Source organism: Barbatula barbatula (genome assembly GCF_947034865.1).
Source record: "Barbatula barbatula genome assembly, chromosome: 1".
NCBI lineage: Eukaryota > Metazoa > Chordata > Actinopteri > Cypriniformes > Nemacheilidae > Barbatula > Barbatula barbatula.
The window spans coordinates 21513163-21657341 of record NC_136766.1 but is presented as its reverse complement, the minus strand read 5'-3'; the positions used below and the strand labels follow the sequence as shown (position 1 = coordinate 21657341).

Here is a 144179-nt window from a genome sequence, read left to right as displayed (position 1 = left end):
TGCACAGTTAGCCTGCCCTGTTACCAATGTGATCGCAGGAACGCACCCGCTTGAAAGCACCTCGAAAAAGAGGAAAGAGTGAGACGATGCCTGCACTCAAAGTGCTTTTAACTGAACCTCTTTGAACACATCACTTAAATGTAATTTGGTGGTTTCCATGAGATTTATTCAGAATTAAGCATAATAAACAAAGCTTGCTCTCCCTATGCATTCCTATAAGCCGAGCGCTTGTCAGAACGCTGCTTTGACGGATCCGACTTCAAAAGCTCAACGTTGTCAACAAATAATGAAATAAATAAAAGGAAAGCATGATTATCCAAGTACTTGGTTTCATCCTTTTTTAAGTGTATGTGTTGCATCCGATTGGCTAATTAACTCTTTCTCTACTGCACAACAAAGTGGCGTCTCCTTACGAGCCGTTCTGACACGCTGCGATGACACAAATGTGCTATGAGCATTTACAATGTAAATTGAATTTGAAGGTGCGATGCATTTTGTTAATAGGATCCATTTAGAGAGAGCGCGCCAGGGTATTTTACCTTTTAATATGGAAATAAAGAGGTAATTGTGAGTGCTCGGGAGACGGTGGCATATTAGCATGTCATAATTTGCATTGCGTGTTGTATTGCAAGACAGATAATGTAGTTCTGTGATAACTAGACAACAATTGCAGAATCTAGCGGTTCTTTTAAAAGGTATGTGAAAGTCTGCTTTTTCGAACACTTCAGAGGGCCCACAGTTTGATCTACAGTAATGTTGAGCATTTACTCTCATGACCCCACACTGACTCTGAGTAATAAGTCATCTCAGCATCTCAAGAGACTCTGCAGTTACAGTAATAAGAACACACACGCGGAAAGACGCAAACACACACACACACACATTCATTTTGCGCTCATGCGCGGGTGGGAAGTGTTTCGCTTTGTCTTCAGGCTGCAGTCCAGGCTAAGCCAGCAGCAGGTAAAGCTTTCTGTAAATTGTAGCCCAAGGGCAGGTCTTCTTTACCCAGTGCTCAGTACTGTTTGAAGCTGTCTGACTGGAATACATGAGCCCCCAATATATTGAAAATTGGGTTTGTTTTCACCATTAACCCATTGATGCCACCTGTCAACGTTTCATGCAAAGCAATTTGCACGGAACATCGATTCCTTCTGACGCCCTCCATATGTTTGAGGTTTTTTTTAATATGATTTTATTTATTTTGACCAAAAGGTTCATTTTTTTAAAGGTATAGTGCAGAGCGTTTATACCAAAAACACATCATTTACTCAGCCTCTTCTCATTTCAAACCTTTATGACTTTTTTCTGCAGAAACAAAAGAAGATATTTTTTAATGTCCCCATTGACTTGACCCATTGGTTTTGTGTCCATATAATATAAGTGAATGTGTACTGCTGTTGTTCAGCTACCAACATTCTTCACACATCTTCTTTTGTATTCTTTTAAAGAAAGAAACTCATACAGGTTTGAAATGACAATAGGGTGAATAAATGGTTCCCTTTCTGTCGGTCTCTCGACGTTGTGTCGAAGCCGACAGATGGGGTTCGCCCTTGAGAACCAATCGTCTCTGACTATTTTGAAAAGGCCAATGAAATTGGCGAATGAAATTTGCATGCCGGGCTCCGCCCCCGGATATCCGGGTATAAAAGGGGAGCCGGCGTGCTCATTCATTCACCTTTTGTTCTTCGGAGCCTTCGCATCTGATGACATTCTTCGAATTGCCGATTTCTACGACGCGGTGCAGCGGAGATTCCCCTGGGCGTCCTGGCAGTTCCTGAGGTATTTTTCTAAAAGAGCAATTTCCTCAGCGTGGCATTGCCCGCTGATCTCTTGGGTGCAGTACACTCATCGAGGACGGGGACGGACACGGTGGTTGCCGCAAGTGTTCGGGGGTCCGATCACTGTGGCAGCCTCGTGGATTCGTCCTGCCCGCACGGCGCGCGGATGGCTATTCAGACGTTGCGTCACTGCGCGCGGATGGCTAGTCAGACGTTGCGTCACTGCGGGCGGACGGCTATTCAGACGTTGCGTCACGTTGGCTACGTTCTGTCAAGAGCAAGCCACCACCTCGTTTGCTTCCCGTTCTGTGACCGCAGCGGCTACGGCCCTGCCGTCAGCGGCGGCGAGCAGCGAGGGTGATGTGGGGATTATCGTGAGCGTTAATCCGTCAGCCGGTCGGCTCGCGGACCGCTCGCGCCCCGTCTCGCTTGTTTAGCAGGTCCCCAAGGATGGTCCTAACCCATCTTATTCCTCAGCCACGCGCTCGGACACGAGCCGTGGAGATGAGGTGTCTCTTGCAACATCGGAGCGCGACCTGCTGGCATCAGACTCTGGCGATTCCCTGAAGCTCCCTCCCTCGGGAGGTCGAGCACAGGTGAGAGCAGACGTCAAGATGTCAGCCATGCTCGCTCGGACCGCCGTGAGCGTCGGGTTGCGGTGCAGCCCTGGTGCTCGCGGCTGGGTACTCGCACATTGGGCCCGGCTCAAGTGCCAAGTTTTACCGAGCTGCATAAGGAGTTCAGTAAGACCTGGAGCGTCCCTTTCGGCGCGCTTCCGTCTAGCTGACTCTATCGCCCTCTCTTCCCTCGGGGCGGGGAGGCAGCTAGGGACTATGTCAATGCACCCTGGGTGGAGCATGCAGTCGCGGGTATCCGCAGACGGCGGCCACCTGGGGGGCTTGACCTAGACTCACCGTCCAGGGCATGTAAGGTCTCAACATCTCTGGTGTTGAGGCTGGCAGTGCCGTGGACCAAGCTGCCTCCACTCTTACGCATGGCCTTCCTGCAGGCCAGGGCGCTAAAGAGAGCCCCACGGGGTAAGACCGACCCAAGTAGTGCCGCCGCCGACTGGCCCTCCGGGGACCGCGGTGGCAGCGCAGGCTGGGTCGGACGATGTCCACATCAGTGGCCCGGAAAGATGCCTCGGACCCAATCTTGCGCAGGGGGGCGATGTCGAGAAAGGCCACTTTCCCGACTCCCCTCTCGCAAGGTCGGCTGATTGGTGGCGCTGTCAAGGACTGCTCCAGCAGCCTTTTGACAGTGTAGAAACAGACCGGCCTGCTGTGACCCGGCCGCCTTTCGGCCGTCGAGGTCTCGCACGTGGTCTGCCCCCAGCAGCCCTGGCCTTCTCCAGCGTCGACTCCGGTTCTGGTGCCCCCGCAGGTGGCCCCCCGGAGGAGGACGTCAAGAGAAGGACCACCTAGAGAGATTGAACCATCGGGCCCGACCCAGCCTGGGTTGCTGGATGGTCGGACTGGGGCGGTCCCTGCCGCGTCCCAAACACCTTCTGGGCCCCTTCGGGGGCCTAGTGCCCGCCTTCTCACAAGGAGAGGTCTCTCTCTGGGTCCCACTTGCAGCCGCTCTCACCCTCTGAAAGATGGTGTTCGGCAACTCGACGTTGCGTCGTGGCGGCACGCAATGACGAGTATAAAGCAGCCCTCAGCACTCTCGCTTCGACGGTGCGTCGAGCTGCGCCATCGCCTGGCAGGTGATTTAGCGGAGCCGTTCCCCCCGGGGAGAACAGCACTGCTAGTCATTGAACCAACCCCCGCGGGTTGATGAAGTAGATCGCAGCCCCCCCTGTGAGGTCTCTGGGTGCTTGGTTAGCATTTCAAACCATCACGGTGGCTGGGAGTGTGGTCCGTCTCGGCATTCGATCCAGCTCGCCAGACCTCCGCCGGACTTCAGGCATCCTCTTACCTCAGCAGAGGCAGGGATGTTCCTGTGCTCCAGGCCGGGGCTGCCACCCCTCTGGCGAAGGCGATCGAACCGTCCCCTCGGCCGAGATGTCCAGTGGCTTCGACAGCCGCACTTCATCATCCCCAAAACCAGGGGTCGCTGCATACCTTGAGCAGCACCTTGCAAGGGTGCCGTTCGGGAGGCGCAGAAGCGCGTCCTGGTGTCTGTCAGACGCCAGGAGTGGTTCATGACAACTGACCGCATACTCTCATGTACAGTTCCCTCGGCACTGTCGAGGGGCTGGCATGTCAGTAAACGGGTCAGCCGGGAAAAAGAGAGCAGCTCTCCCTGGCGCGGAGCTCCCCCTTTTTCCTGGTAGAGAACTCAACACTGTCTCCATGACGGCGTGCTCGCTCACGAGCACGCACAGTCAGTGCTGAGCTGCTTGAACTTTCAGGCAGCAGCCAGCGGTCCCCTGAAATCAGTTTCAGAGGCTCCTGGGCATGGTGTCCTCGGGGGTGGCCTGTCCCCCTCGGGTTGACGCACATGGGACCGCGACAGCACTGACTACAGAGATGAGTTCCCTGGAGAGCGTGGCGCACCGGCAGTAGGCGTATCGTCATTACACCTGCTACCGTCGCATCCTAACCCCGAGCAGGTCTTGAGGCCGGTCGTGGAACGACAGACGCCTCCCTACGGGGTGCGGGTGCGGTGTGCAATGGGCGCGCAGTGTCGGGTCGCTGGACGGGCCCCCGCCTGCGTTGGCAGATCACTGCCTTCAAGTTGCTAGCTGTCCTGCTTGCACTGATGAGGCTCCGGCCTCTCGTGCAGAGCCAGCATACTGGCCCGGACAGCACGACCGGCGTAGCGTACTAAACCTCAGGGTGGCACTCGCTCGCTGCAGTCATCGCAACTCGCCCAAAACGCCTCCTCCCGTGGAGACAGCAGGTGGCAAAGCCCCTGCAGGTCACATGCCCACCGGGCGTCCTGAACCAGACAGCCAAGCGCTCTCTCGTCAGTTGACACCCCGTGGGAAGTGATGACTCCACCCCTGCGGGCTGGCCTGGGTGTGGTTTGGGCGGGCACAGGGGGACCTGTCGCCTCCCTGAACACCACCCAGTACCGCTGGGCATTCCTTGGACGAGGACCCCCTCGACACGGAGGCCCTAGCGCGCAGCCTCCAGTGGAGACAGCAGGTGGCAAAGCCCCTGCAGGTCACATGACCACCGGATGTCCTGAACCAGACAGCCAAGCGCTCTCTCGTCAGTTGACGCCTCGTGGGAAGTGACGACTCCACCACTGCGGCCGGCTTGGGTGTGGTTTGGGCGGGCACAGGTGGACCTGTTGCCTCCCTGAACACCCCCCAGTGCCGCTGGGCACTCCCTGGTCGAGGCTCCCCCCTCGACACGGAGGCCCTAGCGCGCAGCTGGCCGCGGGACAAGCGGAACTACGCTTCCCCCCAGTGAGCTTCATTGCGCAGGTCCTGTGCAAGGTCTGGGAAGGGAGTATCAAGTGCTGCTAGTTGCGCCTTACGGGCCCAACTACACTTGGTCCTCGGAGCTAATACTCCTGACGACAACTCCCCCTGGCCAAATCCCCTGGCGAAGGGCCTACTCGCAGGGGATGGACACGTTGTGGCGTTCGAGCCGGACCTCTGGGTCTGGCTCCTGGATGGGACGAGGAGTTCCTGGATGACCTACCCCCCCTCAGTGGTGGAGACTGTCACTCAGGCAAGGGCCATGCCCACAAGGCTGGATGCCTTTAAGTGGCGCCCCTTCTCGTCCTGGTGCTCTTCTCGAGGAGAAGACCCGCGGAATTGCTCGCTCAGGAACGTGCTGTCCTATTGCAGGGGAGGCTGGGGAGTAATCTCCCCTTCCACATTGGAACGTGGGTACCCGCTGTCGCGGTTATCACGTACCAGTTGCTGGTGAGCCTCTGGGGCGGCATGACCTGATTATTAGGTTCCTCTAGGGCGCGAGGGGCTAAGGCCTCGTCCGCGCCCCGTACCCTCTTGGGACCTTAAGGTGGACCTTTGGGTCCCCTTTTTTCGGGCCCTGCCGAGAGCCCCTTCCTCGTTCTGCGAGGGGGATTGGCTCTCCTGCTGGGGCTCGAGTCCATCCAGAGGGTGAGGCACCTGCAAGCATTCCGTGTCCACCGATTGCCAAATTTCAGGCCCGGTGACTCTCACGTGATCCTGAGACCCCGGCCGACTTACGTGCCCAAAGTTCCGCCGCCCCCCTTTGGGACTAGGTGGTGAACTTGCAGGCGCTCCCACACCGGGAGAAAGACCCAACCTGTACGTGGGGTGTCCAGTAAGCGCATTGCGCCTCTACTCGAACCACACTGAGGGCTTCAAGGCCCTGAGCAGCTCTTGTCTGTTATGGAGGTCAGCAACGGGAGTGCTGTATCCGAGGAGAGTTGTAGCGCTGGGTCGCACACGCCGTCACTACGGCGTGCCGATCCTAGCCCGTGCCCATTTGAGTGACGGTACACTCCGCTCGGGGTGTGACCTCCTCGTGGGCATCGGCTTAGTGCGCCTCTCTGGCAGACATCTGTAGAGCTGCGGGTTGGGCTACGCTATACCTCGCAGAGGCTTACAACCTCCGTGGGGAGTCGGCAGCTCGAGTCTTGCCAGCAGGTGAGACCAGCAGTCGTGGGGCGTACGCCTGCGCATAGCGCCATTCCCCTTCTGAGGTGGACCAGTGCGCTATGGGCTGCCTCCCTTCTTTCCCCAAGGGTGAAGAATAGGCAGTCCGTCCATCCATCAATAGCACTCAGGGCGGCGGGCTCGGCGGAGCAGCCCTGCCGCCTATGGCCGGGTATCAAGCTGAGTTATTACATATAGCTCTAACCGGACCTAGTGCCCCACACGTAGTAACCCCCCACTAGGGTGGTTCCGTCTGAGATGTCGTCATGAGATGGTTCCCCGCGTGGCAACCCATGACCTCCCCAGGTGGACATCCACCTTGCGGCATTCCGCACATACCTCCCATGAGTTCTCCCCTATTTGGTGAGACCATGTTGGTGTCTCCACTGTATTCCCCCCTAGGGTGGGAAGTGGTCTCCGTAGCGCACGTCCTCATTGAAGGAACAGCGCTTACCCAGTAGCCCTACGACTGGATGGCCCTCGCCAATGGGGCCGTCTGAGTTGGCAGAGGGCAGGGGCTACTCATCTTTGCCAAAAGCTCTGGGAGCCCCTGCCTGCCCACTGGAAGGTTACAAATTTCGCGATAGCGCTCACGTGTGGCTCGCCCAGGCCGGTCAACGTCGCTTCGCTAGAGATCGTGACGCGGCTAGTGCCGTGGCGTTTTCCATAGGAACCCCATCTGTCGGCTTCGACACAACGTCGAGAGACCGACAGAAAGGGAACGTCCCGGTTACGTATGTAACCTCTGTTCCCTGATGGAGGGAACAAGACGTTGTGTCCTTCTTGCCACGACAATAGCCGTCCGCTGCAGCAGTCACGAGATGCTCTCAGGCTCCTCAGCACAAAAGGTGAATGAATGAGCACGCCGGCTCCCCTTTTATACCCGGATATCCGGGGGCGGAGCCCGGCATGCAAATTTCATTCGCCAATTTCATTGGCCTTTTCAAAATAGTCAGAGACGATTGGTTCTCAAGGGCGAACCCCATCTGTCGGCTTCGACACAACGTCTTGTTCCCTCCATCAGGGAACAGAGGTTACATACGTAACCGGGACGTTTTTCATTTTTGGGAGAACTTCAATTTTAATATCCTTATGGTCACTTTGTCTGAACCAAAATAAATTGTACAAATATGCATGTTTAACATAGTAAACTTTTCAATAATGTAAATAACACGTTATAACATGAATGTATTGAGCATTGTCTAATGTTATTAAACGTTTATTGAAGCATTTTAGTAGGGTAGTTTAAGTAGTAGCATAAATTGCTGATCTTTTTGGTATTATGTAATATTTGAATGACAATTTATACAGTATAAGTTGTTAAATACTGTAAATAAATAAAGTATCACTCTCTAAATAAAGATTTTCTCTGTTTTCAATACCGGTGACTTCACAATGCTGCTATTTGTTCATGTGTCATTGTTAAATGGTCTTGTCGTTTTTGTTGTTGTTCACGTCGTTTTTGAAACCCTCAAGATGAACATTTTTGGGATTAAATGCTAGATTTAAAATTTATAAAGTTGGCTTTAGATTTCTTTCTTTTTCAGAAAGAATTGTCCCTTGACAATTGGTGATTGGTGGTTGCAGTGTTTTTGTTAGTATCTTTGAGCTACGAGGCCTGACATTTGGGGATTAAATTGTTATATATTATATATATATTCAATTCATTAATAATTATTTTCTATTTTCTTTTATATAATAGTCCTATTTTTTGTTCACTTGTTCAACTTCACTTGGATGTGCATACTAGTATAGCTAACTTATACAGTACATTAATTAACGCTTCTGTACGCTCTCTGCTACATTAAAAATAATGTGCAAATGTGCAAAAGCATTTGTTAGAATTAAGAATAATGATTTTATGTGATAATAATCTTTGTGCACCTTGTGTTTATGTGTCTTGTGGGGGTCTTGGCGCAGGACGAAGGGTTGATTTGACTCTGTTAGTGTGTTGTGTGCTGTTTGACATTCTCTGCGTCTCTCTGCTCTCCCTCCTATAGGCTGTGCGGTCTATAGCTTGTGGCGCTCCCAGTGGATCAGGCTCTTTCCACTAACAAAATGCAAAATACAAAATTAATAAAAACACCCTTTGAAACTGACAAATACGCCTCAGGCAAAATATCGGCCCGTCGGCTGCTTAAAATTTAATCAGTATTTCTTATTTATTTATTTTCCACGGCCATGCTCATATTTTTAATAACACTTTGCTTGGGCTGTCTATGTACAAAGTTTTTCTCCATCAAGGAATACAGTACATGTTAAATAGGTCCTGACAGTCCATGGACTCTCCAGTTCCCCTGGGGGATCCGTGTTAATAAAATAAACACATTTCTTTATCCCTAAACCTTAATCCTTGTCCCTCTCTCAGAAATGGATCTGATCATTCTGAGACCCATAGTAAATAAACTACTCCGTCTGTTTAGGAGAAATGTATTTGATATTGCTTGTTTCAGTTTTTTGTGTAATTTAAGTGTCATCTTCAAGTAGCAAAATATCCTTAAATTCCAAAATTCCAACAGAATGCACAGCAATTTAAGGTTAAAAATTAGATGTTAGTCTTAATGTTTTATCTTTTATTTCCTCTAGCTTTTATTTGAGCACTTCCTAGTGAAATATTTGTTTTTTGTACATTAAAATAATAGTCTAGAAAAAATAGTTTCAGAATTGTTGAATCCTATTTAACCTTTAAGTAAAATTTAACTTGCTTTGTTATTATATTTTAAATGAATGTTATAGTTTATACGTTTTTTATATATTACAATTATTATATTGGAAACTGTGACAGGCATGCTATTCGTTCTCAAAAGTCCATATCTATACAAATTACCCTGGTAATGTCTATACAAATGTGTCTTACCCTGAAAAAAGCTTTTTCACCACTTCCACAATTTTTTACTTTCTCGGTTATTAATTGAGATCTTGAGTCAAAGCTTTCAGTGAAAGTGACCAGCCAAGACCAGCAATACTTAAGGTTCCTATTCATTAATATTAAGGGGTCGATCTATTATGTATATTATTCTTTAAATACCACATAAAATGTGTTTTTTGTGACTTACTCTTAATTTTGCATATGCTCTTAAGTAAGAAACATTAAATAGTCATTGCCATTAAAATGATGGCACAGGCAGTGTTGGTTTTGTCACTCAAGTTGCTGCAAACTGTCTCTGACAAGCCTTTATCCCGTTACTTAGTATTGCATGGCCATCTTTGTTCAGCCTAATGTCAGAGAAGTAGCAAATTCAGCACTTGAGTGTCAGAAGAGCGAGCGGAGTCAGGACAGGGAAATTTTCAGAGCAGCTATACTTAATTCAGTGACAGTTTGCACGTTGAGTCTGGGACAAAGTTCCAGAGAGGAATAGCATTGGAAAGCCAGTATTGATTAGTGTCAGCGTTCTGATTGTGAGTCTTACTCGATGTTGACGCATGGCTAATTTAACAGCATTCTGCCCTAAGGCCTCGGGGGGAGAACAATGCTGAACGCACTCAATGTAGTGCGAGCACATATTGACTCCCGTGTGTTTGTAATCGGAGTGTGCCATGGCCTTAAAGGAAGACAGGAAGCACGTCAGTTGACTGGCAGGGAGTATGATGTTATTCTAAGCAGATGTGCCAGAGAGAAAGTGTGTGTGTGGGTTCAGCCTGCTTTGCTTTAAGCACTTATAATAGCGTGCTAATCAAGCCTAGCATCTTTAGTAGGAGAGGAACAAGGCAGCTTTTTCCCTGAATCTCAGACATGGGTGTCTATTAGGAGGCGGGCATCTTTGATGTGAGTCATTTCGGCTCCTAATTATACAAATGGGGTAATAACAATGAAAATAACAAAGCTGTGAGTGGTATATTTGTGTGTAGAGCCTGTTTCTGTTTACTTGCGCGGTCGTGGCCTTAAGCCATGCACACACATTTACACACGCTAATAGTCAACCGCTCAATTCTCTGATGGCTCAGTCAGGGATTTCCTGGTGAAAATCAGAACAACAACAAACAACAATAAAGAAAGGAAAATTCTCCGTGCATGGTTATTAACACACGCCTCAAAGTTTCTCAGAGCAGCAGCAGTGACTTTTCACTTTGATGTTGTTGATTACAGTTGCTTTTCCATTACAGCGCCACGGGGCAACATCCTCATCCAAACTCCGTGCTGATCCTACAAAACTTTTCTGTGACAAATCTGAATGCATTTCTTTCTCATGTCATTACGCTCGGCTCTCAAAGTACAGCGAAAATTGTTCTTTTAAAGTTTCCCCATTGAAAACACAGAAATAACAAGCTCCGTAGTTGAAACGTCTTGTTCGGTTAAAGAATACAAAACCGGCAGATCGAATTCTGTCGAGCAGGGTAATGTGCTTTGAATTTTTGATTGAAGACAAAGCTCTCTGTTCTCTGTATGACTGAAGAAGAATAGCGAAGATCACGGCTCTCACGCTAGGACTCCGGTTCTTAAGAGCGAGGTTTCACCCCGTGCATTAGCAGCACATTAATTTTGAAATGAGAAACCTTGTTGAGCTCATATAATGAGCGCTTAATTATTGACAGCCGTTGATGAATATTTAACAAAGCCAACGGTCTTGACTTGGTTGGATGCATGCGGAGGAGAATTAAGGGAGACATGCTTGGCCCATGACCCAGAATAACGCTTCCTTTTCAGGACACATCTTCCTTATTCATTGCTGAATCTTAGAGAAAAAAGAGACGCCAGGTGAATCTCGCCAGGACTTTCTCACAGAACTTACTCTTTTCAAAAGACCCTTGTTTTTTAAGAGTGCACAAAAAAGCCTCTCATTTTTGGGGATTAAAATTCACACAGGCCCCCCGACTGGATGCCCTAAAAAAACATACTCTCATTTATAATTTCTCATGTGAATTGATGAAATAATGCCACATGTAGTTTTAAATAATTGGGCAAGACTTACAGTAGCGCGAGGGGTGTTTTTAGATAGTGAAGCGGAGTGGCTCACACAGTGCTGTCTTACCTGATAAACTAAGACAAGTTCTTGTCAGGGCATGTGAAGACTTGTGTTTGCGCTATTTGTCCCCTGAGCCACGTGACTGCTTCAGGCTGAGGGTTGTGACAGGTCTCTTTTGGTCTACATGAAGGCTAGTTTGTTCCAGAGCCCAAAAGAGAGAAAGTCGGCTGGCCCACTGTCACTCAGTATGCCCACCCTCCTCTTCCTGAGCCCCCAAAGAAGCCCCTTAAGTGCCCTTCAAAATCTCATCTGTTGTGAGATGCAAAAAGGCCTCCAAAAACAGGCTGACAGACAGTGAGAAAAGCATTTCTTTACCCTTTTGTGGCCTTCCGGTATCTTGCCTTGCATTATGAAGAAGTGGAGGAGGGAGATTTTGGTTTGTGTTTCTTTAATTGGCGGCCGTGAATGAAAGTTGAATGCAAGTTTAGAGGTTACCTTTATTCATTTTTTTTCCCGATGTACTTTTCTTAAGCCAAATGATAACTGTCTTGTAAATGTGTTTTTTTACAGTCATGCCTTTGTAAATCAGGATTCCAGGATTCCGGCACAGCTCCGCCAAGCCACTGAGCCTCAGTTTGGCCCTTTGTAGTGGTACAGTATATCTTGCAGCCAGTGATACTGCACTACGAGTGACCCACGCCAGCTGACATCTTAATTAAATCTTTAGGATCCCTTTAAAGCTTTTTATTGGGAGAGAGAAATATGGGTTTGCTCTGAAACCAGGAAGGTCACGAGCCTCCCTTGTGACGCTTGGTATATTGTAACCATATTTACTGGTTGTGTTGTCGTGTGTTTTTGGTATAAATGCTCCGCACTCTTGCCCCGACGACGCTGAAAAACATGGCGCACACCCCCTTAGGGTCTCCTCTGTACGTGTTCATTGATTCAAGCCAGTCCTCACAGGCAGCCCCCCGCAATGCTTCTGACAGCTGAGAAATGTCATTACAGGCCAAAGATGAATAATAGAATCGGCCACACCGCCGCCGTATTCCACGCTTTATATCTAATTAACACTGCTGAAGGTCACTTCATGATCTTAATGAAATATTTTGCAAATGTATTTATACTTTTATGGGTGCTCACTGGTGGGATTGAGAGTACAAAGTCTCTCTGAATGTAACGAGGAGGAGGGGTGTGTGTGAAATGTAAACATATGTAGCACATAAATTAACGGAAGCTGGAAGAATGCATCTTTACACAATTTACACGCAGGGCTCATCATTCCCGGTATAAAAGTATTGCTTTCATTTGCAGATAATTTAAGCTTTTCACACGTGTTCGTTGCGCCAAAAAACAAAGATAGTTGGAAAAGATTCATTTAGCGAAGAAGTAGGGGAACGAACGCATGAGAGGCGAAGTACAAATGGTATTTTTCTACAGATATGACTGTGATTTTACTTAAGTCGTAAGTGATTATTCTGCCTTTTGGTTACAGCTGTCATCCCTCATTAATGTGCATTAGGAAATGCATCAAAGTGCATGAGGCTGCATGTGATTAATTTATACAGCGCTTGGTGGAAGGGGATGCTTCGCAGGTGCATCAGGCTCAACGCTGCAAAAAAAGCGAAAGTTAATGGATCAAACTCGAGTAGATTCCTCTTCTGGAGCGCATCACTCATTTGGTGTCATCTGAAGCATCAGCACGTCCGTTCGGCACCTTCAAGTGGCCTGACCTTAATAAAACTCAGAAAACGAGGGCCGTCTGCTTACACATCGATTGTCCAGCCAACAAACGTGTTGTGTACGTTTTAAATCCCAAATGTTTAATTTCCTCGCAATCATATCATGATTAAACCAAATCAACAATTCCCTCCATTTTAACCTCATGTCAACACCAATCAGCATCTTAAACAGAGATAATGAGAGCTTATGTCATGCATATTTGGCGCTATATGTTTACAGGGCCAGCCCGTTTTAAAGTCCCTCGTCTATTAGAACTGAAGGCGGAGTGCCAGAGTCTAAATGGAGGGTTAATTTCTTAATGAGCTGTGAAAGCAGGTAAGGAGAGTCGGCGTTTAATTGGTCCAGCACAGTTTTAATGATGTAATTATTTTTCAGGCTGTGGCTTTGTCTGTTTGTGATGAGATAGTGATCATATGCAAGGGAGATATCTGTCACACACGTCAGTCAACCATTTCAATCTCCAAGTTCTAGGAGTGTATTTGAACCACATGACACTTCGTAACTGCACAATTTAAATCAAGTTTGTTTTTAATGTCTTTTTTAAAGTTTGTAACTAAACTCTGTTTGGTTTTATGAGTGTGGGGATGATGCTTAATAGTGTGTGAGTTTTGTTTTATAGCCTTGCTATAAAAGTAGAAAGTAGAAAGTTAAAGTATTGTGGCTGAGTGGTAAGAGCATGGTGCTAACATCGCCAAGGTCATGGGTTCGATCCCGGTGATTGCACAATGTATAGAACAATGCAATGTAAGTCGCTTTGGAGAAAAGCGTCACCCAAATGCATAACTATAATGTAAAGGCCTTTTCTGTCTCCTGTTCTATCATCCCATAACAATTCCTATCCGCTCTTAAACTTGTTTATCAAAAATGCATTAAAGGACAATATTTAATAGTTGATTACAAAATTAGGGCCTAATACAAAAGCACTATACTTTTATAATACATCAGTGATGACTGATGTTATCAAATGTTACGACATTTTAGCACGAATAATGTCAATAAAATATTTACAATATTTAGTTTTTCAATCCTTTATTAATACCATGGTCCAGTGTCACATATAAACTGCGTGAATTAGATGAAAAGCAGCATACATCTTTAATTCTCTTCATTCCTTTACAATGTTGCTTTTTAATGCATAGTATCGTATGGAATTTCGGTTTGATTCCCATTTGATGTTCTGGCTATTTGTGCGATAATCCTAAAGAAACAGAAGTGTTACACTCAAAAGATAATGAATATTTGATTGAATTTCCACTAATTAAATGATAATGAATATTTGATTGAATAGCCGTAGCATGGCTGTAGTGGTGTGTAGTCGCCCTATTAAACCCCCACAGTCCGCATTTCTGCCCGGGTCCCATTCAGGACACCCGTAATTTGAACAGAAAGTGTCAAAACCTTCTGTTTGGCTTTGCTCAGGTATAGCCACCGTGCCCTGTGCTGGACAGATTGGGCAGGGTCCAGGGACACATTGTCCTCACGTTTTTCACTCGGACTGAAGAGAGCAAGCGGGCCATTAGCCATTCTCTTAACATTATAGACAGACCTGCAAATGTGCTTTTAAGTGCCGGCGAGTGAGATGTTTTCAGCTAACATCAAGCTGCTAATGATTTTAATGAGAGCTCCTTGTAGAGTCATGTTTTTTTCATTGAATACATCACACTAAAACAAAATCAATGCACAAGATTAATTATGGCCCTTTTAGATGCCTTCTACTGTTTTTATTTTCTCGTTTCACCCTCTCTCTCTCTCTCTCGTTCCCTCTTCTCTCTAAGCCTCTCCAGATGACGGAAGCTGGGCTGCATTTAACGTGGTTATTTGACATTTAGATGTAAGGGGGAATAAAGCGAGAGGCTGAGACTGTAACAAACACAGGACCGTTTTTGACAGTTCTTTGTCCTGCTGGAGAGAAGAAAGGGGGCCGACTGTGAGATGCTACTTTGAAGCTCCGGAAATTTGTAATGAAAAATTTAAGCTACAAGAGAGAGGGGGCTGAAAAAAAGGAAAGTCGAGCCATTCATTTGGCCCTGCATACATTAGCGGGTTGGTAATTCAAAGGTTTTTGCTATGTGTTTTTGTCATTTGGACTCTAATAAATATCTTAGAGAATTGCTTTGATATTCCAAAATTGTCTCTGCGGCTGGTCCGCGTTAAGAGAAAAGGGGGGAAATAATCATCAGGACTCCTGGCTCTAATGAGAAGGTCATTGCACTCTAATTATCACAGGCAGCTCTGCCTCAGCCCTTCAAAGGGCCCCATGAGCGCGCCTGAGCTGTAGACAATGCACCACACACACACGTACAAACAGCCCTACCTGAAGAGCAACATCTGAAACAAGCAAACTTTACCATTCGATACTGACACCGGGTACACATTTTATCTGCATGCATTACGACATTCTTTAGAATGACAATAGTTTTTCAACACGTTATTTACTTACGTGTCTTATGTGCTGGTCTATTGGAGAAGGCAAGTTTAAATAAATTAAATTCACATTTATTTGTATAATGCTTTTCACAGTGCATAAAGTTTCGAAGCAGCTTTATAGAAAATGCATATTTCTATGTTACCAAACAAAACAAGAATAATGTTTTATAAGAGCTAATATCAGAAAGACATAACTACGAAGTATAAATAATAAGTCTTTTTCAATTAGCAAAATGTATGTGCAAACCTGCTCATAGAGATTACTAGATGCACCGAAATTGCTTCACCGAAACCAATAGACGATTATTCCGAGACATACCTGCAGATATCAATTGTAAATATTAGAAATTCATACTTCTTAACTTAGATCAAACTGGTGATGTTTCTTAAAAAAAAATTATATACAGATACACAAATTCATCGCATTTTCCTCATTCATTTCTTATTTTTAACATGAAACGAGACCAACTTTTAACTCTAAGGGTAACTTTTCTTGTAAAGTAAATTTATCATCATTTAAGAAATTTCAAATATTGTATTTTAACAAAAAATTATAAATCCTCTCTTCTGAGCAGAATCGCCTGCACTTTCGATTGTCAACGAAAGGTGATGACTGACAATGTTATCTGCATGTATCAAACATGCTGCTTTAAATTCAAAACAGATCTCGTTCATGATGATTGTGGAGGTTCCGTTGATGTGCTTTGTCAATGTCAATTCACAAATACAGAACCATTGCATCGTGTGGAACTGTAGCCCGTGCAGTTTTATTCAGTCTTGTCTTTTGGTAGTTTATTTTCAGACTTTTGTCAGGAGCATTTACAGTTCTTTGCTTTTTTTCAATTTGTTTGTGATATCGGCGGTGGAGGAGGGATGCCTGGAAAACCCTTCACGTTTGAGCCCTTTTTAAATTATTCTGTCACTGTAAGACCCCATAAACGTTCCCGGTTGTCCTCTCATCAGCACCACTGGGTAAGAAGTTGCTCCAATGCTGCCTGTCACCAAAAATGTCGTAGGCCTTTGTACACAGTTCCGCCATGCTAGTCCTGCTAGCTGCATTTACAGAAAGACCCGTAATAGCCCAGCTTCTGGTCCTAATGTCACGATGGTTGTGTGTGTGCACCATTTCTCAGCCTGTGAGCATCTGACAGCACTGTGGTTAGAAAGGTGGAGTGTTTGTACTGCAGATGTTATTGGGCCTGGAAAATAAACCACCCATTCCATTCCTCCATTTCATCCGAAAGCCAAAGGCGGATTCTAGAATAATTAACGTATGAAAAGTCTGATGCCTTGTGACGGTGCTAAGAAACAAACCATCATTTATTTATAAAGCAAAATAAGGATAGGGAGAATAAAAGTTTTCATTATTTATGATGTTTTCAGGCAGTCCTAATTTAATCCTATTATATTTTTTAATCCACGCAGAGAATGTGAGGAAAATGTTTGCCGTTTTGCATAGCTGGATTTGTCAGTGAGATTGAAACTTGCAGATCCTTCCACACAATGTGGTAAGAGCACACAATAATGAAGATAAACAGTGTCCGATATGAAAGAGACCGACATCCCTCTAGCTTTGATGCTGTGGGTTAATGAATGTAAGTATAGCTGCTATTAGAATGCTATTCAGACGTTTGATGGAGGCCAGGGACATTTTCTGGTGTCAGAATGGCAGTTTGCACCTATTTGATTGGTGGAGACCTCTGCATCTTAAGGTTTAGCGTGAAGACAGGAACAAAGGATTCATTACAACATTAATCTACAGAATCAAATCAGCGCCACATATTAACAAAATTTTAAGGTGCTTTGTAAGCGTAAAATTACTTGACATCACCTAAAACTGTTGGTGTAGTTAGTAATCAAAGCTACAAGAATAGTTCATAAATTCACACATTTTTGTAGCGTTTGAGTGAAATGGGTGTAAACAGATCAGGCTTACTGTTTTTATATAACGCCCTTAGACTTATTAGTTATAAATGAATAGACATAAAGGTGAAGTTGGGCTAGTGATGGGATACAGAATATTTAAATATACTCTTGCACATTTAGAGATGAAGATACAGTAAACAAGTTCCACTGAACCTTTTGGCCGATTATGCTGAAGGCTCTTTTGTAAACTAAAGAATGTCAACTGTTTTAAGAATAAGGCTATGAGCCATTTGATCTCATCATGTGCTGTTCTCAAGTGCTCGCTCAATTTTGGATGCTGATGTCATGTCATGTTCCTGACTGAGTACATACTGTAGTGATCAAACCTCACATTTAAATCAGAATACAACACGGGTTAAGCATTTACAGGATTTGTGAAAACACATGGCCTACATCCATAAAAATAAATGAAGGGGGAGTAATTCATCACAGAATTTAGATTTGTGGGTTGAAAGTCCCTTTCACTACCAGGCCCTTTGACTTTTAACAACCCCAGAAATCTCAGTTGCAAAAATTCTTCCAAATATCTTGTGTTCAACAGAACAAAGAAATGTATACAGGTTGGAAACTACTTGAGGTTGAGTAATTCATGACAGAATTTTGGGGTGGAAAAAGACCAGAACGGCATCTGCTTTCAAAACTGAAACGTTAACTGTTTGTCGATTCACAACTAAAGTACTTTTCTCCAAGCCCTTCGTGGCAATAAAAAGCAGAAAACAAAGACACCAGTCAGGGGAAAACAAGAGATGAGAGTGTGTTTCGACTTGTAATCCATTAACTGTCTCACACATTCTCTCTCTGTTGGTGTTGGCAACCAAGTGGAATTGAGGTCACCAACAAGCGTATCACGACCTCATCCGGCCACCGGAGTGTATTCCACAGACCTCTCCGTCCCCTGGGTGCCACCCTAAATATATTCACTTCGACATCTGCTCCCCCCAAATACGCCATCAACCCCCATCCACCTCATCCGTAAGCAGCCTATTATCATGAGCTCCTGTGCATTCTGGGTAAGAGGATGCATAAAAGAATGATCAGGCGAGGCTTTCAGACGCGAGTCAGCGGTAAAGACTCGCTCTTTGTCGAACAAAATGGAAATGCGCAGACGAGCGTCGCACCTGTTGAAAGCCCTTGTGGTGCTCGCCTGTGCTCGCACGTGGCATTATGTACCTTATTATTTATACAGGGCTGTCAGCTAATATTGCATGTGTGTCTCTGTAGAGCACTCTCTGCCATCCTTGAAAGTCACAGTAAGAGGCACCCAAAGTTGCGCTGACGTTCACTGGGGACCTTCTGCTTTCTGAAGAATTCATAGCTCTGCACTATTGACATAATGCATCCGTGCTGCTGTCTGATAAGCATTCTTTTTCATCTCTGCTGTTCAGCCCCCTCACTCCACATGTTATTATGGCCTAGCGCTTCCAAGCCCGCTCTGAATTTTTTAAGAGTACATTTAAACAGCGGTTCCCATTCTTGAGAGTGCAAGAATGTCATCCTTTCTTTTTTCTTTTTTGAAGTGCTCGATATAAAAGAACAAATCCCATCTCGCGCAACTCTGTAAATATTTGGAGCTGCGCTGCCGAGCGTCTGCGCTGCAGGAAGCGGTCCCGTCTTTAACCCTTCACTCTCTACAATTTTATACACTCCCTGGTGTCAATTTCCCGCTACTGTGCCGGCTTATTAGTTAAGGGATTAATTACAGTATCGGGATTTGCGATACCTTCCAGCCATATTTGACATCGGCGGAGGGGTGCAAGGAGGCCAGGGAAGGGTTAACAGCATTGTTCATTCATCTGCAGCGAGTGACATTCTTTATGCTAGAACGACCTCTGATTAGGGGGTGAGCTTTAATGGCAACTAATTAGCCAACCTCTTCAGTCGGCGTAATGATCACATGAGCTGTCACCCGCTACCTGATACAATGATCCCCCTTCTCACTCCCGATATGATATTTTATTCCCCTGCAATTACGCTTTCCCTCATGCGCCACGTGTGTTTATTGCCTGAAGCACACATGTCAAATTAAAGAGCAGCTTATGCACCTGATATTTAATTATTGCCCACTGCAATACTGAGCACAATTGGGAAACGTCAAAGTGTGCGGGCAAGTGCTGCTCCTGAATACTTGCATCTGCACACTGAAAGATAAAATATGCATTTTGAAGTTGGATAGGCCGGTAGGACTGGGGGGGCAATCATGTATTATGATTGGGCAACATTTTGTATTGCAACTATTGCATGTGTAATTTTGACATTTTTTTCTGGGATTTATTTGACAGATCATAATTTAAGAGAAATTTGCAGATTTGTTTTTATTGTCAGACATTTTTGGAGGGTCCCATGAAAATCTACCCCCAAGACCTGGCCCTGTTGGATACAAATGTTATATGAACGATGATGAAATCCTCTGTTACCAATTTTTGTTAACTTGATTCTCTTAACAAGGTCTTTGTGAATAGAACATGATTGTTTGTTTGTTTGAGCATTCTAAAATAAAAGAACATGACCTTTCTCTTGTCGGAGTGAATAACAGAATAGTGACGTTTGATGCATATAATGCCACAAACTATGATTACTCACCCTGAAATTGTCCATACATTTTCCTGTTATGCTGAACTCAAAGAAAGATATTTGGACCAATGTTTGCAGCCAAACTGTTCTGGGGCATTATTGACTACCATAGTAGGCCGAAAAACTGCCCCGTAACTGGTTGGTTGCCACATTCTTCAAAATATCAACAGAACAAAGAAATTTGTATTAACGCTCTTGTTTGAATAAACACTCGACAGGCGAAGATATTCCAATAATCACAATCCAAGAAGAAGAATAACACGAGGGAAACCACGTAAAGCAACGTAACGCAAAAGAATACCGAACAATGAGTGCATGTTGATAGTGAGTATATAAAGAGTTCAGTGAAGGGGATCAGGTGCAGGTGCTAAGGGTTATGGGTAGTGTAGTCAGGTGAGCGAAGGCAGACATGGGATTGTGACATTAATATAGCTTTGGAACAACTTCAGTGTAAGGATATAGTTTTCTTATTTTTGGTTGAACTGTCCCATTGAACATTATGTTTTCGCTTTTTATTTCTAGGAAAAAAAATAAATACAAATTTAAATTCAGCTGATAAAGTCCACGGCTGAACTAGAATGATGTTATACAATAGAAATAGGCCGAGATCTGAGTTCTGCATTCATGTAAAAAAGGAGCACATATGTTTTTAATGTTACATGGTGGTAAAAGTGTACTGTGAGGAAAGCTATAATTTCAATGATAATTCATTTATTTTCCTGACCATGAATGTTTTATCCGTCCTGTCACTATAGAGATTCCCAAGCCCTCTGTCTTTCCTCTTGTGGTCGCAATGAAATTTACGAGAATGTAAAATGTGATTTTCATTATATTTCTGCGTACTTCAGCGCATGCCTTCTCCTTTCAGACCTAAATAGCTCCATTTTAATTGACCTATTCTTCCCATTTATTAAAGCATAATGTTGTGGTCGGAGTGTTTAATGCCTGTCTCTTCCTTTTTAAAGTTTCACCAAACTCGTCGGTTTCCTAATTACACATTTCTTTAAAACAGATTTGTCAGTTTGGATCGCTGGCAAAATCATCCGGATTTTTACCCTCCCTCTCTCTCTCTCTCTCTCTCTCTCTCTCTCCCTCTCTCTCTCTCTCTCTCTCTCTCTCTCCCTCTCTCTCTCTCTCTCTCTCTCTCTCTCTCTCTCTCTCTCTCTCTCTCTCTCTCTCTCTCTCTCTCTCTCTCTCTCTCTCTCTCTCTCTCTCTCTCTCTCTCTCTCTCTCTCTCTCTCTCTGTGGTGTTTACAAGTTTGTCTCTCTTTGCATCCTATCAAACATGTTTGTCACATTCGCATCGGGTTGGCGTTTCACAATTTCTCCATATTAGGTTAATAGAGTATAAAGCGTAATTGGCTTTGCTGTGTCTCTAATATCCCGCCCTGTTTGGACGGCATGTATTTTAATATGTATTTTTCCCTCGCTGGCTTGTCTTGTTAAGGCTGATTGTTTGATTGTAACTAACAGGCTTGCTCACCTCCACCTCAATACAGAGCTACAGGCAATGCATACATATTTATTACTCCCTTTTTCATTGGCGATGTACTTTAAATGACAGAATTTATTCAGTCGCTTGACTGCTTTATGTAATCGAATGCTTTATGAATGCAGCAGATTAATTCATTAATTGCGACAGCGGTAATAAATTAGTAAAGTGATGTTCCTTTTATGATTGCCTCTAAAAGCCCCCTCATGTGTTTGAGCGGTGAGCATTTAATTCCTTTCAGAGGAAATGATGTTTGAAGAGAAGCAGGTCATGGACCTGACACAACATTTTATTGTTTCTCTTTACTTTTTCTGTGAGAAACGGCGTTCGCAAGAGATCTTTACTTTTACCATGCAGTTCGTGTGGTCGTCAATGAATGGATTTTTACATTCATGTCATATTCAAACTAAATTCATGTACCGTTGTGTTTAAATAGCTGATTGAAGAAACTGGACGTTCATAATTACATTTCAAGCTGACTTCTTTTAATTCTGTAATATTCTATTCTTATTGTTATTTGGAAAAGGAATCCATCACTTTTTACTTATCGAGGAGATCCAGAACGCAGACGTTTGCTCCGTCACACACAGCAGCCGCTCCTGTGAGCACCTGCTTACTAGATGTAGATATGGAATGCAGGTGGTGGAAGTTCCTTCACTGTGCCCTAGACACCAATATAACACGGATGTCACGGTGTTGTTCCAAAACCACAATCACAACATATGGTAATTGCTGCAGGATGAATTCGCTGGCCTTCTTGATAGCAGGGGAATGATAAAATAGAGAAGTCAGCTACTGATGCTGCCCAGAGCGAGCGCCTGCCAAAGCCGACTCTATGAAATGTCAGTTATGCGAAAGAGACGCCATCAGGTAAAACCATTAGCACTAGCGATAGCCATAGCTATCCCAATGTCAAGTGATGGGGAGGGGGGGTAAATTATTCCGCAGCTGTGCTCTCCATAGACATTAGTCTCTTTACAAAGTGGATTGTTTGTAATTCTCAGAGTGGCTACCCAGGACATCTTTGGATTGCGTCTCGGTGGTGTGAATTTTAATATGTACTACACGCTTGCTTGATACATTCACCTGATACATTGGTTCTGGGATTTCACTACAGGAAGTGATGTGTGTGGGGGGGGGTGTGTGTCACATATGAGTTACAGCGTGTATGTCCGCGTTGTGTTCTACCATCATAATTGGACAAAAACAACCGTACAGACATGTGATGAGTTTATGTCCATAATCAAATTCACAGCATCACAGAATTAGAAATGTTATTTGGAGAAATAGGATCGTAAATGTAAATGAAGCAAACAGTGAGATCTGTTTAGTGAGATGACTGCATCGAGCTCTGACTAAATGTGTTTGTTGCATTGGCAAATATTTAGGTTAGGTGTGCACTATTTGTGAAAGCAATGTCGTGGGTTCAGTAAATTTGGAAATGCTCAGAATATTTGCACGATTTAACACTTCTGGTATGTGTTAAGACCGCATGTGAAATATGCAAATATGCTATTTTTATATCTTCTTGTATATACTTTTTACCTTTACACCCCTGCTCACTGAACGTACAATGCAACATTCTATAGGCATAAAATACTTTTATTTATATTCCAGTTCACATTGCAAATGTCATTCTAATGTGACTAGCTAAAGTAAAATTTGTTTGTTTTCCACATTAAATCAGCCTGCGTAAGGCCTTACGTAGTAAAATGAATAGTTATTGATTCTCATTTACTCTTAATCCGATTAGATGTTGTATTTTAAATAGCATTAAAGCTTTTATTGACAAGTCCATGTTTAAAAAACAACAATTCCCTCTTATTCTAAAAAACTAAAGTTTCTTTAGGGCAAAGGTGAACTTTTTTAAAGTATCTTGTTGATCAAATGGATTTTATTATCTGTATTCTTGAATTTAGATGTTTTGACATTAGGTGCTGTTGTACAGATGATGTATTGGAGTGACTCTTTCTCTCGCTGGTTATACTTGTATACGTTGTTGATTTTCTCAGGCTGGGTGGAAGCTGTGCGATTTGCTTCGGAACAGATGGATTCGGCCATTATTCATCCTCACCTCCTGAGTCTGCTGGTGGAAATTGAAAATGAGAGCTGTTTTCTGCTTCTCTAGTCAGTAGTTTTGCGCCTCTGAGTCACACACACACACACACACACTTATATTGTATTGAGAGCCTCAATTGAATGTTCCCCTCTAAACACTCTGACTGGGATCTGTCGAAAAGGACTTTCTTGTGATTTTATGGCGCCACCCCCTGGTGATCAGCAGATGAGTTGAATAATAGGTATTCCACAAATATTGCTGAAGGATACCATATTTTGTCAAAATAAAAAGATATTTAAAAAGAGTTTTTAAATAGATTTTATCTAAACATGTCAATGGTGCTATGATGACTTCAAATCATGTGTTTATGACACTTAATATATTAGTGAGAATTCTGTTTGTGGAGTTTATGTATAAAAAAAAAAAACTTATACAGCAATGTATATTTGTATATTGATCCAATGAAGGAACTAACAGCAAAAACAAAATAGAAAGTATGATGTGCTATTATCACAACACGTGCCTCTACAGTAAAAACTGTCATTCATAGAGTTTGACATAACATTTTGACCAGCACCTTTTGTTAAATATAAACACCTGTCCAGCTTCTCAGATCACAAACTCTCATCAATAACCATCAAAGTTCCATAATTCCAGATGTCACCGAAGGCAAAAATCCTGCCTAGTTTGTCAAATATTCGACAGCAGTCTTTCTCCCTCTGATTTCATCCATGGCTAAAGGATGTTCAAGGACTGTTTCTCAATTCCCCATCTCTCAGACAGTGTAAATCTGCAGGCTACACACTTACATGCATCTGCTGGCCTGGGAGTAATTGGCTCAATACACATATTGATCAGATGAGTATGAAAATGCCATCAAAATGTCAGTTGTTAAGTTTATTGATTAAGCAGTAAAGTCTGGGGATCATTTGAAGCAGTTCTTGTTTCCTCGCCTTACTGCGGTAACATTGTTGGGTGAATAAAACAGCTCTTAATGAAGGAGAACATAAATAAATATGATGGTGTGCAGTGCGGTATGGATGGAGACCTCAGGTTGCTCTGATGTATTGACCACTTGAAATGAGATGTTTGCTCATCATCAGCCGGTGTAATTGTAAAGCAAAGGTGGCTGCCGCTGCGCCGCACGAAAGCTAAGCTCAGGATAGTTCACGTCACGACTGGACGTTTTGAGTTCTCTTGTTTATCAGTGTGTTTCTGCCACTGTTTAAAGGACTCTTTGCATTGTAAAAAGAAAAGAAAATTTAAGCGCTGTATAAATAAAGCTGCCTTGACTTGACTCAATCTCTCTTTCTTTACTCCTACACATATACACAGAGGTATCAAGGCTAGCTGAGAAAAAGGAGAATGAAAAAGTTAGAGAAATCGATTGATTTTGTTTCTCTCCAAAGGCCTTTTTTTGTGACGCTTCGGGTTTCTTAGTAAAACAAACTTTATGGTGGCCTCCTCCATGCATTTCATATAAAAAACAGTGAAATAAACTAAATGTGAAGTTTTATATGATGATCATGTCCACGGGTTTCACTACTGGAATTTTAAGAGTGTAAAGTAGACGAAAGAGAATGAAATTAATCAGTGAGATTTTAAAGGGTTGGGTAAAAAAGGAAATTGTTATAACTCTTTTGTAATGTTTTAATAATCTAACTAGGGCCGTGTCTGGGGTGCTAGGGGGGCATTGCCTCCATATTTGTCTTGGGCCCCTCCAAAAATATCCAGCCAATTAAAAACGAAATACTTATTATTAAATAGTTAATAAATAATTATTGGTATGATCTTTTAAATAAATATCTGTCATATTCACTACAGAAAAATGTGAAAAGTATGCATGCAGTGAACTATGATTATGATGGCGCATCCCTTCCCGGTCGAGGCTGCCCAGTACTGGGCCTGAATCAAACAATGAATTACAGATGTAAAAGAAAATATAATATTTAAAACTGAAAGATTTAACTTGAAAACTCTTTACATTGCAATAACATGGAGTATTTAACTTATGGTAATAAAAAACAGACTCTTGTGTTGGAATGCATGTGTATTCTGGTAAGCATAAAATTGGATATGTACTTAGTAGCAAGTGTTCAGTGCGTCTGAGCCATCATCTGTGTGGCAGCCAGCCTGCATGTGTTTTCTTAGCTGAGTGTCGGTGGTGTTTGGTTTGAAGAGCTCTGGGTGCTTCCTTGACCACATGTTTGTGCTTCAGAGTGCCTCCTTCTCTTTTTAAGCATCGACGTGCACTTATGTAAAGCTGTAGGATTTAATAAAACTCTTCAATGAATGGCTATCAGGCTGGCCCTGCTCTTAAATGTGTTTGCTTACATTTGACCGTAATGCATATGGATGCTTTTATAAGCACAACAGAAACCGGACCACCGTTACCTCGAGGATTGGAACCTTCTGTAATGATAAATATATGTGTTCCAATTTTCACACTCAAAATATAGTCTCGACATTCATTTTCTCCTCCCAGTCCACAAAAAATGAAGATTTTCCTTCTAGGAAGCTGCCTTTGATGTGTAGTATTCTGTTTGATTTGCCCATTTCAAATTATGTGTGAATTATTTACACAAGCTGTTATGATGTCTCAAGCAACAGTGTGTATATTGTTCCAGTGAGTTAGGCTTCACGGCGTGCTTCTGAAGCCTGACTTTGGTGCAAAGCAAGGTGCAGAATTGGCAAATGTTTCTGCCCTGGAAAAAACAAATGGTTTCGAGCGACAGGATGCAACGGTGTTCAACCAACAGGTAGAGTTTACATACGAGACTGTTAGACAGCGGTTAAAATAAGCTTTGAATATATGCAAAATGTATCCAAACTAGCAAAGTGCTTTTTTTTAAGCGAATTCTTTGCACGAACTTTGGAGACTTTAATGTGCCATGTCAATAACTTTTCACCCTAAACTTATGATGTCGTTTTGTAATTTTTTTTTGTATCAAATTAGTAAAATGCAAAATAGAAGCATTACTTGAATCAGACCTTTTTATTACACCTCCATATACAACAATTACTGTACCAAAACCTATTAGTTTATAGAGCTAAGAGCAAAAAAATGGCCAATATGAAATACTCAAAGTCAATATAAACTTCATGTTCAACAGTAATTCCTTAATGGAATCCGCAAAGAAAGATAACTAGAAAAGAAACCATTTATGCACGTGTTTTATATCATTCTTCAGATTAATACACCATTCTTCTTTGATCTACGGATGGATATTCATTTATGTGAAATGGTGGTGCCAAACGCTATGTCTACACAATAAATAAACATGTATGAATATGAAGTGGGATGTCTGAGATGTATATTTTAGAGAAAACATCTAGATTCCAATAGAAATTATGTGATTTATGCATACTAATGATACTAATTACTGTTCACTGTCTGCTACGTTCTGTTTGAATAGTAATACTACGGTCCACGTGTATAAAGTCATTTTCAGGTATTATCATCTTAATACGTCGGCTTGTACAAATGAACCCAAAGAACATGTTTAGCACACTGCAAGCATCACTTTTGTGCAGCGCTCAAATTAACTACAGGAGAGAGTGTGAATGCCGTGGTCACAACACCACACGCTCGTCCCTTAAAAAATGCATTGTGTACAGGAGCAAATTATCGTTTTGCTATTTAAAACAATTACGATCCACAATTCAGCACTGCAGTGTCACAACTTGGACAGTATAATGAGAACGTCTGATCGGTCAGCATCGTGTCTCGTAACGCTCCCGTGTAGATGTTTAGAGCGAGGGTGTGAAAAACAGAGTATCTGAGAGCGGAAGAAACACAGTCAGATGAAATAATCATAGCCCCACGACACCGTGAGTGTGAAGTGGGAGGAAAGATCTTGTCACCCCCTGTTGCTAGTCCTTTAATATTCACACAACCCCACCAGTCACATCCTCCTTTAGGTGGAAAGCGATAGAACACCAAATAGCAGTGTGGCAATAAAAAGTCTTCTGCCACATTTGGAACGGCGTAAGGACATGCACAAAGTATTTGTATGTATATACATCTGGAATTGGTGGTCTGATTATCACGTGTATAATGCTTCAGTGTTCCTTTATTAAAAAGTACAGTAATTGGCTATTTGTGAAGGTTTTGATATCAGCCCGTTCCCATAAGTGCACAATTAAAGCTCTTTTGTCTAATGATATAACTACAATAAATATATGTTAGGGGACTTCCTTTGTTGTTTCTGCTTTGTTCTGTGCTACTGAAACTAAAATCCCAAGACAAAAAGCACATTAACTGCAAAGTAAATGAGCTTTGAACTCAAACGCTTCCTACATAATTACAATACCACCCACAATTCAATGTTTTATCCTCAAAATAACTTGCGCTGCAAATGCGAGCGTTGTGTTCTTTGGCAGTACGAGGATAAAACAAACAAGAGCGAATGGCATCCAGTTTGCCCTTTATAAACCACGATGTGCTCTTCCTCTCATAGTCTTGCCCTCCCACAAATTAGTAAATAAATAGCATTGTAATGTACAAGCGTCCCAGCCTGTCTTTCGGGTCAAATCTAATCTCCTCCATTAGGAGCAAAGTCTGTGAGTCTTTGAAGATAATTAGCAGATGCGGTGGAATGTCAGCGATGCTTGGCAGGTGCGTTTGATCAGTTCCATCAGGAGAAACGGGTGCTGACAGGGGTGGGGTGTTGGGGGAGGGGTGGCCATATAGCCTACTAAATGTGAAGCAGATTTTTTATTATAGTCTTGGATATGTTATTATCAACAACAACAATCATTTAAGCGCATTGTTATTTTTTGAGATTATATTGCAGAAAACTCTTTATGATTTCTACATTTACGCATTTGGCGGACGCTTTTATCCAAAGCGACTTACATTGCATTGTCCTATACATTTATACACAGGTATCTGAAATCCCCTGGGATCGAACCCACAACCTTGCGTTATTAACGCAATGCTCTTACCACTGAGCTACAGGAAAAATTATCTTTATGATCTAAAAGATGTTTTATATGGAATGTATGATTTATGCTTGCATGGCAAACAGTGACTAATGTGTAGTTTGATGAAGATTTTCGTCCAAATGGACCTGAGTGTAACAATTACATGTACCTAGTTAAAGAAACATTTTTGAAAGCAAAATAGAGCAAAATATTAAAATTCCAATAAAATACACACTTTTTGCAAAATGTATGATGTTTGCGTAAACACAGCCAAAACGACGAAGAAAACAAAACTGAAAAGAACAAAAATGTCCTAAAAAGTTCAAAATAGTTTGTTCAGAACACTGAGTTTTGTTACTCAGAAAACTGTATGCGGCAAGTCCCTCTGAAAGTCATTAAAATATTCTCTTTAATTGTGATGGTCATTACCATTGCACTGTTTATCGTCTTTAAAGAACGCATTTATGAACATCTTTATGACGGCCTATAAGAATTCAACCAAAAGATGACATTTCATCACTCTGTTGCGATCTGCGAGTCACGATTATGCCCGATCGATTAGCAAACACATCATTGTGATGTAATGAGTGATTTAACACAAAGATACACAATGAAGCCCAATTAATTGTGTTGCGCCAGAGCTCATTTACGGACGCCGAGAGCATAGTTTATATATAAATGCTAATATTTGAAAGTCAAATGAAAGTTGAAAGCGCTGGTAATAACTCATAATTAACTCTTGTTTTCTTCATACACCCCTCGACAAAGTTGAACCGACTGAAAGATTCACAAGGCTTCTCTTTAACATTTCGGACCACAAAGCACAATTTCAAAGCGTCGGGCTTCCCCTTTGAAGTGGGGTATTCTCTGTAGATTAGATATTATTTTAAGATCCCTTTGTTTAAAAATTCATTTTTATTATCCCTGCATGAAATGCAGCCGCAATTCCCAGCATAGCCGACCATCAGTGCAATTAACATCTTCGATCGAGACCGCATTCCTGATAATTAATACAGACTTCGGGGCTCCCTTGTGATCGCTCGTAGGGGTTTGATTCTTCTGCAGTAACCATTCATTTGCAGAATGAGATTCGTCCTAATGAAAATGGAATGTGAAACTTTAATGAACACGAGGGCCAAGACTCAGAAACAACAGCGGCCTTCCACGCCGGCTGCCTGAACTCATGTATCTACATGTGCCAATTAAGCGTGACGATAAAAACTAACACGTGTGGGCGTACGAGGCCCGATCGAGGATGTAAACAACTGTTTTGGAGGAGATTGTCATTAACGCTGCGTGCTGAGCCGAGTGATGACAGCGCGAGCTCGAGAGCTGTTGTGTGCGTTTGATCCGTCGCTTCTTTTTGTCTTAATTAACGTGTCATTAATATGGATACTAAATACGTGTTTGCTCTTGAGGACTGGAATGATTACGAGTATGATCTTTTTTTAGATCAATGCCAGCCCAATGCCAAATGAGCATTTTGGGGCCGGATATCCCCATGTTTCAACATTATTTGCTCCTGTCGTCGTCGGCAGAATGCGTGTCAGACTAAATTGTCATTTGCAGATGGAACGCAACACGATAGCCGACCGGCCCTTGTTTTATCGATCTAGGTGTTGTTTACGCAGCGCTGTGGTCCCACTTTTGGGCCTTCTCTGCTTTTGTGCTTTTGGCTCGGTTCTAAAAACAAGGGAAGTGTTTTAGAGGCGACCATTTGAAGCTCTGGTTCTGTGTAAATGCGGGGTAAACCCAGCCCCCCCCCCTCCCCCGGGAGTCAACTGAGTGTTTTAAGACCTTGAACATGGCCTACGTTTGATGAGAAAACAGAAGACTCAGAGCATGAACAAATCCACTGCTCCCACAGGAGAACATCACTGTTCACAAAACACCGGTCTGGAGACGGTTAGGGCTGAATACCACTGTCATTTTTACAGCTGTCAGGAGTTTCTCAAACTGTTTTAAGATCAGTCAGCCGTGCGTTGCGGGTCCTCAGTCCCAAGTCACTTGTAAAGGCAGAGCTTTCAGCTGGGAAGAGCCACAGACACAGCTAATATTCATCTTCACATCACTCACACGAAAGGTCCACAAGGCCCTACAGAACATTTTGTTTAAACCATGGTTCTACAGAGAAAATGCTGTCAGAGGGATCATAATGTGTCTCCATAAGGACTTAATGATCCGGCGGGGATGATCGATTGCAGCAGGAATCTGACTGCTGAAGGTGTACAGCCATACATCTAAAATGTGTCATCAGCTTATTGGCTTAAGTGAACATTTGCTTCAAACGTCAGTTTCTGTCCAAATAACCACAATGACTAGAGTCATTGCTCCTACTTTAGAGGTATGTTCTGCTACTAGTATGTGGCATCTCATTTAAACAGTGGAAGAAGCTTTTATAGTCAAATATTTGACATTTTGTTTAACGTCTTTTTATTTTTAAAAGATGGTTGCTAATCTGCCACAGGTTTACTGTTGTAAGAATATCTGCAGTTTTTTTGTATATTAGATTTTTTTTGTCTGTTAGATAACGTGTGTACTATGTTCTTTTTAAGGCAATCATTAGGCGTTATGTGGTACCTTGTTTGTGGAGAGTTCTGTATACTTAATAACAATTAAAAAGTAAAGCTTAATAAAACAAATTTGTTATTCAAAACCTGTATGTGATTCTTTCTTCTGTGGAACACAAAATAAGTCATTTTAAGGAATGTCGCTGTGTCCATACGGTGGAAGTCAATGGGGACCAGTGACGTTCACTTACCAACATTCTTCAAAATATACTTTTGTGTTCTGCACAAAAAATAGTCATACAGGTTTGGAAAGAGGGTGAGTGAGAATAGCATTTTATTTTTGGGTGACAAATGTTTCAGTACTTCCAGTTTTTCGCAAGTCCACAATCGCGGCATCATTTGCAAAATCAACTAAATGCTGCATTTTTTGCAATCCGGCATGACCTTTCATTTTACAGCATTTAAAGATATGTCACATGAAATCAACTCATCGTATCGTAGATTATCTCTAATCGTATCCATTTTCACTATATGTTTTATAAATATTATTTAATAAATATTTTCACTATAATAGTGAAACATCAACGCTGTTTATTTCCTTTGAAGGGTAATGAGGACATTTCTTATTGCGAACCATATAAGTGCAGATCTTAAAACCCAACATAGAAAAATATATTCTTCTCCAAACTTGCAGAAACTTGCACATTTTTTCTTATTAAGGCTTTATTTTTATTACACTGGCTTCATAACCCACTCAAGCAGAAAATGAGGCTTATGCTGAATAAATAAAAGATGTCAGAATGTTCTATTGGAGTTCATTCCCTTCCGCTCAGATATACAAAGGCCTGCATATTGGAAAGTTTGAGCTGAGTACGATTCTAATAAATTTGAGCTTTAACACAGAGCATTTAATATCAGCAGTCTTAATGGGGTCTCGGTGTTGAATTATCTATGGCGCCTCTGTGAAGGACCATCAAACTCCTGAACTTGAGCGCTCTGTCTTGTAATTGAATAATACATTACATGTGGCAATTATTTTCGTTAGAACTAGACTGAGAAATCAATAACCAGGGGAGCAGATCAGTGGCTGCTGCGCTCTTGTCTTCTCCCCCTTGTGGCCAATTACATCATCACAGCCTTAAACACCGGCACTGTGTCGGCTGCATCCGGTGTCATGTCAAACGAAAGTCAGACTTATTGAAGTAGTGAAACAGTACTTTTTAGATGGAAAATCTTTCACAGTGTAGTTTTGCTGTAAGTTTTGTAGCTTATACCGTAACTGATAGAGACATCAAACTAATTCTGAGTGAACAATCGAGCCGTGATCTTTGTTGGGATAATAAATGCTTTTCGAGGACCGACCTAGAATGTCAAATTATACAAGTGTGTTTAGCTCCAGGCCCTATTCCTCGTGACACAGAGCTATTTCATTAAGGGGGAACAAGAAGGTCTTGTTAAATGAACCACCACCTTTATGTGCACAGCATATTTATATAAACAACACATCAGGCAAGTTTCTGGTCTGTCCAGCCAGCCAGACGAACAAATACAATTTACTGTTGTTCGGAATATTCACGGCTATTTAAAAGTTGGATAGCAGGTCTCATTAAATCCAAAATGCAGCTTGTGGCTGAAGAGAACACTGCTTGCATCAAAGGCTTGTTCTGTTATATAAATACTATAGGCTTTGCATACACAGACTTAGCATCTGATCACGCTCATATCATGCAATCTTCAATCTTGTTATTATCTTTGGCAAATAGTAATGTGTAAGCTACTATTTTGTGACTTTACTCTCACTCCATATACATGTATCACTCACAATACGGAGCTTCAGACTAATGCAGTCGTGACAGTGACCAGACGTTGACAAGACGTTCTTTGAATGCTGTGATTGAATTCACTTTTGTGTAGTAAAAAACTCGCAGGACCAGCAAAGCCGTTTCTGTTGGCCTAACAGATGTCAAGGTAAATATATGCTTTTCATTATCTTTATTTACCTATGTATTTTCAGTTGCTTTTCATACCTGATTTGTTCAATTGCAAATTTTGTCAGATCTCGTTTTGTTGTAGACTGTGATCTGTCCTGTGACAGGCGGGGAATGGTGTGCTTGAGCCGTTGCCCGATTTGCATAATATCTTTAGTGCTAAAACAAAACAGACAGCACATGCAAATAAGCAATGCTGACGGCGGATGCAATTTATTCCTAAAGATTTTTTTGCCATGTGAAATAGTCGCTCGATCTTCCTGCCCTTAGTAGTCATATTGTGTTGTTGCCTTTGTTTTTTTTTATTGGTGCTGTGTGTCGTTTTTTGGAGAATCAATTGACAGAAATGCAATAAAACATACATAAAGGAGTAGTTCACCTTTCAAAATAAAAAATCCTGTCATCATTGACACGCCCGCTTGTCAATTTAAACATGTATGACTTTCTTTCTACTGCAGAACACAAGAGAAGATATTTTGAAGTATTGTTGGTAACAGAACAGCACAGCCCCCCATTCACTTCTATTGTAACCAATGCAAGTGAATGGGGGGCTGGTAACAGAATTCTTCAAAATATTAAATATTTTAAAATAAAATAATCTCTCGGATACATGCAGATATCGAAAGGGAGGGGTGGAGTGAGCCGTTGGTTGCAATTTTCCACCTCACCACTAGATGCCGCTAAATGTACATACACTGGGCCTTTGAGGGCTGAAATTCAAAACATTTATATGACTCTTTCTTTTGTGGAACACAGAAGATAATTTGAGAAATGTCTCAGTGGTTTTGTGTCATACAATGGAAGTCAATGTTACCAAGATTCTTTTAAATATCTTTTGTGTTCTGCAGAAGAAAGAAAATCATAAATGTTTGGAATGTCATGCGTGTGAGTAAATGATAAAATGAAATTGCATTTTTAAGTGAACTATCTTTCGAAATTGAAATTGAACAGCTTTCGAAAATAGGCTAGTTGTACAAGATGCGCCCGATGAGCTTTTGCGACACCACAGTCAGCAGACTAATATTTCGATCGTATAACACAATTGAGTTGTTTTGCTGTAACAAAGTGCTCAGTCTTTCATTTCGCTGACATAATACTTTCTTCTTTTTTTATCTTAAGAGCACCCAAAAAATCCTCCTTTTCCCATACAGTGTAATACGACCGGAAATTAGTCTGCCGACTCTGGCGTTGCAAAAGCTCACCGGCGCCCTCTTGTGCAACTAGTGATTTCAGTTTCATAGGTGTACTCGGCTCTTTCTCACCTGTTTACTTCAGAAGTTTGAGGACATCACCGCATAGATTTGACAGTATCGATTGTCAATACAGCCATTGCCAATACAGCCAACATATATAATAAGTGCTCACCGAGTGTTTAGAACACATCTCTCACAAGAGCTGCCGAGGAACCCAAGAACAGAGGAGATTCCATCCAAGCTGGAGGTCTTGAGAAATGTGCCGTGGATCAGAGTCTTCAGATAAGAGAAAAGGGCCTCATGAAATAAAGATCATTATCTGGATCACACCGCAGCGTACCACTGAAGTAGAAAGAAGACAGAAAGAATGAAAGTGGCACTGGTGTTAGTTTTACACAGGGTTAAAACATCCACAGGCTGCTCCGATGAAGACGCGTACATACTGTACAACTGAAGGAGCTCACATCAAAGAAACCTGTGTTTTCTACTATTCTGTGTGGTGCTTTTACATATTTTATGAACAAAGGCTTTACAGACCTGCTCTTTTTTCTCAACTGATGCGAACACAAGCATACAACTTTCTCTTGAAATAAAAAATCCTAGTTTTGAACTCTGTGTTTGTAGAATCCCAATAGTTTAAGCAGCGTCGAGCAACTGTACAAGCAAGCGGACATCTCTGGTGTAGCATGATCTGTACCGGGCCTGAAGGGCACAAGACGAAAGAGTAAAGTCAGATGTGGTATCTCCACATAAAAGAAGCCAAATGACCTATAGTTTAGGCAGGGCCTTTAAAGAAACGCACGACAATCAAAAGGACAAATGTGACCGGGGTCCCATGTGACGCTGTGGCACGGGAGCAATACAGGCCCAGCGGTTCTGTGAAGTCTTTGACCTCATAGTTCAAAGCCCGCATCGGACCTTTGGACCCCCTCTGAGAGCCCCAGACAAAGGCTTTGTTCATACTTAAGCAAAAACACCAGCATTGTTCGCTTTCAGGTCAAGCAGCACCTGTAGAAATAAGTAGATGGAAACCAACAGCACAAAGCACCATTTCATCTGCCGGGATGCCAAATGATGTTTCACAACGTCCTGACAGCAGCATATTTTCTTTTCTGTAAATGGTTCAGAGAGAGCCCAGCGGTTATTGCGCTGGAAGTTTGAGTGATGTGTTGTTTCATAAATGATGCCCGTTTTCTTCATATGCGTCCGGATAAAATATGTCCTCCGGTTGGAGTTTGACTGTACGAGATTAGAAAACGTGAAAACATAAATTATCCTGAAAATTAAGAGATTCGTCCACGGGGGAACTTAGCCTGGTTTGACGTCTGGTGCTGTTGGCGATTAATTTTGCGATCTGTCGAGGAAACATGTCAAAATGTGTGTCAAAATAAAAGCTATTCAGAGCATCAGGTCCTAAGAAAAACTCTGGTGTTCTGGAAAAAATCTGTTTAAATTCCACGTGTGCTAATCACATAGGCTAATATTGTGCAAACCGCATTTTCCTTAAACATGTCCTACAGCATTCATTGGAGCTGCAGCTCACGGAACAAGTGAAGCTTTGTGAGAGAAATGTACCTCTGTGTTTTTAGTGACAGTGTTGAAATTCCTGCGTTAGTAATGTTGAAGTGGGTCTTGGTAGCCCCTGGTACTTGTTAGGCGTGTCGGAGCACAGCAGCTACACTGAGTGCTCTTTATGAACATGCATCGCAATGCCGCCCGTGTCTCTAGAGACAGTGAGGGTTTGATGTTAAAAGTGTGGCTGGAAGACAATACTGGCTACGTGTGATTTTTTAGCTCTTTGGTCCGTGGGCTGAGTTAAGGTAAGTCAGGCAGAATTCATGTCTAATAATCTTCAAAACTGGTGTAAAATGTTGGCTACTACAAACTTTTGTCTGATCCAACACATATTATCAATTTGAGTCTTATCTCAAGAGTCTGTCCGGCATTGTGATCAGTCAGCCGTGTCAATGTTAGTCCTCACATAGGCCCCACTCCAGAAATCTCAATTTAGGCTCAATTTTTGTGTGCTTACTGCACACATTCTCCCACAGGTCACCGGTCAAAGCAACACAATCAACTCATTATCAACACAGACATAAATGATGCAATGTAATGGCTGTAATGACGGGACTATTAGGACCCTGCCTCTGTAGGAACGTAATAAGACTTTCCATAGGTTGTGCTGAAGTTACAGCTGCAATTATTTCAGTCACAGAGCATTTACATTTATGCATTTATGTTTTTATCCGAAGCGACTTACATTTCATTATTCTATGCAATTTGTTTCTAAGTATGTGCAATCCCCTGGGATCAAACCCACAACCTTGCCGTTGTTTACACCATGCTCTTACCACTGAGCAGAATCAATTATATTTATCATAATTAATAGAATATTTTTTAAATCGAATATCAGATTTGTGTTTTTTTACATAAGATAAATGTATTAAGATGTCTTAAAGTTTAAATAGAGGCTGTCTTGAGGAGGAGTAGAACCTTTCTCCTAGGGTTTCATCATCATCTACATCTTTGGGAGGGTTTTCGTATCGCTGTCCCATTGGCTGGGGCCTCGGGACACTATTCTTTTAATGCTGGTTTGGAAAAAATCTGAGTTGTTTTCTATAAACTAAATTACATTTTAAGAAAGCCTCATAGGCTGAGGGCAGTGGGTTTGTGAGCCAAAATGTTTTGGTTACACTTTACAATGAGGTTGTGTTTGTTCAAATTTAGTAAATGCATTAGTTGATATGAAATAGCAACGAATGCTACAGCATTTTTCATTAGTCCATGTTCATTTCAGCATTTACTTGTATATTTTTTAGACCTTAAGTTGTAACCGTTAACATTATTGAAGGTACCATTAACCTGAACAATTGTGTTGACATTAATAAACATTAACAAAGGTTATTAAATGCTTAAAAACTGAATTGATCATAGTTAGTTCATGTTAGTCAATGATATTACTAATGTTAACAAATACAGCCTTAGTGTAAAGTGTTGCCAATGTTTTTTGAACTCTTAATTGTTTTCTACATTTGTATTTAAAGTAAATATGGGCTGAAACTGAATGCAGAGCTTCAATTTAAAATGTAAATGAATTGGAGCTTTTAAAATAATCTAAAGAAATTCACTCTGGGAATATGTACTTCAAACAAAACGTAAATGTTAGCTATTCATCATGCTTAATCATTTCTCTTAGATGAACATACAAGGAGACAGACTAATAAAGAAGATTAGTATCAAATGTTATCTAGAGAATTATGTTTCATTTATTTGTATTTTATTGTATGGTATTGACATTTTAATAAAACATGTGGGGTATTATATTCTGGATTTAAAAGGACCTCATTTGTACATTTTGAATTGTGCCTAAACCTGAAGGACAGCGTTTGCATTTTTAGTTGCACATAAATATTGAGCGAGTATTGTGGTTCATGAACAATGGCTCCTTCGTGACAGATGTTTAAGAATTGGAGGTTTCTTTTAAGTTAAATTTAGTTAATGAAACAATTTTCATTAAAGATAAGCTCTTTGTTGTGTTTGATCATGACTTAGTAAAAGTAACTACCTAATATTTATAAATGTACCCCAATCTGAGAGCAGAAAAGCTCTTGGAAAACATTACAGCAGACTGAAGTCCAAATGTATTTCTTTATATACTTTTTTGTGACTGTAGGAAAAGTGGATCGTTACTGCCATCTTGAGGTAGTATTTAAAATCACATATAAAATGGTAGACATGCTCAAGAATGGAGAATTGTTGGCATGTTTTGTATTTCCTATGAATCTAGAAACAGAAATATTAGGAATGAAGAAGATTCAGTTGGCAAAATGGATGAAAGCGTTGAAACAATTTGTTCAAATTTTGATTGTTTGCATTTCACAACAACTTTGTGTACTACTTTTTCCCAATCTGCTCAAAACTTTAAGGGCCGAATGAAGCAGTAGTCTAAAGTCAGCTTGATTGGGATTAAAAAATAAATGCAGGCAAAAAACTTAAAGACAGTGTTAACCAGTTAAAACAGCATATGCAGGTTAGGTATGTTTTGAAGCATGATAGCTGGTTTCAGCTGGTGTAAGATTTCTTGGCTTGTTATAAACCAGTTTATAGGACGAGCACATGACCACCTTAAACCAGCTTAAGCTACCTTACTTCAAAACCAACCCCCAAACCAACATGTGCTGCTTTTTCAACAGGGATGTGAATACATTTGGACAAAATAAGCTATTGTCAGTCACACATAAAACATTATTTTGAAGATGTGGATTTGTGAAAAGGATTTGTTTAATAATGTCACGTTTGAGATTTGTTTAACATCTTTACATCAGTCACAAACGTACTTATTATGTTTGTGACCACATTCCCCAATGGATTTATTTTAAACTTGAAATAAGAAATACTATCAAAAGTTTTTTATTATTCAATTATGTATACTACTGCATGTCCATTTGTCTCTGTATTTGAGTCAATCAGGAAGATTTTATTTCATGAATATTTACAAACCATCTTTTTCTTATTAAATATGATGTTATTGTATATTTTAGAAAGAACAGGTCTGGCTCTCTTTAAAACACATTTGTCAAGTATGTCTGCTTCCGTTTAAAGAACGCTGGTATTATGAACGTTGTTCGTTATTGCACAGTTAATGGTAGATTTCCGTTTGGCCACATGGTGGCAGTGATCTACAAAACTTGCACTTACGATGGTATTCTGGAGAAAAAAATGCAGGTTTAGTACAAACTGTAGTGATGAAAAATATTTGCCCAAAGACTTGCTGATAAGTTTTTGAGAAGAAGGGCACAATAGGAAATTTAGGGACACATTTGTCTATTTCTTGATGCATATGTAGGTCGGAGTTGTTTTGTTAGTTTACGCAAAAGCATGCGTTTCTATACTACTCTGACACATACATGTCTGTATTCAATATAGACCTACTGTGAGGCTGTTAAACCTAACATGACAGCCACCGTCCATATCTAAATATGTACTAAATGTTCTGTCATTTTATGTATTAAAAGATATCCATAATTGATCGGGCAGTGCTGGCTGCTGGCTTGGTGCCTCCACTTGTGCGGAACATGGCTGTTCCCTATGGGTCAGTCCACTTGTGTGGTACATGTGTCTCTAATGCAAGTGCACACTTATTGATCCTGAGATGGATGTATTAAATGACGACAACGGAAGACTCGTATCCACTATATGGAAACTATAGCAAAGCTAATAGCTTATGGGCATTCATGTTTGCATGAGTTGCGGTCACTATTTTCCACAGAGTTCCGCAACGTTTCTGCACATTTACTAAATTTGTGTATGTTAGTATTTAGTAATAAAGCCCAAAGGGACTATTCAAACAAAGAGTCATTATACCTTCAACGTCCCTAACATCATGTCAAGTGCTGATTTAGACACGGCCTAACACACACGGCTTACGCAATGAATAATTTTCTCAATTCCAACTGATGTCTCTAAAAAATGATCACAGTTTGATGGTTTCTAAGGGAGGATTGATTTCACCAGCCTGAGTAGTTTTACGGCAAGAATGGATCATTAACATTGGAATTTTGATAAGAGCCTCACATTTTGATTGGCTTTGCTCTCCGACCTCAAACAAATTATGATGGTGGCTTCCGTTTTGCTCGTTCATCTTTATATAGCCTCAATTTCACGGCTTGTTGATAATCGAACGCAAACTGTTGAAGGATGAGAAACAAAGTAGGAGACACTTCACTGATTTTAAGGTTCACGGTTTAATCCACGCTGCTTTGCGTCACCACATCGGATGGAAAGCAATGAAGACAATGTACAGACTGGCTGATGTCATCGGGACCTTTTATGTCTCGCTATAATATTCAGATGCCTCGGGTTTGTGGGACTTGTTGCAGCAGTTAACCTATGCGCTATATGTAGCTGGCGATGACCTTTGTCAAGCAACAGCGGCTGCTGACTATAGTTTTAGAGACAGCTATTTATTTTAAAAAGGTCCAGTGTGTAATTTTTGGTGGATCTATTGACAGAAATGGAATATAATATACATAAATACTTTAGAGATGTATTTAGACCTTACATAATGAAGCGTTATGTTTCAACTACCTAAAAATGAGCAATTTTTATCTTAATTCTATCTGCATCCCCTTCCATGGAATTGACCATGTTGTTTCTACCGTAGCCCTAAATAGACAAACTGCTCTGAGCGTGTTTTGTAAATACATTTCTCCAAAAACGTCTTAGTCCTGAGTCAGGCACCATAGTGCTTCAAAAGGGAGGGTGGAGTGAGCTGCTGGTTGCAATTTGTAACCTCAACACTAGATGCCACTAAATTTCATACACCAGACCTTTAAAATAATAGTCTGCACACTCTGAGCATTCTCTCAGCGTTTTTCCTTAACTATACAATCCAACTCAAATGTATGTTTATATTTCAACAAACAAGCAATCCCAGGACGCAAGTGTCACATGAATGTGAATATGTTGTCAATTTTTGTTCTTTTTCATTAGTTGCAGAGATTATTAATTCAATCCAAGCTGTTAATTCAGATTGTTCGACCGGAGTAGAACACGATCTCCATTGAGAATACAGACAAACCATCTTTTACCTGGTTTGGGTCCAAAATGGTCATTTCATCTTACATAAACGGGCTCCAGAAGAGAGTGATGTGGAAAGAATTGATTGTTTTTTCCTATATGCTTTTCCTTGTTCCACTCAGAGCGAGAGGCTTTGCTAAATATCATGTTATTAAATTCTGCCATTGATCTCATTAGTGGATTTGCGTCACTTTGCCGCTCCATACGCTCCTTCTGTAATGAAAAGCATTCTTTTGAAATTAGAATTAGGGCATTTTTTGTTCTTGTGGAATATGCGGACACAGACAAAACTGTAAAAAAATGACATTCTTAAAAATCATCCCCATTAATAAAAATGTGAAATAAAAAAAACGTACTACATTATTGATAATCACGTTATTGAGGAGGTCCCGTAATGCATATCGAATTGTTTTGACAGATACTTTTAAACAGATTATTATCTGACTGGCTGCTGGTATGGCATTCCTTCCTACTTCATTCCAGAAATGCACCCTTTCAATTTTAGATTGCTTAGCATTTTAGCTGGCATGTTTAAATAGAATTTATCATAGGTGAATTCATTGGCTGCCTGCCATACAGTTACTAATCTGGACTGTACAGCACTGGCTGCTTTATTTAGCTCCATGTGTTGATGTATTTCATTTAGATCATTCCATTTCTTTTAAGTTGGACGTACAGCGCCGGAGGCTTGTAATCCATTTAGTTAATGACATCTTACTACGGCAAAATCATCACGCTTCCGTCGACTCAATTATGCGGCTCAATTAGCAAATACCTGCAGAGCTTTGTTTTATTGCGTTTTTAAATGCACATGACATTAATAATTGAAACGATGAGAAACATGAATTGACAGCGCTTTTAAAGTGACAGGTCTTTTTTCAACACAGCAACTGATATGTTCAAGTTTTTTAACTGCGAGAACAAAAGGCAAATAATGTGAAATGTAATTATGAAATTTGTAATGTATTGTTAAAGTGTAAAGATAAAGATGAATTGACTGGCTGGCTCGTATAGACCCTTCCTCTCAGTGACACAAGAACTTACAATGTCTCCTCATTAGCTGAGAGAAAGGGATTGGGGGCACTGCGATATGAATTGGCTCCTACTATGAGGGCGTAGAGGTTAATTAACAAAGCACCTAACTGGATGGCATCCATTTGAACTGTGTGAGGACACAAGAAAGCACTTGGTAAGATGCCATCAGGATTGTCGAGAAGGTTGTGATTGGAAACTTGGATGAATGGTTTTAGTGATTAGAATAATTTATGAGATTATACGAATGAAAATGAATCATTCCATTTTTGCGTTTTATTCTCAATTGGGAGCCCATCAAATCTTAGCGCTTTATTCAATACATGAAAGGTTTTAAGTCGTTCATTACTGAATTGCAGGGAAAGACAAAAGGCGCATTCATTAAAACATCTTCCCACTTGCGATATCCGATCTTGGTTTTGGAATTTCGTCTGATCACCGTGTCGGTGAAAATAAAAATCAATTCTTCCTAATAAGGCACAACGGGTCTCTGCGCTGCGTCTACATTATAGCAAAAAGACTGCTTTAGTTGGTCTTAAGGAAATTGATTTGACAGTAAACATGTTCCCGTGGGCTGTAACTGTTGGGAGTTACAGACCAGCTTGACAATTAGCCACTGAAAAACACTATCATGACAAACAGCCCCCTGAAGGGTTTCTGCAGAAGGACTGCTGTCAGTGGAGGATGCTCAGTGGAGCCAATAAGAACAAATAAAGCATATAGCTACGTGTAGAGCAGAACATATATATAATCATGAAAACCTGTTACCTAAAAACTAGCAATCAAGTTGTACTTTTTAAGAAAGGATTTCGATTTTCAATAAGGTTTAAACTGTTTGGTTTCAGTTCAAATGGTATGTTGCATTCGTTTCTTCTGATAAAGCAGCAAAACATTCCTGACAATCATTTTAAACAACTGGACAATCACGACTGTAGAGCTATTTTGTCTTTTTCTGTTTAGTTTTTATTATGATTGTATTAAAAACGTAAAGTGCAGAAAGTGGTGTGACGGGGCATAAGACTATGCAGACCAATTACTAAAACAACCAGCCAGTCAATAAATCAAGTACCCCAAAACTTATGTATCTAAAATACATTTTAATCTTGCTCAAATTCACAATTGTTACAATTTGTAATTCAGTGGTAGTACCTCCATCTCCTCAAACATACTGTACAACAGCGGCATGTAAAGTGTGTTACATCAAGGCACAAGACACGTCCATATTGAGGGAAGCCTTTTTATGAGGCACTGCTTTAATGTGATCCCCAAAATACTGTAATGTGCTGAGACACATCAGAGGAACATGGGCCAAACCATACTGTACATACTAACTGAATGTGCTCTCTGCAGAGAGGAAAGAATGAAGCAATGCTCTTCCTAAGAGCGGGATGAGTCGAAAAATGAGTATGACTACCGATCACCTCTCTTTTCTTTCTTTTTTTTACATTTTCATTCCTTTGTGGAAGAGCAAATAAATAAGCAGTTTGAATGTCTGGCAGGATGGAAACAATCAGTGCTATCAACTGGAGTCCATTCAGATGAAGGTGAGGCGTTTCCATTCCCAGGGTTCTTAAGGTGGACATGATGGTTTTCTCTTTCGTTGACTGTGATCAAAGAAGAATTGTGGAGACCTGTCAAAATAAATATATTTATGAATGTTAATATCAACATCTATCTCTCTATAATCATATATTTCGTATTTTATTTACATAATGTGACATCTACATCGTTCTGTAATTATTAAAGTCGTGCAATGTTTTATCTTGATCGAGGCTCACATAAAAACAATGAGGTCAGTCTGAAAAGACACCTGAAAAGGGTTTTAGAATACTGTTCACACACCGTAAAGCGAGGGTCCGTTCTCAGTGGTCTACTCCTGACTGAGCCTCCTCCGTCTGCCGAACGCCTGTGAGCCCACATTAGTGGGGACAAATTTGCTGCTTCCGGTACCCCCGGAGCGGCTCAGAAAATCCGCCAGGCGATGGGTCACACACGTGGCTGTGTTACAAGCTCGCTTCTGCGTCGTAACACTGAAAATGTAAAACTAAAAATGTTCAAATTCTCATGTAATAAAGCATAACTTCATATAAAAAATGATTTGCTTTATTTTTATGATTGTGTATATTTATGTAGGTGCAATTTGCAAAATGTCTGCAGTAACGTTTCTTACCTAAATGGGAAGTAGAGGCTGATAACATTTAATATATCTATACATTCTCTAATATATCTATAGCTTCTCTCATATATTTAGTCGTATCGTTTTAAATGTCAAACAAACAATAGGCAGAAATGTAATTCTAAAAATATCTTTATTAGACCAGGAGCTAAATCAAATAAAATCAAACAAGACAGAAATTTCGCTGTGAGTTAGAAAAAGCTACCGATGAGAGCTCTCCGGTTTCATGACTCACTTATATACCCTAAATAGATCCAGTGACTATACGAAATTAATGCAACAGAGTCTGTCTGAGATGTTACTCTGCCAAAGAAAATAGAAAAAAATGTTCTTTCAAGTCAATCAGGCAAGCAAACTTCCACATGCATGGGGATACAGCCTCTGCCGGTTAGATACGATTGATTGCCTCTCCGTATCCAGCAAACGCATCATTGTCTTCCAGGCTGCGCTTCTTGCCCGGTGTACCCGCTCCTACATTGGTGCGTGGATACGTCTGCAGCTTGTGCAGCTCCTGGGACAGTTTCCCCAGCACACAGGTGCTGAGACTGGAGCAGCGCTTGGAAACGGGTCTACCCAGGCTGTGAGGAAAGAGACCACATGCAGAAAAACTCATAGACAGCCATGCAGGAGCATTGCATTCACATACAGAATAAAGATGATGGGATGCATGTTGACATGCTTCCTCGCATGTTGCCGTTATGCTAATACGCCCACCATGCTTCAATTATTCCGTTTTGGATTTGCGTTTCACATCTTGATGCTCGACGAGCATATCATGCAGGCATTTCCTTCCACATGTTTGTAGATCATGCTTTTGTTCATGCCGTTTGATATACTCATGCATTAACAGACATTACAAATGGTCTCATAAACTAGAAGGGCTTAATACGTTTCATGCAGAGAGTAAGCTTGGCAGAGAACTCCCCAGATGAATCCCTATCTGATGAAATTCATCACATACCTGTCGCATAAAACAAGGCTAGATACAGTTGACATAAACGAGGTAGTGCGCTCATGTTGCAGATAATTCTGGCTTATTTGCTTGAATGTGAGAGAAACAAATCACTTCCAATAACTTTCAATAGATTTGCCTTTTGATAGATCTTTGAAAAGAAAAGAGCGTCTTTTTACCTGTTTTCTTCAGAAGCTTGTTGCTCCATGCCCTCTGCAGTCATTTGCACAAATTCTTTGACAATCGCATTAAGCAACCGCCTCGCTTCGTAGTCGGTGAGTGTCGCTCGATCTTGTGTGGATTCCAGTGCAGGCCTGCAACCCAACATCTTCAGGTTATTATTCGCTCCCGCCATGCGGAAAACTATGGACATGCTTCATATTTTTCCTACGGTAAAAGCTATTTTTGCTCGCTGGGACAAATCCTAAACATAATCAAAACAATCTGCTAAGAGTATGGCACTTAAAAGCTGTCCCGTTGCCAAGTTAAGATTTATCACCGATCAATACTGTTGTAAGCAGAGTGGGTTTGGCCGGGATTCATCTGATGTAATCAAAAGACTGATAGTCCATGATGCCGCAACCTCTAATGAAAACATATGCTCTATAGCTTCTGTCCAAATGACTTGAACAAAGCACCCGTTTCACTTGTATATTTAGCTGATTGATGGAATTGTGGTAGTAAAACATAATCCTTTGTCATCATCGCATTTATCAGGCGGAAATCACATTTCTTTTTTAAAACCTCACCTGGCAGGAGATGCATTAGAGCTGTACATCTGGCAAATAAGCAGAGCGTAGGCAACAAGGAAGGCGGAGATCTTCAACATGACCATGGTCCCCTGTAGCGAAATATTCTGCCATTAGATTACATTCTGAAAATGTATTTTATTATCAGCACTAACCCCGGAAATTTTGTTTCCACAGTCTAACGAAGATGTCACAAGCACACCAGTTGACTGTTCAAACATGCAAAGAAAACCTTCAGACAACAGATCTTAAGTCAGCATTTTGCGCATGTTCTCTTATTCTCGTGTTTGCGGCAGGAGAATGAGACTTTGTGTGCCTGATGCCGACGTCTTCCACTGTCATGCTCTAACTGCAGCATTAAAGATATTAGTCTCCTGATTTCCTTTCCTGCAGGATCCTGTGCATTAGTATAATGAGCTTCTCTCTCCGCACCCACAGCCAGCGCTCAGGAGCTGTCCAATTCTCCTTGAAAAATCCACAGAGCATGCCTTTCTCCACAGCTAAAGAGTCAAGTATATACGATAAAGTGCTTCCTGGAGTCTTAGTTAACATTACCCATACATGGACATTTGTAAAAGACATCTATGTATGGTCAAAAATAGTTTTACTTACCTTAAGATTTTAGGCTTCGTGCAACAGAGAGTACAAAAGAGTCGTTCCAAAATAGAGGGGATATATCAACTTGATGAAATTTTGAGTCTGTTGCATCAAGCTAAAACACACCTGCCTATATACCCACCATGTGAGTCTCACTATTGACAGTGTGGGTGTTTAATGATTCTCGGACAGCCAACCAGAGTGCTCTGCTTCCTCATCCAACCAATCCGATTGTTCTCGGCATTCTGTAAAATGATAAAGAGTGTGTCACACCAATGACGTCATTCCTCAATCACAAACTGCTCCATTCACAAAAATTCACCAGTGATCAGCAAAATTCAATATCGTTCGGAACAAAATTTAAATAGTACGCAATTTATTTGTCAGTGGAATGTATTAAAGGAAAGTCGATGGTCTTTTTCAACTTCTTAACACTTATTTATATAAAAGTTGTATCATATGTCTATCAAACTTTAAGTAGCCTACTATTGAGACAAACATAAGCCTGTTGTCTTTGCGTATGTGATACGGTTCAGGTTTGTATGATAACTACAGTTCCTGCTTAATACTTACATTATAAACATATTTTAAAATGATGCTAGATCTTAATAACCAGAAAACTGCGGGATTTGAACATGCACATAAAGTGTTAGCATGAATGTACAAGGAAATGAATAAAACCCCTTAAAGAACGAGGAGGAAAAAGCAAGTCTGGTTGTTGCTTGTGTGACATTCTTGTGAATCAATTAAGAATTATGTGCCAGACAAATGCTGATGGGCAATCTTAGATGCAGGGAACACGCTCAAATGGGAAATCTAAGATGCAGGGAATGCGCTCCCATTTTCACTGTGTGTCCTGCAATAACGTGAGTGATCAATCGCAACATTGCTCTTTTCCTTATTTGGGTTTCCTGTGATGAGGTGACCCGTCGTCTAAATCAAAGAGGTTGTGACCATAACAAGCCTTCTATCTCGGTCCCAATTACTAAACCCTTTGTCTTGAGGCATCATCTGACTCCTCTTCTTTATTGGCTACGGGCTAATAAACCATCTCCACCGAGAGACTGTGTTTACGTCACATAGGAACCCCATTAGTCTGGATGAGTCTTTTAGTGCTATCGAACCCGAAGCCGTGCCAATGACAAAATCAGTAAATCTGGGTGAAGTGACAAGACCAGAGACCCGCGCTCAGCTCCAACACGGACGCAAACTAGCATGCGTGATGGACATCTCGAGTCTAATGAAGGGTCATTTCCGTTATAGGGATGCTTTGCTGAGACTTACTGCGTCCATAGATCAGTGAGTAGGCAAACAAAGTAGGCCGGCAAGTTTTCCCCGCACTAAACTTTCGAGTCAATACCGTAACCTTTCAAATTTGGTCATGCTTTAACATCACCCGCTCCACCCGGCCTTGTGTAAGTTATTCCGACAGGCAGATAATCATTTCGTTTCGAAGCGGAGGACGATGCCCTTTTCCATTATCACAGTACGCATGTTCATCTGGATAAACACGTGCTTCGAAACTTCAAGATGGAAATTCACCAAGTGAGCAATGACCGCTGCAGCTGCTCTCCAAGATGGCATGGCCGTTTGAACACCTGCAGATGGAAAAGAGCAGGGATTAAGTGAGATTTGTAATGGCTCTGAGAGGAAAACTAAACACAATTCATAACCCTCTCGGAGACACAAAGTAGCTCTAAATGGTCAGCGAGGAGCCAGCGCAGTTCATCCTTGGACATTAAGGAAATGAGATTTAATCACTGAGTGTTGCTCATCAATCAAGCCTCCGTTTTTAACTTCGAGTTCATTGTAATCTTGTCTGTGTGCTTTACTGATCACACGCCATGCTCGGATTTAGACAACATTAAAAACTCGTGCCATCATCTGAGTCACCGAGAACTAACAAAAAGACTAAATGTGATACCTTTGATGGCCGCGAGCTGGGTCCATTCAAAACTGTGCAACATTAAGACGAAATGCAGAGTGTACTAAAAAGCTATTTCTGAAACAAGAAGGCCCCCTGACCTAATCTCTCGACGCGACGGCAGTAAAGTAATACCGTGCTGTTGCGTCTTTGACATCTCACAGACTTTTATTGATTAATCTATGACTGTGACTGATTTTTCCTCTTCTGCCAAATCCATAATAGAATCTGTTTCCCATATCCAGCGTTGTAGATGTCCTCATTATGTATCACAAACACTGAAATCTTTAAACAGATCCTCTGAGACCTGTTGGGTTTGTCTATTTATACCCGTAGAAAGGCTCAGTAGATAATAAATCCCAAGACACTGTGGTGTGGAATGAAGCATCATTTTAGTGGGGTATTTAAACGACTCTGTGGAAAACTGTCTGATTTATGAAAAGATAAGTGCGAGATACGTCGCAACCACATCTGATAAAGGTGAAGAACAACACCTGAAGACGGCGTTGGTTTGTTTCTCATATTGTGCAAATACATAACTTTGTTTTCCTCTCCAAAGCTATAATGCTCTTAAGCATTTCCCACAATGCATAAAAGCAAGCTCATGCAATTTTTATGCGTAGCAGTTAAGATAAAAAGGTCGCTTTTTCAGGCGCAATGTGAGCTGCTGTTCGATGATAAAAATACGTGTGGGCCTACACATAGCATACACCTGCAGCGCTATAGTCCCTAATGTCCTTTATTTTGTAGATGTGTGACTTTTATTCACGCAGAAAACAATGATTGTGGCATTCGAGATAATACGATTCTTTATTTCGACTAATTAAGAATGATATGTTACAAACTGAACCGTGACGTCATAAACGCTGTGAGTGCGAGGTTTACTGCTTGGTTAAAATACCAGGACGGACGGAATGCTGCTTCTGTTCTGTCAGCAGGGGTGGAGGGGTTTCAAACCAGAAGGTCAAAGTTTGTTGCACGGCAGATTGTGCAGAGAAACACGAAGGTTTGACCGAAAAACAGGCAAAAGTGACGGTTTGAGCTGACGGAAAAACAGGCAAAGTGACGGCTTGACCGGACGATTCTTCTATAACGTAAACGTTCTATCAATGTTAAAACATTAAAACATTTACTACTTAATTTTATCACTCGTTAAAACTGAAGCATTTTAAATGACCCCTTCCGGATTTTTACATCTCAAACGTCCTTTTATTGTTTGTACGGGCGTCCAACGTCGCACACTCGAGACGAGCGTTTGAGAAACGCATCTGTCACCGCCAGCTCCGAGGAAGAGACCCCCGTTTGAATTCTCGCGACCGACCTTATCGCTAATAATCAATTACAATGCGAGTTCGTCCAAACCGATCCCCCCAGTCTAGCCAATCTTAGCATCTGAGAGGCGGGGGATAAAGAGCAACATGTGCAAGATGATCCTCTGGCGCTCTGGCTGACAAAACGTAGAAGTGGAAACTTTTCACAAAGTGCAGATCATCCCAGAGTGTCATACTTTAAAATGGTATCGATTAATCGGGCGACATCTCTGTTGTCTTTGTCCCTGGAGCAAACTCTCCTTTGTCTGTGTAGTTTGTTTACGACGATCTTCGTTTTTCTGGTGATTCGCCAGCTCTTAAAGCAGCGAAGACCCCGAGGGTTCCCCCCCGGACCGACACCTTTACCCATTATAGGGAACATACTGTCCATAGCCACAGAGCCTCACGTCTACATGAAGAGGCAGAGTGAAATCCACGGACAGGTACGGATGACACTTCACGCACGGTCCTCTCTCTCTCTCTCTCTCTCTCTCTCTCTCTGTAATCCTTAACAGATGTCAAAGTTTTTTTTAATCACGTTATTCTGTGATATCCTTGCAGTGTTTCTGTGCTTTTATTGTTTAACCACAATATAATTCATTATTAATAGCATTAACTACAAATGTATTAAGATTCTTGTAATCATCCAAGCGACGCGACGACGGTGTCATTGTCATCAATTGTCTAATTATAGTCGAATGTTTCTCTCCGGTCGCGTCGCGTCGCGTCGCTTGCAGTGTAGGTGGGGAAGTTAAGACAAAAGAGCACTGCTTTTAGTCGCCTTTTGGCAACGCTTCTGCTGCACTCAGTTTTCATGCTGAGTCAGCTCTATTCATTCCCTTCCTCACTGTATCCATGACTGGGACTGTAGCCCTGTAATTATACTCTGTTCATTAGTAGAAATATGCTTGGCAGAGAGGCTGGATAAATGAATGTTACCATTTGCATCCAGATTTTTAGTCTCGACCTGGGAGGGATCTCAACTGTTATCCTAAACGGTTATGATGCCATTAAAGAGTGCCTGTATGACCAGAGTGAGGTTTTTGCAGACCGGCCATCCCTTCCTTTATTTCAGAAGATGACCAAAATGGGAGGTAAGTGGTGCCTTTTAGATCGATTCATTGCAGTGGTTTTCCAAATATAGTCTTTGAGAAATGTTTTAGAAATAAATGGAAACCCATCACAGAAATCCTAATGGTTTCCATTAAAATATATTTATGAAACATTAGTTTTTTTCCATTGAAACCATTACAAAATTCCTTTTGTAGTGTGTTTTGAGCATTATTCCAATAGGATTATTCTACCAGATAACATCCCACCAATAGAATCCATAATATGCCCGTAGATGCCATAAAAGTTCCCATTACAACCATTCAATTCATTTAATTTTCTATTGTGTTTTGGGCAGGGTTCTATTGTGTGTTTTTTTTCAGCAGGGTTACATATCCTCATTCTGTGATTTTTTAAGACATTCATGAAGCTCTTTCCTATAAAATTCATAATACAAAACATAACAGTTATATGATATAATTTCCATGTCTGTCAAACTTCAAAACACCATGAACACCCCACAATAGTCACTTGGACTTGAATCTTCTAAGGCTATAGAAATTTTGTGTGAAGAACTGACCGAATTTTCTTTTACTGATAATCTGAAATCTCATTAACACAACATAACATGCTGTGCCAGGGTTGACATAACTGATGCTAAATGACATTGGTTCTCACCCAAGATGTCCCAATGGGAATAAATACGATCCTAAAGCAGAGAAAAATGTTCCATGAAAAATTCAGTTAACATATTTTTTCTTTCTGTTTTCATAAAAAAGGGGGTTAGGAAACAATAGATTTGTTTTTATGTGAACTATCCCTTTAAACACAGTCGTCTGCAGCTGCGTGTTTCAGAGAATGTTTGACACATAATATATGTCAGAGTTGTGGGAACTAGAGGACACAGAACAGTCGCCCATGAGGTTATCTGAGTATTGCAATTCTTGTAATTTTTGGTTAAAGCAAACAATCAATGGTTAAACACACAGAAGGCTCATCAATGAACAAACATAGCTTCTTTGTTTCTGTATTTAAAACTCTTTCTGCATTGTTTATTCACCATCTAGGACTTCTGAACTGCAAATACGGTCGCGGTTGGATGGAACACCACAAGCTAGCCGTGAACTGCTTTCGTTACTTTGGCAGCGGACAGCGGATGTTCGAGCGGATTTCTGAAGAGTCCCTGTTCTTTTTAGACGCCATTGAAAAGCACAAGGGAAAACCGTTTAACCCCAAACATCTTGTTACGAATGCTGTATCCAACATCACCAACCACATTATCTTTGGGCAGCGTTTCACTTACGACGACAGCGATTTTCAGCACATGATTGAGATCTTCAGTGAGAACGTTGAACTGGCCGCCAGCGGCTGGGCCTTCATGTACAATGCCTTCCCATGGATGGAATACCTGCCCTTTGGGAAGCATCAAAAGCTATTTCACAATGCCAACGAGGTGTACGTCTTCCTTCTGCAAATCATCAAGCGCTTCTCACAGGAGAGGGTCATCCAGTCACCAAGACATTACATCGATGCCTACTTGGATGAGGTGGAGCAGAGCGCCACTGATATGGCAACATCTTTTTCACAAGATAATCTAATTTTCTCGGTTGGAGAACTCATCATTGCAGGCACAGAGACCACTACGAATTGTTTACGCTGGGCGATGCTCTACATGGCTCTGTATCCCAGGATACAAGGTTGGCTTCTGTTGAACTGCAAGCTGGTTATTTTTTTCATGTTCCATAAAATGTCACTAATCATGTTATGCTTATTTTTTGTTCAGAAAAGGTCCAAAGGGAGATCGATTGTGTCCTGAATGGCAGGCTACCTGCATTTGAAGACCGGCAGAGGATGCCCTACGTGGAAGCAGTGCTGCATGAAATCCTACGCCTTTGCAATATTGTCCCACTGGGTATCTTTCGCGCTACCTCTCAAGATGCAGTGGTGCGTAACTACACTATTCCCAAGGGCACCATGGTCATCACTAACCTGTACTCGGTGCATTTTGATGAGAAGTACTGGAGTGACCCATCCATCTTCTGCCCAGAGAGGTTCCTTGACAATAATGGCAGATTTGTTAGGCATGAGGCATTTCTACCGTTCTCAATAGGTAGGTCATTGTCAAATATTTTGGAAAGGCAACACAACCAAACATGTTCATTTTCATGATTTATGTCATTTTTAATGATCTCTAGGCAAACGTCACTGTCTCGGGGAGCAGTTGGCCAGGTTGGAGATGTTCTTATTCTTCACCACGTTGCTCCAGAGGTTCCACCTTCAGTTCCCCGAGGGCTTTATTCCAAGTCTTTCCCCCAAACTAGGCATGACTCTGCAGCCTCGGCCTTACTCCATATGTGCCATCAGGAGACAGCAGTAAACCTTCCCCCATGAGCCCTCTGTGAGCCTACTTAGAAGCGCATTATTCCCTGTCTTAAATTCCATCAGGTTTTCAGCGGGGAATACTGACCTCTGATATTGACTCCTTAAATTCTCAGAAGGTGTCCTCCATAGTTTCATAGAACGCAGCTTGGGTGTGATAAGGGTACTGTTAAAGAATACATTGTATGGAGAACAGTCAGCACACGTGTGTGGCGAACGAGAATGTACAGGGCACGTATCTTTCATAAGTCGATTTGAAAGATGTGCAATGTGTGGCGAAGCGAACATTGTGCTTGTCAATATGAGATGACAATAATTGACATGATTCAACTCTGTAACAGTTTGGAGCACTGTCATTTTTAACATTCCTTGAATTCCTCTATTTCTGGAGTTAAATGAGAGGACGTAAGTTGCATTTCCAAGAACGTTTTAGAAACATTTATGACTCCCATTGGCTAAAAGCCATATTTCAGCACTGAACTAACAAAGACAGCCCTGTCTTTAGTTCATCTCAGTGGAACATTAATCATGAAACTTCTGTGGAAGATAATGGTGCTATACTCTCAAGAGCTGAACTCCAATATACTTTCTTCTTAGTACAATGTATTTTTTGCTTTTAACTAATATCTGTGTAAACGCTTGTTGTAATAAAAAAAGTTAAAACCAACCAATTTTACAGCATAAAGCTTTGTGATGTGTACATTTTTATACTGCTCCTTTGGAAGTTTAAGTTGGTCTGCCTGCCTCAACCTCTCATTCAATAGTGCTGACTATTTCCGTTGGAAATGTATGCGCCATATAAACTTATCTGAAATGGGCACATATAGATTTACTGAGACTGCAAAAACACGAGTCAGTCAGTGTACAACAAACATTTTGTAAAGCTTTCAATTTGTGTTTGAATGGTTTGCAATTATTTACTTTCATTTATAAGTTATGGGTCTGTGCCACAAAAAACATTTCTCACTTGCACCGAAGTGCTTTTAAAACAATTCTGTCATCACAATAAAAATTTTACCATTTTCCCAAATCTATGCTATAGATACCAATTACACACCAAATAATCTCAAAAATAAAACTCAAAACGGAGAATGACGAGTAAGCGCACTGTTGCTTTGGGCAGCTTGTCACTGCGATGCTGTCATCTGCAGAGATAAAGCTGGCCTTTCATATGACCTACACTTGGGGACTCATCATCTTCTAACTGTCATCTTACAGGCATGTCCTCCCAAGAGAACGCTTGGGCTTTCATCTGTGAACGGCTAAGAAACAAGCAGCTAGACGATGCTTATTAGCCCAGCCTGATAACACCAAAAACACACCAGACATACACGTGTTTGGACTTTTCTAAATAGGTTATAGGTCCTCTAGGGAATGATACTACCTGACACAAGTTTGGACAAAGGTTTGACTGTTCATTGACAGCAGCAAGTGGTTTTAAATAGCTTTACATTTACCAACTGAGCTACGGGAACATTACTTCATTTTGAAAAATCCAGGTGATGTCTGACGGTGTTTATTGAGAGCAAATGGTATTTACTTTGGAGATCCTAAAATATTAGAATTAACGTTGGTTACATAATCAGCTTACTTCGTAGTTTTGACTATGAATAGATGTCAATAAACTGCTAAATTGTATAGAATAAACCACATTTCAATGGTCCTAGAACACGTACACGTGCTAGAATGAATATCACAATGCAGACAATAACATGACACAAACAAATCAAGAGAGAAAGAAAGAGGAAATATTATTCAGGGATGGTGCTTTATGACAGCTATAAATAACAAAAAAAGTCAATTTTCCCCAAGAACCCTGAAGAGGCTGAATGGTTACATCAGACATTGCTATCTAAATGCTACATAAACAGTTGAATGCCATCGTACAGGTATTGATGACAAGAACATAAGAGGTCACTGTGATCCAATGAACCCCCATAGCGAGGTACCACAGTCCGTGGCTGAGCGAGCAGACGATGCTCTGATCTGTCGTTACCCTCCTTCACAACCTGAATGACGTTCAGAGTATGCGTTTGAGCACAGCTGGGGTGAGCTCAGTGATGTGAGGGATGATGATGCTGAACTCCTGGATCCAAGAAATGATGATCGCAGTCTGGACAGAGAGAGAGAGCGAGAGAGCACCACAAGCTGCTTTGGGTGCACACAAGCCCCCAACATAAAAAAACACACTCTGAGCACAGGCCAAAAGTGACCGATGAACAAACCAACACGGGGGAATCGAGAGGCATCTGGCGTCGCCGTTAGGAGCTTGTGGTTTGCGAAGGCAATCTTTAGAAAGGCTTGCGATGAAGAGTGGTTATGAGCGGGAGCACAAAGACAGTGCACCCAAAAAGAAGAATCTCAACCAAAAACTGAAAAACAACACCCAAACACATCCACATCTGTAAATAGCATCCGATTTTTAAAACTCCTGAAACAAGATGATCCTTACATGTTCTCAATGTACAATATATGTCAGCTTTATGTAGAAAACAGACGCATTGCTGATTAATTAAAAAATATATAATATTATATATATTTATATATGCAAGTATTCTTTCTGTGCAGAGGTTAAACACTTGTTTGGTAGTAAAATGTGCACATTTATATCTTATTCTATTAAATATACTAGCTTGATTTACACTGCCTACTTGAGAACTACAGAGACCAAATGAGCTTTGGTGAGGTGAGGAAGAGAGGAATAGGCCGAAATCGAGTCAGTCTCTCTCCCCTCTCCAAATTCCCACCGTTATCTAGTGGAATGCCTAGAGTTCTTGCTTCAGACCAAAATATATAGAACTATTTGTATTAAACCTGCCTTACCGTGAAGAATAAGAAAATATATTTGAAAGAAAAGAAAGAGTGTGAAACCTTAAATTAGATTTATGCACTGGCCATATTGCGCGTTTGGCAATAATGCGTCTGAAGCATGTGACTGTGCTCAAAATAATGCCAAACATAAAGTAACCCCAAATCAATGTTCAGTCTGTGACATGCGTGATAACTCGAACAAACAGCAAGAAGTTCATTTTCACAGCTGGATCCCAATTCTTATCAGGGGGTATTTGGAAAAACATGAACATGGCTATACTGGTCTGGAGCAGCAGATAAGGACAAGGGTTAATTTCCAGTACACTGCACTTATAAGGGAGCATCTACGTTTGTTAATGATTTTAAAGTTCTTCATACAAAAAATAGAAACGTTTCACCTCTGAAAAGAACGTGCAAGTCATTGTGAAATCGCAGACTTAAATTTGCGCAAAGCGAGGATTGATCCTTCACATGAATCCTGAGTAACCGTGAAAAAATATATCTATTTCAACGTAAAAAAGGAAAACGTCCCTTCATCTGAACGGCTTTCCTGTCCCGTTTGCTATGCCTTGTCCACAGATGGACTTTACAGAAATTCAATTGGCAACTGGGCGTTCCTTTAAACAAAAAAACGAAACCAAAGAAACACCACAAATGGAAAACAAACACGCAAATAAAAATCAACATAAACAAACTGCAGAAAGGTGATGCACATGAACAAAAAGCATCCAAAACGATGCATAAGTAAGGTCATTTTTCCGGTCAAAATGTCAGCATTTCCGCTTGGTGACTCTGTGATACAGTGTTTTATGTCGCCAGCATGAATTGGGGACTGCACGTACAGTGCAGCGTACACAGTCCATTATCTGGACCACAATAAAAATAAATGTATATACTAAAAGTTCAGACAGGCACATTTTGAGTTATGCTTCCTGACACTGAGCCTCAGACGGCCTCAGTCTCGGTCTTTCCATATTATTGAACTGTTCGCTTTGGTAACAGGTGTCAACTACATCCTAGTCTCCTTTATCTAGTCACTTCTGCAACTTATTTGACTTTATAAGTACCTACGGGAGAATAAAGAGCTCATCACAGTGAGGACGACTCATCACGGTGCCTGCTTTCTTCTTTCCTTTGAATCTCATGATACAATTCGCAGTCTTCAAAGCTGTGTTTATTCTCTGCTGCTTCTCCATGGGGTGAAAGTGCATAGGAGTGGGGTTCCCATCGAGGGTCCTCTCACAGTAGTAAGGCCTTTTTTTCAACACAATGTGAATTGCATTAGTTTCAGAGTGTCAGCACAGTGACTAATTTCAGCTGAGTGTCAATATGTGTGTGTGTGTTTAGGTAAAAAAAGAGGGAGGGGTCATTCACTTTTTTAAGCCCTTCACTGAGCTTCATTTCTTGACCTTGCTCCTGCTACTGTCGCTCCTCCTCTTCGGCTTCCTCTTGGATGACGTCGGAGGAGGAGGTGGACGGAGGAAGGCTGGGGCTCTCGGATTGCTGCTGTAGCTGAGTCTCCTGCTCTTTGGCCTTCTCTTCTTCCTCGATAGTTTTCTTCCACACCTTGTGGTTCTCTGTTAAGTGCTGCATGATGTTGCAGAACAACCGGCGTCGCCCTTTTCTTCTCTCTGGAAGAGACAGCGCTCAGTTAGCATGTGAAGCATCAGCTAGCTTAAGCAGCAAGGGATGTCCCGAAATGTGGGCAACTTCAATATGAAAGTTTTGTAAATGCAATATTTTGGCTTGATATGCATAGATGCTGCTTTATAATGCAATAACGCAATGCATCATTATCTGAAGAAAATTTTGTTTGGTATATTGGCATTCTGATATAAAGTCAACTTATAAATACAGTTGGTAGTGTTATCTCCTTACTTGGTTCAAGATCGTCCTCCAGCTCTTCATCTTCTGTTTCAATGTCTTCCATTTCCTCTTCATCGTCTGAGCCTTCCTCATCAATCCATTGTCCTGGCAGTAGGCCGGCAGCATCATAGGAGTTGCAGAGAGGCCCTACGATGTGTGTAATAAAAGACTCCTGCAGCTTTGCTAACTGTGGCGAAGAGCGATCCATGAAGGGGCTGATGGGTAATCCTAGAGTGGCCTCCTCATCACCCTATACAGGCAGAAATGCAAAAATACACTTAGGTTCTTATGACGCCACAAAACAGTGTGCTTGCCTACTTTATATAAAGTCAATAAAAGTTACCTGCTCATAAAACTCATTGACGATACCCTCTGTCCATTTAAGGTGAAGGCTGCGGTCTTTGGCTGGCCCGTTGATATCTGCCAGCTTAATGCACACTTGGCACACTAACAACCTGTCATTTTCATTAGTCCAGTCGATGCCTGGACTATTCACATCATTAACCTGGGAGAAAGATAAAGATCAATCACACACATTCATGGCGGTAACAAAAAAAGCACCGACACATGTGTTCTGTTGGGACATACAGCAACAGTGCAGCTCATTTGGCTGTGTGCTGTTATTTTACCCAATTCTATAAGTCACAGAGTTTCGGAGAGCCCAGACTACACTACTGACCTTGGAATTAAACTCAGCTAGGAAGTCAAAGTGCTTCTTCAGGTCAGTGGCGAGGATGGCCTCGATCACTAGGAATCGAAAGCGCTTAAACTCAACGTGGTCCAAGTTGCCAAGGAAGTTGAACTCAGACTGGGAAAGAAAAAGGCTCCATGCAGAGGCTGCGTGGTGGTTCTCCAGAACTGAACGGTCATTATACAACACCGCCTGTATGTGTGGAGAAATGGAGACAGTAATAGGAAGAGTGAGATTTCACCATCACTTACTGACCCTTATATGGTTCAAAACGACATGGCTCAAAAAGGGGCAAAAAAGAGGCAATAGCAACATAAACTAATCATAAAAGTCTACGGTGTATTTTATTAATCCAATTCAATACACAAATTGTCCTGGCAGCAGGCATGTAAAGGTCCAGTAAACGAAATTTAGCTGCATCTGGCAGTGACGTTGCCTTTGGACCGTTAAATGATCAATTATTACCCTAATCTATGGAAACGTACTGGAATAATGAGTATTGTGCTTACAAACCAGTCATTTTAGTGTAAGCGCTTTGTGTTGCTGTAATAAATTGTTATAAATAGTATTTCGTATAAAGACGTACAAATAAATACATCTTATTTATACATATCAAATTTGGTCTATCACTTACCTGAGGAGCGTTAGTGGCTACAAGAAAGGCATTTGTGCGACCGGGGTGATCATAGTCATGCATAGCAGCTGCTACATATAGTGCCATAAGCTCCAGCGCAGGGACATTCCAGGCCAGGCAGCCATAACTGTCATCCGAGAATGAAGAACTTTTGGACGTGGCATATGCGACCCTGCCTGGAGAGATTCCACTGTCTGAATCTGATAAATACAAAGACTTCTATGTTACAACAGTAATGAAACACCATTCCAGGTAACAGTCCATTCAACAAATCAATACAGTGCTGGCTTGCACAACTACTACATAACTAGGTGGCATGTACCGTGAAATGACTGAAGGCCTGTTCACATGAAGTCTTGACATGATTCAACTCTAAATTACTGAAATTTTTTATTTCCAATGATAATCTAGGCTTGGTGATATAAAGACCCCACAAATTGCTTTTCTGGTATTGTGTAGACATACCTTTTAAACCCAACCTTGACTTGGTCAGATGGTAGCAGTCTCGCTCGCTACTCAGATACTCTGAGCCAGCCATGTCGGCCCATAGGTGGCGCTACAGCGATGCTGAACGCGTTTGCGCTCATAACCCCTAAACCGTTTGTCGCACACCCAAGTATTTTAGATTAATGTAACCATTGGCTCAAAACTAAAAAAAACGTTTATCTCCGATTTCATTTCCGGTATGCAAATGTTTCCGCTAATTTGCATTTTATGCAAAAAAATAATAATGAACTTGTTCCCTTAATTTTTGCCCGATCGGCACCAGACCAACGCTGATGAATTCTGTGGAGTGTGAATGTGAATAATTATCGAAAAAAAGTTGAAATATCGATTCATGATGGCTGGGGGGCACCATAACGTCTGAACCGGAAGGAGCATATATTTTACTAAAATGGTTATAACTCGTGAACCGTTTGAGCAATCTTCATGGGGCTTGGACCATATGTATATACTTTCACACCTCTAGGTGGCGCTATAATATAAATTTTCTCGAAAAGGGCAATAACTACCCAAGTGTTTGCCCAATCTATTAATTATTTGGTATGGTGTGTCTTTGTGTCATGTACCATGATTCTAGAAAAGGACATTGGTATATCTAAAAAAACATGGCCGCCATCGGCCAATGAAGTTTGAGCACTCCTTACACCGACTTAACGGAGGCCGCTCGAAACGACACTCGCTGGGCTTGTTCGACTCATAGTCCTGAAGGTCTGTAAGAAATATGAACTCATTCGGCCACTGGGGGCGATATAACGTTTTTGGAGTGCTTAGACAATTGTGTATCAAGTGACATTTGACAAATACTCAAACTTTTTAAATCATATGATAGCTCTCCTCATTCTGAACAACTTTGCCTCTGGAACCACTTCTGTCGATCAAACGGTTTGTGATTTATCGCTGATGATGTCAAAAACCTACTTTCGTGAACTAGTCCTAGGTTTTTTCGCTTGATTGGGACCAAACCAATGCAGATGACTTCTGTGGAGTGTGAATGTCAATAACTATCGAAAAAAAGTTTACACTTCCTTTCAAGGTCAATAAGGGACGCACGGCAAAAGTTCTAAATAGGCGGAGCCTATTACATTAAAATGGCCATAACTCAAGAAGTAGCTCCGAGGTCACCTACTAAAGGCAGCGGCTTTTGGCCGCTAGCTCTCTTCATTCTGAACAATCTTGACGCTTTAGACTGCTCAAACCCGGGAATCGCTGCTTGCAGCTATATTTTTATCTGTACTTGAGCCAGCAAGTGACGTCACTGGCCCCAGTAAGATTCAACACCTCTGCTTGCCAGAGCTGGCAACTTTGTGAAACAGCAGCAGAGTGACTCAGAGTGAACTCCATTTGAGAAATTACAAGGGCCATCAGCAGACTTAAAATAAGCCCTGAACCTGCTGAGCCAGCAGCCGCCATCAGATTTCAATCGCAATACAGCTTCTCTTATCGGACAGAGTTTGCGCCTCTGGCCGGAATTGCAAAACCGCTCAGCGGTGGTGGGCTCATTTATTCATGATGGATCTGACGTATTGGAGATTTAATAAGACATGACTAGAGATACAGATGTTCTAACCTGAATCCATCTATCATTGTCCAAATCTTCAACTCTTTTACTCTACTACTGTACGTATCCTGAGACTTTAATCCAGAGCAACCTGTCACTTTGTAATTAACCTGAAAAGGCCCTTATCGCGATGAACCATAAATCTCCCACGTGGAGTTTTAAATCAACAACTTTTTTGGTTACCCTGTGATCCTGGACAGGACAGGCGTCTAAATCTTTATCCACCACACCACAAAATGGAGCAGAAGACCGCAAATGTACCTGTATCACTTCCTGTGACATGTTCATTGTGGATCTGCTGAAAGCCTGGGATTGGTCGGGTCGTAAGATACCACACTGCATGAAGGACGTCAGTGGCATGGACGCGGTTGTGATCTGTGGCGAGAACGGTCAGGAAAGATTTTAAACAGTTTTTAGTTTCAAACAAATGTCTGCACTTGGGTCCAATTTGAGAAACCCTGGAACAATTTCAAGATTTTTATTCTCACAGGGGATATCACGATAGCCGTTCTCCAGAGCACAAAAGTACGTCATGAATTCCCGGACGGGGATTTTGAAGATCTCAAACAGACCCGTGTCCTGGAACAAAGTGTACGCCACCTGAGAGAATGTAATAAACAGAACTTCATTATGAAAAGACGACCAGTGAGCCATCAAGTCCCTGCAGATTCATGTTTGTTACAAACTGAAGACAAAGTAGTGAGAGGGACGTTAGCATTACATTTGACATTCTCATGTTAAACTTAATACGTTCAAGCTAAATTCATTATTAAATTTTTTTAATGTGGTCATCGTTTACTCAGCCTCTTGTTGTTTCAATCATGACTTTCTTTCTTCTGCAGAATACCAAAGAAAATATTGTAAAGAATGTTGGTAACCATACAACAGTAGTTTAGTGTCCATATAGCTTAGATTCAACTTTTTTGTCATTACACATATACAAGTACAGTGTTACAAAATGTAGTTTAGGTTTAACCAGAAGTGCAATTGCAGGATATACAGTTTGCATAAATATAGGAAACAATATTAGACAAATACTATACAGTGGGCATGGACTAAGAAAAATTGACAGTAGGTTTGTACTTTTAACAATATATACAACTGGCTATATACTATGAACAGAAATGTTCAGGTGGCTAGGAGCAGATAATAATTTAGACTAAACAGCAAGTGCATAAATTATAGACATTAGCTATTAAAGTTGCAGTACAATAGATGAGTTATATACTGTATAAAGGTGAATGGGTACCATTGTTGAGCGGTTACCAACATTCTTCAAAATATCTTCTAATGTATTCTGCAGAAGTCAGTCAGTTATACAGGGTTGAAATGACAAGAGGGTGATAAATGATGACTGAATTTTCCTTTTTGGGTGAACGATCACCTATCATATTAAAGATGTTTCGACACTGGTGAATGATGTGTAGTACTAACATAGCTGAGAATCCTGCCGGTCTTCCCTCCTGTCATGTCCATCAGCTCAAAGATCTGGAAGTTCCAGGTGTTCATCTTCTCCATGAGAGGTTCATGCTCCGACAGCATGGAGTCCAGCTTGAACTCCTCTCCTCCCTTCCAGAATCCCAGTCAGCAAAAGACAGAAGGACATGGTGTGATCATTACAACAAAAACTGGGCTCAACAACAATAAGTCAAACCTGATGTAGGACTGTTTTTTAAGAGATGCTGTAATGACAAAAACATTTCTCTAGGTCAGCTCATTTACGTTATCCTCACACGTGCTCTTTGAGTAAACCCCTTTGGGCAGAACACTAAACCTTGAGTTTGCAGAGAGACCCATTGAAACTCCATAGTTATAAATCCAGCAACCACATAATAAGGGAATGCAAATAATCACGATACATCTGCAGCGAGATTTCTGCACTGGCTATAAACTGCTGTTACCACATCACAACTCTGCTCATTCAACAGCTGGCAACTTTAACAACTGCCAGATTGGCGAGTAAAAAACGAGCGAGCGAGAATCGAGACGGGGCATTTCAGGTTACGCTAAGAAAAAGGCTCGTCTCTTAAGCCGATTTCTAAGGCAAATGTTGGTAACAGCACTTCATAAATTAAAATGACTCATTCCGCAAGCAACAATGGATCTTGATTTCACTTCTCTTGGCAATGTATTAAACATTAATATAATGAAACCATGTGGGGATAAAGTCTGATCGAGTGTCTGATCGAGTGTGCGTGTATGTGCGCTCTACCTCACGTTCCGGTGAGGACGGCTCGGGACTGGAGGTCTTTTCCTCATCCCCGGTCTGGCTTCGTTTCTCCCTGGCTGTGTCTGAGGATCTCTCCTCCTGAGACTCTGCCTCCAAGCTCTCCTCTCGAATCAGGTTTTCTGCTCCGTACTCGGCACTTTCAGCTAAGAAAGCAAGCAGGAGCATCATTTTGACACAAACTGTTTAAACTTTTGACACAAGGTGTTTAAAACAAAATATTAAAGAATGAGGTGGCATGGTGTTGTGCATAAAACCTACCTGAGCGTGTTCTTTGCATCTCATTGGCTGCTGGGTGATGGCCTTCGCCCACCTCCACACTGGCCACACCCTTTAGCATCTGTCGGCCGCAACTATTATAAAAACACAATTGGTTATTTTTCTCTTGGTGCACTCTCAAGAGGAATCTCCAAAAAGAAGGTGTGTACCTGGTGCACGTGGGGGTCGAGACTGGGCTGCGATACTGCTGATGAAAATCAGGTGAGTTCAGAGTAAAGCCTGGCGGTTTGAGGAGGCTGATGCTGGGCTTGGTGAGGAAATCCGCTGTGTCGGGGAACTCCACTGGAGAGCGTGTGACCAGAGATGAGCTGGGAACAGCAGGGGGACAGTGAGACAGCGAACTGACGGGACTCAGGCTGGAAGAGACACCTAAAGACACACAATAGAAACGTTTGCATCGAGGGAGACCAATGTCACACTGTCACCCACATATTTTTTTATATGTAAATGAATCTGATAATCATGTGCGAGCTTGACTAAACAATACATGAAAGAAAAGATTATTTAGATCTTGATGGTGCTGACCTGGTCTTCTGGGGATAGTTTGGCCGTAGGAGAGGGTGACAGAGGAGGATCTTTGTTTAGGTATAGTCAGCAGGTTGCTATTCGGCCCATTAGAGACACAACTCGGGCTGTACAGTGAAAATGCATATTTAATAAGGCCCAATGGAACCTGTTGAGTCGTTTCTTATTTTTTGTGCTGATTCTGGAGAAAAGCATGTGATAAAATGTGTCACACTGTACTGAAAGCATAACCCAATGAATGAGTCATAATAATTAAACATTAAGCAAATAAGGATAAATATGATCTCAGCAGATTTAGTCTGGGCCTGTTAATAAATCACGTTTACATTAGATTTATACATTTTGATTAGACTTTCTTTGTTTCTTAGAGGAATTTGTCTCAACAAACTAGTTGTTGTCTGATTCTTTTTAACGCTGCCACCTTGAGGAGAAACAGCACAATTACATTAAGAATAAGACCCTTCTAAAACTCAGAGTTTGTTTAAATAAGACAAAAAGTTGAAATTACTCATAGGTTCAATGACACTTCAACCTTCGACAGTTTCCATCAATTCATAGCAATCCCCGGAAACAAGCACACATGTGCTCCTGCTTTATCTCTAATGTAGATGGCCCCAGAAAAGAACATGAGTGAGATGATCTGACCTGCTGTGTTCAGAGTAAGATCTCTTCCCATTGGTGCGTTCCCAGCGTAATGAGGAAGACTCCGAAGAAGAGGTTGAACTGCGCCTCGGCTGAGGGGTGGGTAGGCTGTTCCTGCTGCTCAGGCCCTAAAAGTACATAATCATTTAAGTAGTCAATTGCAGCTGTGATTGTTTTTATTAAAAAAAATGTGCAGATTAATCAAAAGGTTTTGATTGATTATTCAGTTTTTGCAATTCTTTAAAATATTGAGTTTGACCTATTTAAACTGATAAATAAAACAAGGACATTATTTCAGCTTTTGAAAATAGTTTTTTAGGGATCTTCGAGCCAGCTGAATGGAGAAATTTCCTTTAGATTTCTGTCTTCCATCAATACTCATCAATAGTCAAGCTGCTGCTACTATGTATTAAATAAGGCCGGGCACTGACACATTTCACGGTTTGATTTTTTTCCAAAATTCAGTTTGATTCAATATAAATTGATTTGGATATATAAAGTAGGTTCTTGAGATGCATTCAAGCTATTCGCTTTTTATCAGTATGTACTCCAAGTCACTTAGAAGTGTCTGCTAAAGGCATAAATGTGAATGTAAAAAAGTGTTTTTCTTAAGGAAACTAATGATGTAAAAACTATACAGGGAACCAAGTCACCATACCATAAAACGTCAAAATTACTATGTATAGTATAAAGTAACTGCATATACTATAGATTCTAAAATAATGATGTTCTAATAATAACAAATGTTTATTCAGCCAGGACGTTTATGCAGGTGCATTTTAAATGAAACACTTCAGCTTCCAAGAAAACATGTTTTTTGGGAGGGTGGGTCAAGAAAGAGTTTGCAGTATATTTTCTTCTCCCACACACACTGCAAGACACTTCGCTCTGTGACTCAGGAGTGCATCCTTACTGTGAATTTAAAATGCATCCAGTCACATTACACGTACTTTCCAATAATTCGACTGATGGTGGGTTAATGTGTTTATATGCTAGGCGAAATAGGCGTAAAATCTCTGTGGAAATCGTCAGAGACAGCTCTGATAGTTCAGCTTGCGTTAAAAAGCGGCATGTTCTTCTATTGTATTGCCTCTTGAAGGGTAGTCACAGTACAGTGCCCCAAAGGTCAAAGCACATAATTGCTGGTCTTAAAAATACATCAAAATCAAAAGACGACACTACAACACAATTATTCGTCTAAATAGTTTTAATTGTCGAAGTTATCGTTAATGTCGACTTATCGTTGCAGCCCTAATACGGAGACAATCCCCGTGGAGAATTTACTACAGTTGTTTTAAATCTTTAACATTTCTTTGTTCTGACGAAGACATCTTTACAGACTTTCTCTGCTTAACCTGCTTCCCTACCTTCATTGGCTTTCTCTCTCCTCTCTCTGAGGTATCGTCTACTTCAGGACAGGGGTAGAAACCAGGGAATGGGGTAAAGGGGTTGACCCGTGGCCGGCAGGACCCAGAGAAAGCTCCCATCAGACTGCTGACACTGCGCAGCGAGGAGAGGACGGGGGGCGAGAGAGAGGGGTCCATGAGCAGATCCGAGACCAGATTCCTGGCTTCATTGATCACAGACAGATCCACACCGTTCCCACTCACTGCACCCTGGGTACAAGTACAGAGCACAAGGTATCACATATATGCAAAGATTTCACATTGCCCCCTCATTCATGGGACATATACTGCCACCTTGTGGTCATTCAGAAGTACATCAGGACACAATTTCACTGCTCCAGACTTGAGCTAACTGTAGCAAAGAATGACTCATTCTCGCAGCCATCCACTTGATACATCCAGCCAAGTGCCAGAGACAGCTTTTGATGATATCCACTCAACAGGGTAAAAAAAGTGAGCATTCATAATGATATTACGGGAAGAACTCTGGGTATCTTTAAACTCAGCTAGTTTTAATCCATCTTCGGTCTTGTGCGTACATGCTGAACTAATTTATTGATTGTATTTAATTCAGAACTACATTTCTTTTTTGAGGGGGGCCGATGAAAGTAATAAAGTAGAGTGGCAGCACTGCTTCGACCTCCGTATGTGTGTGCGATCACATGTGCGTGTGTGTGATAAAAGTGCACAGTGAGCACTTCCTCCAGGCTTTGACGTCATTTGGCAAGCTTTATGAGAGCAAGGATGAGGGTTATCCACTCGCAGGCCTGCAGCAGAAATGAACGGCAGGCAGATGGTGGGGTTACAGGCCACAGCAAGGTAACGTGCTACAAACTGTCTCGAGACGGACAATGTGAGTCTCGAACAGATGCAAAGAGAAGATGCTGGTTTGTATTTGCATGTGGACACTTTCTTAAGAAACTTATTAAAAAGTTATATTGTATATAGCCTGCAAAAAACAATGGTAGTGCACAAATTATATAAATACATAAATAAAATTAGTAAAATAATAACTTATTTTCATATAGTATAGTGAGTGCATTTAACTAATAAAATTATATTCTATTTGGGTTGTTGATAAGTAAACTGTACATATGTCCTATTGTGTGACAGCAAAACTGTTACTTCATTATATATTATAAATATTTATATTTGTAGTATAAAATAGCACAAGAGATGTATTTATTGATATTTATACATAGTGGTACTACTGTTACAATTCATAATTTACAATATCAATCATAGTAGAATACATAACATGATCAAAATGTGCATTTAAAAAATAAAACAGGAAATTTGTGCTAAAGAAAGGCATAAATAAGCTAGATGAAATCTACACAATGCATTTAGCACTGACCTGATATTGGGGCTTGTACCATTGTTTTAGATCCCAGTCCCACAGGATCATCTGAAAGGACAAAAAAACAAAGCACACGTCATTCAAACTGTCACTGCACACAAACCCTATGGAAAGTTAAGACAACGCAACAGCTAAAGGAGTTATTTTAATTCTGGTGAAGTGCATGCAAGTATGTCAAAAATAAAACTTTTCTGGGTATTGCCGTGTAAAACAGTATGTTTCATGTGGGACTGAATACTTTGTCACACCTGAACAACGCTTTTGTGCTCTGCGAGTTGCTAAATGAAAACATTTCTGTGTGTTGCAGAAAGAAAAAAAAAAAAAACACTCTCTAACCGCAATGAGACGTCAACAATGGCACTAGCAGATCTTATCTAGCCAAACTACGTCATTTCACTGCACTTCCATGTTATCTGTCTCTGAGGCTCTAAAGCAAAGTCCCACAAGATAGGTCACAGATAAAGCGTCTGCTGCCTGGGTCTGTTTTCTGGTATCGTGAAGTAGCAAAATGTTTTTTTACAATTCAATTGAAAACACCGTAGTCTAAATTACAACAATGTGCTTCAGTCACCTGTACACTGAAAACTGAACTGCCTGGAGTCTAAGTTCATTTTAAACACCAAATTAGAAGCAAACTCAAAGCACACTTCCTGCACACCAAAACAAATTCAACAAGTTCATTTTGCACACTCGGTGTGTTTGTAAAATGCCCAAGTCAGCCTAGTTATGTACAGTAAAACATATAATGAAATTAATCATATTTGGGATGTTTGAAAACTTTAACATAAAATGATTTTAGACAATTTATAGTAGTGGCAAAAAGTGATGTTAGTGGGGCCATATTTGATCAATAACTTTAATGCTCCCTCAAGTTATATTAAACCATAGAAATATAAGGTGGGCCTATATTTTACAAAATGGACAAAGCACTAAATTGAAGGTTCTTATTACATAAACTTATTTGTATAGCAAATATAGCAAACCACGGCATAACAGAGAATATGGTTATTATTGGAATATACACAAAAATGTATTGAAAAAAACATCTGCAGGAAATAAACCTTAAACTGACTACAATTAAATCTAATATTTATTGATCCTCTCATCTAGCAATATAATGTAGTCATTCTCCTGGGTCTGACTCAGTCGGCTTTTCCCAGGTGTTGTATTTTTTTCCAAGCCTCCTTACATTCATCCCGAAGCTGAACTTCGGTTTACACTTCCCTGTGCAAGATAAATAACAACATTTAAATACATCTTTAATTAATACATTGAAATAAAAACTAAAGATGTCCATTTTCCACTGCTGGACATCACTTTTTTGCACCTTTGAGCCAAAGATTCTGATTTACTCTTGTTTACAACAATTCAAGCACATCCGATCATTTCTTTCCAAAATCAACTTGAAAATGTATGTGTTATGTATAAAAACATAAGAGTACATCGACAATCCTAAAGTGGTGTTGTTAGTAAAACGGTGCTATGACACCGAGTTAATAATCAGACACGGTTCTCTGTCCAGAACAGTAAACGTGTGAGCCGTCGCCATGTTAAACCCAGAAAGTCCTCTGGATCATATAGGCAGCACACAGTCAGACCACATGAGGGAGTACTGGTGATATCTGAGAAAACATCCCGGCCTCTTTCCACGGCTCAGCAGGGCACAACAGACAAAGCAGAAGTCCCCTGCACCTGTGCTGCTTGTGTCGCCGTGTGTCATTTCCAGCAGCTCCGATCTTAAAAACATGCAGCACTCTCAGGTGCTCAGAGCTGTGACCACTGACCCTTACACACCTGACATACGCTCACAGGGCAACAGATGGATCTGATCGAAACCCATTCACCTGTGAGACGTAGCATCTCAGTCAAACACAAAGGACAACAAATGAGCATCATCAAGAGATACTGACTGGCATGTTTAGTTGATCTCCAGTTCACGTTTGGTTTGGGGTTTCCATGCGATGTTCAGGAGATGCAGAGCATCAGACGCTTGAGATCAAACAGAGATGTTCTCTGTTGGTCGTCAGCATCTGTTTAACACCACCAGACATTTAGTACGGCAAATAAGCACTGCCATGGCAACCTGACAGAGGCCAGCAAACAATGGTACAAACGTCATGGCAACCAGGATGGCTGGAGATGTGTCCGAAAAAAAGCACCTGACTCAGTGTGAGAGAGAACATGTACATACACCGAACCCTTTGTGGGTCAAAAATGCACACTTCACAACATTTGTGTCAGTCAATGACTAGATTTTGACTAGTCAATGACTAGTCAATGACTAGGTTTTCCTTCTCAACAGTATGGCATACAACTAGTTTTAGCTAAAGGCTGACTCCACCCCCCTGAATGCCAAACAAGGTCACATGAATCTTACAGAACATTGTTCGCCGCTTTTGTTCTTTACGGTCTATTAAACTAGTAAACTGTACAGACCAAATAGAGAAAATAAAGGCGTGGCAGACTTCTTAAGACAAAAAGTTGGATTCTTTGTGAATTTCACGTACATCGGGTTAATGACAATTGACAAATAAGAAGGTGATGAAAGTTTTGACAAATCTAATCTAAGCATTAATATTGGTTTCATAGGTTTGGCATATGTATCAAGTGGTAAAATATTTTCCTTAACCTTGAATACGGATATATAATCCTAAAGTAAAACTACTTTTAAAGGAATTTTTTCTTATGCTTTTTAAAGCTTCAATGTTCAAAAAAATCACGGTTTACAAACACTCAACACTATCTGTCCTTTACTGAACACATACACTTAACTTTAAGCGCCACAAAAAACCCCACCAAACTTCATTTTAATTCACAAAACAAAAAGAATACAAATTGTATTTATGAACTGCAATTGCAGTGCAGAGAATCCTGAGGTGAAATGTGTCAAATTCATGCAAGATTTCAGAAATGCGTCTGTTTTCAGTCAAGGCCATCATATCATATGTTGTTACCCTTTTAACAATTATACACAAACGTTAAATAAATTAGAAGATTCATGTTAATGTACTGTACATCACATTTTTATGGGCCGTCAATAACACTGATAATATAATCTCTTTGCTGAAGCCAAGCAAAGATAAAAAAATTAAAAAAAGAGCACAAGTTGTGGTACCTATAAAAAAGCATTGGTGTTATGAGAGTGTCTGTGTAGTGTGCGAAAGCGTTTTTGTGAGACAGTGAGAGTCTCAGCCGAGTGGCTAAATAACTTCACACCTTCCACAACCACGAGAAAAAGCAGAGCTGGCCGAACAATAACAGCACCATAAAACCAACAGCTGTACAGAGCCTGTCAAAGGCTTCAACAACACAACAGTGAACCTGCCAGTGAACCAGAACAAGAAACCAACCACTGATGAGAGCAGAACCATATGACCTTACATAGTATCCACAAACCAAACACAGTCTGGGGACAGAGAAAAATGATAGAAAACACCAGTATATGACTGTGGTTTTTATTTTACATCAAAACTATTTAATTATATTTGGGTATTTGACATATAGACTGTAAAAAACTAACAACGTAGATAAATATATCTTATGCTATTCTATATTATAAATTAAATACACAATTTAATAACATAAAATATTATATTAACAGATTCTTCTCTACATTTTAACAATGTCACACCATCGGACACATGCACAGTATTTGTCAACTACCCATGTAGCATAAAAAAATGTACAACAAAAACATATTCAATTACAGTTATGTAATTAATAAGAATTATATATGTGATCGGAAATTAAGGTAATGAAACTGATATGAAAACGACATGTAGCCTCCTCACTGAAAACGTATTGTTACCCGTTTCAGTTTCTTCTTTCAGTTCCTTATCTTCAATTATATCTTTATGACAAGTCTCAGAAATGTATATAAAATATTAAGGGGGATTGTTGTCAGTGATCGATTGTGATGAAATGGCAATGCTAAATTTAAGAATTTTAAAATTGTATGAAATGAAAATCGTAAGAATGGAACGATTGCTAATTACGTTTAGTAAGTGATATTAAAATGTAAAAAATATCCATAAAAAAAGTTTTATGAAATGGAAATCCTAATAATGGAACTTATGCAATAAAAATGACTAAATGTAGTTTCAATAATTTGTGATAGGAACATATTAAAATATTTACTGTAAATAAGCAAAACATTAATTTATAATTTACACCATTTTATTTCTGGTGTTGTGATATTCTGCTACTTGAAGTTGAATAAAGTACTATTACTTGCACAAAGAATACAAACAGAAGAAATCAATCCGAGGATTTATTTGCAATGCATTATATTAACTCGCTTTGTATAAAACCTGAAGTGCAAAGCTCACAGGTGTACTTCAAATAAACAGAAGAAAGGTGTCAAAAAAGGTTGAGAATCCCTGGGTTAAAATGTAAATGAAAGCTTCATAAACTAGCAACAACATAAAAAACTAAAACGCAGAAATAATAGCAAGGAACAGAGAAACAAGCGTCTGTACAAAACGTGTGGACCTTGGATAGCCCTGTCATGGATGGCAGCACAAGTGTGTGTGTGTGTGTGTGTGTGTGTGTGTGTGTGTGTAATGTGTTCCTGTCAGGGAGCTGACGTCAGTGCAGGCTAACGCCCCTAACGGCTGAGCTCGTCTGCTGCACATGTACGTGTGGGAAAGTCCTGGCTGCTCTGCAGTCCAATACAGCCAGTCTTGCAAAGGCAAGGTCGATGGCACTTCCTTGCTTCTCAGCTGACCCCAAGAGAGGATCGCGTTTCACAATGAACATTAGCATTTTTCAGCCACATCGATCCATGCTGCACATTTCAAACGGTGCAGATAACACAAAATATACATCTCACGACCCCATAATGCCGTGTTGCGGAAAGCAGTTAGTGACTTCATGCTGAACAGTGATAATGTCTGGCTCTCAGTCACTCGGGCTTCTGACAGACAGAGAAACTGGAGAAGAGAGTTGTGTTGTCGGGAGCTGGCAGGACTACGGATCATTCCCTTAGTGGAGCGGAATGAAGAGATGCGTCGCCCTTCTGTGTTTTTTACATAGAAGCATCATATCTCACTGAACTGAAGGTAGTTACAAACCAAACCGGTGGAACAGATATGATAGTGACTGTGTGATTACAGTATTCCAGGAAATGATGCAAGTCATTATAAGGCTCTCTAAAACAAAGATGCTGCAAATGGACTGATGCATCTGTTGCACTTTTATAAATTATTAAAATTGGTTATGGGGTGGTAATGGAGCGGCTTTCCAAAGGGAGGGTCTGAAAGCATTTCCCCACAATGTCGTCATGAGATGATACCGATGATGTTTTTTCTTACAGCCGTAAAAGATGGTCCTTAAAATGGCTTGCTGTACCTTTTTATGAAACATGACAAATGTAATGGAAACATCACTAAAACTAATTTGATTAAGGTTTTTTATTGATTCATTTATTGCGTCACGCTTTGCATCTGCTTTAGACATCTGTGTTTGTATGAGTGTCGTCAGGGGTACTACCTCATCTGTGCATCGAGTGTTTTGATATGACTGACGCTCCTCGACAAGCGATACTGTAGTCAATCCATCAGACTCTTTCGCCGACTGCTAACTTCGGGTGGAGGCCACGCGAGCGGGACTCCTGAAATGGAAAAATAGTGTGGCGGCCAATGGATAAATGCAGGCAGGTCGTCGATCATCTCTTGGACACCACAGTAGGTGCTGTAAACATGTGGGGAGGCATTGTGAGGTCATCGGGGCAGCCCTAGAGCTTGGCTGCCCTCTCTATTGCCCTGCCTCGAGCGCAGCTGGCTAGCTAGCTGTGCCGCACCATGTTACCCCTCTGCTGTCTTGGCACAGCTAAGAGCAAAGAGCTCCAGAGAAACTCTTTTTTTAGAGGTGAAATGGAAATCCTGCTGTATGCAGCGTGACTAGACGAGCAGGGAAAAAAGGTCTCTGTGTGCACAAACGGATCCGTGACATTGTTAAAACAAACATCTCGACGCCAGAAGGAAAGAAAGCTATAGTTCATGGCTCTTAGTGTGTATTTGTGTGACAATACAATCTAATGTGGATATTCCCATAGCGCACAGTGCCGTGAGAAGGGTCTGTGATGGGATGTAAGCAATCGCGCTGCAGTGGTTCCCTGATTTACTGCTCACTCCTCAAGGGTCACCTGCCTCTAACCCAAACAAACGCTGCTGACGCAGGTTTGCGGAGCCCCAGCCAATCCACTGTGCCTCCTCAAGTCTTCCCTCCTACTCGACTCCAAAAGCACCCCTGATCCCCAGCATCCTCTCATGAAGGCTGGTGAGGGAGTGGCTCCAGGGCTCAAAACCTGGGACCAAGGCTTTCCAAGAGATTAGCCCTCAACTCTCAAGCTGATGTCTATAGGCACCTGGAGAACCAGAGCAAGTTGGGCAGTAAATATTTGTCAGAAGGTTTGTGCAAGACCTGGCTCTGAACCCTCTGGCTCATGGTCTTTTCCAGTTCCCACCCCCTTCTCTTTCACACTTCGCTTCCTGTCCTCTCACTAATACTGTACAAAAAAGGAAGGCAAGAAAACACTTGAAACGAAACCTAAAAAAATATTTTTTGAAAACGTTTTTACACTTGATGTAGGGCTACACCACTATGATGACACAATCACATAAGTGTTGTCACAACACCAAAAATTATGACTCCCTTAAATGTAATAAATTGTATTAATATTAAACTTAGATTTCAATAAACTTCATCTATGATGTTATGAGAAAATCAACATTACATCTAAGGCTGACTCACAGCAGTGTTTCCGACTTTCCTCCTCAAATACCAACGGCGTGACTTCATTTTGAAAAAACACGCTTCGGAACGCAAGCCACGAAGATAAAAAAAATGTCAAATTAAAGTCTGGGAAAATTGTGCCTCTCTGAACACGTGAGCCTAATTGCTCTGCACTCATTCTTCAGGTTTTGTCTCTGGCTTCGTGCCAGACTGAGAGGAGCTTGCATAATAACAAACAGGTTTTTGCAAGAACAACAAAAATGCCACAAGCCGAGTAAGGTCAACAATACTACGTCAATGATGAACTTTTTCCCACAATGGTATGTCTCGGGGCTAAATGCCTTATCGCAGTTTGGCTTTCTAGAACTTCACACTCGCCCAAAACAACGTCATTTTCAAGTCGAAAAGAGAGCACCACTGAAACGTGTTTTGTAAAATGTTTATAAAATGCCAGAACGGTTAAAAGGAGACTATTCTCAGTCAATAAAGATAACCTGCACCGATATTATAAATATTCAATACTTGTTGCTTTGAGCGAAACTTTAAAGTCACTTGTTAAAGTTTTGCTTTAGAGACTACACATGGAGATCTAACAGAAGAGTGTTACATACTGACTGACTCTCTCAAACTTCAGCTGATATGAAAGTGTGAAAACCCCACAGCCTCTGTCCAAGTTAAACCCTTCCTCTGTTTTTCTATTAATTTAATATTATCCACACAACATCAAAAGGAACAAAACATTTTCAAGCTTTACTGGCACTTTAAAAAGCATTCTATCACTATTATACACAAATCTCTTGTTTTCAGCTTACTGCATCCAATATATTTAACAGCTTGGCGACGTAACCGCGGTTAGCATATTGTGTCCATTAATGCAAGCTCTCAACGTACTTTTGCTAGAGTGGAGATTAGATTCTGACAGGCAGTTTCATCCAAAGTTGAAGCACAGCACTCAATAAATCACACGCCCATTAATAGTTTCAGGCAGGTGGCATTTCATGTGGGTTTAGCTTTATCTGCTCCCAGTATCCTCTATTGACCTAGACCTCAGCTGTTCAACCCAGCACAAATAGGTCTTAATGAACTGTGGAATACACTGGCTATGTGCCCTATACTGTCATGAATACCCTGAATAGTCCCTCTCAATGATAAGCCTCTTGAGCCAAGCCTTCATTTGCCCGTGCGCCAGTTTATCTACTTTTAGCATGCGGTAGAATGAAACAAATGGTTACGCTACGATGTGCAAATTGCTGAAGTGTTCATGTACTTGACAAAACATTTTTGTAAGTCAAATACTCCCAGTAAAATCCAGCGTGAAGCAGAACAGCAAAACTTTGCGAAAATGTTTTGTAAAGGTGCTTTATCAGGTGACTTAGTCACCATGAAACAGAAGTTGTGATTGACGACTTTTGAGTATCGTGACGTTTATCCGAGTGAAACGGCTTCTCAAATTAGAACAAAATGTAGGGCGTGGCTTTATTTTGCCCTTCCCTTTTTTGATTGGTTTGTTGCAAGTTGGGCCTGGAGGCGAAGGCTAAAAATGCCTGGCCATTGGACAGTCAGTACAGTCCTCCCTCTTTGTTGTTGCTTACATCATGTGGTGAAGAGTTGTTGTTGAGAAGGGGAGAAGAGCTTAATGTTTTTGATTAAAGATTAAGAGTGCGAATGAAAATAATGCTGCGCCTAAAATTTGGGTTATTTTGTAAAAACGGTTTTATCTGACACATGCACCTGGCACAAAGTTAACTTCTGGCATTTGTTTGTTTAACCTGTTATCAATAGGCTGTGCCGTCGGCGGTACACTGCGTGTTTTGGTTGATAACATCGGGAAATACAACAACTTAGAAAAACAAAACCTAAACATATCACATATCTTTAAAAAGCTGAGACTCTTGTGATTCGAACGATGTAAACCATTTTAATATACAATCAACACAGCCAATGCAATCGGAGTCTTTGTCAGACAACCAACAACCAAATAAGCAGCAACAAAACTGAAGAAACTCTCCTATAAAGCCTCCTGGCAGTCCATGTATTCATAACATTCCCCCCAAAATTGTATAGGTATACTCTAAAGGGTCCAGTAAATCCAACACATATATGTCAATAAACATCCAAGGAACATGGTAGTATAGTTTCCAGAAGCCGACAGAGCTATCAAATCTCCGACGCATTTTGTGGTGTAGCGTCTCTTCACTTGTAAACATTGCAGATTTTTTTATGTCAAAAGGGCCACTGAACTCTGCCCTTTTGATTGACACCTCATTTGAGCGAATAGGTGCATCTAAGAGGTGACAACAGGCAGCAATAGCCAAGGAGCGCCCAGGATGAAGGATGAGACCCTCCTGTACTTGATTGACAATAGATCGATCCTGTCGCGTCAGAGTTTGCTAATGAGGGGCGTATCTGATAGCCAATAGAATTCCGAAAAGATAAATATGCAGCTTCACGGGAAACATTCAACCGTAAGTAGAGAGGTCCGTGCGCAAACACGTGTGCGGCTGCGCGTAAACTCTAACAGGGATTCGTGACCGTGCGCAAAAGCTGCTAGGAAAGAGTTTGAGCGTGTAAAGAGTTTTACATTTGGAAAAAATGGCTAAAAGAGTGAGTAAAACACACTTCTCACTTGAAGAAGTTGTTGAACAATGTACCAGGCGTGAGAGTGATTTGTCGGAGGAAGACATTTCAGAAGAAGAGAGCCCTAATCAGCTATTATAAAGTGATCCACAAAACCCAGAAGTGGTAGAAGACCTTTTTATCACTTCTTAGACATTGCCATTGTAAATGCCTTCCTGATATACAAGCATATCACAAAAGGTTATAACGAGTGCCATGTTGCCAATAACCTGTAATGTAATTATAAAAAATTTAAATAGTTTGGGTTTTATACATTTACTTAGAGTGTGTTTGTTCTAATATTAAAAATTATTTTATTACACTAGCACTTAGTCTATAGTCTCTTTATTTGCACAAAGTATAGTTTCAGTGACTATGTGTTATCCAAATTCACTGTCAATAATTGCTAAGGAATAGAGTAGCTCTAAGTGTAACCTTTCATTAGAGCCCAGAATTATGACTGTACATTAAAGCATTCAAGAATAACAGAATTTTATGTGTCAATGGTAAAGGGCCATTTGGAGTCTCCAAGTGGCCATTCTAGAAGGCCACCTAGACATAAACTTGGATAAACATGTGAAAAACACACATTTTCTAAGGTATTGTAATCTAATTAGCTTGGTAAGGCTTCATGCTGTGATCCCAATGTGTTTTCCAGCTAATAGCTCCCAACTATAGTCATATGCAGGCAACTGTTTTAAAATAAAAAGTAGGCAGAATATTTTTTCCCCTCTTTCAGTGTTTTAAAAATCCTATTACTCAATAACAGTAAGATTTGCAGTGATTCTGACTCTTTAGAAACAAACTTCAGAGTCTCACCTTACAAAAGATACCAAAACCATGCATATACTCAAAATGTTTCAAGAACAGTATGCACTTTACTTCGGGTATGTCTTTTTTAAGCGTTTTTGCAAAATTTAACAGGATTGCTAAAGGGTTAACGGTCTGGGATGTGTCTAATAATATATACCATTTAGATTGTATTTAATTTTCATTAATATTTTATTGTAAAATAACTGTATTAAATAATTTGTTACATTTACGCATTTGTCAGGCGCTTTTATCCAAAGCGACTTACATTGCATTGTCCAATACATTATTTGGTTATAAGTATGTGCAATCCCCTGGGATGGAACCCACAACCTTTTCATTGCTAGTGCCATGCTCTTACCACTCAGCTTCAGGAAAGCCGAGTCCCGTTAAATGGGTTGTGTAACTTTGTCTTTTTTTGTGTAACTTTTAAGTTTAGCCAAGTAACGGTTCTTCTACTGGTAACCCAAAATAATACTGGCTGGCTACTAAACATTCTTTTAACTTGCTAGCTAATGTAATATCCTTGTTATTTATTTTGCTTGTTGTCAGACATAATCTAAAGGGACACTATTATTTGCAGATATGTACCAGAAGTTAAGTTTGGGCCACAAAAGCAGGCATGGACAGTAACGTTTATAGGTCAGTGATATGTCATGAATTTGACTTGACTCACATGATTCCCCTTTTTAACGTTTTTACAGTTACACCACATTGACATTTCTGCAATCTTTCCCATAATTCTCTCTCAAAATGAATTAAACCAGAATTTAACTGTCATGTCATTGACCCTTTATGTTGTTGCCACAATCTGTTGTCTTTAAAATTTGCAAATTAAGATGGAATCAGAGGAAGTAAAAATGCATATCAAGCTGGGATAGCACACAGAAAACAGCATGCTTCAGAAAAACAACCATACAGACCTGATCATCATGTTTTCTTTCAAACTAAACTCATTGCCTGTTGACAAATGCTTCATTTACAAACAAGTGGATGACTCGGGGCCGCAGGCGCACAGACTCCTTGACAGTTTATCAAAGCGATTGTATAACCGTGAGGCGTACCTGATTAACCCTTTCATATATACAGTATCCAAACTGGAGTTCGGTTTAAACGTAGTCATACTCTTGGTCAAATGGCTATTTGTAATCGTCCAGGTTCAATACGAGCTAAGTATTCCTTTCCACTGAAAATCATTGACTTATGCCTCAGTTTGCCTCAAAAACAAACCCGTTTTCAGATAAAGAAAGTATAACAGCAGTCCATAGAAAATAAAGTAATACAGAAAAAGTTTAATTATTGTCAAAACTGTCATTATTTAAGACACAATCTGTATTTGACTCTCTTCTGTGGAATACAAAGGAAGATCTATCCAAAAGTCAATTTATGGGTCCAATTGTATTTGTCCATCATTCTTCAAAATGTTTTTTCTGTTTCTCAGAAAGAAAGTCAAACAGGTTTGTAACGAAATGCGTTTTTGACGAGAAGTTCATCTTAAGGGATGATGATGCAATTCCTCTGAGGGGATTTTTCTGGTGTCTTTGTGCAAAGACCTTACCAAACCTGGTAACTTTAGCACAATTGATACCTTTTGTCTATCAAGGTAATCTTTACAAATTAACACAACATTTGTTACTTTTGAAGCCGAAATACAATCGGCAGAAGTAAAAAGCTATCATGATGCTATAAACAGACTAAACTATGTTCCCTCGATATCAACGTTACCACCACCACCAAGCCCCCGACTAGTCCTTCAAACTTGTTCCCTGGCAAGTAACTTTGGATTTTCAGAGACTGGCGCTGATGACGTCACAAACTAATTCGGATATTTGTGAAGTCATCACGTGTTTGCGTTTGGCCAAGAGCGGATATACAGTATGAGGTGATTTGATTTTGGCTATATTACTTGTTTGTCTCATGCATCGCACACAGAGAAAGGGTGTGTGGGAAACTCTGCGAACCTGTCGTTAAGTCGTGAATCATGACAGAGAAGACAGCTTCTCAGTCTCTGTCAATAACATCTGTGACTGTTGACGTTGATGCAGAAAGGCAAGTACACGTAGGAACGCATATTGAAAACACTGCCACATTTTAATTTGTTCACTGTCATGTGAGAGAGAGGCACTGCACGCAACACGAGAGAGAGAGGCACTGATCGCTTGCAACTCTACAATGAATAAAGCGATTTTAAATAGTAAAATTAAAATGTAAAAATGTAAATGGGAATCATAAAAGGTCTTTTCATGGTGGCCAGTGTTGATATTGGGGGCATGCCGCGGCGGATAAACCAATATGGAAAACAGACAACACAATGATTTGTTGTCATGAAGTATAAAAAAATTTGGTTCGTTTTGAAACTATGGCGGAGAGAATTTGACTATGGCGTGCCTCCATACCCTAATTAATGGATGGGAAACACTGAATGCCTCATCTCTGTGGCTCCCTATAGACAATAACAGATTCTAAATTCTGTGGGATGGGCTTACATGGACAGTTCATCTGAAAAGGAAAAACAATGTAGTCACCCTCAAGTTGTTCCAAATATATAAATATTTATTTGTTCTGATGAACGGAGAAGATAGTAAGAAAAAAGCTTTCGAAGAATGTAGGAAAGCACACCCTTTTGGGACACTTTTGGATAGAATCGTCATTTTTCCTACAATGGTAGTCTTAACTTTTTAGTTACAAGCATTATTCCAAATATCTTTCTCTGTGTTTATAGGAAAAAATACATTATACAGATTTGGAAAATCTCGAGGGTGTGAAATTGATGACAGAACGGTCTCTTTAACTTGCACTAACATCAGAACATCTTTTATACACACTAAACCAGATTCATTTTTACTCTTTCTAAATTCTATGCCATAATGTCAAAAAATGTGTATATTTTTTTTTTTATTCTGCCGATATATTGTTTTCTGATACATATAGCTTTCCTGTAGCTCAGTGGTAAGAGCATAAAATGTATAGGATAATGCATTGTAAGTCGCTCTGGATAAAAGTGTCTGCCTAATGCCTAAATGTACATCATACAGCATTTTATTTCAACATTGTTGACCTGGGGACAGCAAAAGTGTTCAGACTCTTAAAGGGTACACACAAGAGGAGTTGTTCTGTTTAAACAACGGGGTACTAACTGGTTTATCTGTTGAATTCCAACCCCTAATAAACAGTTACTACAAGAGAGATACAAAACTGAAAAACTACAGTAATACTAGAGTTTTGTATATTGCCTTATTGCATGAAAGGCTTGATGACAGGACTTCATGCAATATGTGTTCTGTATAACACAGCACGCTCGGAACAGCTTCATTATCAATCACTGCATAATCTAACACCTGACAAGCTGTCTACTGCCAATAAACCAAAACATTTTAAAATATCTTCAATTTACCAGACACGGAAACGTTTCCAAGGCATGATTTGGGAAATTCTTAAAAATGCCCTCTCGTCGCCAAGTGTGAGTGTAATGATTTGTTTAATGAGAATCATAAAATGGTCCGCTGTTGGCCAGGTGACTTGTGATAAGAGTGTTGTTCTCAGCCAAGAGTTTTATTCAAATCATCAGTGTGAAGAGAGAGACTGTGTGTGAATGTTTGAACCCTGAAGACATCTGAAATCCAGTCATTATCCTGAAGGCCACTGAGTGATGTCAGAAGTGAATAGTATATCAATCAGATTGGTCAACTATATCTTTCGAACGTTTGTTTTCAAGATAGGAAAACTATAGGTAAATTCACCAATATTGGTAGATGACATTCATAGCAGACAGGTCGACATTTCTTGCTATACATTTTACTAATGAAGTTTAAAGAATAAAAAATTAAAAAGAGCTTAAAGTCCTAGTGAAATATAAAATGACAATGCCTATTTTTCATGAAATATTGCAGCGTTTATTGGAAATAGTTTATCAATGTCTGTCATTCTCTTTTAAAAAATTGTGTGCCCTTATTTAGTTAAAAACGAAAAGAAGAGAAAAAGGTAGCAGACTACAGTCAAAAGATTTGAGAGCCAAGTGTCCTGTCATTAAGCACAGGCATTATTCTGCACTCCGCCACAGTACCTGAATATTCAAATATCAGCCATAAACCCTGAATGAACCGAAGGGAAATAGCTCTCCGCACAAGCAACTTCATTAAAACTTGACAGAACAGAGTCTCATTCAGACAGCTCAATGCCCACAGGATGGACACTGGCTTTTAAACGGTTTTAGAAAAGCAGGAGAAAAACAATGAGATAATAAACAAAAGAAATAGAACAATTAATACCAAAATGATTGAAAAATAAAAACTATACGCAAGGGTAAAAATGCACACATTTGATTGTAAACTGGTTTCCCAATGCTGTTGTACTGTAGCCTTCTGACAAACATTAACAAACACGAGTTGGTTAAATTAAAAAGGTAATATTTTGTAAAAGGACATATATCTATAGAATGTGGAGACTAAGCCGGCAATATCTCCTTAGGGTTATTAATTGACAAGGTCGACTCGCAAATGTACCAGTGTTCCAGTTTCCAAAATGTGTTTCCAGAGACTAAACTAAACAAATAACTTCAGCAGACCGAGAGCAAAACATGATACAGATTTAAAGTAATTCAGTTCAGTTGGCTCTGTCAAAGTGATGATTCCCCTATGAAACAAATAGCATAGTATGAAATGTATGCATGAAATATTTAAAACCATTTCAAACCAAAGAGAATAAACAGTAACTGCTGTAGAAAGATAACAAGGGGTGTGGTTTTGCTTATGGAAAACATTCGTTTTTTCACCACAACCCTGTGGAATCAAGTATTATGTTTTTTTATGAATTAAAAAAGTCAACTGACTGTTAAAATTTTCTCTTATCTGCCCATTAAAAGCAGACACAAATTAACCATTATCTTTACTCTGCAGTTACCTTCTACATGTGGTGTCAATTTGCACTAACCAAGCAGCGTCTCGAAAAGAGTAAAGCATGTGAAGAATGCGAAAAGAATACTTTCCACCAGATCCCCGAGGGGCTTTAAAACGGTTATCACTGTACAGACTTTCAGATTGCTTTCAGGAAAATAAAAACAGTGTGAACACAGCGCACGGTTGACAAATGAGTTATAGGCAGCAAAAACATATCCCTAAAATGAATAAACAGGACTGGAAAGGCTTCTGCTGAAACGGTGAGTAAATCATAAAAGACACGTGACCAGGTCCGAAGGTCTGACTGAGCACTGAAGATCTGCCACATCTGTCTCAGAATCTTAACTAAATTAAAGATTTGTGTTCCCCCTTAAATCCTTTCTATTCTATTTTCTGCACGATCACATAAATGCATCCCAATCACACCGTCTAAATGATTCAAAGGTTCCTCGTGCCTACGTGCAGCAAGTACGCAATGCGATAACGTCAAACTTGCATCTGTGGCACCCCTAAACAAATTACCTCATCAGCCTGTCATCGTGGATACAGGCACTCATCTGAGCAGCAAGACTCTTTTGTCCTGTGTGCCACGATGCCGAGAGCGAACATGATACGGGCGCAACAAGGATTGTGATAGGGCTTTCAGTCATACATCCCTTCCTGTGCGTACGCAGGGCTATGTTTGCTATCATCGGGTTTCGGGTGATCAGATCAGTCAGTCAGGCAGTGCCAGAGAACTTTAGCTCCACTGAAAGGAGCCTTACTGTGCCGAGAAAGGTTCGGCAGTGCTCCTGTATCTTTGGGGCCGGGGTCATCCCTTTCCTGCGTCACTGTTGGAGCCCTGCAGCTGTTGCAGCCGTTCTCAGAGCGCGAGCGAAAAGAGCATCGCGTTCTGTTCCCCAAGGTGTATTTACCCCTTAAAAGCACTTTAAAGAAAAGAATGAAGTTTTAAAAACACAACTCCCCAAAATGACCCGTGATGTACTTTTTTGTGACTTTTACTAGTAACTGCACTCTGACTTGTTTGTTCTTGCATCTTTTTTTATTCAAATGTGTGGTGTGCAGATTGGATATACTGGTAAGAAGGTGTGTGTAAATCACAAACGGTTTTAGGCACCGTTATGTAGCTCCATTTGAAATGTTCTAGAAATGAAAACATTAAACTAAAAACAATCAAGTATAAAGTAAATGTCAGAATCAAAGCCCACTTCTGTGCGTTTCTAAGAGTTTCTCACATTAACCTGATGGGGAACTATGTGCGTGTGTGCAGTCTAATACGTGGCAGTATAGTTGTGCCACAATTCTGATTGAATATAGCGCACCACCGCTGGAGTGTTCAGAGTGTGTTTAAGTGCTCAGTAAAGTAACAGGTCCTCTGTGCTAATGGCCACGTGATTGCCACACACTCTTCATTAAGACACGTGCTTGAGTGGCCTTCTTATCTCTAATGACAGCTCACATCATTCATAACGCATACAAACACAAACAAGTGCACAAAGCCCAAAAAAGGCATTCGTACAACAGACAGTACGCCTCATTCCCTACATTTACAACGTTGTTCTTAGAGAGCTGTCAATCCTGTGTGAAGGACATTTTTAACCATGTCACTATAAGATTAGCATATTTGAGCAGCCAGACCTGTAATAACGTCTTGCTTCACGCGAAAAAGACAAAACATTTCACACTGGTCATTTTAAAGCAAAGAGACATGTTTTATACGTCCATATAAAATAACTAGGGTCAATGAATAATAGCATCCCGTTGTTCAACGAAATATTAGCATCCCGTTAAAAACCGTGTATATTTTTCTTAAATAATACATATATGTGTATGTGCTTATAAATACAAAATTAACAAGCACAGTGCACAGATATACAATACGTAAACACACACATTTTATTCTGGATACTGTTCATATTTGTGAGCCCACTACACAAAAGACAAAAAAAAACCTCACTATACCAGAAAATCTACTACAAACTCAATATGTAAAACATTTGACAGACATAAACTATAAATTGCACATACACGTACTTTGAAGTCTTTGAACAGTTTAGAACATAAATGTCAATTGTCATAAAATAAAACAGCTTACTGTAAAATTTTAACTTTACGCATGTAAAAGTACAAATGTATTTGTCAAAAATAAAAACACTCGGCCTATAACCGTTTCAAAATGAGTTCCCGTGCGGCATTAAACAAAAGTCAGGAGAATTCACGAAGATCTCATGCAAGAGGGGGCGAGACCCTGTGGCTGCAGTTCTTTTGACACTAATGATTGACTTTTACCATCCTGCGAAATGCAACTTGCGTCATCGTAGCCGAAGCCCAAAAAGGGGGGTGGGGGAGGGGGGTCTCTGGAAAGGCTTCAATTTACCGGTAGCACATATTCATATTGAAAACTTTGAACGGAAGGCAAGCGTTTTGAATATTTAGGTCAGTTCTTTCAGGAGTTTAGCTGTAGCGCTGTAGTGAGTAAAAGTGTTTGGTAGTTTTGCCCTCTTTCAGTGGGGTTCGCTCTCAGCAGCTAAACACACAGACCTTCCTCTGTAGCCACCACTGACGTCAGCAGTCACCTAGCAACCGTCTTTTGGTGTAAAAGTGGCAGTGCTGACACTGTTTTCAAATAAGACAGAAACAGAGCGAGAGAGAAAAGACAGACGGTCAAAGTTTAAAGGAAAGAGGCAAAAAAGGGTGCACTTTTAAAGATGCTTGTGTTTAAGTGCAATCTCAAAGTACGCAGCAAATTATGCTAAATATATTTTGATTTATTTTTGTGGAAAGTACGATTTTAAATCTACACTGTAATGTAAAGTATATAAAAAAACACTGTGCCGTTAATCTTATCGCTCATTTTGTATCAAACAGCCCAAGCCCCGTAACAGTCGTGATCTTTGACTAAATTGGACGCAGGCTTCCCGAACTCAATAACTCGCCAATGAACTCTACACACGACCCACAATTCCCTCCTCCCAGTCCAACCTGACCATGTGTTCATTCCCCCCATCCAAGTGAACAAACAGCTTTTTCAAACGCTGGACACATTCAAGGATCAACAACCTCCTTGTCGAGCTACTATTCCACCTTAAACACTGGAGCGTCTGGGAAACTTATGGCTCAATAAACCTTTCACGATAAGCCATGCAGAAAATCCTCGACCGCACTTGAAACCAATGACATGTGCCGATTGTGTGGCTAATGCTAAAAGGGAAGGTGTGGCAGACGTCCTCTGCTCTGACCCTTGGATCTCATGGTCCACTTTCGACCACGAGAAGGTGTGAACCGTCACTTCAACACATCCAGCAAAAGCCGCTTATCTCTTGACCGTTTCCATTAATGTCCCCAAAAACATGTGGGCAGAAGGGCTGTTTGAAAACGGAGAGTGGGAGATCACACACGAGCTGAGGGAAAGGCCAGATAAGACACTGGAAAAAAAGAGGAACAGCCAAAGCGAAAGGAGTTTGGTTTGATATGCTTGTCCTATAACATTTCAATGATTAAAACGCGCCAAAAACATGTATCTAATTTAGGAAATTACTTTTATACTTGTGGGGGGAAATAATGTGATGGAACCAGAGTAAAAAATAAAAAAATCGATGTTTTAATAGATACCTAAATGTTACTTTTCTACAGATCAGAAAATAGTGGTCCTTCCAGCCAAACAAATCATTTGTTATATTATTAAAAACAACTGTATTCAAGGAAAACTGCACACGGTGTTAGTAACTTTACTAACAGCGGTTATTTGGTGTGTTAAGCAACCGCTGCTCTGCTCGCTTCAGCCAGCATGAAAAACGAAAGAGCTGCAAGCTAATTGCTGGTGATCATGACGCAAATGGTTTCCGAGGTAACCGAGTTTTGGAGTAGCCGCTCCAGCATTTCCTCATCTGTTTGCACTCACACCAGCAGGCTTACAATGCACTCGCTGCATCCTGTTTCAGTCTGCAGAAAGAGACGGCACTGATCTCTGATGTTAACCCCTTCCTCCTCAAGCTGGACACCTCTGGAGGCCACAGTACTACAAACTCATTGCTCGTGCTACAGGTGCGGTTAAATGCGGCCAATTTAAAGGGGGATTTCGGGATAAACAAAAGTGTGTTTTTCATGTGGCACGCAAAAAGTCAGTTGTCAATTTGTGCAAGTCTACCTAAACATGCCCCACACACTTTGCAACGTAAAATAATACAAGTGAAAGTGTGGACTTAAAATACAGTGCGCTCCAGTGATATTGGCACCCTCTGTAAATATAACCAAAGATTGTAAAAATAAATAATTTATTCAAAAAAAATATACAGTATTCCAACATTTCATTAAAGTAAAACAATTTGAACTGGGGGGATTTTAAACATTATGATTTCTACTACATACAATGATTGGCCCCCTCATTATTATGAGTAAAATATCTCCCAAGTATATTCCCATTGATATTTACATTTTCTTAGCACAAGGAGACTAGAAACATGATGTGTTGTCTAGTCGTGACTTCTTGTTGCACAGGAAAGTAAAAATTAGTAACACAAAGCCAAAACCCCCTTTATCATTCATCACAATTGATAAAACCATGATATAGTTCTGTTGAGCTATACAAAATACAAAATGGCTTTAAGGAAATAGTTAAAACTAATTAAAAAATATATATAATTTCCTACATCAGGTCAATGATAAAGATGTTTTTTGGACTGGAGATGTTAAAAATCTGCTTGAAACAGGATGCGTGTCTATATTGTCTTAATTCACAGTGGAGCAGAAGAATGAGTGGCCAAAGATGGAAAATTGCAGTAATCAGTTGAATTTTGGGGTCAGAAAACATTTTATAAAAATAAAGGAAAACTGCACCTCCATCACCACAAGTTGTTTGGGACACTGTTCAAGAAACAAATCTTCTGCTCTCATGCAAAAATAAACTCCACCGTATTAAACTGCCATTCTGGAACTTACACCAGGACTGGGTTCTATGGCCATTTGAAATGAAAAATTGTTTTTTTTGGCGGCAATAACATGAAAGGTTTGGTGCCCACAGAGATAATAAGGCCCCATGTCCACAGTTAAATATGTTGCCAGATCTTTATTGTTGTGAACCTACCTTTATACCAGAGGTCCTGGACATCTTGTTCAGATACATGGCGTCATGTTTTATATCAAATACCGACAAATAAAAAAAATCTAAACCTGACTTACTCTGCTACAAAAATTATATTGGGTCGTGGTTAGCACACTGGTTCAAAATAAACATAAAAATCAACAAAACATTTGTCACTGAACGCAAAATCAAGATCCTGCCATTTCCATACCAGTTCTCTGACCTGAACACTATGAACTGAAGATAAGAGAGCACCAACATTTGAAGGATCTAAAGAGATTCTGCATGGAGGAATGGATAATGTGATATTCTCCCACTTCGAATTGTTTTACTTTAATAAAATGTTGGAATTTTTTGTAGATTTGTTTATTTAAAAGATTCAAAAGAAGAAACAATGTAGATTTATTTTTACAGCCATCTTTGCTCATATTTACCAAGGGTACCAATATAAGTGGAAGACACTGTATGTGCAGAAGCCTGATGCTGCTCCTGTAAAAAATATTTAAAAACATTACTGCTTCCCCTCAATAGACAACATTTTAATATTAAAACCATTTTACTTGGTTGGCCATCAACAAATGTATCGTTTCAGCACATACAGTCAATGCACAACATAAATCTATACATAGTTGACCTAACATACATTCATATGCCTGCAAATATTAAAAATAAACATGGAAAAAATATTGATAACATTTACGTATTCATTTCAGTTACATCCCCTTCTCTTCATTTTTAAATTTGCGACTTAGGGAGTGGGCTTGTGTAATTCAATATGAATAGATACATCACACATAACCACAAATGTATACATGCTATACAAAAACACCAGTAACTCGGACAGTACAGAAAAAGACAACAACAAAAACTGCAAATGTCTGACTAGCTTTTACACGCATTCACACACCAGCCCATTCAGAGAATTCATAGCTTCATTCTTTTTTGATGAACTCAAATAATTAAAACAGATCACAGCATTTATTCTCATACAGAACAGGGCCAAACCTTTTCATTTCATTTTACTCGTTTTTAAAGCCATTCTCCGCAGCCTATGCTCATAGCAGTTTCGTACCCTCATCTTTTTCACAGACAAATAGGATATATTCCTGTCAGTGATTTCTAAGCGTAGTAAAATCTTAATTTGTAAATATCTTTACTAAGCGTAGTAAAATCTTAATTTGTAAATATCTTTAAAGAAAGAAAACACCAGCCACAAAGCAGTTTGTCTTGTCTCTGAGCACACGATATGGACGAAGTGTTCTCTACCGAGCTCACGCCATTGAGGAGACAGCCAGTAAATTGTACATGGCAATAAGTAAAACTTGTTTTTCACCCCTGTAGACATACTCTTATACGTCACCACTTAGTGACGTCAATGTTATATCATTCCACATGGCATTAGTGCAGGAGAACGTGACAGCTGAGAGGAGCTCTGCTCTACTCTTTCACCATCTCACACACACAAACACACACACCTTTTCTCACTCGCTCTCACTGTCTTTACCTTATGTTTAAAGGTTGCTTGGAGCCCTTACTTGCCACTGCATGACTACAATTACAACTATGTTGTGAAACAAGTAGTAAAAGGTTTGATTTTTTGTAGTTCAATTCTAAAATTAAATTGTTTATCTACTACACTTATATGTTTGAGTGTGTGTGTGCGCACAAAAAAGAGAATATTTAAAAAAAAAAAAATCGATCAATCACACAGCAATAATCACAATTGACATAAAACTGAGCCGTTTATAATAAATGGAATATCCACTAAAAGAGATTATTAAAATATACTAATATTATAATGTTCCTGTTTTTAACAAAAAAAGTAGTTAAAATTACGTAGAAATATTGGGAATAAAATCGACTAATTTTGGTTGTTAATTTTAATGAGTAATTTTAATTGAACAAATTAAGTAAATCCAACTCTATTTTATGATATTAAACCCATTTAAGTTGGTCAAATTAAGTTTACTTAATAATTTTTGTAGATATAACTACCTTGGCAGTTGATCCGTAGTTCTCAGCATGCTTTGTATCGGACTACATTAGGAGATTAATTGTCATTTGTATGGAGAATAAACATTTAAGTCTTTTTAAGTGTTTTTCAGTAAAAAGAAAGACTTCGTGTTCATGTTTTGTGTCGATTTATCTTTGAGATTCAGGAAAGTTTTGGTATTATTTTGAAGTTTTGGGTTTTTTAAGTTGTTACCGAGCGGTGCTTGTGACTTGGCTGAGGGAGGCACTATAGTCGTCATAAAGTGTGTGTTTTTCACTTATTGAGCCGTAACTGTGCAAATGACAATTCAGAGACCACCAGTCTCTTCTTACTTGACCAACTATGTTGACATTGTTTTATATTTCAATATGAAAGTAAGTGATCCGTGAAGTTTGAGTTAGACACGTGTTTTTGTTCAGCGTAATTTTCTTTGTTTACTTTAAGTAAGATTACTTGATATTTTTACAAAAACCAAATGTATTTAATAATATGATATGATCTTAATCTGGTTAGTAAATTGTACTTGAATTACAGCAGGAAATTGTTCGAAAACAAGGATTTTATGAAGTAATCACATTCTGAAAGTCATGCATAAGCTATATTTCACAGATAAACATGGACTAAAGTTAGCATAAGCGATCAAACATAACAACAAAAACAGTGAAACAGCAACTTTGCCTGTGAAAGGTAAAACAATATTTAAATCAGATATGTGCACAAACCTTTGCCTGATGAATATGCACACTAATGTGATTGCTCCCCATTTCTCAACAGCTTATGAAACTGATGTTTGGGCAATGATGATGATGATGTTTTACTGTGAATCTCTGCACGCACTTGCACCTCACTATAACGCATCGACAGAAGCGAAATACCATCCCCTCTCATCAAGTCCAATGAATTATAAATCATCAGTAGCGTTGTTCTTTCATCAATACATAATAAAGAGCACTTTCCAAATCTGCCACATCCACTGCAGGGGATTCCCCACCCAAGAAATCTCCCACATTCTGGCATCTCGTTCACAGAAGTGATCTATTCATTTTGCCTATAGAGGGAAATTATTATGAGCACACATGGCCTCTCACTGTCATTTACTTTCTCACACATTCACATGTTGGCTGTTCATATAGCAAACCTCTCAGTGAGGCTCTGTACATTCACACTGTAAATAAACTACATTTTACTTTTTCATACCTCAATTGTATGAGTAATATATTGTTTTAAATATTCCATAACAAATCACTGTCGCATACAACTGCTTGAATAAAATACTACAGTTTGAAAAACGTTTACACTGTAAACAGAAAAATATTATTCTTACCTAAACAAAGTATATTTAACTGCTCTGGCAGATGGCAAAACTGAAAATGGCCTCTGAAGCAACTGATATTGATTGTCCTGACTCGATTAGGTGTTGTGAGGTCACACACACACACATCACAAAGGATCAGAATTCATTCAAATGCCATTAAAACAATCTCTCCACGCCCATAAGGCAAAACAGCCCACAGACATGACATCATGACAGCCTCATAGCTTTCATATCATCATGAGAAACTCTAAGCACTAACAGCAAGGGGGAAAAACGCATTTTACTGCTCTAAAGGGGGAAAACTGAATTCCCTTCCAAATGGCTTCAAAATAGTTCCTTAAACATCGTTCTTCGTTATTTCATTATAAGAAATAAAAGAGTTGTTCTCATTAATGAAATCTGTTATAATGCTACAGAAAACATAAAATTGTGTAAACAATAATGACACTGAAAATTTGAACTAGGCGAATCTTGCAACCATTTGTTTATTCTGTCTGTTCGAGTTCATTCTTTCTGCTGTTGCCTTTCTCAACCACTTTCAAAGGTCAGTGCCATTTCCAAATTTACACACAAAATATTACTGATGATTCCTCTGGGTTATGTATGACCACAAACTGTGTGTTTTATTTTAGCTGCAATATTAATATAGGACTGTAATATTATTATTGTATTGCAGTTGTGTGCGTATCACAGGTTTCACAACTATTGTGATGGTGTATCAGCATAAGGATTTTACCTCAAAATGCGATGCATCGTATGTTGATGAATGAGAATCAAAAAGACATTTTAAAGATGTTTTGTACACCACATTTATTCTAATCATGATTGTGTATATTCGCTCGTAAGACTGAAGGGTCTGTCCTGTAGAGTTAGATTTTGCTCAGCATAATCCAAAATGAGGGAACATAAGTGGATAAATGTAACTATTCAACCACTCTAAATAATTAAATCATTTCTAAATAAAGTCAGAGCCTGGCCAAGCAAATCTCCACCGAATCCTGTGAAAACAGAGCCAATTTTTCAACTGCTCCCATTTTACATATACACAATATCACAAAACGCCACAAATTGCACTCGTTATTTAACTAGCGGATGAAGCAGCCTTCATCCGCTAGATAAGAATTATACCCGGCTAGAGCAGGGCAATCGAGGTCACATCTAAATTTCAATGCTGTGATAAAACAAGCAGTTTATTTTCTAAGACAAGAAATTGAGTTTATGTTGTGCTGTTGACCTTTTTCCCCGATCAAAGAATCTTGGTTTGGACCTTTTATGAATCACAGAGTCCAAGCGATGAATAGTCAAAGGTGTTGAAGGTTAGCTTGCTGCATGAGTGACCATTACTCTTGTAACAACACAATGCCAATTTGTTAGGTTAGGTTTGTTAAAGATAGCTTAAACAGTACAGATATTTTTTGAAGTATGCAGTATAAATCAAAGTAGGCTACATGCTTTGCGATACCATTACTGTTCCATACCTATACACAGCCCTTTTTCACAAGAGTAGTTTTCTGTTTGACGTAAGAGACGACATGTAGACCACACCACTGATGCCTCTTGGCCTACAAATGCAACATACATTCATCACATGATACACATATGACGAACCAGAAGAACACAGCATTTAATCATGTTCATCTGTCCACATTCAAAAACTCCCTAAACTTCACTGACATTAAATATACAGACACGAACACTAATATAAACGCTTCAGCCTATTAATTGCTCAGCCCATACGTTCACGGTGTCCTTTTGCCCTTTCTAGCATAGGTATGACTAAGATGTTAGACAATGGACTGAAAACAAAAGGTCACAACCTAAAAAAACCTCTCTCGCTGTATCCACTGTTTCAACTCAACAATGACAGATGAGAAAGATCAAAGACATTAAACAATTATCCAACAGCAAGCACACTGTTATATAACACATGCAGTGTTCTTTGTACTGGTGCTTGTTGTCTAGGATTTACCTTGTATTATGTTTTTGAAAACTACCAAAACATAGCTAGAAACACAAGGACATGCATCATCAGGAACAGTGCATTTAAAAATCCACATACACTGAAATGATAAATATAACAAGACGACAGTCATCACCACCCTAGCAAAACAATCCTTTGCCAACAAATAATAATGCCCTTTATTATTCTTAACTTGTCTGCAAATGCTGGCTGTGTTTGTTTGTATGGTTGGCATATACATCATTCACAATTCAGCTGAGCCTTCTTAAAGGTTCAGTACATCCAGATAAACCTGTACTTACTGAATAGAAAGTCATCCTTTAAATGACTCCTTTTCAGGAGTTTTCCGGGCATAATAACAACACTGACAAAACCCATTTCACTAACCGGTGACTCCTAAAAACAGCCACCACTTGACTTGATATATTTGTCTAAAAAGGCGTAGTGTTAGGAAGCCTATAGTCTTTATTTAAATATGTATGCAAATGTGTTGTAAACACTTGTCAAACTGAAAATGCAAACTTACATCCAGAATAGTGTCTTATCACATATAATGGGCCAAACATGTATTTTAAATCAACTTTGTGGAAGTCAGTGATATTAATGCTATTGCCATGCTCCTTTTAGATTACATTTTTTGCTGCTTAGCCAGTCCACCAGCGTCTCAAGTATATTATCACCACTCCATGAACCATGTTAAAAGTGAATGGGCTTTGTTTTGATTATGAACTGATTTAAAGGTCCAAGTCACATAAACATTTCAAACAATCTGGCTACCGCATACAGCGTTCCATCTTAAGAGCACTATAATCCTGCCACAGGTTCTAAACACAGCTCAGGCTGTGACGAACATTGGAGTGAAAATGCAATGAGTCACAGGTGGCTTGAAGAGAGGACTGGAGCCGTTTCTCACTCTGTGCTAGCAGAGAAGTCATGAGGCCACACGTGAGACACAAAGCAATGACCGGAACATGACAAAATAAAAAAACACACTTCACACCTTTGCTTTAAAAATAAAAGCACAGAGAGATTCAAAAAGTCAGTCTTTTTGCACTGCACTGCATTGCTGCAGTTTCATGAAGTAACCTAGGCTTACTTCAGACTGCCGTGACGTTGTTTCAGAACTGATACGCAACTGATGACTGGTGATAATCTCACACACTTTCAAGGTGTGTACAAGGAGGTAGTCAAATAAAAGAAAATAAACAATACACAAACAAAGCGTAGAACTTGGGTGACAAACAGTGGCAACCACCTTATTTGGTTGGATACACGATAAACAAATATCGTTTCAAATTCCAGTGGATGAAGCCATAATTTCTCTGAGCAGAATTCATTCTCTACACCCAATTTAAATTTTTACAAAAAATGTCTTAGTTAGCTAAACATAAAAATGATATTCGAACAACTCTAGCACTCCATTACAGCATCATAAAGTTGTAAGATATATTAATCGTCATCACTCTTTAAAAATCTATTATAACTTTTATAGTTATGATGGAACACTGAAAACAGACAACAAACAATATCTGAACTGAAGTACTGATGCTGGGGCTTATTGGGAACAGGTGCTTAACTCAAAAGTCTGAAACTGGTCACATTTAAACCTCAATTCATGATCATGACTGGAACAATGCACTCATTCAGTCTCAAACCCACTTGAAGAACAAAGTGAATGGACTCGTGTTGTGCAAGCAACCACAGAGGAATTTAACTTATCTTTAGTTAATTAAGTTGATTTCTCTTTTTTTAATTATGTAGAAATAAGACAAGGTAGTTGCTAAATAAACCCCAGAAAAAGGGATCAGACTGTTTACAAAGCAGCACAGGTTTGATGACCTTGAATGAAGTTTTTAAACATGACTCTAGACCCTAAACCAGGTCTGACTTTTTAGAGCAATAGAGGGCGGTGGTCTTTTAAAATGGCAAGCACCGTATTCTATTTGTTTATGTATTAAAGGTCTCTGCTTTTCATCATATGTAAAGTGTTTGTAAATCATAATTTCATGTGGCCAAATGTTTCGAAAGCATTATTTTAATTTGTCACAAGTTCACTTTGCATAACAAGTCAAACAATGGCAAACTTTTAAAAACTTTATACCCTGTGTAGGGCTAATGCACTGGCACAACTATTGGCCAACTTTAAAAGTGTTTTCAGTCAAAAATCCACCAATAGCGTCGTCTTATGTTTTCATTCGCTTTTGTTTTCAACATCATTTTACTGGAAACTTGTTTCATACGATATTGAGAGCCCATATGCTTCTGTAAACAGTAATTGAAATTAAATGTCTGTGTAAGTTTAAAACGTGTTACTTAACACGAAGACAACCAAACTTTACACAACTAGGCCTAAATACTTATTTTTCGACGCAACACGGTGGAGTCGATCTGAAAGATCAAAATGAAAATGTAAAATACGGAAACAAGTTTATTCGAGTCAACAATTGATTGTATATTATTTAAATGCGTTTTGAAGGCGACAGGTGACTGACCTGCATTGAGACCTGGCCAAAAAACGCTGTACGTACAATACGCATGCAATGCCACATCATGATCAAAACTGCAAGAATGTATGCTTTTGCTGAGAACTGCGTTTCAGTAGACACACACTGGATGTTTTATTTGAACTGTTATATTAATATAGTATTGCAGTTGCGCATCAGTATAATGATTTTACCCCAAAACGCGATGCGTGTGTTGATGAATGAGAATCAACGTATGTGCTGGTGAACAGTCCCTACCTGTTCCCTGGATATACACGGCAGTGAAGGTCTGCGGGGCATCTTATTGCAACTGCCATAATAGCTGCTTGGCGTTTCTCCTAGAGAAACGCAGCTGGACCTTCTCCTCGGTCTGATCACGGGAACTTTCTCCTCCGCTTTGGGAATCCTACTGGCCGTCTCCCTCGGTGGGTAGTAGCGGTCAAAACAGAGCGCCAGGAAAGACCCGGAGACCCCCGCCACACACGCCAGCACTGGCCTGAGAGACGGAGACAAGCAGCCGAGGCTGGTGAAGGACAGCAGCCACACCAGGCTGGCGAACACCAGAATCAGGACGCTGTGTTTGAGTTTGAGAGTGGGGATAAGAGTGAGCAGACCCACACAGCCCAACACAAACAGCAGCCTGCCCATCATCTGCATCTGAGGGTGCTCTTCTCCCCACTGCAAAAAGCGCAAAACCACCCAATCCCCCAAATAGCATGATGCTGGTAAGGACAAAAGCCAGCAGCCGCTGCTCTCCCTCTTTTTCCTCCTCAGATAAAGGGTCAGGAAGAAATAAGCGCAGCCTATGCTAAATAAAGGGCTGATGGACTGGGAGAAATCAAACAGAAAAGTCCGTAAGGTTAGCTCCGAAACGCCGCGTTCACTTTGAAAGCTCTTGGAAATTAAAAAGGAGAGCGCCAAAACCGCCAGCGCTCCCACATACGGAGCCGAGCCGCGGAACAGTTTGGAGTTGAGGAGATCCCCGTCGCAAAACCTACAGACGTTAAACAAAAAGCTCCTCGGAGGGTCTTGTTTTAACGGAGTGACGCAGCTCTTCACATAGCCGTTCCTGAAGCCTTCCGCGCTGTTTGCATTGCCGACAACACCATCGTGCTGCCTGGTTTTACCGTGCAAAACCTCTCCTTCCTCCCGCACAGCCATGTTGTCCTCCTTTAACGCTTTTTAAACTTTCATTCCTACGAAATAAATCCTCGGCGGGTCAACGTTTCACTACATGACGGCGAACGCGCTCCATGGTCACTCAAACGTGCTCAGGCATTTTGGCCAGGAGGAAAAGAGGGGTGAAATGTTGTTGTTTTTTAGCACGATCGAGCTCTATGTCGCCGTCTAGGTGCGACAATTTGTAACAATGACTCGCGAGCGAGAGACAGGCAGGCAGGCAGGCACGCGCGACTCGCCCCCTGAATTGTATAGGCCTACGTTGCAAACGTTTCGGTAAACTGACTTGTTTATAGACATTTAAAACAGTGCTGGGGAAGGTATGTGTGAAAATGACTTTTTAATAAGACTTTTTTATTAGAAACCACGGGGATGCGTTTGAATGTGGAATGTCGTTTGAACGTTATGTCACATTTGTATTGTTTGGTTTGATTATACCGAGCATTCTGACTGGTAGATCAGTAGGCAGTAACGTAAATAGGATCGATTATTTAAGCATTAAGTCTGGCTTTCATATAGCTCAGAGGCACATTTGATTCAAATGCTCAAGCACCGCAAGAGGTCACTAATATAGACACATATATCAGAGAGCTCATCCAAATTTACCATGCACTTTTTAAGGACATTTTAAGACAAAGATAAAAAAGAGAGCAAAACCCTTTGTTGACATACTGGAGTTTTGACAAAGATATCATTATTAACTGATGTGATTAATATAAAAAGGGCATATTTGTTGCATTTTAATGGGCAAAAACTATATCGGTCAGAAATTATGTTAAACATTTTCATTATTTTCACATTTGTATATGCTGGTTTTATGCTATAATTCATTGAATTAGATTAAGTGCTTTTTCGTGGACTCAAGTGTAGACAATAATGATTGTGTTCACACTGGTATTTCCAAGCACATTCCAAGACTCTTCCTATTATAAGGGAATTCCTATTAGTGCATTTATTAAATGTTTGTTTGAGTAACATTTATGCAAATGCTTTTATCCATTTTTTCATTTCGTGTATTTTATTTGAATCATAAACCATTAACGTTTGTAGAATTTACAGTCAGCTACTTATATGAATGAAGTTTTTCTTTTAAACATATTTATTATTACAATCTATTTATTTTTAATAGGGGAATAAATAAGTGCACTTAGCACCATGGATATCAAATAACTTAACATTATTACGGACAAACTGAGCAACTATCTTTTCTGAACCTTTTTAAAAATCACTATTATTTTTTTGCATTTAAAATGTATACATATCTATTTTAAATTATCGAATATAATTCATAATATTTAAATCTACGCCAATTGATATCTTAATACGGAGAAGGAGAATTTTAGAGTATGTTTACATTATACATTTTTCAAGTTCGCGAAACGCGTCGTGTATTTTGTCCCTTCAGACGCCCTGTAGTATTGATGTGGCCAGGTCGGTCTGGGTTCCACGTCATTCGGAAGGATCAGGCTTTCACTAGACACGGATGCGCATATAGAAGAAGATAAAGACCCGAGACCTGTCACAAAGGTAACACAGCACCACATTAACAGTAAAGTACAAAATTGCAAAAGCTTTGTGTTGTTATTTTGAGCCGCATCGAAAGCCAAATGGCCGATCGTGTGTGTTAGTTTTCATCGCAGACGATTAGCCTGCTAGCTAATACTGTAACGTTAGCAGCAGTGATGTAGACATACCACGCAAGCAGAAAAAACCCCACTGTATTGTCGGTTAAATCTGCATATGTTATTATATGGCACGATTCGTTGGAACAATATGACAATCAGCAATCGTGCAATATTCATGCCACTATTCTTTTTATTGTTGGCATGATCATATTACCCACTGTTAGTAGGGAGCGTTACATTAATAGCCAATGTCTGGTATCCATATGTTGTTTCCAACTTACTGATTTCATTTGTGTTTCAGGAAACCTCATAGACATTCTCTCTGAGCTAAGTCTCGTGAAGTAAGAAGAGCTGACATCATGACAGCCGCAGAGAATGTGTGTTACACCCTCATCAATGTCACCAATGACTCTGAACCACCATCAGAAGTCATCTTGAAATCTGATTTAGGTAATGCCACAGTGTGGAAATTTGTTAGTGAATAGGCTTCATTTAGAATAGGCATGCATTTAGCTGTGAAATGCACCTCTGATTCTCTTTTTGTGAAAGCAGAAAAGGGGGAGATCAAAGCCAAGACTGAGGCTTTGAAGAAAGTTATCATCATGATCCTGAATGGTGAGAAACTTCCAGGGCTGTTGATGACCATCATCCGGTTTGTCCTGCCTCTTCAGGATCACACGATTAAAAAACTGCTTCTAGTTTTTTGGGAGATTGTTCCCAAAACTACTCCTGATGGCAAACTTCTTCAGGAGATGATCTTGGTCTGTGATGCCTATAGAAAGGTAGGCATGAAACTCTTTGTGAGGCTGTTCTATATATTATTATTAGTAAGCCTAAATATGCTATCTGTACGATTCATCTTTAGGATCTCCAGCATCCCAACGAGTTCATCCGTGGCTCCACCCTGCGCTTCCTGTGCAAGCTAAAGGAGTCTGAGCTGCTGGAGCCCCTCATGCCCGCGATCCGTGCCTGCCTGGAGCATCGTCACAGCTACGTGCGTCGCAATGCAGTTCTGGCCATCTACACTATCTACAGGTTTGTTGGTGTTTTGTTTTTTGTTTGCACAAGCCTAAGCTACAAGTGAGAACATCTATCAAGAAATATGTTTTTTTATTCTTTAGAAACTTTGAGCATTTGATCCCAGATGCCCCAGAGCTGATCCATGATTTTCTTGTGAATGAGAAAGATGCCAGTTGCAAGAGAAACGCTTTTATGATGCTGATTCATGCAGATCAGGTACGCAATCTAACTATAGATTCAAAACTCATGGAAGAGTAAGGATGAATCTCTAAACTGTATATTCAATGCATTTTGCAGGATAGAGCTCTGGACTACCTAAGCACCTGTATTGATCAAGTGCACACTTTTGGAGATATTCTACAGCTTGTCATTGTGGAACTCATTTATAAGGTGACACATCTGTACCTTACAATTATATATGAAAGGTTTGCCTTTTGTATAGTGGAATTAAACACAAGCAATCAAATTAATATCGACGCTTTACCCAGGTCTGCCATGCCAACCCCTCAGAGAGAGCTCGATTCATCCGTTGCATCTATAACCTGCTGCAGTCCTCCAGTCCTGCGGTTAAATATGAAGCAGCTGGCACACTGGTCACTCTATCCAGCGCTCCCACCGCCATCAAGGTAGAGCATCTGACAACAGGCTTTTTTCCCTTTAACTATGACCACTTGGGCGTATCTCTAATAACATTTATCTGCCTGTCAGGCTGCTGCTCAGTGCTACATTGATCTGATCATTAAAGAGAGTGATAACAACGTCAAGCTCATCGTTCTCGACCGACTCATCGAACTGAAGGAACATCCAACACATGAACGAGTGCTGCAGGTATGCAGTTCTTCACCTCATTGCAAACTATAAACTTCACAGACAAACCTTTTCAGTGCGTCTCATGCTTCTGTTGTCTGCTCTTAGGACCTGGTGATGGATATTCTGAGGGTTTTGACCACCCCTGATCTCGAGGTCCGCAAGAAGACCCTGCAGTTGGCCCTGGATTTGGTGTCGTCCCGCAATGTAGAGGAGGTGTGTGCCACAATTAGCCTTTGATCTGCTGATGTTTTTGAAACATACATACACATTTATGCACTAAGCGATGATAACTGAAGTCCACCTGATTTAACTTTTGGATTGTTTTTTATTTCAGCTTGTTATAGTGCTAAAGAAGGAAGTTATCAAAACCAACAATGTAACCGAGCATGAGGACACAGACAAGTACAGGCAGCTGCTAGTTCGTACTCTGCACTCGTGTAGTGTGCGCTTCCCTGACATGGCAGCCAGTGTCATCCCTGTGGTATGTTAACATACTAACAGTTAAACATTCTATTATTTTGTTTAGCTTTTAAATGTGATATTTTTAAAACATGGTAAAAAGCAATTTAGGATTATAAGTGTTTGTGTGTTTGCATTTAAAGTCCATACACAGGGTATTCACAGGGTCTTTGTTTAATGCCGCAAACATGTCGGCAGTGTGTGGAGTATTTGTAAGTGTCAGAGAAAGAGACAGCACGGAACGTGTCACGGCGGAGTAAATTTCTGAACGAAAGCATCTTAACCGGTCGGTAACTTGTGTACTGCATACTGGACCGGGCGGTCTGACGGTGCCCGCCGCTGGCAACATCCTTTGACATCATACAGAAAAAAACAGCATATGCTTGTTTAGGTATGTTTTGATGCTGGTTTGACCAGCTAAGGACCAGCACATGGCCATCTTAAACCAGCACATGACTAGCTTAAACCATTGCAAACCAGCATCAAAACAGCTACCAAACCATCATATGCTGTTTTTTTCAACAGGGACATGTTTTGCTCAATTTTATTTTAAGTTAAATTATAATATATTGAAAAGCAATATAAAAAGCACATTTTGACCATTCAGTTTATGCAATAGTGAAAACATTTACTTAATAAAAAGATGAAATAAGAAAAGCCCTGCTCGGTATTCGGCCAAGTGTTTCATTTTTATTCAGCTTCGGCCAAGAATTTTCACTTCCGTGCATCCCTAGTCCCCGTGTACATTTTTTTCTGATGAATACAGAGACCGATAGAATGCTTATAAACAGACTAATTCCCCCCCCCCCATTGACTACCATAGTAAGAAAAAATACAATGGTAGTCAAAAGTGCCCCAGAACTGTTTGCTTTCCTACAGGTTTCAAAATGTCTTCTTTTGTGTTCAACAGAACAAAAAAAAGCTAATTTTCATACTTTAGGAGTCAATGGGTGACAAAATCTATCTGGTTATAAGCATTCTTCCAAATATCTTCCTATGTGTTCATCAGAACAAAGAAATTTAGACAGATTTGGAACAAATTGAAGGTGAGTAAATGATGATATAATTTTCATCTTGCGGTGAAATATCCCTTTAATGCATTCAGCTCTCTTAGATTTTACATTTATTAATTTGGTATCATATGATTTCTGTTCGGCTAATTGCTTCCTGAACTCTCTGTGAGTCGCTTTGGATATAAGCGTCTGCTAAATGATTAAATGTTCATATAAATGTGACTTTATCCAAAGTGACTTAAATAGCATTCAGCGTTATGTTGTATCATCAAAGTTAGTTATCTTGTAATTGTCATCTTTATTCTTAAATGGACATATTTGTGGTTTGTATGTGACCACAGCTGATGGAGTTCCTGAGTGACACAAATGAGGCGGCCGCAGCTGATGTGCTGGAGTTTGTGCGGGAGGCTATTCAAAGGTTCGACAGCCTTCGACCTCTCATCATTGAGAAGATGCTGGAGGTCTTCCATACTGTCAAGACAGTCAAGTAAGAGATGTAGCAGTTCAATTAATCCAATTACATATTAGATCTGCTGTATTAAAAATGAATTTGTGTTTTATGCTTGAGCTCTTTATAGTACACCAGTTTAGAGTTATGAGATATGTTCCTTTTTCGAGTGATTTTAAACAAAGCTTTTGCTTGAAGGATTTATAGAGGAGCTTTGTGGATTTTGGGTGAATACTGCAGCACTAAAGAAGACATCCAGAGTGTGATGACAGAAGTGCGCAGATCCTTGGGAGAGGTGTGTAGTCACATCAACAAATACATCAAACATAGGTCTTCAACCAGGGGTCCGGCTAATTACTGTTTACTTACAGGTAACTTTTTGTTAAAAATGCAAAGCATGGGTACAGATATTACAACCAATGTTCTTCTTAAAACTGCGCACGTGCGCGACAGAGTGAACTCGTTGAATTTTAAGTCAGTCCTCTCACTGAAGCCTTAATAAAAAACTTCAGGACATGTTAATGTTTAAAGATCGCGCATCATGCTATGTCACGCATTCTGACTTCTTAACACTGTTGAACGTCCTGGCTTCTCATGCTTAACATGGTCAACTTGTTTAAAAACGAGTTGGACGTAGTATTTCTGTACTTGATGCACTCCAACTTGTTTCGGAAAGTTTTGAATAATTCTGGATCCCCATGTCGTCCTTTTATTGGCCATTCTCCCAGAAAAGCACGGCAAAACAAAAAAGCCAACCAACGAGTGAGACCCCCTTACCGTCAAGATGGGCTGCACTGCACTGCAGCTTGTTACTCTTGCAATAGTGAAGATTAGGTGTGTCTTGTTTGTGACATTTCAGTGATGGATTTAATATAAACGGTGGATATAACGCTGGATTTGGAGATCGTTTAAAATTAATAGATGGAGTGGTCCCAGTGCTAAAATATGCCAGACATGAACTGCTCGTGTTTTTCCAGAAATAATCGTACAGTTTTATCTCCTTTTTTATAAATTTGATCAAACTAAATACACTTCATAGATAGAACGTATGCAATACTACTGAATATGCACTGAAGATTGATATGAGATTGATTAAAATGTATGATGTTGCAAATCACTTAAAATAATCAAACAATCAAAATAATACACAGACAAGTATGTATATGCAACAATGGCATGCATAATAGTGTTAATGTAATGTCTTAACATAATGCTGTGACAATAAGGGATGTTTTTATTTAAATAGCATTTAAGTACATTGGTGGGGAACTTATGGCTCGGGAGCCATAAGTGGCTCTGGTGTATTAGCTTTTACCAACATTTCATCGTTAAAAACATAATTGTTATGAATATAACAGGTTGTCCTGGCCAATAGAGAATGTGAAGCTGTCGTCACGCCCTATGTTGCATTGGCGCCACCATCTTGGAAGGTTAATACTGCCCTACAAAGTCAATGTGCAGTCACTACATATTTGGTCAAAATTAAGATAAGGTTTGATATGGGTTTTGTAAGATCTGTTCTCTCTTTCGACCAGTTTCCTGGTTCAATTTTGTCCCGTTTCAGTGAAACAAGAGTGTCAAATTGCAATGACTGACTGGTGTGAAAACTTTGAAGGCATTTTTTCAGTTTCAGTGTTTTTTGTAGTTACTGCACTTTGCCATTGTAGGGCAGAATACGCCACTTCTACTATTGTTCTGATATGTACCTGTAGCAAAGTTCCAAGTAAGGAAGGAAGGAGGCAGGAACCGGCGAACGTAAAACAGACTTTTAATATAACAAACAAACAACAAACCGATAGTAAAATGCCATCAGCTCCCTCGAGTTGTCCACTACTGGCCAAAAAAATCACATTAAAACATAACTTAAAGTCCAGTAATATGTCAATAGACAAGTTGAACATGTTGATCATGTTTAACACTGTAAAGAAGTCAGAATGCATGACACACCGTTGCACCACCCCTTTAAAAAAGCGATCAGGACGTTTTTTGAAAACACTGTTTATTCCATAGGATAATAATGTAAAACAGACGCTAGCAGCCAAAAAATTACGTTAGCATCTTAAAAAAAAGTATTTTTTTGTAGCTGCTAGGGTCTGTTTTAATCGTATGGAGTAAACTGTGTTTTCACTGTGAAAACAGTCAGCTGTCTTAAGTACATGTCAACAAATGTGATAAAATCTAAATGCAATAATATTTTTTCAAAATCTAAAATGTGTCCATTTGGCCCTGCAACGCGAACAAGCTGCATTTACTGTATGGCGCAGAATGTCACATAATTTGGTATAAATCGTTTTCAGAACCCATGTAACGAATGTTCATTCTTAGTCTGGGTTTCAGTATCTGGCAAATATAAAAAGAGAAATAGACCGAAACATTTTCCTGTTTGCGTTATGAGGTCACGCTAATGTGCAGAAGATCCATGGGATGAAACTTTGTTTTTAAATATGTTAAAGTTATTTCATTATTATCTTAATATGAATTGTTTGATGATTATAAATATTGAATATTCAATTAAATTATTGAATATTTCTAGTGAATAGAACAAGGAATAGAAGCCTTAATCCTTGCCAAAACCAATACGGATGCATGACTGAAAAATATGGTGGACTTCAGTTGAGTGCTTCTAAATACATCACTGATTCTTAGAAGCATCCACTACTGATGTTACTAAATGTTAAGTCTCAGACCATTGGCTGAACGTTTGATGCATAAGTTTCTTGGAAACACTTCAGCGTGTTCAAAGTCATAATACTATTGGTTATATTCTACAGGATTTCCAGGAGACGTGCTTTCTTTAACGGTCCGCCTAGAAATAGCACAAAGCTACCTGATTGGAGAAGTTAGTATTTTGTACATCTGTTGCAATACGAATTCATCACGATCGACTAAATGCAAAATTCTAAAAAGTATGCGAGGGTCATGGCATAAACTTTTGACACGTTTGTGAATGTACGCCGGTCTGTTACTGTGGGGACATTTTCACACCTCTAAACATGATTGGCTTCATTATCTGTCAATCACATGGCCTCTTATGCCTGCCTTGGACAGTGAAATCTGCCAAAGTTCCCAGACCTTTAGTATGAAAGGTCTGCGCGAGACTACAAAATGTTTAGGTCCTCCTAAACTTCAGATGGGATTAAATTGTGTTTTATTCAGATCCCCATCGTGGAGAACGAGTTAAAGAAGGAGGCTGGCGAGGTGAAACCAGAGGAGGAGGTAACTGCCGCTCCAGCGCCTAAACTGGTGACAGAGATGGGCACTTACGTCACTCAAAGTGCTCTCAGCACCTCCAGACCATCAAAGAAAGAAGAGGACAGGTGATTATTCCCCTTTACTGACACAATGCAAAGCGTGTCCTTTATATTACATCTCTAAAGTATAATTCCTGTGTTCTTTAAGGCCTCCACTAAGGGGTTTTCTGATGGACGGCGACTTCTATGTTGCTGCCTCATTGGCCACGACCCTCACCAAAGTGGCCCTACGCTATGTGGCCCTCGTCGAAGACAAGAAAAGACAAAATGTATGTTGTTTTTAAAAAGGATTATTCCGTGAGCAATGACTGAATGTTTATCTAATTAAACTTACCATTGAGGTACAATGAAGCTTATTTTGTTGCTTTAGGCTTTTGTTGCAGAAGCCATGTTGATCATGGCCACCATCCTCCATCTGGGCAAGACCTCTCTTCCCAAGAAACCCATCACCGATGATGATGTGGACCGCATCTCTCTGTGCCTCAAAGTCCTGTCCGAATGCTCACCCCTCATGAATGATATCTTCAACAAGGAGTGCCGGAGATCACTTTCCCACATGCTTGCTGTCAGGCTGGAGGAAGAGAAACTCTCTCAGAAGGTGAACAACTCTTTTTCTTCTATTTTCTTCTACTCTTATTATTGCAGGTAGTGGCTGAACTCAAGAGCTGCATGTCTCAATTATATTGCTAAATTGTGGAATACTTTTACAATCAACTTTAATTTGTTGTTTTTCACAGAAAGAGTCTGAGAAGCGTAGTGTGACGGTTCAGGCAGATGACCCCATTTCCTTCATGCAGCTTACGGCTAAGAATGAGATGACATCCAAAGAGGACCAGTTCCAACTCAGTCTATTGGCCGCAATGGGCAACACTCAGAGAAAAGAGGCCGCAGACCCACTGGCCTCCAAACTTAACAAGGTCCATAGTATTTTTTTGATCTGACATATTTTTATGATTATATTGCTCAAGGGTAACATAAACGGTAAGGTTATTTCTATTGCATCATTCTTCACCACCAGATGGCGATATGGTTCACTTTTAACACTGGCAGTCATATCGAACAGAACGTTCTGACCATTCCCAGCCTTTCACAACTTCATATTTACAGCCTTCAGATGGTGTTTTTAATCGTGAATTTGATTTAAAGGTGATTGTTTCAATGACAAAAACGTCACAAAATACATCAGGACTCACCTAGGAAATGGAAAAGTTTGGCAGTAGCATCGATACAAGTAGTGACGCTACTAGTTTAACTACATTTCTCAGTAGCATGGTTGCAGCATCTCTGTTATCTGAATCCAATAGCTTTAAAGTAGCGAAGCGCATTTTTTATCAAGTAGTTGGGGAGCGTCGAAAAAAGCTATATTTTCCCAAGCATTTCTAAACCTCAAGCGCAAATCAGAAATACTGCTAAGGATCACTGATCCTGGATCAGCAAGTTACACCACCCTACGGATCCGAGTGACATCCAGTTGACCTATCGGTAAGCCCCTACCCTCGAACGCAGATGAGCCAATAGCCATTGAAGATGAGTTGCACAGGGACTGGAACTCAAGACAACTTTAGGTTTTAGTGCCATAAAAAAAACATTGTATGATCCGAAAGATCTCACCAGTTTTATGGTGTTTTATTCTAGAAAAATCATAAAACGATGTGCCTGGGGTACTTGTAACACTAATTCTAACAGGTGTCCTGGGAGCATGAGGAATGAATCTTTTGTTCAATTTCCTAAACCCACACAAAAAGCGAATTGTGAGCGCAATAACCCGATTTAACTCCAATCCAAAGTTTATTTTCTGGTTGTCATACTTTCACTAAGTTATGGTTGCCATCTGTTGATCATTGATGTCACCCTGTGCTTCAGTATAGTATGTCTCGTTAAAACTAGTTAAGTTAGTAAGTCCAAACCTAAATAGCTAGCTGTACATTGTAAGTCATAAACGAAGGTCTACATTTCAATGTCTCTCCATATTACAGTGGTTAAATATAAATTAATTGAATCTTGTTGATCCTTGATGTTGTCATCTGCGATCGTGATAACATAACATGAGGCTTCTCCTGCTTAAATTGTTATCTGTATGAAATGAATTTTTTATCCACCATATTTATTTTTACGTCGTTTATATATCCTTCCATGGTCCCACTAGAATTCTCCTCGATCGGACAAGGTCTTTACACAGAAATGTAGGGTCTAGGCTATTTCCTTGTTTTTTTTTAATCAATGACTGTCTGACTGCACATTATAGCACATTTCAGGGTTGCTTGCCATGTGTACAAAATATTGACCGGAAACTAAATATTTTATTAGGTGAAACATTTAAGTAACACCAGTAAAAGAGCCTGGATGAGTCTGATATCACCTAATCCCTGGGTGTTTGGTTGTTGAGCACTACCAGACCGTCCGATGGCACAATCGTCCAATCAGAGTCTTAGTCTTGTGTAATACTATATTTTATCATTGCGATACAAGGGTCTTGTTGCACCATTTGAGCTTATAAACTCAAAGTTGCTGTTTTCTTCTAGGTGACGCAGTTGACTGGTTTCTCGGATCCAGTCTATGCAGAAGCATACGTCCATGTCAATCAATACGACATCGTCCTAGATGTCCTGGTTGTTAATCAGACTAGCGACACTCTACAGAACTGCACATTGGAGCTGGCAACACTTGGTACAAAGTCTCTTTCATTGGTTTTTCTCTGTTTTTGGTGCTTGTTATACTGAACACGGTCTTTTACCCCCAGGTGATCTTAAACTGGTTGAGAAACCATCTCCTCTCACATTGGCTCCTCATGACTTTGCCAACATCAAAGCCAATGTGAAAGTGGCCTCCACTGAGAACGGGATCATATTTGGAAACATAGGTTTGTGAAATGATTTAAACCTGCAAATTTGTTTGCACAAATGCACAAGTGTGATTTTATTTTTAAATCGGATACAATATTTTGCAGTGTATGATGTGTCTGGAGCAGCCAGTGACAGAAACTGTGTCGTGCTGAGCGACATTCACATAGATATCATGGACTACATCCAGCCTGCCTCCTGCACAGATACAGAGTTCCGACAGATGTGGGCTGAGTTCGAGTGGGAGAACAAGGCAAGTCTGGGGACTTTTCTTTTTAAATAACAGTTACATTAATCGGTACTTTGTCATTTAGAATGTCTGAAATTTGTTCTGTGTCCACACAGGTGACCGTCAACACCAACATCGCAGAACTGAATGAGTATCTCAAACACATCCTTAAGTCCACCAATATGAAGTGCTTGACCCCAGAGAAGGTACATTGCTCGAAGTGAATCAGTAGATCCCTTAAACATTATGTTTGTTTTTGTTGCATAGAGCAGCTAGCATGACGTTTATTTTTTGGCACTAGGCTCTTTCTGGCATTTGTGGCTTTATGGCGGCAAACCTGTACGCCCGCTCTATATTTGGGGAAGATGCCCTTGCAAACGTCAGCATTGAGAAGCCCATCCACATGGGTCCCGATGCCCCAGTCAACGGTCACATTCGCATCCGTGCCAAGAGCCAGGTAATGGATTTCTTTCACTTCCAGCTTAAGGATGTTTACAGTAAACATTGAATGTAGGATCAACAGACAATTCAGGATCAACTGACTTCGGATAACAGATAATTTGTTTTAGTTATAGGTTTTAATGAGGGTGTTGAATGACTGTGGTGAAATGCAATACTGAATTTAGTAAATTTACAGTTTCTAGAGATTAGTGATGTCAGTGATGTGTTTTGTGAGTGACAGAAAATCAAACTTCGTTTTCAGTGGATTTACTGAGCCTCCCCTATGATTTCATTAAGTGATGTTCTTGCTTTTTAATGCTTATTGACAAAGTCGAGAATATTTTTTTTTTACAAATGTCAGTGCCAGAGTTTCCTATTACTGAAAGTTTCTGATTACTAAATAATGAACACATTCATTTTCTGTCAATAGGGAATGGCTTTGAGTCTTGGGGACAAGATCAACCTCTCCCAGAAGAAGACAGCCTCCTAAAGTCCAAAGACTTAGGCTATTGTGGAAAGGGCAAGATTCAACTAAAAAGATCTATGGATGCTCCTGTCTTGTTGTCTTTATAGCTTGTTTCTGTCTCTCAAGACTGCTGTACTCTGTCGCCAAGATCTAAGATCTTCAATCCCACAAAATATGTCCGAATGGGATTCTTTGACATTTTTTACCAACAAGATTCTTCTTAACTGGCCTAAAAGGGATTGACCCTGTTTATCTGTCATTTGTTTCAATAAACACTGCACACCATATACCGAGACCTTTATATTGTTACTGTGTTATTTTATGGATACCATCACCGTAGCATTTTTATAATTAGGGTGATTTGTTGGAACATGCACTGCCCTCACACCACAGTTGATAGAACAAAGGATGTTTTCTCTTGAAGAAAATCTTTTGGAATCTTGAGAATTTTGTTATGGTCTTCTGCCTCTCAGATGACTTAAGACTCCTAGATTTGTGGTCATTTATAACCAGGCATGCAGAAATCTTTACCGATTTTTGTATTGTTCAAAAAGTGCAAAAAACTACAACATTCGCATCTAGCTTGTCCATTCATTCATTGGTTTAGTTAATACTGTAGAATCGGGTTCGACATGTGCATTAGCTAACATTAACTAACAATGAACATTACTTCAACAGCATCTTTATGTTCATTTTTGCATTTAACAAATACATTTTTAAACTCAGACGTAACTGAAAACAATGCACCATGAACTAACATAAACGGTATTGCTGACATTAGCAAAGATGAGTAAATGCTAAACAACTACATTGCTTGTTGTTAGTTCACGTTAATGCATTTACTACTGTTGACAAATACAACCTTATTTTATATTTATAGATCATATATAATATATCTGAATAGTGAGTGCATCAATTCTCAAGTACGTATACTGTATGTGGTCTGTAATAATGTCTTGTACCTGGAAACCAGTTATTGTCAGCGTGCTGCGGAAGCTATTCTAAATGTAAATATGAGACTTAATCAGCTTTCATTTTCATGTAGAGTGGATGAGATGGGTGCAAAAAGAGCTGATGTGAGTGTTCTGTTTTGTTGCATTTGATACCTTAAGGGTTTTTATGACATGTCAAATTTACAGTAATGGAGCTATATGTGTTTCCCAAATATATACGTGTTGCTGATTTTATTTTTTTGCTTTAATAGGCAATGCAACTGTAGGTATATCATGCGAAGTAAACACATTTAGGGGGTTTTCCAGATTTTCATAAAGTGAAATATGATGCAAAAACGTTTTCAAAAACTGCTTCACTCTCATGCTGTTCATTTAAATGAATTGGTGTTATTTCCTTTTAAACACAGCCCATCATTCGAGCCAAAGTGCTCAAGATCCTTTATAATGATCTATATATTTGTACAAAATGCCTGATGGGTCTCAAGTTAGTTTTGCCTCCCCCCATTGACCACAAGAAAAAATACAATGATAGTCAAAGGTTCCCCAGAACTGTTTGCTGTCCTCTTCAAAATGTCTTCTTTTGTGTTCAACAGAACAAACAACAACAAAAAAGATTAGTCTACACAGGTTGATAAATCAGATTAGTTAACAGTTGACCTGTTGAATAGTTGCCTTACAAAGCAATATATTTTCATAGGCACATCTCGCAAAGCTTATATCATGCAGTAGTACTTTAGTTGTTTAAAAAGTATAGGTGACCTGTCCTACAATGAACATTTGTTTGAAAATGTAAATTCTGGTGAATACTGAGAAAATCCTTGACTGATTTATCTCAGTTCTAATGTATCTAGTGTGTTTAGCTGATTTTAAACTGTGCGGCTATTATCAGTCAGACTCATAGGAATTATTGACTAAGTGGTGAATCCCAACATGACAAAGCTTTTGGTCATGGTTTCTGTTGTTATATTACAGGAACAAATATCTATGTAATGATAACGACAGTCATTACAGCAGTAGTTTTGTTCCATTGATTTATAACTGTTTTGTACAAATGTCCTCTCACATGCTACGTGCCTGTCAATTCTCAGATCCTACAGAGAACATTAAATTAATGTTAAAAACCCTGTTTTAAGTCTGTTAATGATATAACTGGTGACCCACCTGTCTTTAGGAAGCTACAGTCTGTTGTTTAGAATAAACAAGTACGTTTCTGTAATAACCACAAGAGCCATTTAGTGCACAAGAAGACACAGCAGATTATTACAGCTGCTCTAAAGCTCTCTTACTCAGTGTTTTCAACCTAATAATGTTTATTTTAGGTTTCAGCCATTTAAATACACATAAGCACTAGTTGAACAATACATTTGGAGTTTGTAAGATACACAACTTTGTAAGTTTCTGTGGAAGCAGCAATAACAATCTATTCAAATATAATTTGACGACGTGTGTTATTCACATCAGACAAACATAGTGGAAGTAACTGTAAAGTTTACAAGAGTTAAAGTTCTCGGAGTTCACCGGCCACTTTCTTGCATATATTTCGGGAGAAACTGATGACTCTCTGAACTGCGTCGCAAAGAAACATGGTGGCACCCGTCTCACGTATAGATCAAGATTATTTATAAATGACCAAACACCTCAAACACCTCACCATCTCCTCAATCCCACCGTCACGTCCTCCATTGAGGAAGCAGAGGTTGAGGGCTCAGAGGTGGACTCGTCCATCACCCAAGCCGAAGTCACTGAGGTAGTCAAGAAACTCCTCAGTGGCAAGGCACCGGGGGTGGATGAGATTCACCCTGAGTACCTCAAGTCTCTGGATGTTGTGGGGCTGTCTTGGCTGACACGCCTCTGCAGCATCGCGTGGCGGTCGGGGACAGTGCCTCTGGGATGGCAGACCGGGGTGGTGGTCCCTCTTTTTAAGAAGGGGGACCGGAGGGTGTGTTCCAACTACAGGGGGATCACACTTCTCAGCCTTCCCGGGAAAGTCTATGCCAGGGTACTGGAGAGGAGAATACGGCCGATAGTAGAACCTCGGATTCAGGAGGAACAGTGTGGTTTTCGTCCAGGCCGTGGAACGCTGGACCAGCTCTACACCCTCTACAGAGTGCTGGAGGGTTCAAGGGAGTTTGCTCAACCAATCCACATGTGTTTTGTGGATTTGGAGAAGGCATTCGACTGTGTCCCTCGTGGCATCCTGTGGAGGGTGCTTCGGGAGTATGGGGTCTGTGGTCCTTTACTAAGGGCTGTCAGGTCCCTGTACGGCCGGAGCAGGAGCTTGGTTCGCATTGCCGGCAGTAAGTCGGACTTGTTCCCAGTGCATGTCAGACTCCGGCAAGGCTGCCCTTTGTCGCCGGTTCTGTTCGTAATTTTTATGGACAGAATTTCTAGGCCCAGCCAGGGGCCGGAGGGTGTCAGGTTTGGGGACCACACGATCTCGTCTCTGCTATTTGCGGATGATGTTGTCGTGTTGGCCCCTTCAAACCAGGACCTTCAGCATGCACTGGGACGGTTTACAGCAGAGTGTGAAGCGGCTGGAATGACAATCAGTACCTCCAAATCCGAGGCCATGGTCCTCAGTCGGAAAAGGGTGGCTTGCCCACTTCAGGTTGGTGGAGAGTTCCTTCCTCAAGTGGAGGAGTTTAAGTATCTCGGGGTCTTGTTCACGAGTGAGGGAAGGATGGAACGGGAGATTGACAGACGGATCGGTGCAGCTTCTGCAGTAATGCGGTCGATGTACCGGTCCGTCGTGGTGAAGAAAGAGCTGAGCCGCAATGGGAAACTCTCATTTTACCGGTCAATCTACGTTCCTACTCTCACCTATGGTCATGAGCTTTGGGTCATGACAGAAAGGACAAGATCACGGATACAGGCGGCTGAAATGAGCTTCCTCCGCAGGGTGGCTGGGCGATCCCTTAGAGATAGGGTGAGAAGCTCGGCCACCCGGGAGGAGCTCGGAGTAGAGCCGCTGCTCCTCCACATCGAGAGGGGTCAGCTGAGGTGGCTTGGGCATCTGTTACGGATGCCTACTGGAAGCCTTCCCCGGAAGGTGCTCCGGGCCCGTCCGACCGGGAGGAGACCCCGGGGAAGACCTAGGACACGCTGGTGGGACTATGTCTCCCGGCTGGCCTGGGAACGCCTCAGTGTCCCCCCGGAAGAGCTGGAGGAAGTGTCTAGGGTGAGGGATGTCTGGGCATCTCTGCTTAGACTGCTGCCCCCGCGACCCGGCCCCGGATAAGCGGTAGAAAATGGATGGATGGATGGATGACCAAACACACACAATCGGAATATCAGATAGTTGATGACGTGGTAAACAAGTTTGTGAATATTTTGAAATAAAAAAGGATATTAAGGCGATCTGTCATAAGGTGTGGCTGCGGTGTGTCACGTGACAAATACGCGTCGCCATGGAAACATTAAGGGGTAATCATTACTAGTCTACATGGAGTCTATATTAAAAGAACATTAGATATGAGACCCCGAGAAAAATATAACCTGGAACCGAAGTGCCAAAATAACGTGACATCGGCATATTAATTGTAACGGAACAAACTTTCGCAGCCATATTTAAATGTTTTTTTTTACAGATTTCAAAATGGCACTTTTATATCTTTTCTATTTTTGAAATTAGTAGTGCACAGCTGCACTTTTATTTTCTCTATTTTTTTATTTCATGAAAGTTATTATGACACAGCTGCACTTTTATTTTCTTTATTTTAGAACTTTCTGTTATTTGATGTATATAGTTTGTATTTTAGATACAACTTGTTACTCTGATACTACTTTTTAGTTCAATAAATTGGAACATGTTAAGCTTGTTGCGCATTTCAGTAGCATTGTGTTGGGGCGATGGGGGCAGGTGGGGCTTGAAAATTCCCCCTTGTCTAAAGTGGGGAATGACCAAAAAAGTTTGAGAACCACTGCTTTAAACCAACATTTATGCAATTTGAGAAAATATCTAAACCAAACTGAACAGACATCATTGTGAGATTGTATAAATGTTTGTGATTCGCCGAATAAGGGGTTTTCAAAAGGTTCATAAATTCATCATTTTCACATGTTTATGTAACATTTACATGGCTAATATGTTATCTTTTTTCTCCAGAACTGTGGGAGGCGTTGTTACTTTCCTCCCAGTGGCTACAGTTAAACCAATGGAGTTCTGGAATACAAGCAAATTGAAATTCCTGGAATTCCTCTAGGGCAAGATGAGTCGAAGGGAATATGGGAATTCTGCAAAATAAAAACGTCTCCAACTGTTTTTAAGTTACTGCTGAAAAAAGTACATTTCATGTTAAGGCATTTACAGGATTAAACATCTGCATAAACCGTGCACATACAAGTTGGTGGGGGCTGTTCTCTTACTATTTGCATGTGGTTAATGATGTGATCACTTACAAGCAAATGTGTAAAAGGGCCTTATATATTATATACCGCACATCTTGCTAGATTTCCGAAATTAATGTTTTCCCACAAGTTTCCAATATAGGTTTTGTGCTTGACAGATCACTGAGAATAATAAGATCAGAAGACAAACCACACAGTTAAGTAAAGTAGACGTAACATATTCAGTTTCAAAAATGCAATGGATAATGTACTATTTTTATTTTAACTTTATTTGTATGACTCTGTCTGATGTGCGTTCCAGAGACACATTTTATGTGATGACAATACATTTAGAGGATTTAATTATAGTAATTTAACAGACACTTCTGTCCGAAGCAATTTACAAATGCGAATAACACAGCAGAAGCGATCGGTCTAATTTTATTTCTTTTTAATGAAAACAATCTCATGTGACCTGAATAGGACAGATTAATAAACTTTAACAAAGCCCATTTTGGATATTTGGGTACACCCTTGAGCAAGATCAATAATGTATTCATTATTCACACACGAGTTTCAAACATATAACCAGAACACGGCGGCTGCGGTATCAGCTCCCCCTAGCGGCAGACCCACTGCACTGACGATCAGCCCTATCTCCCCTCATTTCGCAGCCCAGTTAGTGCCTGGTAGCGATCTAGACGAGGGCGTATGGACTCTTGAGTGCGTTTCCAACAGACCCCGATCGCACTTTTCTCATCTCGCAGGGATTATCGCTGAGTTCGTACCTCGACCAAACGCCATCTCGTATTTTCTCGCTGCGTTTCTCCTTCTGAAGGCCTGTCACACAGTAAAGTGTCTCGGCGAGCGTGTGTTTAGACAGCGGCGAGTGAGCATCAGCGTGTCCCCGATGGCTGGCTGGAAGGACGGCTCAGTGCAGGAGAAATATCGCCTGGTGGTCGTCGGAGGTGGTGGTGTCGGGAAATCAGCATTGACCATCCAGTTTATCCAGGTAAGCGTGAAGACGGCGAAATGTTGTTTTCGGCCCTTGAGAGAGACGTAGAGGTGTATAGAGATATGGGTGGATCTTACGCACAGAAATGGGGACCCCATACGCGGAAAAGGGGGTTCATGAATCCGAGCGAGGCCTGCGACACGGTAACTCTCCGTTAATAATTATATAAAAAGCCTTTAACAAAACATTAACACATATCTGAAGGATATTTCATTTTTTTTAGATGAAAACAATGTATTACATGTGTAAGTTCATAGACAGAGTCTCTTTCGGAAACTGTTGCATATTAGACTGAGAAAACCATACAAAACAAATCACACACAAGTGAAATATTGACTTTAATGGGGAAGGCGAGTAAATATATACTGACTACAAACACACTAGAACAAAGTTATGCAAGCGTGTGTATAACAGTGTAGACACAAGTGTTTTCTTCCTTTTCTTTTGGATGGTATAGTTACTTAAAAATGACCATGGGAACTCAAATCTTCGCCAAAATACCATAGTTACTTTAGTTGTTACAACAGTTCTTGTAAACCTTGTGAAACCATAAAAAATCCCATGGGATCGGTGCTTTCTGATTCTTTCTTTCATTTTCTGAATGCCGTCAGCAAAGTTTCAACTTTAACAGTTATTCTGTTATTTCATTTATTGTGCAATACAACAAGAAAAGGCTTTCTTTTCCTTTTAGATCATCATAGATTCTGTACGGTTGGGATTAGTTTGCTCTTTTATTGAATGTTTAATAGTTTCACCTTTGTCGTTTTGAAAAAGATTTACCAAAAGCAACAGTTCATCCAAAAATAAAAATCCTGTCATCGCGGATTCATCTTCATTTCATTCCAAATTTGAATGACTTTCTTTCTTCTGCAGAACACAAAGGAAGATATTTCTGGTAACCAAACAACATTGGCCCCCATTGACTTGCACAAAACTACCAGACATTACTCAAAATATCTGCTGTTAGTCTTCCACAAAAGAGTCATGTAAAGGCTTTGAATGACACTAGATCAGTGGTTCTTAACCTTGTTGGAGGTACTGAACCCCACCAGTTTTATATGCGCATTCACCGAACCTTTCGTAAATTGAAAAATTAAATATGATTTTTTTCAAATTCGAAACATAGCTATATATTTTACTGGTGCACAAAATGAACCGTGCATCAACATCACTGTGTTTTAAAGAACAAAACCATTAAAACATTTTTCCATCTCCATGCAGGTTAAGGAAGTGTTCTCTTAGTTTTGCCGGTGCTAGACTAGAATTGCAAATCATGCAGTTAGGACGCTGACTCACACCACGTTCCGTTACACATGTGAATCCATATTGTACATATTCGTCCGACCAAATTCTTTTTTTGCTCGACATAGTTAGTATGAAGGGTTTCAAATATTAAGAACGAAATCACACGACGTACCACCACGACAGTCACAAGTCGACTACTGAGCGCACCAAATTCCCTGCAGCACAGATAGGCCAAGCGATGTTGCGTGATCACCTGCAGCCAATGATGGCCAATCGGGGCGTGTCATCACGAATCATATGAGTCGGGTGTGTGTCTTGACCTCCGCCGAACACCTGAGACTGACTCAACGAACCCCTGGGGTTCGATCGAACCCAGGTTAAGAACCACTGCACTAGATGTAGGCGATTGCATTTGGAGAACTATCACTTTAAGTAAATCTTCATTTGTTCCTCGTTCGGTGCCCCAAAATACTGTCCTGGGGTGCGTTTCCCGAACAACGACACAACTTGCTGGTTAACCACCATAGTACGATGCATCATTAGGGAAATAAACAATGTAGTTACGACTGTTTCCCGAAACCGTAGTGACTCTGTCGGAGACGTCGATTGAACCAAGTTGGTTTAGCAATCCAGTTGATGCCACCGTACAGGGGGTGGAGTTATGACGTCTACTAATATATACATTCAGATCGAATTAATGTCAAATTCTTGCTGTAAATAACATACATTGCATTTAACAGTGACTCTTGTTATCATATTTTTGTTGCCTGTGTTTTATTTCACGCTATTTCATTCATTCGTAAGTTTCCTCCTACGTCACTCCGCCAAGGGACCCCTAGCTAGGCACCCCAGGCCTATGTTATTGAACTTCTGTACAGCAAGTCGATTATTGCCACATTAGAGCAAATTAACGTGTAGCGCCTTGTCATAATAATAACTTGGCTAGAGATATTTTCGACATAATTCCAGGAAATACTTTGAATAAAGCTGTTCATTTGTTTATGGGATGATTTACTAACTTCATAGGAAATGAGATTTGCACAACATCTTATATAAATTCATACCTCACATATCTCATAGATGGCTTCATAGGTGTTTGGCAGGCTTAACAAAGTGCTTGATTTGAAATTCTGATATGCATGCATTTAAAAAAAGAAAGAAGCCTGACATCACGATCTTAAATCTTTAACGATAATATACAATACATATTCGTCTCGAATCAGTCTTTTTAATTTAACTTTTTAATGTACTTTCTCAGAGGAGTACTACTGTTGTTGTGCCTGCCTTTATTCGTGTCAAACAACAAGTGCTTTCCTTTTTAACCAGAACTTCCTCCTCCTGTATCAAAGACTGTTTTTGTCTGTATGCCCTTGTGATTTTTAATAATGCTTAACTGGTGCAAGCAATAACACAACTGAGCTTAATAATCAACATGACAGGAAAGCAGCTGATCAAAACCCCTATAAATAGAAAAGATTGGCTAAAGTAGACCACTAAAATTATACATTAACCAAGCATGGAGAGAAACTACAAGAGATGTTTTTTGTTTATAAAATGATGCAGTTGGAGGGGCTAAATTGGTGAAATGAAGTCCAAAGAACCCCTCGTGGAGTCCATAGAAAGACCCTTCCTGTTTGAGTGTTTCTAGAAATCTTCGCCAGCGAGAAAGCAGCCCAGCTGTTTTCAGCCTCTAGGCTTTCCCATTCAGATGTGTGTTTCTAAGGAAGGTTTCATCTGAGTCATGTTGGTTTAATGACCATAGGATCCGGATTTCAGGCTCAGAAAGAGGAAGTCCCTCCACTCCTTCTTAGTCTCCAAGGACCTCCTGGATGTGTATGGGAACTATGTGATGACTCGACTCACACTGCTTTGCGGCAGTATGTTAGGTACATGCTTGACAGTCTTCATTAGTTATGCCGTCAAGAACATAATCAGAAGGAGATGCTGTTTATTTGACTTTGGTGGCCTGCTGCACGGTGCCTTAATTACTTTACTACAAAAACAGACTGGTTGATGTCAAACTAGAGTAATGCCATGGGCACGTAAGCAGCACCAGCCAGACATGTGACTCAGACCAGAGTGGATTACGTTTACGTCATTGTGATGCAATTCAATACGAAGGACAGAGTTTTATACACATATTACGTGTATTGGGTTACATAAACCTCTCATCTTATTAATATATTTAAGCCTGATGGTCAAGAAGTAATGCAAGAGGAATTTTTTCATTGTTCATTGCAAATGAGTGATTTGTTTAAACAGCTTCTTGATTCATGATTTTTCCTTGTGATATAGTTGTTGTTAATATACAGTTTACAGAAAACATGTAAGGTTCCATTCAAATGTACTTCTTGTGAATAACAGCTCTTCCTTATTAGCTCAAAGTGTAATCGTTGCAGGCCTTGCTGACATTTTTATCTCCTCAGACGGTCTATGAGAGACCACTAAGCGTATCATGGCGCGGTTGAAGGGAAGATCACATGTTAGCTAATATTAGCTCTTATCACTAGCTCTCTCATTTCTGGGAGAACAGACTCCCTGCAGGACAGTGTCTTTGCGCCTGCAACATGGTCAGTTCACCGTGGTTCCCTAAGAGAGGGATTTAGCTTTGAAGGCATCTAGGACTCTTCAACTCAGGAGCTTATCACATATGTTTTGATTATTAAAGGGATAGTTCACACAAAATAGAAAAATCTGTCATCATTTACTCTCCTTCAAGTTGTTCCAAACCTGTATGAATTACTTTGTTCTGCTGAACACAAAGGAAGATTTTCGAAGGAATGTTAGCAGTTCAGTTCTGGGGCACCATTGACTACCATAGTAGGAAAAAGGACAATGGTAGTCAAAGAACGGTTTTCTTTCCTACATTCTTCAAAATATCTTCTTTTGTGTTCAACAGAACAAAAAATGTACACAATAATTTGATGCACTATGGTAGTCAATGCCCAGAACTAATAATTGCTAACATTATTCCAAAGATCTTTCTTTGTAGTTGAATAAGTAAATGAATAAAGCTATTTGGTGTAATGCTATTGAACTTGTGTGTCTGTACGTGCTGGGGAAAACACCTTTTGTTTCATATTTTAAATTCTACTAGTTCGTTTCAACAAATCACAAAGTCACAGTTTATTAGAGGCTGCATGTAAGAAAGAACTGAAGAAAAGAAATGAAAAAACAAAAAAGAAATGAGTAGTAATTTTCCTCCTCTGAGCCCACCTGTTGGTTTCTCACACTCTTGCCTTGATGTCATAGTGTACAGATAAAAATGGTACTATTTTCCAAACCTTGTGACTTAGAAGCTTCTCTGTTCTGTGTTTGGGAGGTCATCCAATTTCACATTACAGTCACATATCGCATGGTACAACATTTTCTAAGTGCTTGACCATTTAAGTCCTAGCTTTTGTGTTTGCTTCTTTTATTAGAAAATGAAGTATGGAGTGGTGTGTATTATGGGGAAAGATTGGGATTTTTGAGTGGGAATACATTTTCAGCAAAATCACCACACCTTAAGAGCACATGTGATAGGTGTGTCACTTTGGAAAAGGTGACGTTGTGTAGTAGAATTATTTCAGTGCTGAGTGATGCATACAATGCTCAGCCATATTATAGGCAGGCAGAGTGTTTACTTTTGCGTCCGTTGGGGTCTGGAAAGTTGGCATTAGCAGCCGGAAAATAGCCAAACTCTAGTGCACAGCCAACAGAAAACATGATGTGAGCTGATTGCTATGATTTAGATTGATCTGACATGGCAGGTAAAGACACGTGTATACGTTTTGACTTGAGCAGTGTGACATTAAAGCGAATAAATTACATTTTAGTTAACATTACATTTAGTTACATTAGTTTAGTTAATAATAATATTACAGAATGTAAAAGGGGTCATATGAAACTGCTAAAATGAATATTGACGTTTGTTTTAGATGTAATTCAATGTGTATACATGATTTAAGGTTCAAAAAACGCTGTATTGTCCACATACCATGCATGTTTTTATCTCCTATTTGCCCCGCCTCTATAAATTGTGCAATATGACCCCTTTAATTAAGCATTCAATCCACTCACTTAAAGATATAGTTCACCACAAAAATGAAAATTCGGGAATTATTTTCTCACCCTCAAGTTGTTCCAAACCTGTATACATTTCTGAGTTCAAAAGAAGATTGAAGATTTTGCAAACCAAAGAGTTCTGCGGCGCCATTGACGTTTTCATACTATAGTAGTGAATAGTGGCCCAGAACAGTTTGGTTATAAACTTTCGTCCAAGTATCTTTTTGTGTAAGAACAAATAATAATATACAGGTTTGGAACAACTTGAAAGCGTAAGTCAATGGTGACAGAATTAAAAGTTTTGGGGGAATTATCCCTTTAAATCGTGATAAAGCAATTTTGGACAAAGGAGTGGTTTGATCAAGCACGAACGAATTCCTGCAAATGTTTTATTTATTTATAAATTCAAGGTTTTTTTGGAAATAGGTGTTGGCTAATATGTGCAACACAAGGTGTTGGCTGTAATGTTGCACAAATGTTGATGCTCTCACATGCTATTGGCCTACGATGTGTGATTAAAAACAGGAAATTATGGTTTGCAAGTAAAAGACAACGATGTCATGTAACGGAATATAAGAGCCGTATATTAACACATGTTGACATCGTGTGTTATGGTCTCTTTTCCAAAGTGCTAGAACTAGGAGAAACAAAAGGCACCAGTCAAAATGAGGAGACTGGAGGTTGAAGAGCCTCGGGTGACAGAAGAGTGCATGCATTCCAGACGGCCTGGTAATACCCTCCTTTCGTGCTCTTAAATGACAGTACCTAGATTAGACCAGAGCCAGGAACTGATACATGGGGACTGTGCTTAATTTGAATTGAGAATGTGAATCGCCACCCCTGCGATTTTCCTACCAGCATCGTAAAGTAATCCATTGATGCGAACCAAGCGCATTAGGCGGATGCTGTGAGCGTAAACATCTTATGCGCCGACCCAGCTGTAGCTTATCCTCTGCTCTGGTGCCTTAGCCAGTGCTTTAATAAAAGACACTGACAGGCCATTTCATCTCAGTGTCTCAGGAGGTTACGCCTCATCATCAGAAATGGAGCACACAGTGTACTTCATTTACTTAACTGTCTATTGTAGGTTACGCGCACGCCCGGCTCATCCAATAACACTCTCGCCGGTGTTTTCAGCCCTCATTTAAAACAAGTCGCTCTTTTTGTGTGTGCTCTGCTATTAGAAACACAGCTTTGCACTGGTTTGAGTAGCAGTTTGGAGAAGTGGTAAGTTTTGTGTTTCGAGTATGCATGCGTGTGTGATTAAAGGAGAGGGGAAGAGTGTGTCGAGGGGGAGGGTACGTAGGCTGTGTGTCTGTGTTTGTCTAATGTTTGTTGAGTGGCGCCCACACACGTCTTTTTCTCTCGTAGTGCCTCTTTCGTTAACTTCTGTGGCTTTTATGTGGCTCGCTTACTTCTGAGGTATCCTGTTTACTAACTGCTGGATGAGAATCTATCGACCGAATCTTAGCTCGCACCTTTTTTGCTTGAAACTACGCTAAGAAAGTTACACCACACCTGCATTTGTGTACAAAGAAGGACAACGTTTCCATTGCGTAACAAACATAATATGAGGTTACAAAATAATTCTTATTGTGTAAAGCGTTGTTATTTGAAGATATTTTAAGCTTAATTTCTATTCAACTATAATTCGGTTATACGTATCGTTCGCTTGATGTACAACAGTCTGACAGAGATTTGTCATGTCAGACGGTCTGCACAGAAGAAATATATCTGCTGAGCATCTTCATGTGACATCTGCTTTTGGATCCGCTTATCGATATTTCGGACATCTAGTTACAATCAATAGTATGGAAAGAAATAGTTTGTCACTGTCAGTTCAACGTGTTTACCTGTATGGCTTAAGATTTATACATCTGCTGTAGTAACTGAGCTGCCCTCTTGCAAACTGGATAAAAGTTATTTGGTTTATAAAGCTGGGTGGGTAACAATGCTAGTCTTAACTGCAGCATGCAGTCACACACAGGAGAGATGGGCTGACCTGATATCACACTCCCAGAGTATTGCTCAACTCTCTCTCTTTCGTTCTTTTATTGTGCTGTGTGGCAACATTTAAGCCGTTTGGCCTAGCCTCCCCTGATGATTTTCCACAAAGGCACGTGCCACAGGGTCAGTGGCATCATAGTAGCATTTGATAAAGTTACTGTTCAGCTGCTCTCTTTGAGTCACTGATCTCGTGGCGCCTTTCTCCGGAAGCCTAGCCGGTCAGTCAGCATTCCTCATGTGCCCTCAGTATGCATGCAAACATACCCCTCCCTTTCCCCCAGCTGAACACCATCCACCCTCTCCTCCAGCTGTATCCCAACACCATCAACTCTCTTCTCCAGCTGTATCCTATGATCATCCACCCTCTTCTCCAGCTGTAGCCCAGTGTCACCCCCCAGCTATAGCTCAACACCATCCACCTTCTCCTGCAGCTATAGTACAGTATCATCCACACTCTCACAGCTGTAACCCAGCACCTTCAAACCCCTCCACCAGTTGTACGCCATGATCATTCACCTTCTCTCTCAGCTGTAGTCCAGCACCAGTTACCTTCTTCCACACCCATAGCCCAGCACCATCCCCACTCACCTCCAATCTCATCCACCCTATCCTCCAGCTGTAGTCCAACACCATCCACCTTCTCCTGCAGCTATAGCCCGCCATCACCCACCCTTTCCCCCAGCTGCAGCCCAGCACCGTACTCTGTCCCCTATTAATGGATTATCTCATAATTGTTTTATGTATAAGGTTACTTTCTTAGTATACAAGCAGTTTTGTATTTCCATTAGTACATGTTTACTATTTTTTTTCCTGTGTTTTAGTCATAGAACCTCTTATAATCATATTATAGAGAAATAATGATTTCCTTGTTTATTTAAGTCAATCTCGGTTGTGATCTACTGAAACTGATGGTCCAATGAGCTTGGGCTGCACAGTTGTCAGAGAGCGGGACAGGCTGAGTTGAGTTCATTAACGTTGCAGCTGTTGCAGGGCTGTTAGACAGTAAGCAGGGGTCCAAGAGCTCCTCAACAGGTGATGCATGTGTGTCTCAGAGCTTGCTTCACGACCCCAACGAGAAGAGAGCGTGTGCTCCACTATTAACACTTGGCCTCAGAGCACAAACGTTTAGCATTGATCAAATGTTTGACCCTTTCAAAACATTAGATTTTTGATTTGTCAAATCTGATTCTTAATTTCCCCTATAGCTCAGATTGCGATAAACCCAAATCTTCAACAAAACCAAAACGGAGTTTGTTACTAGAGGAAGAGCTCTTTCATCAAGGTCAATGCACATTTGCCTCCCTCTGTAAAATGGTGTCTGGATATGAATTGTGCTGCTCCCCTCACTTTTTCAAATAGTAGGGCTTGTGAGGACAGACTGTGCGTAGTGCCATTGGCTCTTATTTATTAGAAGCAGTCTGCTGCTTTAATAGCATTTCTGTTCTCTGTGCATTGGGAGACTGCTGGCCTAAAACGGTAATAGTGCTGTGTTTCTGTCAGACCGCCAAGCAAAGACTTCACTCTGTTAGTCTATTCGGGGCAACGCACAAGCCTCTCTTTAACTTTAACAATATTTTAAAAAATATTGTAATGTTACGTAGACAGAAAGCCTTGCAAAGAATTTTCTGAAAATTCCTCCCTTTTCTCTGGAACATACATAGCTGTGCCAGTGGAATTCTGACCATGTGGATGGTTAACGTCAAGCAGAGGATCAGCGAGCGTAAAAGAGGCTGTTTGTTCAGATGGGGTCAAGGGGGTAGTTCACTTGCTGTAGTGATACGGCCGAATCGTTCCACATTTCAAGCATTGAATGAGTTCAATACGCTAACACATGACCTCATCCAACTATGTGTCATGTACTTCCTGGAATTTGAAGTTGTTCTGTAATTACTGGTGCTTGCTATTAGCATCACTGTTACTTTAGGTTTATTCTTCTGCAAACTTTAAATATACTTCAAATTGTTGAGGAGAGGTATGCTATTACCTTTCTTACCAGGTGTATTTGAATGATTTTACTGACTTGTTTTAAAGGAGTTTACATAATATTACGGTGATTTGGAAGCAGGCTTTTTTTATTTGAGCCAGTAAGCAACCACAAACCACTTAGGCAGCGTTTATACTACTAGGTTCTCCTTTAAAAACGCATAACTCTTGCTGCGTTTACAACTGGCGTTTACATTACTCTGGAGGTTTCGACTTTTGGAAACACTGCAGACCCGGTGACATTATAGCAATGCGAGGGAAAATCGAGAGCCGTGTAGCCGATGTCATCCGTCGATCGGTCTGCGTGGCGCCAAATGAAATCAAACAAGCCTAATAGAATGGATTATCTCATCTGACGTTACCCACGCGAAGACGTCCCTGCTTTTCCTCGCCATCATGTTAATTTATTACTGGTTGGTCTGTGGCTAGTAACAACTGTCATCAACAACCAACTTATGTATGCAAATACAACTGTTTACATGTGTTATTATGTATATGAGCTCATAGATAGAATAAGCTTATTACATGAGTTAAAGGGATAGTTCAACCCAAAATTAAAATGCTGTCATCATTTACTGACCCTCTTGTCATTCCAAACCTGTTTGACTTTGTTTCTTTTGCAGAACACAAAAGAAGATGTTTTAAAGTAATGTTGGGAACCGAACAACATTGGTCCCCATTGACTTCCATAGAATGAACACAAAACCAAAGTTCTCAAAATATATTATTTTGTATAAATGGGATGGAAATATTGAATGACTCGCTAAATCATGACGTATGCTTTTGTTGCACTTTGTTTGTCTGTAATTTAGAGCAAAACCACCTGTGTAGGTGACAAGGAAGTTTGTTTCATAATTTGGTTCCTTGTCAATCGTCAAGTTGCAGTAAAATACAGGCCACTATGTCAAGGGGGCGAGTTGTCGATTAAGGCTGCATGCGTGAAATGAGCTCTTTGAGCGTGTTTGCTGGTCAAGTGTTTTTCTAGGGCCACCCGGTGAGTTCAAACAGAGAGTGCAGACCACGGTGATCTTTAGGAGGCCGATTGAAGACCTAATGCCACTAAAACAGTTGGGTGGGATTGGTCAGCTCTCGTATTCTCTCTTTCTATTCTTTTCAACTCTGCGGGGATTCTTCCCTTGTTGTGGAAGCACAGCAACACGCTCATTGGAGCAACCAGTGAAGCAGTTCAGGTGAATGAAGCTTTAAAAGTTTTCACAGGTATTCTCGGTGTTACTATACACATTCTCATATGAAGAGATCATGTGGTTTAGAATCACCCTGATTGGGTTTTGCGTAATTTTTGACTAATGACTATAATATAAGTTAGGACTGAATGCTTTATCAGATTTTAATGGCTTTAACAATTTCTGCCTCCCACGACAAATGAACCATAATAATTGTGATATTAACGTGTTAAAGGAGCTAAGTGGAGATATTTAGTGGTATCTACCTGTAGTGGCTCACGCCACTGCTCCCTTTCGATCCACTACGGTTGCTCTCACAGGACAAATATGTAGTTGCATTTTCGCTTCTGTGCCGAAAAAGCTACATATTTACGAAACGTGCACTGTAGAGCAGTTTGTCCATTTAGGGCTACTGTAGATTCAACATGGCCATTTTCAATGCAAGGGTACCAGCGGTATATGTAGATATTAATATCTAATTCTAAGGTTATAAAAACATAACGCTTCATTATGTAAGGTCTTTATACATCTCTGCACACATATTTATTTATATTATATTGCATTTCTGTTAATAAATACTCCTAAATATGACACACATCACCTTTAAAAGTGAGCACAAAACATCATGATGTTCAACAGCAGTAGATTTTAACATGTATTAATAGGCTATAAAGTGTAATAAATATGATGAAATAAAATAAAAAAATTCTAAAGTAATAGAATAATCGTGATTATTAATCGTGATTAAAAATGTAATTAAAATAATCAGGATTATCATTTTACCCATTATCATGAAGCCCAAATGTGAGTTTAAGGGATGGGTTGTGATGGTTTGGCTGGTCGTCCAGAACAGATTGGTTAGTGAGGTCAACTAGTTTCACATGAACCAAAAAACAGCTCTGTCTATGCTCATATTACTATGCAACACCTGTAGATAATTTTCGCCAACAACCGATGGTGTTTACAGGTTTCCTGCCTAGATTCCTAAACTGCTGGGAAAGTTCGGTGGTCTAGAATCCTCAATTAAATGTGCAATAAATAGAGTTGTGTCTTCCTGTTGATGTTGCCGAATTATGCCTTCAGCTGCCGTTCATGTGATGTCGTTGTATGAAGCACATGATGTCAACAGGAAGTTTTTGATGGGGGCAACCTAATTGATTCGTTGCAGAGGACAGGGATATACAGTGAGATATTGTGTATGTTGAAGATTTGTGATTCATTTCATCGGAAGCTCTCCGGCATCTGAAATCTGAAAGTGCTTAACCAACACCCTATGATGAACATTTGCCAAAAACATTGCGATCCCCCACAATCTTTAAGGAAGTACTCCCTACATGAACCCTGTTCATAATGTATTTATCAAATGACCTTTTTGGCAATAGCATGAGCTCATGGGAAAAGTAGGCGTTTCCCCAGGAAATGGAGTTTCTTTTGTGTGCTGAGGTTGGACCGGTCAGTCTGAGCTGAACAAGAAGGAACTGGAGGCCCATGTGGAGTCACTGGCTTTGGAGACCAGAGGCGTGCAGTCCATCTGCTTCACGTTAACCTCCCATCACGGCCATTTGTGGGTGATTACTGACAGCTGCAGAAGGCCAGGCTCCTCAGCCGTACCGAGTGGAGGTCAATGTTGTGAAGACCTCTGAATGAAGAAAGGTCACCGTGGTTAAAGTTGAAGAAGAAGATTGTTGGGTACGGGTGCCCATAATGATTGATGTGCTTGTGTGCAAAAGAATGTAACAAACACAAGGGTCAGTCACTCATGGAATCATTAAGAAACTAGAAGCCGTAGTTTGTCATGTGTCCCTGACCTTCCTGTCTTTGCCATCCTATTTTTCATCATCATTGTCTTCAAGACAAGGAATCTTCTGGTAGAAAATGGTTTCAGTCTGTATGCTGGAACTGGTCTACAGCCACACAGTGATGAATTCATTCCACGACGAATACGTCTCTCTCTCAGCACTGTGTTCTGGAGCAAATAAAAATTAAAACCGATTGGCATTGGCATTTTCTATGTAATTGTAACCTTCCCAGAAGTAGCTCCTCCTCATGGGAGTGTGTTTCCTAGATGGGAAATGAGCTACAGTGGAACAGTGGTAAACTGGATGGAAATTCTGCATGGATGTGTTATTCAGACGTTAAAAACTGACTTGCGACCGTGTTCTTCAGGGTCACACCACTGAATACTTACAGACCGACTTGCAAAACACAAACAAGTTCTGCACACCTGCATAGCTTGCAAAAATGTAGTCTATTTATAAAATCACTACATTACATTCAACCAACCTACTTTAGGCTCGCATATAGTATGTATCATATAGTTGTTTGACTGAAAGGTCTTAACAAATAGATGCGATTTTGCAAGCTACGCCGGTGTGCTTGAATTTATCTTTTTCCCACATACCTCTCTACATCTTTACTCCCAACATATTTTAGTGTCATGAAGACGTATACTGTATGTGAACTCTTTGAATGGATGATTGAGTAAAAGCAAAGTGAAATTCAGATGGTTTAAAATGCCATAACGGTGAATCATGTTTAATATTGACAACATTGATTTTCTGAATAAAATTAATGAATAGGGATGTAACAATATCAAAATCTATTAAAACCTTATTAATACTTAGAAATAAGTGCCATAATTTTTAAGTAAACAATTACTGAACATTGCAATGATTTTCAAGGTATGAGGTATAGTATAAAATAGGTAAAACGAATTACAAGTCCCTATTATAAAATAAAATAACTGCACCAGCTGGACCTTGAGGTAATATCTATTATATTGTTTTTGATTCTCTATGTTAAATGCCCGTACAGTCATGTGACCACGATAATATTGAGACAATTTAGCAATTTCGATACCATGAAATTGATAATATTTTTACATCCCTAATAATGAGTGTTGTGTTAACATGAGCTTTTTTTGCATCAGAATATTTTAGCTTCTTGTAGGGTAATGCTGTTTCTACATAGCTGTGGAAAGTCCACTTCAGTTTAATCAGCATTACGGCATGTGTTGTGGCAATTTCAGTCCAGTGTCTATTGAATTTCAACAGAATTAAACCTTAGGAATGACAAAGTCCCCCAACAGCAATGTGAAAGCCTAAGAGAATGAAAAGGCGTATGAAATGTATATTATGTCATATATTGATCTTAAAATGCATGTATTGTATAAACATTAGTCTTGAGTTGTTTAAACATGCATATGAACTTGTTTTCTTTGCAGTATTCAAGTTCTGAAAACATTGCGTCTTTTTTGAATAAGTTTGTCTTATTTGAATTTTTACAGATCAATGCAAACTAAATAGAAATATTTTTATTGGGAATTTGGGAGAAATGTTGTCACTAGTTCACAAAATATAACAGATTTGACATGAACATGTACATAAAATAAAAACAATATATTCAGAAATACTGATTTTTTACAGAGACTGTATATGGCAGTAATGCATAACTGACAATTTACATTCAGTGTTTATAAAACAGATTGTAGAGAGGTGTCTGGTTAGGATGTGGCTACAAAGTTCGGTGCACACCCACACAAATCTTCTTTTTTTCAAGTTAGCATTTATAAACAACGGTATAAACAAAGACACTGATACACATTTCCTTTTTAATGTAAGACTACAAATACCCTTGTCTGTTCTACTCATATGGCGCTTGTCCACTGCATGGTACCGTCAGGTTAAGTACGACTCGGGTTGGTACAGCTCATTTCACTTCGGCTCACTTTGCTTTTCCACAGCAGTTTAGTACCACTTCAAAGTGGGGCGGGAATTATAAACTTATCGTCATGGTTGCACCGCCTCTTCTGCCGTAGCATCATTGTGAACGCGACATAAACACATACACAACACAGGAGAAATGGAGCATATAGATGGAGGATGGCAGCAAATCAAAATACTGCTAAAATACTAGAGAGTTTGGGAAATCTTACAGCAAAGAGCAGACAACGATCATTTGGTTTGCTCGACGGCGCACAAGGATAAGCTAATGTAGCATTTAGCACTGCGATAAGGGTCTCAATCGATATTTTACTGTCACGAAGCATATAACAAAATGCCAAAATTGCTTATTCAAATGCGTATTCATGTGTTGCAAATCCAATGATGCTGGTAATTATTCTCTCTGCCAAATCAGTGATCTGTTTGTGAACAAGTCACATTTTGGTATCAGAACAGTACAGTACGCTTGGAACCTCAATCGAGATGGTACTAAAAAAAGTGTCAGGAACTAGATACTGTAAACTGTGGATAACCCCCCAAAAGTGAGCTGTACCGTGCAGTAATATGCAGTGGAAAAGAGCCAATAGACTGCTGTTCTTCATCGATCACATTTCAGATTTCTCAGCAGTGACCTATTTCGTTTTGTTTCAAACAAGCGCTTACTGTTTAAAGGTATGGATATAGGCTATCAAACCACTCCAGCTGGTTTAAAACGCAGCAGCACGCCTCGTCTTCCAATAGCCCAAAAAGGGCTCATGTGACACCCCTTTTCATCTCTCTCCACTGGCTACCGGTTGAAGCCCGTATCAGATTCAAGTCGCTAATGCTTGCCTACAGGACTATCACTGGATCTGCACCGGCATATTTTCACACCCTACTACACCCCATCAAGAACCCTGCATTCAGAAAATGAGTGGTGCCTTGTATTGCCTTCTCATACGGATAGTAAATCGCTTTCCCGCTCATTCTCCTTCCCAACTCCTTCTTGGTGGAATATTCTTCCTAACTCGGACTGATCAACCAAAATGACTTAAAACCCATCTGTCCTGTGAATACTTAAAAGACAAGTGAAGTCTTTTCTTTATCTCAACAGAAAAATTGTCTAGCTTTTGTTGAAACTAGTAACTTTGTATTAGCACCTGTTGTATTATTGCTCCGTTATGACGTTTCGCTTATTGCTCCCTGAAATTCGCTTTGGATAAAAGCGTCTGCTAAGTGACTAAATGTAAATGAATACACTGGGTGGGCAGAGGATGCATGAATGGATGGAGGGATAGGTTGGTGCTGAAAAGCAGAAGGAAAGAGAAGTGACTGTGGAAAGGAGTGTCCTTGTGTGTGGTGGACGGAATGGGAATATCTCCTTTGTGACATCACCACCACCACCCAGAGGACTGTACTTTGCTGGCTGCAGGCCCTGTAGGTGGAGTTTCCTTCCTTTAGACCAAAGTGGAATGTAATGTTGGAGGTGCCCTGTTGGTTTCGACTCACTGGGGTGGGCCTTTTCCTCTCCCAGAATGCTCTGCGTCAAATGGCTTGACTCGTATCACCCTCTATGGCTGCCGAGAGTCGTGACACAGCTGGAAACTCTGGCTAGCACTTTTAATTTGTATGCCTTGGCACAGAACATTTATAGAGCATTTAAGCAGTTAGCAACCACTAAAATGCTGAATGACTTGACCGATGACTGAAGTGTTTATATCAAGGATTATCTGTACAATTGCAGAGCAGCTCTCTTGCACACATGGCAACAACAGCTCAGCTCAATTGAGTGGTTTATAAAGTTGATATGTTTTGATTTTCATTTTAGTCCTGGATGGTTGTTTCTGAGAGCATACTGTGTAAGACTGAAAGCCAAATTGTATTGCTCGCATGTTTGTGAGAGAGTAAAGGGGGCAAAAGCAGATGGAACCCCCCCTGCTGTTTGAGGTAGCCATTACTGGTCATCTCAAATGTCTGATGAAGGTCAACTGAGACTTGCTTTCATGCAGAGCAGAGGCAGTTCAGGTGGGCATCGGGTCGGAAATGTGTACAGGTGGGCACAACTCAGCAGCTACCCACAGCTACTGTATGACTTTGAAATGCAGGCAGTGTTCAACCACAATCGCTCTCTGCTTGCCTCTCAACCAATGCAGACAGTCACTGTGTTTTTGTGTTTTTTTAAGCTATACTTTGGGGTCAGAATTGTCCCCTGAAATGACCAAAACCTTGTCTTTGTAAATCATGTTTCTTTTGAATGCCCCCAATGTACAGTTGCCAGGAGATTTAAAGCTTTAAAAATGTGACTTTTTCTTTAAATGGAATAATATCAACAGTTTTGTATGAGATTTTTGGAGTAAGGTGGAGTAAATTATCCTTCCACTTTTTAGTATGATACCTCACTAAAAATGTTTTATGTCATCTCTTGTGAGACGGAAACCTCTAAATGAACAATTATTGTGTATTACGTGGCTAGTTAGTAACATGTAGCTTAGCATTAAAACCGACTTGAAACCATATAAAGGTGCACAGATGGCATTACGTTATCTCGGAAAGCTAAATGTAGCTGAATATTAATATAATATATAAAGAAATTTAAATGTATTATTATTAATTCTTAACATACAATATTTGTATTTCATCCACATCACGTGCCGTGTTTTACTGTGGTCATAATACTAATATTAATGATTTATGAAGAAAATAAAAAGCATAAAAATGGCGATTAAAGATTTCCACCCAACAGCGGCAACGTGTGTGGTCACAGTGAGGTCAGTGACATTGGCGCTTTCTAAAGTTTTGCTCTGCAGAAACACTACATAGCCACTCCCACAATGCATTGTGACTTAATGTTTGCTCTGATCACTGTGATTTCTGTTTTCATGGTTCTGACCTTCTATTCTCACTTACTCGCTTAAATCTAACGTGTTACTTTCACTCTCACTCAGTTGGAGCACCAGCACCTTTGATGCACACTCATTCTGAGGCCTTGTTTGTGTGCTCGTGACATAAACACACTTTCATGTTTGTGACTGTCATACAAAGATGTCACGCTAGGAAGGTTTTGAGTTTGTGAATTAGCTGTCTGTCTCACTTCACCCTGCCTGTATCCCCTCTGGGTCTGGTGAGCGATGAAGTCGACTGCATATGCAGCACTGCTTATGAATTATTGAACATGATGGAGACTTGCGCACGCCGCATACAGAGGAACCACTGTGTGAAAGAATTGCTGAAAAACAAGAGGAGTTAGGGGCTTCTTTGTGAATGAACAAATGCCAACAAACATGCCGCATTCATTCAGTTTCAACAAAGTTCCCTATGTAATGCAAATAATCGAATTTGTTTGTACTTCAATTGCAGCAAAAAGTCCTTTACTTCAGTGTCTTTGACTTATTTTGTTTTATGCAATGCCAGATGGGGAAACTTATTTGGAAACATTAGTTGGGTATTTATTCTAGTTGATGCCCCTGTTGACAAAGAAATCACTTTAAATCATGAAACATTCAATTAAAAAGGCTTTGATTAAAGGTCCATACAATAAGGATAAGTTTAAAAGTTTAAAATCTTTCTGAATTATGTATGAATATATAATTATAAAAAATTTAAATTCTGTCGTTATTTACTGACCTTCATTTTTTTGTAGACTGTCAGTTTCGGGTAATCTGATGACAACGGCTTCTACCAACTCCACTCTTCTTTGAAACATTTTATGTAACAAAAAGCATCTGTTTTTCCTGTTGTTTTTATGAAGCGTAAAGCAAAAGCAGCCAGCAGGTCATTTACATCCATCTTTGTGATTGTAACCCTGCGTGCAAGCTTAGATTGAATACAATGTTATTGTCCGTTGATGTTACGTTAACAGTTGTTGTTATTTTCATCATATATGTTTTTGTCTAGTTTCAGTCTGGCAGTTTTGTTCACTTGTTTTGCCATAAACAACATAATAGAGTTTGACTTACTAAAAACAAGATTTAGCTTTTCAGATTTATTGATCATTTTTAACTTGACAAACAGGGCAAATACGTACACTAAGATAGCCTAGTATGTCATGCAGTTTTGGCACGCATAACCATATTCACATAATTCTGTGAGATGAATGGTTGAGGCAGAAAGCAGAACAAAACCAAAGCTTACTCTCATTTCAGAGCGCTTCTCGTTTCGCTGCTAAAAACAAATGGTTGCAGCAACATTAATAGTCAAAGTTATAATAGAAAGCCCGCGCGTGTGTGTGTGTGTGTGTGTGTGATCATGTGTTCAGTTGACACAGAAACAAGCTTGAACATAACGTTCAGCTGTCATCACTTAAACAGCCTCTTGGGAAGACGGGCATACAAAACATGGGAAAAATGTCAAATATGCATCCCTACAGCTCCTCCTTCCCCACGAACTGATACTGTTTAGATTAGCATGGAAACTTGTAGCTGGTGGAGACTAAAAAAAGTTCAAAACATTGAGGCAAAATGTTAGCGTTTGCGGTTAATTATCGTAATTACCAACCGCAAAAGCTCGGATAGTGTTGACATGAACTCAGTATTAGCACTGTACACACAAGGGCTGACCTCTTTTTATTTCTGTTGGGCCCTTATTTAGTGCAGCTTTCAAAACAAATGCTACTCTTTACACGTGTAGTTCCCTCAGTCACGTCTGAGGTCAATGAAGTTAGTGTGTAATTCTCAGTCATTGACTAGAATGTATGAAGTTTTGTACTTTGGAAGGAAACTTACCAAAACATGTCAGGTCATCTCTAAAGTGAGCTTTAAAAAATTTATTTAAGTAGGAAGAACTTTATGCACTTGTATTCACAGGTGTCTTTTTGCCCTTCTTTATATGCTGCCTGTCAAGGCAAAATTTACCGGCTTTCAAATACAGCCAACAGACAAACTCCACACTGTTCTCCAATTCAATGTAATAACCTTGTGTTTTTGTATCTCTTTTTGTTTGTAGTCATACTTTGTCACTGACTATGACCCCACGATTGAAGACTCGTACACGAAGCAGTGTGTGATCGACGAGAGGGCCGCGCGGCTGGACAGTAAGTGACTCTGATGGACAAAGGGACCTGAATGTCAAACGAATTTACATTAAGGGGAACTGCAAATTGCTCAGTTAAGAAGCAAATACGGTGTGATCCTGTATTAAAGAGATCAACCGATGAATTTGCAGAACTGTGCGATTTGTTATTGTACTTTTACAAATCAGTGTCAGCTCACGTCTGAATGCAGTCCAAAAAATAAATGTGTGCTTGGGCTACAGTAGAAGTGGTCTTGCATAGTCTTACATATGGGCTCGTAACCCAATAGGATGTAGGTTCAAATCATGCAAGGCCACTTCCATAACTCACTACTCTACGCTTGAGGAAGAAGCATTAGCTAAAGTTGTGCTAAAGACGTTGTAATAATTGCACTTTGTCAATATGTTGACAGTTTCAGCGGCAACAACATAAACAAATGTTGTGTGGCTTAAATTAAAAATTCTGGTAGACCTCTTTAAATAATCAATAACTTTTGAGTATTTTTAAATTAATTTAATACAATAAAATATGAATATAAAATAAAGTTGTAATATTATAACCAAACAGGTGCTTTCGTCCGATGAAACTTTCTATACAGCAGCCAATATCTTAGTTGCATTTCATCCTTTACCCAATTTTTTTTACTATTACTTATAATGAAAATCTTTTAATTTATTGTGTCAATAAGAATGTTTTACAAATGTTTTATTATTTTCCAGCAACAAAAGTAAACAAGTGAGACTTATTGCTAAAATGGTCATTTATCTATTATATTGTTGCTGTTAATATTATTATAAATAATCATAATTATAAACAAGTTGTCCTTACTAAAGGTCCAGTGTACCAGTTTTTAGTGAGGCATATAATGTGCCTCTAACTTTTGCATACTATTGTAATGAGATTATTTCCCCACATTTCTTATCAGTCAGTTTTTAGAGTACAGTACCTGTGTGTGCAGTCTACAGGTTAATAACATGGCTGTCCTGTGTTTGTTAGTCCTGGATACAGCAGGACAGGAAGAGTTTGGAGCCATGAGAGAACAATACATGAGGACAGGGGAGGGCTTCCTTCTCGTCTTCTCTGTCACAGATCGGGGAAGGTGAGAAACGTTTCAGTCGCGTTTTCTCTTAACTTTCACCCTGTCTTCCCCTTTCCCCTACACTACATCTCTCAGTTTCGCTTTCATCTTGTTTGGGTCTTCTCTTATTTTTTATATCGTCATTCTTTTTTTTTCTAACCGTCTTGTGTGTTAATTTAGAGACATGCTAAGTTTTGTGTCTGTGAAACATGCAGCCATATGCAAATAAACAAGAGTGTACGGTTGAGAAATGGGTGGTGTGTGTGGTGGTATGTTCAGCCATTCAGTGAGTGTTTGTGGCCGTTTAGGGTTCTTCCCACTTTGTGTTTACGCTGTAAACAGTCTTTCCTTCCTTCGTTTACATTACCCTGTTCAAAGCTGATGGCTGAACAGACTCTGTTACAACGTCTCTGGAGTCTGTGACAAGTATTTCCTCCTCCAGCATGACATTTACACTGCTCTGCTTACCTCTGACTGTGTTAGTATTAGAGACCCAATAATATTGTCCCTCCCTCCCCAGCTCAAACACACACTGCTCTCCATATGATGGCTTCTAGAAGTCCAGTGGCGTTATTGGAATGTTTATAGCAATGGCATGAGAACTGAGTGACCTCCTGTCATCCTGTGTCCAATAGTGCGGTCCTGAGATAGAGAGATAACTGCTCATCAGCTGGGAGGGTAGGCTTGTGGGTTTATGGAGAGGAGGGGTTGAATGTGTTAACTTATTTTATTATATTTGCGGACAGGGCTGTCGGCCGGGAACTGTGAAAAGGGGATGTTTCCTCATTTATTTGTGATTTATTGCCTAATCATTGGTTCTTCTGGGGAACGATTGGGTCAACAGAGAGCAATATAGTAAAATCTCTTAACCTCTCAGTAAAACCTTCTCTATGTTTAAGAGAATATTGAAGGGATAGTTCACCCAAACATAAAATTTGGTTGTCATTTCAAACCTGTATGACTTAATTTTTCCTCAAGAAGATATTTTGAAGAATGTTGGTTAACAAACAGTGCCGGCACCCATTCGCCTCTATTGTATGGCACAAAACCAATTCAAGTGAATGGCTGCCGGTTAACAACATTCTTCAAAATATATATTTTTTATGTTCTGCAGAAGAAATGGAGGTGATTTTAAATGTTGAACGATAAAAATGTGAACATTCTATCATCGTTTCCTCAGTATTGTCACTTGTGTACTTCCAGACCGGTATGCCTTTCTGTCACAGAACACAAAAGTCTGATGATGCAGATCTTTTTGCTATATGGAAAGCCTGCAGTGGCCAAAGGTTGTAAATCAAAAAAATAAAATCCTTACAGAGGTTTAATCAAATTTGCCCCTTTGTGTTTTACATATTATACCTTTTTCTGTGGAACAGAGGAAAACAAAGTTATCTTTTTACTGAAATCTTCCCCCTCTCAAATGTTATTCACATATGCAAATCATTAGACCTGGTGCATGTTGATGCTATTGACAACAAGCATTTGGGACTTTCACATGCTATCTGAAATTTGAGCGGTACGTTTGGAATAACATAAGGATCAGTAAATTATGACATCAGCTTCAGGAAAATGTTACAGTACTTCAGGAACAGTTATCTTTTCGTGTTTTTCTGAGTATGCATGTCACTGTTTATTGTAAGCTGCGCTGCTGTATAAATGTCTTGTTAATGGGTTTTGTGTCCTCAGCTTTGAAGAGATCTACAAGTTCCAAAGACAGATCTTGAGAGTGAAGGACCGGGACGAGTTTCCCATGATTCTAGTGGGCAACAAAGCTGATCTTGAGCAACAGAGACAAGTGAGTGGCGTAAATCACATCAAGTGCTTTAGCTTGAGACCGCTGAATCAGTACTGGAATTAACTAATTGAATGAGTTAAGAGTCTATTGTTTTTAGTGCATAGTATCACTCTATATGTATTCTTGCATAATGACACAATTACATACAGTGAGGGATGTATTTGATCCCCAGCTAATTTGGAAAGTTTGCCTGCTTACAAAGAAATGAAGGGTTTATAATTTTTATGGTAGGTTTATTTTAACTGAAGAAATCAGGGGAAGATTTTTTACAGTATATAAAGGTTATAAATTGATTTACATTTCAGTCAGTGAAATAAGTATTTGAGGAGTACTTTGTGGAGAAACCCTTGTTGGCAAGCACAGAGGCAAGACATTTCAGATAGTTAGTCACCAGGCTTGCACATGTGTCAGGATACATTTTAGTCCACTCCTCTGTAAATCTTTAAGGTTTCTTGGCTGTCGGTCAGCATATTGGAGTTTAAGCCTCCTTCACAAATTTACTATAGGACTAGCGTCTAGAGACTGGCTTGGACATTTAATGCGTTTCTCCTTAAGCCACTCTTTGGTTGTCTTGGCAATATGTTTTGGTTCTTCTCCAAGATTTTACGGTACATGCGCCCGTCCCTCAGCCCCTCAATGCGTTGAAGTCATCCTGTACCCGTAGCAGAGAAAAAGCCCTAAAGCATAATGTTTTCAACACTGTGCTTCTCTGTAGGGATGGTGTTCTTGGGGTCATAGTCAGCATTTCTCTCCCTCCAAAAACAGGAGTCAATTTGGGTCTCACAGCACTTTCTCCAAAGCCTTTTCTGAATCATTTTGATGTTCATTGTCAAACCTCAGACAAGCCAGGCGGGCCTTCTTGGGAAGGAGGACCTTGCAGGTGCTTCATTGACAAGCTGCTTCTGTGTAGTTCTGGGCTGATCTTTAACCTTTCTCATGATCATCTCAACCCCGTTGGGGAAATCTTGCAGGAAGCTCCAGACCAAGGGCAATTGATAGTTATTGTGTTTTTATTCTATTTCCAAATAATAGCACTTACAGTTTTCCCCTTCTCACCAAATTTCTGCCTGTCGCCTATTCAAGGTTTGTGCAGGTCTACAATCTTGTAGCTGACATCCTTTGAAACCTTTTTGGTCTTGACCATGGTGGTGGAGAAGTTGAAACGGAAGATACAGATTCTGTTGGCAGGCATCTTTTATATATATATATAACCTTCTGATTAAGGAGTACTTTCTTAAAGTGACGGGACTAATCTGTGGTCCATATAGGCACATAACCAAACTGTGGAGCCAGAATTCTTGCTGGTTTGTAGGTAGGGGATCAAATTCTTATTTCACTGACTGAAATGCAAATCAATTTATAACCTTTATATACATTTTCCCCTGATTTGTTTGTTGATATTCGGTTTCTATCAGTTAAAATAAACCTACCATTAAAAGAATAGACCCTTCATTGCTTTGTAAGAAGGCAAACTTACAAAATCAGCAGGGGATCAAATCATTATTTCCACTGTATATGGTCAATACACAGAACAGTATAGTACATTTATTAAATTCAGTCATGGAAATCAATAAATAAAATTGTTGCTATGGGGTTTACTGTTTCTGCTCTATTGACAAACTTGTGTTACACTGCCACCCAGTGGAGTGTTTGCCAGAAACGGACATCAATCTGTTTTAATGGATTGCATAAACTGGATATTTTTTATTTAATTTGCCTTCATTTTCATTACTTTGAAAGGTGGTTTATAATAAGTATATAGTTTTATTATTGTCATTAATATTTTTTGAATTTATATCAATTTGCTATGTTAAGATTTGTTAATGGCTGGAATAGAATAGAAGAACTTTATTGTCATTGTGCTAGCACAACGAAATTGCATTTTAAATTAATATAATTTCTTTTTTAGGTCACCCAAGAGGAAGGTCAGCAGCTAGCCCGACAACTCAAAGTTACATACATGGAGGCCTCTGCAAAGATCCGTATGAATGTAGACCAGGCTTTCCATGAGCTGGTCAGAGTCATAAGGTGGGTTTGCATTGTGGTTTTACCAGATGGTGGCAGCACAGACATAGCAGAGCTACAACATTTGAGGCTTGATCTTCAGAATAAATTCACACAGTATGGCATATTGTGCAATTAATAGTGTGTAAAACCATGCATTATGCCACGATAAACATTTCAGATTTTCGTTTTGAAGTTTGAAGAGTTTAAAACTACTAATATTGTGAAATATTTGTTTAGATTTTAGAAATAGTAAATACTTACATTTAACATGTTTACTTAAATTAATATGTAAATATCAAGATAATATGTAAGTAACAGTAGAAATATCATGTTTAATATGCAAGTATTTATATTTAGATAGTTTATCTATTGGTTTACATTTTGGCAAAATAAGATGAGCGTGCGGGCTGTATAAAATATGTTATTTGGATCAAAGCATAAGTAACAAATGAACACTACATTTGTGCCTTTTATTTTTTCAGTCAAATACGGGTTATTCAAATTTAGTTGGAAGCCAGATAGCTTGTAAGGTTGAATGACGCATATTTTGTATGACTGTCACATCACGTCCTGATTCTTCTCTTAGGAAGTTCCAAGAACAAGAGTGCCCACCCTCGCCGGAACCTACGCGCAAAGAGAAGGATAAGAGCGGCTGCCATTGTGTGATTGTCTAATTGGCCTCTCACTGCCGCCACTCACCCAGCTGCTGTCACCGGTCCCCGCCCCCACCCTGCCTTCTGACATCACATCCTGTGTGGATGAACTCGCTGCCTTTCTACATGTGCATGTCTTCAAAACAGCAGTCTCTCTCATAGCCTTATCAGGGGCATTTTAGACCCCTAGGACTTCACTACTAGAAGAACCAAACTGATAAAATCTTGATCAAACTCACCATTCTACCTTCAACTAGAGTACTGACGTCAGTGTGACTTAAATAATATGGTAATTGTGCCCCAACACTAAACATCGCTTCTTACAAATTTGCTATATAAACACGAAACAATTCCTTTTTTGTATTAGGAAGGATGTTTTTCTCTTGCCTTGTGACATTTGTACTTTTGCCGAGCTCAAAAGACAAAAAAACATCGATGGGATCGTTGACGAGTCAAGTCACAGATCTAATAGGAGTAAGATGAAGCATTGTGTGTGTGTGTGTGTGTGTGTGTGCGTGTCTCGTGCCATATTTGTTTTTACTTCCACATGCTAAACAGCAGTTGTACATAAATGAAGATCTGTGTCATTGAGACTGCCTTGATAAAGATTGATGAGCTTGTTTGGACATGTATTAAAACATTAATGTACTCGCATATATGTAAATAGATAGCCTTTAACATTATGCCAATGTTACCCTTTGTCAGCAGTGAAATCATTTTCATGATTTTTGCAGAGATGCCGTTTTGATCTAATGATCTTTTCAATGTTCTTTGTAAGGCTTCTTGGCAACATTCATTCTGTGATCTCCGATTGGGATTGTTATTATACGTTTAGCCAGATTGTTCAAGCTTTCTTGACTCTCAGCTCAGATTTCTACAAACTATCTTCAGACTCAGGTTGCTGCATTCACGTTGTTTTTGTGTCATTCTTACAACGGTCGCTCTTGCAGTAATAGTGCACTGTAGGCTTTCTGTTCTGTGCTAGGTGTCCCACCAAAACAGAGGATACTGAAAAGTAGACTCTGGAATATTTTTTCTTGGCCTTATATTTCAATTAACTTGTACACTGATTTTATTTTGTATCGGTTTTCAAATGTATTTAAATGACCGTAACAGCATGAGGACACGGTTGCTAGGGCACTGATGAACTGTTGACACACACAAATCTTTTGAGCATTGTATCTTATGTATGAACATTTGTCTTTTGGTTCTCATCGAGTGCATTTAACATCATTCAACAGAAGTAGGCAAGACTGAAATCCACATTCCCTCGACAGTGATCCGTTTTAAATATGGTTTGACTGCAAATGAGAAGTTGATGCATCTGTGACATTCACACTTAAATCCGAAATTGCGTCATGAATCATGTGACTCTATACTCCAAGGGTTATATCACTATTGAGTTTTGTCACACCTTATATGTTTCGTCCTCCTTTTTCGGCGTGCATTTCTGTATGAGGGATACAAATAAACTATTTTAGTTTTGTGTTTCATCATCATGTAATATAAGAAAAACAATGGAAGTGATCTTTTGAATGGACATGATTAAATGTTTTTACTATATACTTTTATACATTATTTTCTTATCAGACTAGTTAATGAGTATTTTTATATGTTTGTAAGTGAAAAAATGCTCTTGCGGCACAACTATGTGTATATGTAAAGAGGATATTTAATTATATTGATTTGTTTTTAACTGACAAAAGGCCAATGTATGTTGAACTATGGACTTTTCATGCTTATGGTAATTTAAAGCTGGCAACCACCCTCCCACTCAAATAATCGTTCACCGCATTACCCATAATTCAGTGCATCGGTGAAAGCTTATCCAATAATTCAAACAGATCTGTGAAAAAAAAAACAGTTCAAGGTGTAAATATATCCTAACTAAACCTTGAATATCTGTTAACAGTAAAAGTGGTCAACGTGAAAGGGAAAGCTTTTCTAACGCTGTGTGTGCTTGTGCTGTTCAGTATGAATCCTGGCTCAGCTAATGAGAATAGAAGCATGGCAGAGAAAGAAACAAGTTCTCTTCATAGTGAAGTCTGTGTACATTTTATCAATACTTTGTTTTTTTCACACATTTCCCTCCGCTGTATAGCCTCTGGTGCTATAATAAAAACGGATGAATCTGTGATACATTATTTTGCTTCTCATTACTGAGGAAACATGATGGAACATCCCAGTTTATGTATAAGTTCTTTTAATGGACATACCAGTTTCACCAAGTAAGAGGTAGAAGTTTTTTTTTTTACTTGTTGAAGTTTATTCTCAGTGATTTGCAAATTGGTCAAAATGCTAAGTTATAAGCATGACAATGACACAACAGCGTTTTGATTGTTTGATGTTTATTTTCACTGAAATTGTGAATTTGTTACAGTAGGTTAAATAAAGCAGTGCAGGGGAGTTGTCATTTATCAGGAAATCTGAATATGAACTTCAGAAATGCTGTTATACACATGCTCAGACAGATAAATAAAGTGAAAGTGATCAAGTCAATGTTTGTAAGGACATCTACAGATTTCATTTTTTATATATTTCTTTTTTGTATGCGTCAGTTTTATCTAGCGACTGTCAACTCACCAAAGCTGTTAGGAGGGTTTAATTCTCTTTTCATTCCAGTAGTTTTAAAAAAGATGCTGTGGTGTTCATGTCTTCAGAATAACAAACGTTGAGCAATTCAGGGATTTTCAGGGGATACGTTGAAGACTTTTCAAACTGATTTGGGAAACAAACTACCTTGGAAAACAAGCAAAAAAAATCATAAAGCCAAGAAATGAATACTGCATGCTGTTAAACCTCATGGTCAGGCGGTGGTCTCGGAACTCTGTACTTGTAATAATTTTTTTGTTACTTTTATGTAACAATGTTTTCCTTCATGTGAGTGAGCACTCTGTACCAAAGCGCTTCACCCATGGCAAAAACACGTTCATAAGTAAGCCTACAAGTGGAATGAAATAATCACCAGCACCTGCTGACAATTCAGGCTGATTATGGGAGAGAATTAACTGAGCCTGGGTGACCCTATCTGTTAAGTGCTTTGTGCTTTAAGATGCTGATGGTTAAATGTGTGTGGATTGTACAAGGCTCTTCAAATTTGCTTTCAAATGGGCATGATTGGATCGATTTGGTTAGTTGTTTAGAAGTTTTGGGCCTCCTGGCTGAGTCGTAAAGTCTGGCTGTTTAAATTCATTGATCTCACTGGACTTTCCAACTTGCATAAGATTCCTTTTTGATATCTTAAGTCTTATCATGCTCAAGTCAAATTCAGTTGTTGTCCAGTTTGCGGAGAGCTGTGTCTTTTAGTGATAGGGCAAAATAATATAATCTAGGTCTTCTCTGTCATTGCACTTAAATCCCAACTGATTTGTTTGTCCATCAAATTGCCTAAAATGCCTGGGAGCAAATGCGAACCGATTTTCAAAGATTGTCAACAACTGCAATGATGAGGCTAATCTATTATTGCAAACTGAACTTTTTGTCAATATTAATAGATATTACTATAGCAACTTGCACCTTGAAGCTGCGATGTACTGAAAAACAGCTATTATATTAAATCATTAAAAAGCTAAATGAAAGATCTGATCGCTAGTAGTTTGAACTTTTTCAAATGATTTGCTCCTTTGAGAAGCAGGTACATTCCAGGTGTTAAATAATTGTATTACCTTCCATTTATTACATTTTATCCCACTGCCATCATGGTGCAACTTGTGTTCTCTCAAGTACTGCGTCAGTGAATTTGGCCACAGAATCAGTTCCTTTGTTTACTGAGTGACAGTTGGACTCTCCAGACCTCCTGCTTCTTTTCCCCAGAAGTGTTTTTCTCAGTCCATTCGTGCTTGGTCTGGTCAATGAGTTTAAATCTCAAACAAGCCCCTCAGAAAAATCACTCTTACTCTATTTATAGATTTTCTTTTGCTATTAGGCACATGCTAGACTCTAGACTGTCAAATCTATTGCTTGACATATTTTTTCCATATTTTTTCCATTCGACAACAAAAAGAGGATACAACCATTTTCATGCGAGAATAAGTTTTTAATCGGAGAAATATCTCAAAAGTTCCTTCCATCCAAAATACACAGCCAAATGGCACAATATAAATTCAATAGCTTGCTGTGCGTAGGCTATCAGTCAAACTTCATCACGTTTTTATGCTCCCCAACTATTCGTCTACAACAAGAGAAATTTGTGACC

The 144179-nt window shown here is 40.1% G+C and overlaps 5 protein-coding genes across 8 annotated transcripts; 3 read left to right on the top strand and 2 right to left on the bottom strand.

The window, feature by feature from the left end:
• Positions 1 to 42642: 42642 nt before the first annotated feature.
• On the bottom strand, positions 42643 to 46288 carry calca (calcitonin/calcitonin-related polypeptide, alpha). Of its 2 annotated transcripts, XM_079473370.1 has the most exons (5): positions 46164 to 46288; positions 45552 to 45643; positions 44982 to 45116; positions 43517 to 43704; positions 42643 to 43305 (listed from the first exon to the last, which is right to left on the bottom strand). In XM_079473370.1, exons 2-4 carry the CDS (start codon positions 45635 to 45637, stop codon positions 43545 to 43547), a joined length of 381 nt encoding a protein of 126 aa, XP_079329496.1. In that variant the 5' UTR covers positions 45638 to 45643; positions 46164 to 46288; the 3' UTR covers positions 42643 to 43305; positions 43517 to 43544. The 2 variants fall into 2 exon arrangements, with proteins under 2 accessions (XP_079329496.1, XP_079329495.1); XM_079473369.1 differs by lacking the exons at positions 42643 to 43305; positions 43517 to 43704 and adding an exon at positions 43966 to 44428 and having other exon boundaries at positions 46164 to 46255.
• Positions 46289 to 48937: 2649 nt separating this feature from the next.
• Positions 48938 to 53493, top strand: cyp2r1 (cytochrome P450, family 2, subfamily R, polypeptide 1). The gene is made up of 5 exons (XM_079473238.1): positions 48938 to 49825; positions 50335 to 50476; positions 51500 to 52129; positions 52216 to 52542; positions 52628 to 53493. The coding sequence occupies exons 1-5, from the start codon at positions 49586 to 49588 to the stop codon at positions 52807 to 52809; spliced, it is 1521 nt and encodes a 506-aa protein (XP_079329364.1). The 5' UTR covers positions 48938 to 49585; the 3' UTR covers positions 52810 to 53493.
• Positions 53494 to 56693: 3200 nt separating this feature from the next.
• Positions 56694 to 96362, bottom strand: pde3b (phosphodiesterase 3B; the record flags this gene model as incomplete). 2 transcript variants are annotated; one of them, XM_079459225.1, is made up of 17 exons in its annotated part: positions 56694 to 56876; positions 56997 to 57253; positions 57501 to 57738; positions 57832 to 57993; positions 58168 to 58371; positions 58814 to 59013; positions 61137 to 61250; positions 61364 to 61475; positions 62310 to 62444; positions 63088 to 63248; positions 63364 to 63455; positions 63531 to 63750; positions 63907 to 64013; positions 64552 to 64676; positions 65916 to 66164; positions 67312 to 67362; positions 95460 to 96362. In XM_079459225.1, the coding sequence occupies 16 exons, from the start codon at positions 96360 to 96362 to the stop codon at positions 57042 to 57044; spliced, it is 3285 nt and encodes a 1094-aa protein (XP_079315351.1). In that variant the 3' UTR covers positions 56694 to 56876; positions 56997 to 57041. The 2 variants fall into 2 exon arrangements, with proteins under 2 accessions (XP_079315351.1, XP_079315350.1); XM_079459224.1 differs by having other exon boundaries at positions 56777 to 57253.
• copb1 (COPI coat complex subunit beta 1) lies at positions 95155 to 109277 on the top strand. 2 transcript variants are annotated; one of them, XM_079459245.1, is made up of 23 exons: positions 95155 to 95238; positions 97786 to 97907; positions 98307 to 98455; positions 98558 to 98787; positions 98871 to 99040; positions 99127 to 99241; positions 99323 to 99415; positions 99514 to 99651; positions 99734 to 99853; positions 99941 to 100048; positions 100170 to 100316; positions 101649 to 101794; positions 101954 to 102050; positions 104912 to 105072; positions 105155 to 105275; positions 105377 to 105604; positions 105744 to 105923; positions 107529 to 107673; positions 107747 to 107866; positions 107954 to 108099; positions 108192 to 108281; positions 108377 to 108532; positions 108947 to 109277. In XM_079459245.1, exons 3-23 carry the CDS (start codon positions 98365 to 98367, stop codon positions 109004 to 109006), a joined length of 2862 nt encoding a protein of 953 aa, XP_079315371.1. In that variant the 5' UTR covers positions 95155 to 95238; positions 97786 to 97907; positions 98307 to 98364; the 3' UTR covers positions 109007 to 109277. The 2 variants fall into 2 exon arrangements, with proteins under 2 accessions (XP_079315371.1, XP_079315370.1); XM_079459244.1 differs by lacking the exon at positions 95155 to 95238 and adding an exon at positions 96241 to 96700.
• A 5448-nt stretch (positions 109278 to 114725) lies between these two features.
• rras2 (RAS related 2) lies at positions 114726 to 141475 on the top strand. Its single transcript, XM_079460948.1, has 6 exons — positions 114726 to 115273; positions 134385 to 134472; positions 135448 to 135550; positions 137216 to 137324; positions 139234 to 139352; positions 139918 to 141475. The coding sequence occupies exons 1-6, from the start codon at positions 114812 to 114814 to the stop codon at positions 140003 to 140005; spliced, it is 969 nt and encodes a 322-aa protein (XP_079317074.1). The 5' UTR covers positions 114726 to 114811; the 3' UTR covers positions 140006 to 141475.
• The last annotated feature ends 2704 nt before the right edge of the window (positions 141476 to 144179 follow it).

What these genes read in the sequence shown, in the direction of transcription:
- calca (XM_079473369.1), bottom strand. Translation starts at nt 45,637, where the DNA reads ATGGTCATGTTGAAGATCTCCGCCTTCCTTGTTGCCTACGCTCTGCTT. An exon ending in TCTAATGCATCTCCTGCCAG is followed by an intron (nt 45,117 to 45,551) that starts GTGAGGTTTTAA and finishes GTTGGGTTGCAG; the next exon opens with GCCTGCACTGGAATCCACAC. An exon ending in CAAGCTTCTGAAGAAAACAG is followed by an intron (nt 44,429 to 44,981) that starts GTAAAAAGACGC and finishes CTTTCCTCACAG; the next exon opens with CCTGGGTAGACCCGTTTCCA.
- copb1 (XM_079459245.1), top strand. Translation starts at nt 98,365, where the DNA reads ATGACAGCCGCAGAGAATGTGTGTTACACCCTCATCAATGTCACCAAT. An exon ending in TTGTGGAACTCATTTATAAG is followed by an intron (nt 99,416 to 99,513) that starts GTGACACATCTG and finishes CGCTTTACCCAG; the next exon opens with GTCTGCCATGCCAACCCCTC. An exon ending in AGTTCGAGTGGGAGAACAAG is followed by an intron (nt 108,100 to 108,191) that starts GCAAGTCTGGGG and finishes GTGTCCACACAG; the next exon opens with GTGACCGTCAACACCAACAT.
- rras2 (XM_079460948.1), top strand. Translation starts at nt 114,812, where the DNA reads ATGTATTCATTATTCACACACGAGTTTCAAACATATAACCAGAACACG. An exon ending in GAGGGCCGCGCGGCTGGACA is followed by an intron (nt 134,473 to 135,447) that starts GTAAGTGACTCT and finishes TGTGTTTGTTAG; the next exon opens with TCCTGGATACAGCAGGACAG. An exon ending in GAGCTGGTCAGAGTCATAAG is followed by an intron (nt 139,353 to 139,917) that starts GTGGGTTTGCAT and finishes TTCTTCTCTTAG; the next exon opens with GAAGTTCCAAGAACAAGAGT.
- cyp2r1 (XM_079473238.1), top strand. Translation starts at nt 49,586, where the DNA reads ATGGTATCGATTAATCGGGCGACATCTCTGTTGTCTTTGTCCCTGGAG. An exon ending in TCTGTATCCCAGGATACAAG is followed by an intron (nt 52,130 to 52,215) that starts GTTGGCTTCTGT and finishes TTTTTTGTTCAG; the next exon opens with AAAAGGTCCAAAGGGAGATC. An exon ending in ATTTCTACCGTTCTCAATAG is followed by an intron (nt 52,543 to 52,627) that starts GTAGGTCATTGT and finishes AATGATCTCTAG; the next exon opens with GCAAACGTCACTGTCTCGGG.